We start from the raw sequence: 143,482 nt of genomic DNA on the forward strand, positions 1-143,482 counted from the left end.
TCTTGACTTTACTAAGGCTTTTGATACTGTCTCACATGACCGGCTCATAAACTAGGGAAACAAGATGGGTGCATAACTGGTTGGAAAACCATTACCAGAGAGTAATCATCAGTGGTTCACAGTCAAGCTGGAAGGGCATAATGAGTGGGTCCTGCAGGAGTCAGTTATGGATCTGGTTCTGTTCAACAGCTTCATCAATGATTTAAATAATGTCATAGAGAATGCGCTTGTAAAGTTTGCGGATGATACCAAGCAGGGAGGGGTTGCAAGTTTTTGGAGGATAAGATTACCAATACAAAATGATCTGGACAAACTGGAGACATGCTCTGAAGTAAATAAGATGAAATTCAATAAGGAGAAATGCAAAGTACTCCACTTAGGAAGGAACAATCAGTTGCACACATAGAAAATGGGAAATGACTGCCTAGGAAGGAGTCCTGTGGAAAGGGATCTGGGGGTCACAGTGGATCACAAACTAAATATGAACAGTGTAACACTACTGCAAAAAAAAAAAAAAAGGCAAAACATTATTTTGGGATGTATTAGCAGGAGTGTTGTAGGCAAGACACAAGTAGTAATTCTTCTGCTCTACTCCTGGCTGATTAGGCCTCAGCTGGAGTATTGTGTCCATTTCTGGGTGCCACAGTTCAGGAAAGATGTAGATAAATTGTGAAGAGTTCAGAGAAGAGCAACAAAAATGATTAAAGGTCTAGAAAACACGACCTATGAGGGAAGTCTGAAAGAATTGGGTTTGTTTAGTCTGGAGCAGAGAAGACTGAGAGGGGACATGATAACAGTTTTCAAGTACATAAAAGGTTGTTACAAGGAGGAGGGCAAAAAATTGCTCTCCTTAACTTCTGAGGATAGCACAAGAAGCAATGGATGATTTAGGTTGGATATTAGGAAAAACTTTGTAACTGTCAGGGTGGTTAAGCACTAGAATAAACTGCCTAGGGCAAGGGTTCTCAAACTTCATAGCACCGCAACCCCCTTCTGACAACAGAAATTACTACATGACCCCAGTCCTGCCATGAGTGCAGGGGACTGGACTTGATAACCTCTTGAGGTCCCTTCCAGTTCTATGATTCTAAGATTCTGCATAGAGGAAGAGGCAGCAGTGGCTCCCATATTAAGGTTGCCTAACACTTCCTATTGACACATTTTTCCAGCTTTTTTTCTCTTTTTCCTTTTCCAGCAGGACCCTGGAATTTAGCAAGAGGGTAGATTCATAGAATATCAGAGTTGGAAGGGATCTCAGGAGGTCATCTAGTCCAATTCCCTGCTCAAAGCAGGATCAATCCCCAATTTTGCCCCAGAACCCCCTAAATGGCCCCCTCAAGGATTGAACACAGACCCTGGGTTTAGCAGGCCAATGCTCAAACCACTGAGCTATCCCTCCCCGGGGGAGACTTCCAGGGGAGAGAGGTGCTTTTTACCATTCCTGTGAAGGCTCCAACTTAAAGGGCCCAATGGCCAGAAAGGGTCGAGCACTCACCTCTGAGCACCAGACCCTTTTGAAGGATTGCTTGTGAAAGTCTTAGGGCTAGCTCCACATATGCCCTTAGATGTCTAACTACCACTATCGGCGCCTAAATTGGAGATTTAGACACCGTTGAGAACCTCAAAATCCTTGCACAGCTGCTGCCTACACTGGGATGCCCACTTTTAGGCTGACAAGGGGCACCAGGTGCCCACATTTCCATCAAAGGCATATGCAGAACCACCAAGCTGCTGAGAAACCCTAGCTCACCGCCAGTGGGATTCTCAAACCAGGCATTCCCCAGCCTCGCTCTCCTACAGGGCCCAGTCTGGTAGGTATGTTCAGAGCATGGTTAGGTATAAAAAAAAGTTTTAAAATGTTGCTGTTGTTTAATACGTTTAATTAGGTGTTTTAATAATGTAATTTTGACGTAATGTTACGTAAATCACTGGCTTCAATAGAATTTAATATGGAGCATGTGAACTATGACCCTTGGACTCCATCTTTGTAAGCAAACTTGTTTACAACTTAGACACTGGAGTTTTCTGGCTCAAACTGGACTGAACCAGCTTTTCCCGCCAGAGCCAACCCCCAACATTCTGTTCCCTCAAACTTTTCCCGCCTTAGAGAACTGATAAGATCTTGCTCAGTGCCCGCACGGTGCTGCCCGTTCCAGCGGTAGCGTGCGCACGGTCGGCTCTGCCCAGCTCTCCAAAGCTCGAGAGAAGAGTACCATCTAGCCCGCAGCAAGGTTGAGAAAGCAGAGGCCTGTCATCACTATCCCTGCCACAGCGAACCGAATCCATTTTACCTGTGGAGGGTCCTGCTTTCCTGATGTCCATCATCCCAGAGGGTCTCCCCGCCTGTGACGAAATCCGGCAGTCGTCAGGACCCCCCGAGCGGTCCTCCTCAAAGGCTTCCAATTAGCCGGAGAGGAGAAGGTCCTGGGCCTCGTGTCCGTGCATAGAGCCCACTGCACCTAAATTGCAGGAAGGGTTTCGGTACTGGGGTTTCATTTATTGTTTTTCTGAAGGCCAAGGAAGGTTTCGTGGGTCTGAGTTTCAAGCTCCTAGAGCCAGTCACTGAATCACTGTACAGTTAAGTTTGTGTTTCTTCCCCCTCCCTGTTTCCCCAGGTTTCTGTACCTTTACCCACTTACCTTTGTTTGCACCATATTACCTTGTCTTTTCTTCATTTTTATTAGATCACACAGGGAGGGAGGGACACCCTTATTGTAAGCTAAATCCACCGGCGACAGATACGGAAGGGAGTCGAGTCTGTCCTTCTGAGAAAAGGGGCTTTCCTTTTATCTCCCCTCTACCATTCCTAAGTTTTCCTTTCTGAAGCGTTGCCTTATTCCCCTTGAGGTAACAATGTTTACCGCATTGGCACTGCACAAAACACAGTCAGGAATATAGGTCTCCAGGGCCCACAGTACCTAGCAGCCCAGGGTCAGGGTGGGCCAGGAAACCCAGGTTTGAATCCCTGCTCTGCATGATGTGGAGCAGGGACATGAGCTTGGGTCCCCCATATCCCAGGCTGAGTGCCCTGCGGGGGGGAGAGGGGGCTCTTGTTGAAGCAGTTCCACTTTGTATAAATACGCCATGGGCTAGGGAGGGGGAGCGATTGCCTGCTGAGCAGGGCACTCTGCGGGGATATGGGAGACCCAAGGTCCTGCTCCACATCAGGCCGAGTGAGGAGCTGAAAATTCAAAGCCCAGGTGAGCGTCCTGACCGCCAGGCTATGGGCTGAACTGGGGACATGGTCTAGTTTTCTGACCTGACTTAGGCTCCTAACTGAAGGAGCAGTGGGTTCACAGCTGTGAATCCCAGGCAGAGGGAGGTGCCTAACTCCCTTTGAGGTGCCTAAATCACCCCTCACTTTGGCATTTCCTGTTGGCTAGTTTAGGCAGCTCCCCACTCTGCTTTCCCTCAGAAACCAGTCTGGTTTCCAGCAAATTTGAGGGGCTTGACACTGTCCCACTGTGTACAATTCAGTACTGATGTGGCCAGACAGAGATGGGTGCAGTTGCCCAGTGGTTAGGGCACTTGCCTGGGATGCTGGGAGTCCCTGGTCCAATTGGTATCAATTATAGATCAGTAACCCCCGGGAAGCTCAGCTTGGCCCCTGGCTCTGTGTACTGCTGGCACAGGAAGACGCATGCTGTCCCGGGAGGAAGGGGGGCCAAGGGCAGATTCAGAGACTGTGAGCAGCCCCGAGGGAGCGAGGAGAGCCACGATTTCGAGCGATGGCCCCTGGAGCTCCGGGGAAGGACGGCAGCGTGCCTGGATGGCCACCAGCTGCCTGCTCAGAGGAGGGGCCATGTCTGGGGGTGGTGGGGAGTAGAGTCACATGACTGACCAGTCAGAACCCCGGAAGAAGAGCTAGGGTGACCAGCAGGATGTGGGAGCGCTGGGAGAGGGGAGAAGCCATTTTGGAGGAGCTGGAGCCAGCCACTGAAGGGGCAGGACTGGTATGGGGGAGCTGGTGAGCCCCAGGCCTGCATGCAGGGTTCCCCTGACAACTGGCCTCCAGATGCCTGGCAGCAACATCCCTCAGCTTGGTGCTTTCACTCCTCAGGAGAGCGCTCAGCACACAGAGTTTTGTGAGAAAATTCTCTCCCCAGCTGGGCGGCGTGAGCCTTTCAGCTCCTAGACAGACCAGGCCCCACGTGGCCAGTGCTGCTCTGGTGCTCGCTCAGGGCTGCCCGCCTGCTGGGAGCGTGGCTGAGCGCTGGGGCAGGAGATCAGGAGTTGTGTTTTTAGCAGAGTTATTATAATCTGCACCTGAGCCCTGCACCCCTTTGTGGAGCGGGGAGATCCTGGCACCAAAAGTAGCCTGACTCCTGCAGGAAGAGGACGCCTGCCAGCAGCGATCGTCAGCCCCTGAGCAGTGCTGAGGAGTCCAGGTCGATCTCTGAACGTGAGGATCATTTGCAGAGTTGAGAGACCCCACCCCAGAATATTCTGTAGCCCAGTGGTTGGAGCACTTCTGCAATATGGGAGACCTGCGTTCCAGTCCCTGATCTCTATCAGGTAGAGCAGGGATTTGGGTCTCCCACAGTCCAGATGAGTGGCCTGACCATAGGGTTAGTGGGTATAATTGCACAGACGGACACAGAGCCCCAGGTTCTGTGTAGGTCAGAAATGCTGACGACGCTTCAAAGATTGGACCCTACAGCTGGGATAGGCAGGGGAACGCCTATTCTGAGAATCCCACCAGGGCTTAGGCCTGAACTGGGAACTAAGTAGCTCAGTGGCATCAAAATTTGAGCAGTTTTGTGCATGCTCCCCCAGCAGAAACATAAGTGCCTCCAGGGGCTGGCAGCAGCTGAGCAGAGGTTAGGTTGGTGCCAGGGTTCCCCGCTGCCTCATTAAGCAGCAAAGTCCCTTTGCGGATCTAACCCTGACACAGGGGGAGGCGACTGCCAGATAATAAAGTTCCATCTTTTCCCAGTATGCTCAGCTAGGTCTTCTGCTGAAGGCAGTTCCATGTTTGCACTGTGATTTATGTTCAGTTCCCTTTTGCTATACTAAGTGTGTGTCTACATTGCAAAGAAAACCCCCCGGACAGAGTCCCAGAGCCTGGGTCAATTGACTTGGGTTCACGAAGCTCGGACTGTGGGGCTAAAACAGCAGTGTAGGTGGTACCAGCTCAGTTGGAGCCTGAGCTACAAAGACCCTCTTCCCTGGCCAGGTTTCGGCGCCAGAACGGGAACGGCTGCACTCTTATTTTTAACCCTACAAACCCAGGGCCTGAGACTCTATGCTGCGGATTGTTCTTTACAGTGTAGATGTACCTAACAGGAGCCTCTCTTGCTTTCCCAGCACAGCAGTAGAGACGTATCTGCTTATAAGCGGATGGCCTTTTGAGAGACAAATTCTCCTGGAGCAGCACTGAGGACTTTTGGAGAGGACTGCATCCCTTTTCTTTACACCAATGGTCCCTAATGCGGTGCCCACGGGCGCCAGGGCACCTGCTGGGACGTTTATGTGCACCTGCTGTCAGGGCTAGCGCCAAGGAACGAAGAGGAGAGGAGCGCATCCGCCGGAGAACCTACCGCCAAAATGCCACCAATGAGTGCGGCCACCGGAGAACTGTCGCCACCGAAATGCAGCCGCTTTGCTCTTATAAAACTACTAGGGTGAGGCAGGGGGAAGAATCAGAACCAATAAGCAGCTTGTCCTGCTCTGCCTTACTCATTAAGAACGAATGTTACGCCCAGCTGGTTAGACTAAGACATTGGCAGCAACGATCTGTCTCTTCGGAGCGAGTGATGCACCCAGCACTACTGGAGATGATGGAGATGGGTGGATTGATAAATAGACGATTTGATAGGCCTATTATTGGTCATAAAGGCAATTTACCAGTTTTTCATTCTTTTTTGGAAGGCTGAGAATTAGATGGGTGTTAAATTGTTAAGATACAGAAGCCCTGTACTTAGCTGGCACAGACTGGCATTTTGGATTTAAATGGGGCTCTTCCTTCCCCCACCACCATTCTCCTCTTCCCATTGCATCTCTCTTTCTAGCACAATGATCCCTAGACATGGGCGTAGTTTGGGGGGACATGGGAGTATTGCACTCAAACTGCAAGCCCCGGGCAGGTGCGGAATTTACTCCCCATGCACGGCCCTGTTGGCCTGGGTAGAATTGATCCCCCAATCTACACCTATGCTCCTAAAGACACTTTAAGAAAGAGGAGGAATACATTAGTCAGCTGCTTCTGGACATACAGAGGCTGTAGGAGAGATTAACTTTTCCCCCTCCCCGTCACAGTACAGCTCACAGGGATGTTTGGCACTTGAATAGAGCAGCGATAAGCGTGGTGTAAGAACCCAGACAGAGTGTCCTTACAAAAATTGTCGAAGTTACTCTTAAAACAACTGTCAGGGGCCTGCAGTTGCAGATTAAGACATTTCAAATGATAGGAATATAGTTCACTTTGCACAGAGGCTGGGTGAGTTTATAATCTCACACAAAGTTTCTGAACTACAAACCATCATACAGTGTTTTAAAATTATAAACCGGTACCATTATGAAAGATGCTGCTTCCCTCCAGTGTAAAGAGTGGTTCTGGAAACAGCAAAGCACATAATAAACCTTAGTTTGTGTTTATCAGCAAATCTAGAAATGGGATTCCTGGACTAAACTAACATGTCTTTTTTTCCCAGGCCAATTGGCAGTGTTCTACTGTCGAGCACAACTTTGTATTATGGAGAGCCAAGAGCATTGAGACAACCCTTTGTCTTGTTCCCCAAAATAAAATTCTTGCTTGCAATACCTATTTGATAGCTAATCACTATCCATTTATTAGTACCTACTGTTTTAAACTCCAGAATGAGAGAGAATCCAGCCACAGGAACTGGCAAGTTTTCGGCTCAGTTGCTGAGCAGGTTAATCAATGTTACAAACAAATGACGATAGAGGCATCTGAAAAGCCAGAAGTGGGGTTCAAACCTGAGGACTGTCAATCATTTGAGAATCACCTGGTGCCGAGATGGAACTGCTGATCTTGACAAGGCAAGGGCCAGAAGCTCTAGCACATCGCACAGAAGGATGCCAGTCTCTGCAGCTCCTTGAGCCCAGCGACCTTGGGAACATTTCCCTCCACTCCCAGGACAAAGAGAAACTCCACTACAACACAGGTTTAGCACCCTTTTAATAATAAAAGAAATAATGGAAGAGGAGCAGGGGCAGCGGGTAAGAGACAGAGGCCCCAGTTATGCCTCACAAAACAGTCCTGGCCCAGAATACACCATCTTCTCCACACCTTCGCCCTGGTTAAAGCTGCTGCCAATGATTAGAGTCCATGGTGGTTGGGTTTTAGAGAACTACTCATCTCACCAGTTCATTTTGCCTCCATAAAATTCCTCCCACTTTAAACGGAGAGCACTAAAAGGTGGGTTCTGCCAGCAAAGCCCGTCACTGCTGCACTCCGCTGTCTCTGGTCACAGGGAGTCAGGTCAAAATTCTTTAAATCTGTGAGAACAAGAACCATGATTAGAGCACAGCCCATGGAGTGTGATCAGGCAGGCGCCTGCCAAGGAAGAGTTTATTTTCATGAGTTTAATTACATTCAATAAGCTTCCGAAGCCCTTTTAAGCCTTAATAGCCACCGCTTCCCAGGTGCTCAGATACAGTCAGGGACAGATGGAACTTTGCTCTGATGGAGATTGTTCAATAACTGCAGCGGTGCCAGAATCCAAAGCCAAGTCACTAGTACCTACATCCTGCCCCTTTGCATGGCCCTCACCCAGCTCACCTCACCTGCTGAGTTTTAGAGCCACGGAGTCCTTATGTGAGGGAAAGAGCCAAAGGAGAAACAGGAGCAAGCAGGGAGAGAAGGCAGCAGAGATATCACCACCATTTTGGTTCCTGCTAACACAAGAGCCTAGTGGGTGGCCCGGAGAGCAGACAACAGCTCACAGCTGTTAATTTGATTTCAGTGGGGAACTAAATGGTGAGAGTCTGAGAAACAACCCAAGAGGGACACGCAAGGACCACCCAGGGGCTGGGATGGCTGCAGCACCTTCCAGAGGCAGGGGGTCCCCAACGTAAGGAGACACCAGCACTGCAGTGACTATGCAGACAGTGAGGCAGCCCCCAGTGACCACTTGGGCCTCAGCTTTAGACATTAGAACCCCTTACTCCAAGAGGGAATTTGGGGACAGAACTGACTGTTGGGAAATGCCCAACTTCCTAGCCCAGCCACCAAAAGCTGGCAGATGGGATGTTACTGTCAGGTCAGATCCACAGGAGAAGAGGCTGGCTTTTGTTGGTCCCATTCTTAGGCACCTGTCCCCCAATTCATTGCACAGGGAAACTAGCACCTAACTCAGGCTTTGTGGATCCTGTTTTTATTCCAGGGATTTCTAGATGCCTAAAAGTTAGGTGTTGCAATGCCCACGTCCCTGTGGGGATCTGGCCTTCATCTTAGCTGAATGTCGCAGCTCTTCCACTGCAGCATTCCCTTCTCTCTTTGCTTCTGCACAGTTATCACTGATGATGAGCCAGAATCACACTGCAGAGACTCAAACCCACAGCCTTCTGGCCCAGTTCTCCCAGCTGTGCCAGGCTCCCAAGCCCTGAAGAAAGGGAACCTTGTCTCATGAAATGCAACAAGAGGCACCCTGGCTACAGCCCTACTTTTCCAGGCTGCTACTGAGGTGACTGAGGTGAAGAAGGCAGAACCAGCCAGATATAAATTGAGGTCCAGCTGTCATTAGCTGGCTGAGCCCACCATATTCTCTTCCCAAGGGATGAGACTGGAGCCTCAGACACCAAAGGGCTCTAAACAGAGACTGAAGCATCACCCTGACTGACCAACGTAAAGGAAGCAGGTTTGCCACCCTTTGATTGGCCCAGCAAGTGAAGAGTGGCACATTCCCAAAGCCAGAGCTGCTCACAGCACATTCTCCCTGGGGCCCATTTCTGCCGGCGGATGGGCACACGTCACTCCAAAGGGAGCTTGTGCAGGTTGGAGAAGCTAGAACTCAGCCCTTTGTGACAAGGTAGCCGAAACATGAAAGCAGGAGTCTTGTTACCCTGCACCAGGGCTGAGGAGGAGACATGGGCCAGACTTACTGTAACACAAGAACCCAGAACATGACTACCAAAAAACCTGTTTACCTGTAAACGAAATCAAGATGTAGCGTACCAGGCTCCTGAGAGCATGGCGGGAACACACCTTATCCCATATGGCAAAGCACAGCCCTACACCATCATGAGCTGCCCTGGGACTGTCAGTTAAAGAGCAAAGATGGCCTCTGAGAAATGTAGTCTACAATCTTGTCCATTTGTTTTGACTCCAGGACAGGAGTATTTTTATGACAATACTGATTCAGACACATGATTATTACCTTCATTTTACACAGGCTTGGAAATTACTTTGATTGGTACGTCATTACATTTATATTTTTATCATCAGACTCACTGGCAAGGTTACAGGAGCAGTGGGGCTATGTACTTTGCCACTAATAGTTTGTTAGTTTAATAAACTAGCTGGTGGTCAGACAAGATGATCTGATGGTCCTTTCTGGCCTTATACTCTATGACTAAAAATTTGGTGTCCAGACCAGTGTGTCTGGACATTTCAAGCAGTATTCTGGTCAGTTAGCCCCACTACTCTGCAATATGACCCAGAGCACAGCGTGTTTTGCTGTCACAGTCAGGCACTGGGGATGGACACTATTGGTGGACATATTGGATCCTTTCTTTGGAAGCTGTTCCCTCACAAGACTGATGTAGGACTACTGTGCCCTGGGTCTCTGCTCTTCTTCAGTTTGCCACAGAACAGACACCTTCATGTTTACCCCACAAATGCCAAGAAAGAAAAATCAGCATAAATCGCAGATGGAATTAGCTGCGGCAGCAAAATACCAGAGATACTCACAATACAAACTATTTCCCATCCAACACTACTGCGTTTGTTAGTGCCACAGACGAGCTAAGAAGACACACAAGGACAACTCATTTAGAACACATTAATAGGGTTCTGCCAGGCTGGGGGTAGAACTCTTGGGTCATGAGAACAGTCATAACTCTCCCTGGGTACTTCTGTGGCCCAGGTTCTAGATGTCCCTTTGGACATGCTTAGGCGAGAGGATAGGGGGTGGGGAGGCATTCATTGTGCAGGGGGTTCCATCAAAGACAAAACATTTACAGCAGCATTTAGGGTGCTTCCCATTCTAAATGCAGGGAATGCAGCAGTAGAGGTAAATTACTCAAGTACGGTATGTTTCCCTTTTCAATGGCACCTACTTTATATCTCAAACTCCTATGTGCACTCAGCATGTACCATACCTGCATATTTTGCCAGGCCAGGACACACCGCTGGAAGTGGGGGCTTCTCCGCCAGTGCTACAGGAGATCTGAGAACAGTCATAGAAATACACGAAAACTTGGGATTTTAGAAGCACATACCCTCTTTTTCTTGTGTAGCAGCCACACCATCCTTTAATCTCTTTATACACCACCCGGGAAAGGAACTGGAAGGGAAAAGACACTCAAGATGAATATCTGACTTACGATTCTAGCCTCTGGCAAAGTATTGAAGATACAGTCCCCCCACCCGCCCCATCCCCGGAGTGAATGAGAAGTAGGCAAACAAAACTGGATGAATGACTGAGTTTGAATTTAGTTTGTCAGGCCATGTATTGTCTATAAATGTGAATAAATAATTCACCACAGTTTCAGGGAATAATTCTTTGTTTGTAGATTGAGAGCATTTTCATTATGAGTATTCAAGAGTCAAAATTCTGATGGGACGAAGGAGTCACAGGGCCTATATCTATCCCGTGATTGGATGAGCATATTCCTAACATCAGGTTTCTAATGACAACACTTGGTTAAATACAGGCTTTACTTTCTGCAACTGCTCTGAAACATTCACATAATTTGCCATCTCCATGACTATTCCTGCAAAGTCTTGTTTTCTAACGTGTTCCTGCAAAGCAAAACATGCACAAAGGCAATCAAAAATCCGACAAAACAGGAGTGGAAAAGCTCCTGATGTAGATCAGGATGTCCATGGAAAGGTGCAGGATTCAAGTCTCAGTGAGCACAGTTACCTCTTTATGGAAGTGGAAAGCCAACAAAAAGGCAGAGCAGTGATGTTGTTGGGGCTGTGGAGGAGGAATACTGCAAGAGCACAGATTCCAACCAAGATTGGGACCCCATGGTGGTGCTAGGTGCTGTACACAGGTCAGTGATAGAGCCAGGAATAGAACCCAGGTATCCCCACTTCCAGTCTAGTGCCTTGACCGCTGATCACCTGGCCCCTTTCAGCGACCACTGGCCAGTTAACAGCAGCACTGATCGTCAGAGGAAAAGGGGGAGAAAAGAGTGCAGAATTTCTTTCGATGCCCCAGTGCAGTGCAAAGGAATTAGGAAGAGTGAAGCGGTTCAGAGCCGAGGCTGTGTTACAAATCTAGGAACCACTTCACGATGGCTAAGAGAACCTGCTGTGCATAAAAGCAGCCCTGTAGATGGAAGAGGCTGCTCATCATGTCTGGCTTTATACAGAGCCCACCACTTTCACCATGCATGCTTTTGTCTTTTATCTTGAAAGCTCCCAGAGCATGTTCTAAGCGATGGAAATGCTCCCTGCACTGAAATGGAGCCACCTTGATAGTGGCACCAGTTGCTGTTTGACATGTGCCCAGCAGCACTACACAAGAGTTAGGGCAGGAAATGAAGACTCCTGTATCCAGCTGACACTCCAGGAGTAACTCTGGGAGACAAATGCAATTAACCCCACTGGCATTTGGTCACAACACCGGAGTTCCTCCCTCTATGCTTGAGAAGCATGCTTTGGGTGCTGTCTGTCAGACACGATGTTAACCCCTCAGGATGCTGGGACACGAATTCATTGCTGCCTCGGAGAGAAGAGCACCAAATACTCAGGCACCTGTACTATGTGCTACAGCTCCTGGCCTTTACTTAGAGGCCACCCACCCAAATGCTGGCCATGCCAGACACTTAGCTTGTGAAATCAGACAACCCCTGGCCCAGCTGCACACCAGTCCCCTAATCTGCATCAAGAAGCCACAGCAGGCTCAAGAGAAACCCACCAGGCAAGCCAAGATATCCGCTGTTATTAACATGTAGAAGACATTGTTCCAGCCAGAGGGAGAGATCAGCCCTGCCAGCAGGGGGCCCAGAGCAGCACCTGCAAAGGACAAACAACGCACATCACTAGCAGCCAGGAACCATCCAGCCTTTGGGTACTGGCGTATGCAGGGCAGAAAACCCATACCCAGCCCCCACATCAGTTCTGACAGACGTGCTGGAGTGAGTGCTTGAAGGGTGCATGCTCACAGCTGCATGGGCCAAGAGGTGCAGGCTCCAGCTCCTCTGCCTGCTCTCCCAGTCATCTCCTCCCCCTGCCAGTTTCTCGCCTTGCTCCCACTTCCACCTTGGCAGCCGCTGCTATTAGCTATGCCCCCTTGTGTTCTCCCACCGCCCCTGCTATCATGCACTGGCCAGACTTGCCGGATGCTGCAGCTGGGCCTGCAGATCCAGCTCCCACTTCTCAAGGGCCAGAAGAGAGTGGAAGAACTTGCTCCAGGTCTCCCCTCTGAGCAGTTTCCACATGGCCAGCAGTAGCCTCACAGCCCTGCTAAGGAAGCGAGTGTCTGGATGCCCCTGGCTCCAACGACAGGCAGAGCTGGAGTAGCCGGCAGTAACTTTCCTCTAGTGCCAGCCTGGGTGTGCCTCACTGCCTAGCTCAGTTCCACAGCAGGGTTATTTGTTGGGCACCGAGGACCATTTAAGCACCGGGGCCCTCTGTGTAATGCAGTTTGATTCTTCTTGGCAGTATGAAAAGCTCCTTGCAGCACCAGCACCATTAGCTCCCACCCCCCCGGGGGGGCAGGGAGAGGGCTGCGGGAACACAACAGGTCCCCTGAGTCTTATCCCCTCCCTTCCCATCTCTCTGCCTGCCCGAGAATGGGTGGCTGAAGCTTACAGGACCCAATCACCATCCCTGCATAGGGAAGTAAAGAGTCTCTCTCTCTTTCCCTTCTCTGAAAGGAAAGTGAGCTGGGCTAGCCCCAGACCACTCCCAGCTCACCGGCAGCCTGCGTTCCCTTTGGGCAAAGGGTGCTCATGCCTGGGGGCAAGAGGAACATTGACCCTACTGGGGGCCAGGAGAGCTGGGGGTTGAATTAGGTTCTTCAGCTATTGTATGGAGTTCTTGGAATAGTTTGCCCCCCTTGGTTAGTACAGCCAACCCTACTCACCTATAGATCCAGTCCCATCAATTATGGCTGTGACAGTGGACAGGGCTTTTGCATTTCCTTTGAGACACTCGTGAGTTCCCTGTGCGGGAGGTAAAGTTAAAAAAAAAAATCAAAATACTGGAGTGAAAATGAGGGGTCCAATTTGTGATCCATTAGTGCATCCTGAACCCTGACTCATTCTGGTTACTGGGGTTAGTCCAGCACCTGTCTCCAGCTTCCAGCGAGGAATGCTGGTATCAAAATGCCAGGGAGGTTTCTTCTGTGAAGGCAGATTTAGGAAGACACACTGTAGAGAGACAGTTCCTTGAAGAGGGGAAACCCCTTTCTTGAATACCTGAAGGTATTCTTCTTGAAGGCCTGGAGAAGGAGATTCTTCATCTCTGGGAACTCGCTCCCCTTCTATGTACCAGGAAGGGGCAGCATTCCAATAGCCTGATTATCTGCACATCTTATGTTGCCTCCTGCAGCCATGTTCCAAAGGCAGACGAGCAGCACTAGATGCCTGAAGCACTTTGCTCTGCCTGAAGGAGAAGCTGCTTTGGCTTCTCTGGAGTCCTGGCTTGTGCTGGTTGGAGCCGAGGGATTTTTGAAGACTGAAGTTTGGTTTGGGGGAGAATGATTTTTTTGCTGGCCTCTTTGCAGATTTACTGCATCTTGCTGCCTGAAACAGGGGCCAGACCTGGGTCAGGTTCTCTGCTGTTACTTATCAGCGTTTCAGCTACATTTGTACTGAATCTTTGGAGGAGGAGGGGTGGGGGTGGCACCTATAGTAAGATTGATGAATGGATAATAGGATCATTACTGAGGACTTCCATTGCTATAGTGCCCAGTGACCCCAAAGGTTCCATTGTGCTAGGCACTGCACAAATATAAACCAGACCCTTCCTACGAGAGCTAAAAATCCAGTGATTTTAATCCCATCTGATTTTATTAACTCTGCAGTTGTAAAGTTTTTAAGGCTAGGGATTTCAAAGAGGTTTCAGAGCCAGGTGCCCAAATACCACTGAAATTCAACAGGAGTTAAATTTTAAGTCCCTTCTTTTCTTTCCCCACACAGCCAAAATCCTAACTTTAAGCCAGTTATGAAAGCAGGTAGAAATATCTTCAATTTGAACAAGCCGAAAGTGTCATCTTTAAAAAAAAAAAAAAAAACCCAAAGTTACTTCCCTATGAATTAAGGATGGAATTTTCAAAAGCTTATTGTTTTGGCTCAGCTCTGCTCCCACTGAAGTACAGGGAAGTTAGCTTGATGCAAGCCCAACTGCAGGCTGTAAAATCACCTTAAGTATAGTGGTGCTACTTCCCCACTATAATAGAGTCTCAATGGGAAGCTCCTAAGGAGAATGTTATTTAGAGGAGAAAGCGAGCAGCATGTAGACAGCTTCCCCTGTCCATCAGAAGGCCTTCCAGTTTGTTACTGAGGAACTTTTGGGCAGTTGCTGGCAGCGGGGCCATGGCAAGGAATGGGACTCTGTGCTGTCAGAGCATAGAGCTTGTTTACAAGCTAGCCTCACATTTGGTCTGAAGAGTCTCAGTCCAAGCATGTGCCAGAGCTGGGAATAAGATGTGCTAGTCCTAAAAGCAGCAGCAACAGAAAATATCCTTGCATAACTGAGGAACACTTGGACTGGACTAAATCTTTTGAAACAGATAACAACGAACACGTTATACTTGAAAGGCTGCTCTGGAGAATTTATCTCAGGGATGCTTACAGCCAGCCAGCAGATTGCATAAAACCACAAATCCTTCTGAACTGCCTCCGAGATGTCTGAGCACTCTGTACCACATCACTTAAATCCCTCCAAGTTTCTAATGCAGCGTCCCAGCCCTTGTCCCCCTGCCACCAGGAGGGCTCAGCCCAGGTGGCAGCTTTACACTCGATGAGAAGACTTTCTTGCACTTGTGCTCTGTGCGATCCTAGCCCGGGAGGGTGGGGAGGGAGAGGAGGGATTTGCACTAAGGAGAGGCCCAAGATGCAGGTATTTGCACATGATACACCAGTAATAACCCTCTATGGAGAGGAGACAGAACAGCCTTTGTATGGAGGGCGGTGCACAAAAAGCTGCAGTTGGAATGGAAGGCCTCAAACTTTGACCTAGCCAAAAAATAAGAAAAAAGGCTCAAGTGAGACGAGAGGGGCCAGGTCTACACTAGGAAATTAGGTCGGCATAACTATGTCACACAGGGGTGTGAGAAATCCACACCTCTGTGCAATGCAGGTAAACCACCTAATCCCTGGTGTAAACAGCACTATGCTGACAGGAGGACTTCTCCCGCTGACAAAGCTACCTCCTGTCAGGGGGGTGAAGTACGCACACTGACGGGAGGGCTTCTCCCATCAGCATAAGTAGTGTCTTCACTGAAGTGCTGCAGTGTTTTAAGTATAGACCTGCCCTAAGAAAAAACAAACAGTAGAATTCTTACCAAGTCAGCTGAAACCGCTGTCGTAATGAGAGCATAAGGCCCATTCACCAGGGCACCACATATAATAAGCATAGCTGCAAAGAGAAAGAGTATCAATTCTACAGCACAGCTGGCCCTGCTGTATGCCAAGAGCCTATGGCGATTCAGTCAAAGATTTGTGTATTTGCTACTCTGCTGTACTGGCATCTCCTGGGTGCTTCTAATTTCTGTGAGCTCATAGTTCTGCCGTTGAGTTCATAGTGGGACAACAAGGTCACCCTGGGAGCAAGGGAATTGGAAGCAAGAGCCATTTGGAGTTACAGGCAGCCCAGGAAGGCCCTGTTAGGTTGAGTGTCCCCTCTCCATCTCCAACATACTATTCTGGAGGCCATTGCAGGACTGGTTCTGCATTACACATTTACTCTTCCCTTTCAGAATGTCACATCTTCCCGCCTCTGCTCCCCAAGTGCCTGGCTCAAGAACCATCCTCCTGCAGGCAGGAACAAACTCTTACAGCACGACTTCAGTGATACCGTGACCTCCATTTCAGTCACTTGGCTGATAACTAATTGGAGCCTGAGTCCTGGGGAGAGGGCAAGGAGATGAAATAAGACTAGTTGCGGGTCCATTGCATCTCCACTCCCCCTGGCTACTCGAAGGCCTAGAACGTGACTACAGTGGTGACAAAAGAATAAGCCAAGGCTTGGGGAAGGCTGAGTGCAGATGGGAAGGGAACATTCTGGGCTGTGACAGCATCACTTTATTCTGTACCTATCAGCCATAGTTAGGTGCTTTGACAAGTGTGACAGTGAGTGAGGCCTGGATCAGAGGAAGATTTGCTGGGGACCTTGATGCAAACAGGTTCTGAAGACAGAAATGGGGTGTTGGTGGGGGGTGAAGAGGGGAGATTTACAAAATAACAGCAATAGCAACCGTGTGGCACCAGTGACTAGTTGTGATTTTAAGGCCAGAAGGGGGCCCAGTCATCACTGAGTCCAATTTCCTACAGGCCACTGAATTTCACCCAGCAATTCCCGCATTGAGCCCAATAACTGTTGGGGCCATGATGTGATTTAGAAGAAGATGTCCAGGTGATGGAAATTCCACCACATCCCTAGATAAATTCTTCCAATGGTCAACCAATCTCCCTGTTAAAAAAGCCATCTTATTCCAGTTTGAACTTTGCCAACTTAAGGTACAATTGGCTGGAAGATACTTCTGCCTTTGGCTGCTAGATTAAAGAGCCGTCTAGCATCAGACAAATTCTCCCAGTGTACGTAACTACAGTCCAGGGTCTACCAGTTAAGATTTCCCTAGGGCAGATCATTCTGGAGGAGATGGGAGGAGTCTAGATGGTTTATTTGCCTCCAGAGAGGCAGAGATGGCTCATCTAGAAACTCAAACTTGTGAACAAACTCACTGGTTTGTTCACAAGAGTCTGAAGTTCTACTTACCTATTGAACTGGCTATTCCATTCTGGCCAACGTGATTGTACAGGAATAGCTGGAAGCAAAGAGGAGATATTGATTATGCCAGCAGGTTAGAATTACCAAACCCCTTACTTAATTTCTGCTCTCCCTCCATAGACCCCAGCTGGGTGGAGGGCCTAGCTGCAGCCATGACAAGTGGACACAAGTATCAGGGTTATTTCCATGGAAACCCTCCATGGACAATCCTGGACACAGAACAGCGATTTGTCTCAAGTTCCCCCCGACCCCATTCCAGAAGGAACTCGCCTTCCTCTCGAGATCAAGCAGAGCATCTCTGGGTCCCAGACGAGTTGCAAGGGCTTGCTCACTGCACCTGCCTGGATTCTTGTTCCATCCCCTTTCCCAGCTAAGAGCATTTATCTTATCATAGAATATCAGGGTTGGAAGGGACCTCAGGAGGTCATCTAGTCCAACCCCCTTCTCAAAGCAGGACCAATCCCCAATTTTTTTTTTGCCTCAGATGCCTAAATGGCCCCCTCAAGGATTGAACTCACAACCATGGGTTTAGCAGGCCAATGCTCAAACCACTGAGCGATCCCTCCCCCCATATGTGCAAGACCCCGAGTCCACATTTGGATCCTTTCAGACAAAGGAGGGACCCAATACTGTCTAGCTTGGGGGCCTATCAGGCGCTAAATCCATTCTCCGAGGGACCGAGTACGTACTTGCAGCTCCCGCTGAAGCCAGCTGTTGGGGTGCTCATTCCCTTTAAATGTCAGCCCACATACTTAGCTGCCTAAATAAACATCGAGGTCCTTAATTTAGACCTAGTTTGTGGCTGGGGGATTTGGGGGGCAGTACATGCACATGTGCACGGCTCCCTCTGAGCGCAAAAGGAAATGCTCAAAGAATTTGGCCTCTACTCAAGAAGGCTCTTGGGAAAACCTAACCTGCACTCCAACAGCTAAGTTCTCATGCTTTCCATGCTAAACTCCTGGAACCAGATGTGTCAGGGTGGACGACATAGCAGTATTGATTCTGTACCTGTCTCTCACCCCTTCTCCCAGACAAGAGTAAAACAGAGAGGGTGAGGAGAGCCAATTAGACACACCCAGATATGGGCGGGAGGGGGGGTCATTCAAGGATCAGAAGGCACTGTTAGTTCCAAGACAGCACTAGATTGATTAACAGCCATTATCCTGAATGGAGATCTCTTTAGGAGTTGTAGAGTTGAGTGTAGGAAAAGAGGCCCACTGTGGCATGTTAAGGAGAGTGTTACTTCCACCCTGCTTGCTGAGGGAAGGGCGTCGTTGCCACATGGCAGGAGAGCAGGAGCCAGTGTCAATCCTGCCAGTGCACATCCCACCCAATCACATCTGAAGCCAAGCGTTATGGGAAGCGTTCTAGGGACACCTGCTGGTCACTCAGCAATGTGTTTTTAAGAGGAAGTTAAGTTTTACTTCTTGGTTAGAAAATTTTTAGTCTTTCCAGAAAGTGTGAATTGAGTAAGTCAGCCAGAGCAGATGTTGGCAGGTATTTATGGGAGGGCAGGACTGAAGGGGAATAACAGAGCCAGAATCTCTCATTTGGCCTTCAGTTCTGTGGTTCGACTGCCAGATAAAATACCAGCAGCTGGTAACTGGGCAGCCAGCCAAACATAGCTGTCTTTGGGATTCGGTTTCATTTGGTGGGCGACGTGAATCCAGAGTCTGGAAGAAGGTGAAATCCAGCAATACAAAATAACTTGTCTCCGTGGTGCTGTCACTGCTCTACCACAGCATCAGGACCAGGACCTCAGAGCCTGCATTCTGACCTCCTAGACAGGGTCTCACCGCCGCAGCTTTGCACTAATGATAGACTGCAGCACCAGAGGCATTTGGGCTGGGAACAGAATGGCAACTAAGAGTCAGAGTGCGTTCACATTGCAACTTGGTCCAATTAGTTGCTTTTAGGGGTGAACGGTGAAGTCAAACTGAAGTGGAGTTCAGCACAGATGTGGGGGGTATCCTACCCACAGGGGGAAAAGCCACAAACATTTTAACTTTAACTCCTCCTTTACTCCAGAACCCACAGGACACTTCTGGGCTGGCAGAAGGAATCCCACTGTTAGAGCCCTGCGCAGATAAAAAATTAGCATCTGCATCCGATCCTCAAACAGCCCACGGGTATCTGCAGCGCTCTGTCCACTGTGAGGGGTGGGTTGGGTTGCTTTCAGCAACTATCAACATTGGCTGCTTTGATCTGGTGACCCAGAGGCACCATAACCTGCCACCAGCCCAGACAATACCAGCCAAAAGGCCCATCTTCCCATCACTGTGCAGCAGGTTCGGACAGTCCTGGATGCCTGGATGAGCGGCCAGAGTTTAAGAACAGCCTCCCGGATGCTACTGGGTGCTGTGCAAAGTAGACAGGAGGGCTCCCCATAATTTTCCCTGCCTGAGCCACCATGCATTCAAGCAGAGGAAGAGCTCCAGCAGGGAGCAGTCAGATGCCAGCCTCCTGCCAAATTTGCATAGCAGCAGGACTGCTATCTGCACCTCACTGATTCACAGCTGCACCAAGAGCTCCCCTGTGCTGCAGAGAACTCCAGTGCCTTAGAACAAAAGGGATGGCTATTCATTTTCCCTCCCACCCTCCATTCCTCTTGGAGACACCAAGACCCTGAAGGCTGCCTTTCTACTCCAGCTAACAGATGACAGAACAAGGAGTAATGGTCTCAAGTTGCAGTGGGGGAGGTTTAGGTTGGATATTAGGAAAAACTTTTTCACTAGGAGGGTGGTGAAACACTGGAATGGGTTACTTAGGGAGGTGGTGGAATCTCCTTCCTTAGATATTTTTAAGGTCAGGCTTGACAAAGCCCTGGCTGGGATGATTTAGTTGGGGATTGGTCCTGCTTTGAGCAGGGGGTTGGACTAGATGACCTCCTGAGGTCCCTTCCAACCCTGATATTCTATGATTCTATGATAAAGGGAGTAGACGGGTCCCTATTCAGTGATTGATTCAGCCTCACTAGGAATGACGCTTAGGAGTTTTGAACATTAATAGTGGAGTATAGCTTTTCTGTTTCAGACCCACATCGACCAGGCAGAGGAGCAGCAGAGCTGAGAGAACTGCTCTACAGCTCCTGTCTCTTACTGGAGGACATTACAAGAGCTAGCACAGGGCAGAACCAGGAAGCTAGTCAGCCTCTAGGGTGCAGACCAAGCACACTTGGTATCAGGCTAAGGAGTAGAAGTTTAGGAAGAAGCAGCTGGATAGTGCAGTAGACTCCCAAGGGAGGTGGAGGTGGAACCCTCACTGCAGAGGTTCAGGAAGGGGCAGTGAGCAGAGCGCAGGGGGTGGAGGAAAGCCTCTCACATGGCCTCCTGTGCCCCGCTGTGGAGGATGCTGGAAGAGCTAGGAAGAGCTCCAGAGTGAATATCCTCATCCAGGAACAAGAGCTAGACATGCAAGTTGTGACTCATGCTGATCCCACCCTAGGTTCCAGACCCCTGCACAAGATTCCATCTGGCCACTCATCGCAGGAAAGTGCATATGACTCGAAGGGGCTTACTTGGGAGGAGCAGAGGGAAGAGGCTCGTGTCAAGCCCTCGTGACCGAGGACTAGTGAGCATTTTCCATCACAATACGCACCATGGGAGCAGCCACTATCAGCATCACACAGCATGTGGTGGCCCTGCCGCCAGTGTAGTCCGATATGAGACCAGCCAGAATGCCTCCTGCACGAGAAAGTCACATACTTTGTATTCTGTCAGAGCAGGGGTTTGTCCCACTGCTGCCTTTCCACACGATTTCAGGAAGGTGCTCGGCGCCTTGCAGACAGATGTTACTGTCTGGTGACCAGTTAGACCTCAGGCAGAGGAGAGAATTCCAGGCAACTCACACTCTGAGCTGGAAAACAGACGTATGCAGCAAGGGCCCAGATTCTAAACAGCTGTCACTACAAGCCAATCAGTGAGCAGAATAATAAAAATACGTGATAATAATTGGTACTTCTATTAGCACTCGCCTTCCATGGCTCTTAACATGCTTTACAAACAGGAGTCAATCCTTACAGCCCCCATGCCCCGGTGAGAAGGGCAAGTGTTACTCCCATTTTTCAGATAAAGCCCAGGCAGAGAACAGGGCCAACTTGCGACACTCATGGTCAGAGGCACTGAGCACCCACGACTCCAGCTAGCAATGGGAGTGGTGGATGCTGAACACCTCTGGGAGTCATGCCTTATCTCAAGGTAGGCACCCAAATCAGGAGACACATTTGACAGTTTAGGTGCAACTGAGTTGGCGAAGGTTCCCCCCAGGAACCCTGGTCAGAGCCAGGGATACAACTCCTCTCTGTGTCCCAGGCCTGTGCTTTAGCCACAAGTCATCATCCCTCCCTGTCCACAATGGCAACACAGCAAGCAACAGTGAAGAATGCCAGACCTAGGATGCCACCAACATCAAAGAGCGTGGACAGGTCCCCAGCCTCCTTAGCGCCGAAGTGAGCTGCAATGAAATGAGATGCATCAACAGAGACGTTCACTTGTCAGAAGTTCAGAGCAAGCCTGAGCTCTGGCTCTGTGGTTATTCTCCTGGCATCAGGAGCCAGAGCTCGTGGGGGCTGAGACATAGACATCTACTGATGCTGGGTATGGATCTCTTGGGAGCCAGAACAAGCTCTTGTGGATGCCCAAGAAGACGCCTTGTTCACTAGGAGCCCACTGTAAGGCACTTGCACCCTAGACTGCAGGCACAGGACACACTGTCACTTGCTTAATTTGGAGAAACATTTGCATCGAAACCCCATGGACCTGCCCAGCACCACGATGGGCATCACTGAGAACAGCTGGCCACAAGAGCTGAGCTGCCATTGTGGTGCACATCCGTGTCCGTCAGCTGAGGTCCCCACACACTCCTGAACCACAGCCAGGTTTTCCCAGGAGACTGAAGACTTACTAGGAAGCAGAGAACACTTTCTTTCACTAGAACACTAAGAGCAAATGAGCAAGATTCCTCTGCGGGAAGCCGGTGCACTCCTGCCTGGAGTCTGGAGAATGAGAACCCTCCATCCAGAGCACACACGGTGAAGTAGTTAAATGGATATTAGTAGCTTCCTGTGACTCACCAACATTCACAATGTAGAGAGGCAGCCAATAGAGGAAAGTGTAACTGACCAGCTTTGCAAACAGCAGGCATAAGGAGAACTCCACCACACCCTGGGGAGGAGATAGAGGGGAGAAAGGTCAGTGTCAGAAAACCCCAAGACACAGAGGGGACCTCCATCCTCCCCCTTCCATCCTCTTCTTTCCTTCCGTTTGCTTTCATCCCAATCCCGTACGTTGGGTGCATCAGCGGTGCTAATGATCACCTTGGTCAATCAAACAGCTTCATCACACTATTTGCAGAGTTCCAGGTGTTCGGGAAGCATACGGCAGATAGGGAAAGAAGAACACTGCAGACACGGAGGGAATGTTATCCGAAGCACAACCAGACAAGGAGTTACCCGGTCTCAGGGAAATGGCCCACCATTTGGATTTCTCTGACACACAAGGCACACCCACTGCACACTAATCACATTTCTAAAGCTCACATCTTAAAATAAACACCAGGAAGAGCAGCTGAGCATTGTCCTTCTGAATTTTCGATATGTAGGACTCACACCTCACTTTTATTCATAGACTGGAGGAGGAAAACAAGCTTTCCTGCTTTTTCAACTCCCAAATTGGTTTCTCAGTTTTGGAGGAGAAAGTCATGGAACTGAACTTGTTGAATAAACTGAAGTGAAGGAAGTAAAGTATTCTCTCTGCATGTGAAGAAGAGGCTACTGCCGTCAAAAGCTGGTTTAGCACTTCAACAAACTCTGCTTCTAGGTGCTTCGCCAGTGACTTCCCCCAGCTCAGTGCTTTGACTTCCTTTCAAAGTTCAGCAATGAACATGGCCTGCTTGAATTTTATTTAAATGGAAATTTTAACAGATTGTACAATTTTTAGGCCCTAGTATAGGCTCTCAATTTCAAAATTTTATTTTCAATGGGTTTATTTTTAAAAATATAAATACTTTTCTTTTTTAAAGCATAATAGTTGATTTTGTATCTCTGCTGCTGTGTCTAGGGTTGCCAACCCTCCAGGATTGTCCTGGAGTCTCCAGGGATCAGAGATTAATCATTAATTAAAGATTATGTCATGTGATGAAACCTCCAGGAATACATCCAACTAAAGCTGGCAACCCTAGTGGTGTCTCCATGCCTTCCTTCCCACTCTGTACAATGGAGACAGTGGCACTACCCTGCCTCACGGGGGCTGAGGGGGTACAAGGAGATTGTGAGGTGCTCAGTTACTGCAGTAACAGAGGCCATATGGAACACAGAGGGGTGGGGGAAGGCACCAAGGCCCCTCTGGGCAGTTGGGGGGCACACAAGGCAGCTGGGAGAACCCTGGTTTGAGGCGATGGGAGAGAGTGGTGCACACCCTTGGGGCTAGCCCCTCCTATTGGGGCCCTGGACAGTCAGGGCTGCTCTTAAGGACCAGAGACTCAGACCCATTGTGCAGAGGGTGCTGCACATCCGGTTCTGTAATCCGGTCAGTCACTGGGTCCCCAAGGTTAACTCCTCCCCCTCTAGGAGGCAGGGGCTCCCGTCTTGTCACACAGAGTCTGATAGGCCAGTGTTTTGCCTGTGTCTGTTCTTGTCATTAGCTGAAAGACAAAGCTAGTCCTTGCCTTTTGCTAGTAAGCATCCCTTCAATCCTTTCAGATGATGTCATGGTATCCTTTCGTACGGAGGATACTCTTCCAGGGGAAGGGACCCCGATTACTTGGAAGAGCCAGGTAATAGTACTGGGGGATTTCATCATTAGAAATATTGATAGCTGGGTTTGTGATGAACAGAACAGGGCAATTTTATCTAGTGATCCACCCCTGTCATTCAGTCCCAGCTTTTAGCAGTCAGAGATTTAGGATATCCACAGCATGGTTAATCACAGAATCATAGAATATAAGGGTTGGAAGACACCCTCTGGACTAGGGGGTTTGGTCCATTGATGGCCACTGATGGACCTGTCCTCCATGAAAAAGGAGTCCCATTCAATGCATCACATGAAGGCAGACAACTAAATACGGACACATTTTATAAGTGCTTATATACAAATGCTAGAAGTCTAAATAATAAGATGGGTGAACTTGAGTGCCTGGTATTAAATGAGGATATTGATATAATAGGTATGATGATAATCAATGGAACGCAGTAATACCATGGTACAAAATATACAGGAATGGCAGAGTAAGTCTTGCTGGTGGGGAAGTGGCACTATACATGAAAAAAAGCACCGAGTCAAATATAGTAAAAATATTAAATGAATCAAACTATACCATAGAATCTTGAATAATAAGAGTATAGCAGAAGGAATACACTATTAACCACCACCTAACCAAGATAGTGACACTTACTGTGAAATGCTCTGGGAGATTAAAGAGGCTACAAAAATAGAAAACTCAGTAATAATGGGGGATTTCAACTATCCTTATATCGACTGGGTACATGTTACTTCAGGATGAGATGCAGATAAAATTTCTAGAGACCTTACATGACTGCTTCTTGGAGCAGCTAATCCTGGAACCCACAAGGGGAGGGCAATTCTTGATTTAGTCCTAAATGAAGTGCAGGATGGTTCAAGATGGGAATATAGCTGAACCACTCAGTAACAGCGACCATAATGTAATTCAAGTTAACATCCGGGGGGGCGGGGGGGAGAAATACCAAATAAACCCACTTATTGAAGCACTTAGCTTCATAAAGGGGAACTACAAAAAAAATGAGGAAGCTAGTTAAACAGAAATTAAAAGGAACAGTGACAAAGGAGAAATATCTGCAAGCTGCATGGAAACTTTTAAAATCACCATAATAGATTTATTAAATTTATTAAATTTATTAAATTAAAACAAATTAAACGCATACCCCAAATTAAAAAAAAGGAAAAAGAGGTGGTTGGAGGCAAAAAGACACACTTTAAAAATTGGAGGTCAAATCCTACTCAGGAAAATAGAAAGGAGCGTAAACTCAGGCCTGGTCTACACTACAGAGTTCTATGTGAGGCAGCTTACATGGATTTAATTCCAAAAGCATCTTCACTCAAATGTAGCTCCCACCAATGTAACTTGCCCACTACACCGATTTAATAACTCCACCTTGGTGAGAGGCATAGTGCTGAGGTCAACGTAGTTAGGTTGACGCAGTGCCAACATAGACACTGTGTTGTTTACATTGACTGGTGAGGCCTTTCAGAAACTATCCCACAACGTCCCACACTAACAGTTAAATCGGTGCAGGCACTCCTGGCGAGAGTGCACACCGCCAAGCAATTTAGTCATTTGGGTGGCTGTACAATTATGTACCTTAGGTTGACTTAATTTTGCTGTGTAGACTTGCCCGCAAGGCAAGTCAAGTATAAACGTATAAGTAGGAGGGTCACAAAATAATCTGAACAACAACAACTAGCAAAAGACACAAAAACTACCAAACACAAAAATAAATAAATAAATACAATAAAATAAAACAAACAAAAACAAAAAAAACAACAACATTAGAAGCAGGAAGCCTGCCAAACAATCAGTGGACGATCAAGGTGCTAAAGGCCTTAATACAGGATGTCTGTTGCAGAGAAGCTAAATTAATTTTTTGCATTGGTCTTCACCACAGATAATGAGGGAGATTCCCAGACCTGAGCCCATTCCTTTAAGGTGACAAATCTGAGGAGCTGCCTCTGACTGAAGGGTCAGTGGAGGTGGTTTTGGAATAAATTGATAAATTAAACAGTAATAAGTCACCAGGACCAGATGGGATTCACCCTAGAGTTCTAAAGGAACTCAAATGTGAAATTGCAGAACTACTAACTGTGATATGTAACCTATCACTTAAATCAGCCTCTGTACCAGATAACTAGAGGATAGCTAATGTGACATCAATATTTTAAAAAGGCTCCAGAGGCGAAATTGGCAATTACAGGCCAGTAAGCTTAACTTCAGAACCAGGCAAATTGATTTAAACTACACTAAAGAACAGAATTATCAGACACACAGATGAACACAGTTTGTTGGGAAAGAGTCAACACAGCTTTTGTAAAGGGAATTCATGCCTCACCAATCTATTAGAATTCGTTGGGGGGGGTCAAACACACACATGGACAAGAGTGATCCAGTGGATATAGTGTACTTGGACTTTCAGAAAGTCTTCGACAAGGTCCCTCACCAAAGGCTCATTAGCAAAGTAAACGGTCATGGAATAAAAAGGAAAGTCCCTGTCATGGATCAGAAACTGTTAGAAAGACAGGAAAGAAAGGGTAGGAATAAACGGTTAGTTTTCACAATGGAGAGAGGCAATAGCAGGCCCCCATAAGGATCTGTACTGGGACCAGTGCTGTTCAAGATATTCGTAAATGATCTGGGAAAAGGGGTAAAGAGCGAGGTGGCAAAATTTGCAGATGATACAAAATTACTCAAGATAGTTAAGCCCAAAGCAGATTGGGAAGATCTACAAAGGGATCTCACAAAACTGGGTGACTAGGCAAGAAAATGGCAGATGAAATTCTGTGTCGATAAATGCAGAGTAAAACACAATGGAAAACATAATCCCAACTATCCATACAAAATGATGGGGTCTAAATTAGCTGTTACCATTCAAGAAAGAGATCGTGGAGTCGTGGATAGTTCTCTGAAAACATCTGCTCAATGTGCAGCAGCAGTCAAAAAAGCTCATGTTAGGAACCATTAGGACAGGGATAGATAATAAAACAGAAAATATCATAATGCCACTATATAAATCTACAGCATACCCATACCTTGAATATTGTGTGCACTGGTCACTCCATCTCAAAAATAATATAGGAAAAGGTACAGAGAGCAGGGCAACAAAAATGACTGGAGCTTCCATATGGAGAGAGATTAATAAGACTGGGACTGTTCAGCTTGGAAAAGAGACGACTAAGGGGGATAGGTAAGAGGCCTATAAAATCTTGACAGGTGCAGAGAAGCTGAATAGGGAAGTGTTATTTACCCCTTCACATAAACACAAGAACCAGGGGTCACCCAATGAAATGAATAGGCAACAAGTTTAAAACAAACAAAAGGAAATACTTCTTCACACAACGCACAGCCACCCTATGGAACACGTTGCCAGGGGACACTGTGAAGGCCAAAACTATAATGGGGTTCAAACAAGAAGTAGGTAGGTTCATAGAGGACAGGTCCATCAATGGCCATTAACCATGCTCTCCGTGTCCTAAACCTCAGACTGCTAAAAGCTGGGACTGAATGACCTGGCATGGATCACTAGATAAAATTGCCCTGTTCTGTTCATTCCCGCTGACACTTGCCACTGTGGGAAGTCAGGGTACTGGGTTAGATGGATCTTGGTCTGACCTAATAGGGCCATTCTCATGTTCAGCTACAGGTCAGCTTGGACTTCACCTCAGCCTGTGCTGGCGTATAGTAAGTGGCATCCCAAATCCCACAGGACATTAGCCCCCTGTTCAGAATATTCTGGACCCACAAGCAGCCTGGTTCTTCTACTCACAGGTATCCTGAGGGCTCCTAAGAAGCTGATGGCTTCTGGCTGCTCAGCTGGTTCTCTGGGACACACTGAAGAATCGATAGTGTTCTCTCGGATACAGCTCCCATCATCCGTGGAGAGCGTCACTTCAGGGTCTCTCTCCTCCGATTCCATCTGAAACCAGATTAGCCCAGCAGTTTACACTCAGGCATAGTTGGAGCAGAGTGTGCCCATACCCTGGCCTGGCACACCTGTCAAGCCCAGCCCACCCTTTGGTTGCAGGTACAGCTTATTCTCATACTCAGACCCATCAGTATAACGGGATGAAGTATTGCACAGTCACACAGCTGCGAAACAAGCCTGCTGTTTCAGGGCCAGGCATTATAGGCCCACGTGTAGGGCTCTCACTCCTGGGGTCAAAAATCTCAGCTCTCGTTTAAAAAGAAACAAAAACACAAACGCACAACAAAAACTGCTTCTAGCCCTTATGGCTGCAAACACTCAGGTCATGTTTCCAAGGTGAACCAAGGCAGTCACACCTGCCTGAGTTTGCAGACAGCCTGAAATAATAGCTGACAAATGAGCTATGCCATTCATTTCAATGGATTTGTTAACAGTGAAAGCCACAGCTGGGCTGGGGGGAGGGGCCCTGCCATCACCACCAGAACAGGGGCCCTCACTGCTGCCACCCCATCATCAGTTCTCATGGGGTGATGTCAGCAGAGCCCATCCCCCAAAGTTCTCTGCTCAGGGGAGTGGAGGCAGAGTCCTCACTGCTCGGGCAGCCCCAGGTTCCCAGAAGACAGAGCAGTGATTTTCAGTTTTCCCAGAAAGGAGGGTTTTAGCCCTACATGACTCCAACCAACTCACATGGGCAGCCCCTGCCAACACTGCTCCAATCAGGGTGAGGTCCCAATGCCAGGCTGAGGCTGTGCCAAGGACTCCAAGCTGCCTTAACCTGGCTCTGGGTTTGAGAGACTGACAGGACTAGGGGCTTGTCTACATGGGATGTTATACCAATATAGTTCTGCTGGTAAATTCTAGTGCCATAGTGGAATAAGAATGTCCACACAGGAAGTTATACTGAATACAGCAGTGTCATTATACCAGTACATTTCTCTGGGTAGACCAGCCGTAATAGAGCAGGAGTGTGGCAGGCCATGGCTGAAGCATGTACCAAGGTGCACTGGAGTCCATCACTGGAAATGTGGGGGTATTCAGCTCAGGAATGAGCTTGCACATTGACAGTTACACCTGCCTGTGGCCGGTGCTGCTAATCCCACTGCCCGAGAACTGGCCACACATCAGGCTCTGTCCGAGTTTCAAGAGGAAAACTTGCGAATAGTATAAACTCTCCCTCCCTCCCCCCACCCCAGCTTTTCTGTTTGTTCTGGGGGGTGGAGGGAGGAGGAAGAGATAAGGGGGAAAACTGAAAGGTTCAGTTTCTATCAAGGCTGCATGAGGCTGGGGGGAGGGAGAAGGTGGGTTTAAAAAGCTTTCCCTGAAGTTTAATTTTAGAAAAAACTTCATTAAGAAACAAGAAAAAAAAAAAAAGTCAAGCAGCTGTCAGCAGCCCTTCTTAGGTTCTGCCGAAGAGCTGCCTGGTCAGTCCACTCACGCACATCAGCTTGGCACCCTCGCTAACTGATGTGTCTCTAGCCCTGAAAAGTGCTCTGAGCGAGGAAGGCCGCACGGCTAATGAAAGCAGGAAAGCTCAGAGCGCCACCTGTGCCATGGGATCAATGTGCCTCCGTCAAGGCAGCTGAACAGGGGACATGCCAAGAACATTACAGTACATCTCCACACAGGTTTCCTGGGGAAATATGTTGTTACACAGGTTATTTATAGATTCCAGCCAGTGAACTACACAACAGCACACGAGCCAGAGCTCAACAGCCAAAGCATCAGGAGCACCCTCATTGAGAGATCCTGCATCTCTGGTTAACTTGTGCCATTCCCATGGCTATGGCTGCACATCGGAGCTTTTGCCATACCACAGCAGAGTGAATTGCTGCAATCTCCCTTGCTAGCCCCACACCAGGGAAATGGGAAGCTGGGGTTTGGAACCGTGTTCCCTGGAAATGGTACTGCCCTTGCTGAGAGGGGAAGAGGAAATCCTGCCTAGCCCAGGATTGTTCAGAGAGCTTGGAAAGGAAGTTAACTTACATGGTGTAGAGGTGGGTTGCAGTCAACGTCTTCAGGATCTGAAAGAGAGAGAGATTCCATGTGACTGCCACACACAACAACCCCCTTGCATCCTCCCGTTACCTCAGCACATGCATAACAGCCAGTGTGGGAAGCTAATCCAGCAGTCCCTAGTCTGTAGCATGTGTGCAGCCCGCCCCACGGGACAAGAGCTTTCCTGTGCACTAACTCAGGAGCCCCACAACTAGGAAAAGGAGAGTGCAAACCCTTGCGCAGTGTGCCCCAGCATTTCATGCTACAAGACCTGAAGAATAAGAGGCCCCAGTTACAGCAATCTGAAAAGCAGGTCCAAGATTTAGCAGTGATGGCAAAGCTGAGGCTTGGCAGCAGCTCGCAGTAAAGGTGACTTTAGAGACCAGTGACTATATTTGCTGAAGTGAAGTGAACTGGAAGACCCCAAGTGTTCCCAAAGGGCTCATTTCCCCTCTATTTTCCAGCTGCAGAGATGAGTGGGAGAGGGCCTTCGCTTTTATGGGGAACATGCCTGGCGGGCAGCAGATCTACATACCTCTAGGAGAGCTCTGAGACCAGAGCACTAAATTCACTCCCTTTCTAGTGCTGGCGGTAAAAGCTTAGCGGACGCATTTCAGCTCAGCCATGCAGAGCAATAGTGTGGCCAAGATAGGGAAGCAGTTGTATCATCACTTGCCACTAGATGGCAATAGCCATTTGCTGTTTCCATACAAAGTGCTCTGAGTCTGAAGTTAAAGGTGCTCTGTGAGCTGTCTGAGCCCCGTGGAGCAAGAGACACAAAGGGTCAAATTGACAAAGGTAACTAGGCACCTAAAGATGCAGAGAGGTACCTAATAACATAAGAACGGCCAGACTGCGTCAGACCAATGGTCCATCTAGCCCAGTATCCTGTCTTCCAACAGTGGCCAATTCCAGGCGCTTCAGAGGGACTGAACAGAACAGGGCAATTTATTGAGTGACCCATCCCGTCGTACAGTCCCAGCTTCTGGCAGTCACAGGCTAGGGACGCCCTGAGCATGTGGTTGCCTCCCTGCCCATCTTGGCTAACAGCTGTTGGTGGACCTATCCTCCATGAACTTAGTTAATTCTTCTTTGAACCCAGTGATACTTTTGGCCCTCACAACATCCCCTGACAAGGAGTTCAACAGGTGCCTAATGGGGGGTCAGGTGCCTAACTTGGACTCTTTTGTACATCCCACTAGGCACCTCTTTGCATCTTTAGGTGCCTCAATCCCTTTGTAAGTCAGGGTCTGGCCAACGTTCCTTTCAGCTTTGGGGTCCCCACACATCACATCACAGCAGCGCATGGCGTGAGGATTCTCATGGAATCTGACTAGGAGGCTTTACCCTTAGGTGACCCCATGTTCCCCAAAGAGCTTTGAAAGCTGTCCCCACTGGAAGGTACCATGCCTCCAGCAGAGATCTTTGTGGCTGCAAGGGGGTGTATGAGCTCCCAGGAACTCTCCCCACTGCTGTCCCTGCTTCACTTCTCTGGATGTCAAGATGCTCCTTTGCACTCCTTCCACTGTAAGAGTTCAACCCTACAGCAGACAGCTTCCTGGCTTCACATGGTTGCAGAAGCCCCACACAGCAGCTGTGAAATACTAAGGTTGGAAGTGGGCCCCTGCTTTGTGCGGCTTTCCCTATGGCTAGCTCCCATGCTGCCGATTTACTGCTCTGCGTGCCAGTCAGAAAGACGTTCAGCACCTCACCAGCGTGTGCCACCATGGAGAGAGGCTGACAGGGCTTGAGGGATAAGAGATTTTTCAGTCACTGCCCTCGGGCATGGCTCTTCTAGGACCTCATGTTCCCTGGAGAGCCAAACCCCTTTCCAAGGTTTTCATTCTTGTTATTGGCCTATCATTTTCTAGTGTTTCCCCAGAGAGCCTCCACATGGCCATGCAGCACTGTACTACAGAGGACAGTCCCACAGGGACTCCCAAAGGGAGATAAGCCTTTCAAGCTCTAAAGTCAAGACACAACACTGAGTCCATGAGAACTGCTCTGATATCACATACTGGTTCCACACAGGCCACTGTACAGCCATCAGATAAGGACTTTGGAACCCGGGTCTTTAGCTCAGTAACAGGTGTTGGCTCTTTCCGTAGATAACCTGTGCCCAGGTTATCCTCGCTCAGAATTCATCAGCTTAACGAGATATTGTAGAATAATCAGTTTTTGGTCCGTCAAGACTCCGCTCTTCACAGTTAGAGCTCTGCCAGCTAGCTCTGATTGACACCGATCTCACAAACACCGACGAGACTAGCATCATTCGTAAAACCCAGTTCCTGGGGAGAGTACTCCGACAGCCTGAATCCACAGCCCATGGATATTCTCCAGCACCAACTGGTTCCATCTGCCATTTCCACCAACGCTCCTGCCAGGGAACTGGTTTGCTGGAGGGTTCTCAGACACCAGCACAAAGGGGATGGCACCCTGCCAGAGGTCAAGCCAATACTGAAGGGAGGTTTCAGGGTCATTCACCAGCTATCCCAGTGTCCTAGAGCTGAAAGGCTTCAGATGCCAGCCCTAAATATTGAATACAGCCAGTTCTCTCCTCGTCACTACGGAGGGCTGGCATGGTGTCAGCAAAGCTGCACCAGGTACTGTCCTCCCTGAAGAGGCTACTGGGAAGCTAACCTCTCTGCCACGAGCTGTATCCACCTTTCCCTCCCCCATGCCAGCAGAATGCCGCAGCATGGCTGCAGGAGGTTATGACGAAGCATCTAGGCCCAGCTCACACTCACATTCAACAAGGAACAAGAAGCAGATGATTCCCATGACTGCAATGATGATCCCAGGCACGATGAAAGACAGGCCCCAGGCTGACGAAACCCACACTCCAGCGATCAGGGACCCCAGGATGTTCCCTACAGAGGTATGGGAATTCCAGATGCCCATGATCAGACCTCTCCTGATGAAGGACAAGAGGGAAACCATTAGTACAGCATTTCTGCGGTGCTTGCCAGTTATGACCATTTATTGGGATAGACTCTAGTGGATATGAGACTCTTCCCTGCAAGCCTTCCATGTCCCGCCATTTCTTCCACGCCCAGGCCCTATACCCCAGCAGCTAAGAAAGGGGTTCTCAGCTCAGCTGATGGGGACAAATGTGTGAGCAGGAACCAGGGCACACTCTCTCCTGTTCCAATCAGCCATGCCAATTGGGGGGGGGGGGGGAAGCAGAGGGGATTTGGCCAGTGGGTGTGAACATGGCAGGGTCCAGTAAGAAGTACCCTGCACCAAAGACTGGGCCAACCTAACCCAAGAGGGGACCTGAGAAAGCCGGTGCTGTATATCCGCCTCTCTAGGAGGAAGGGCCCAAATTTGGGAACTGAGCCTTGCTCACGTTTTTCCAAGGAAAGGGCATGCATTAGTGATGTGACTGTGTGCAGCCCCCACTATTGCTTGAAACGGACGATAATGGGCCAGTAGTTCGTAACCAGGAATTTCACTCTGGGTAGCACCATTCCTATATACCGCGAGGGCCCAAACACATCAGAGCTTAGCAACAGAGATACAGTTAACAAAGTAGCAATCAAGGAAAAGCCAAAACTAGGGGGCATGAGCAAGCCAGAAGAGACAGTCACAGCTAAGGTCTTTCAGCTGTAAAATCAGAGAGAGGCAAAGATCCACGAAGGCAGCTACAGGTGGCAGTATCAGCAAATGAGAAGCATGAACAATGGTGTGACTGTGAAGCAACATAAAAGAGGCCGATGAGCAGATGAGAGCTGGGCTGCTTTGAGTCCATGGAGTTTTAAAAACAAGGAGGGATATCTCAGAACTGGCTCCCACGCAAATGATAAAGTGTTTAAGGACAGGCTCCTGCTCTGTACGCACAGAAGGGGATGTTACATTTGGCAGTGGCTGGACTCTGGCATGTTAAGGGAGGGAGCCGCAGCAGTCAAGGGAGAGGAAATGAAGGCCTGGATGAGGACGGCAGCAGCGAACACAAGCAAGTGGGAGGATATGTGGATTTATAGCCACAGAAACCGGAAAGGAGGAAAATTCTCCAAATCCAAAGTTATGGGCAGCGAGGACAAGTGGGGGGCTGGCACCCTGGGGAGCAATGGCAGAGACAGGCTCCTGCGTGACCAATTTGCAGGGTGTGTGCTCATCACCCCATCTGACCATGACAGAGGGCCCAGCAGGTGCAAAACATATGATCACTAGTTGCTGACATATACAATAAGGTGGCAACGGCTTATCAAGGCATTGCTGGGTAAACAAACATTCTTCTCAGCACTGATGACTTCCCAAGACAGGCCCTCAGTGCTGGAACAAGTCAGGAATCTCTGCCCCAAAGCACTGACAGGCAGCTATGCGGAGTGGAAGGAACATAGGGAGACATGCAGTGTGCACAGAGCTTACTTTGGCAAATGGCTCAGGGTAGCTGCCTCTTTAATGGAGCTACAATCCTCGCTGGGAAGCCTCAGCATTTTAGGGTCTCCCCTGCCACGCAAAAAAGCTGTATTGTAGGACCTGGTGTGAGTTTCAGGCCAGGCCTTGACAGTGCCACCATGACCAAAGTTAGTCCAGAGGTTTCTGTCCCGGGTGTTGTTTCCTGCCACTGCCAGGGTATGAATCAGGCACTTCCTCAGGGGATGGGATTAAGCAACAAACACTTGAGAGAAGCCACAACAAAAAGCCTGAGAGATTAAGAAACAGACTCACTTCCCCTTTCCGAACCAGTTCCCAACGCACGTCACCACGGATGGCCAGCCAGTCGTCTGCACCAAACCGTTGCAGATCTAGTGGGGAGACAGCAGGTGTGTCAAGAAGCCATGCAACAGAGTCACAATGTCAGATTGTGCTATCTCCTACCCCCGCCCCTGGAAAGTTTCGTCCTCCACTAGGACAGAGGTGTTCTCATTAGCCCATCACACATATCCACCACCCGAATCAGTGCCTTACACCCTGACCATGCTCAGGCCATTCACTCCAGCCAGCCTCCCCACCCCAAAGGAGAAGCTCTGTCTGAGGCATCTCAAGACATCCCTACCTGACCATTTCTTCTGGATTTCAGGGTTGCCACTGGTTACCAAGGTAAATGCAGAGCTAACTCAGTACAGGAGCATGGTGGCAAACTGAGCAGTTTGAAATCATACCTCAGTACCAGGCAATTCTGGCGAAATATAGGAAAGAAAGAAATCCCTCTCCCTGCAAGGGGGAAAGGAAGTCACTCTAGAGCCAGAGGTGAGACTCATCAGTGCAGATGCTGTCTAGCAGACAGTCCACCATCCAAAGCAGTGCCTACATCCTGTGGGGTTACTGGTGCCATACTGCCCAAGTAACTTGCGCCTCCTGGGGAAAGGCAGTGCATTTTCCGTGGCCCACTAGTCCATTTTCTCCAAAACCCTGGCTGCTCAGGGAGTCAAGTATGCAGTCGTTCTGAAGGGCTGGTGCCCAAGTTAAAAGCATGCCAGTCCCACCCTCTCCATGCAGTCGTAGGGAAGGCCAATGAGTAGTGCAGGTACACTTTCACCCCAATCAGTAAAGGGAACTATGCAGGGCAGGTTTCAGAAGCGCTACAAGGACATTCATGGAGCTACCATAGGAAGTAGGCCTCCATCTGGATGGAGCTGCAGGCATTCACTGCAGAGGGACACAACATCCACTAGCTCTCGTTGTCTCCACAGACCTCTGCTCGTAGTGGAAGAGGCTGTTTCCTTCACTAAAGGGAAACACTTCCGTGCTCTTTGGAAAACACCAGTCCCTGATGCCAAATCGGACAGGCCAAAACCAGACGCCTGAAGTTCAGTCCCAAGTACGTATTTTTGACTCCTAAACAAAATGGCTGATTTTCAAACATGCTGAGCACCCAACAGCCCCCTAGTAATTCGGCACTTCTGACAAGTCAGGACATTTATTCCAGAACCTAAATACAGACTGGGCAGATTAACTTTAGGTTCCTGCTTTTGAAAATTGTGCCTTAATCCTCAGAACCCCTCACCCCATGCAGTTGGCTGGAGGTGTGCAGAAGCAGGGAGCTTGTCACTTGCCCAAGGTCATGCAGTGAGTCAATGAGGGAGCTGGGATTAGAACTCTTAATCCCTGGCTCCATACTCAGCCCAATATCGCCTCCCTTGTGCCCAGGGCTGACTGCTCCAGTATGTCTGGGATGCTGAAAGCACCCACCCTTTTCAGTGAGTAGCTGGTATGTTTTCCCTGCTGGGCCATTTTATATGCATCAGGAAGGTAAGCTACTGATGTACCCCACCTGGAGGCTGGGAATCCTTGCAGTGCCAAGCAATGCTTTCCTCGGGGGTTCAGTGATATTTCTGTCTGAATGTCATTCCAGGAGCTGAACTTTCAAATTATTTTGCCTTATTTCAATACCACAGCGTTTTCCAACTGCCCCCACCACCTAGGGAATGAGGAGAGCCTTGGATCTAAGGCACGAGATTACTGAGCAGATTCTCAGTCTGCCACTAGCTCGCTGTGTAACCTTGGACAAGTCACTTCTCTCCGTGACCTCGTTTTCCATTTGTAAACTGGGATTAATAAACCTGACCCACTTCACAGGGAGGCTGTGAGGCTAAACTTGTTAAAGTGTAGACGGTTCATCAAGTCATGCTCAGCATCCCAGTCACTCCTGTAAATAAAGCCAGAACCACCCTGAGACATGAAAATAGGTGTATGAAAGCACTGGGAATAGGAGGTGGGCAGGGGGAGGAGAAGTATCTCTGCACTTAGAAGGAGGCCTGTGTTTGAAGCACAAGATCCCAACTCATGAGACAGCCTAAAACATCCACTTAGGAAGCACTGGCATGTCAAAACACAAAATGTGAGCAGTACACAAACAAGGCCTTTAACCCAGGCAGCTGCCCTCTGGATGCCAAAGCTGCAATTAAGGTGTGCACTGCTGGTTGGGAATTCATCCTTTAATAGGTAGTAATAGCCAGGGCCCCACCCAGGGCCTCACCAATAGCCAGCTCATTGTGAAATGCTTCCCTGGCATTGCTTGGGAGAACAGAAACTCTGCTAGTAGCAGCAGCTTTGCTGAAATCTGAGCAGCTTCACCGCAGCCCTGGAAGTCAAGGTTTCTCCATTGTGAGGAATGGTGCCTCCGTCTGCAGCTGGGATATATTTGGGAGTCAAGTTTTGCTGCACCCCACGTCAAAGTGGCAGGTCTGACGGCATATTTCTTATCAGAGAAACTGGAGCAGGGAACTGGAACAGGAACCTGAAATTACATGTTCAGGAAACACGGCTGTTGCCACTAGGTTACATTTCATCAGCACGGGTGCCAGTTGCCTCTGGTACAGGCTGTCTGGTGAAGCAGAGATTTGCAGTGCTGCATCTGGGACATCAGTGTTCAGGAATATCCATATTTCCTGCTACTTGCTCTCCACTGGCAATGGACAGAGCCAGTGGGTCAGGGATATTTCCCTACTCTCCTGTAATGTGGCACATCTAGGGAACCTTTACAGGTTGTTTTCTGTTAATAGGGCCCCTCCATTTCCTGTTCCTACCTGAGGGGCACAGAGAGGTCTGGGGTGTGCACCAGCTGAACCCCAGATGAAGTGCCTGAGATAGCAACATTCCTCTGAATGGAGTTATTTAGCTTTTGGTTTCTTCCAGTGGTTCACAGCAAGAGGGTTTGAGGAGGGAATCTCAAGAACAGGAACAACTGTTTTTTCTCCAGGACCTATCAGCTTGCAAAGAATATCTGTGCGGCCTACTCTGGATGAAATCAGAGTGGAGGAGATGAACGTCTCTCCAATCCTGAAGGAGAAGCAGCCTTGGCACTGCTCTGTAGCCTGGGTCTCCCTCGAGGAACACAGTCTGCCAGTTCTAGTCACTTGCTAGTTTTTCCATACTGGTCATTCTGCTCCAGCCTGGCTGTTGTAAGTTTGGGAGCATTTCAAGCCTCCCATTTCTTAAAATGTCCTAGGAAGTGCCCTGTTCTTGCTAGCACTTTGGAACAACCACATTAGAGAGAGCTCCTGGAGAATCCACTGCAGACTTCACACTGACTCAGGACACCATGGAAAGTTTCTGCATGCTTAGGCAGATGCCTGGCCATGCCAAGTGTATCTGCTACCTTGCTTGTTCTTTCATACTGGGGTGGTGCGGGGGACGGGGACAGTACAGGTTTGTGGTTTTGCTTTGCATTCCTGGCTTTCTGGGCTGGTCAGAGGAACTGAACCCCAAGCTGGTTTAAGAGCAGGTTAGACAAACACCTGTCAGGAATGGTCTAGATCATATTTAGTCCTGCCATGAGAGCAGGAGACTGGACTAGATGACCTCAAGGTTCCTACCAGTTCTATGGTTCTATGATCACATCAAAGGCTGCAGAAGTAAGTACTGAAAAGAAACCATCAGGCAGGACAAAGAGAAACTCCCGAAGTTACTGAGAAACTCACACTCAAAGGATGCTGAGGATTCCCCTCGGGAAACTCAGCCTTTTGTAATGATCACACATTAGGCTGCTCCCATTAAACCAGGACATTTAATTACAGCTTTGCCAATGCACAGATTTAAGGCCATTATGATAAACTATTCTGCCCTCTTACACAATGCAGGCCAGAGCTTCCCTCCAGTAATTCCTGCACTGAGCCCCGTCACTTGTGGCTGAGTTAGCGCATCGCTTTTAGCGGGAAGTCTGATATGGTTTAAAGATTCCAAGTGGCTGAGAAGCACCATGTACCTGCAGAGAGGAGTTCCAAAGAAACTCTTGGCTTGCTGATTGCCTCTTCAGAGGTACTGAACTCCCTGCTCTGCACAAAGGATTTCCAGAGAGTGAAAATCCAGCCAATAGATGGCACCCAATGTTGTGGTCAGCGAAGCATTTCAGAACAGACGGTAGATGAAGGCCAGGGACTCCTTACCTGGATGATGACGTAGTACCAGAGAACGTGGATTTTCCAGAAGTAGGCCAAGCCGAACAAGGAAGTGAACACTCCACTCAGCACCATCCCTCCCGACAGGTAATAGCGCAGTGGAAGGCGCTCACCAAAGATGCCGCTGCACAGAGGAGGGGAAGGAGGGGAAAGAGCATTAACAGCCACCCACATGCATTCTGCCAGCTCAGCAATACTTTATACAAGGGCTGGTGCCTTACCTCTGGGAACCAGGGGCTGGGACATGCTTATGGAAGGCTACAGCCTTCCCAGCTCTGTGAAATGCGAGGCCCATCTCTGCATGCAGCAGGGCTGAAGGGGATGTCTGAACTCCAGGGACACAGAGCTACTTTCCTCCCAAGCAGGAACAAAACTCAGAACCAAACCAAAAATGCCATCCTGATCCTCTCACCCGTGAGCAGAATGAGCCTTAGATGGGGCCTTCTATCTCCTCACCATGGCACCTTCCTAATATTCTGCTCTTTGAGTCCCCATCCCCTCTCAATGGCTCTGGTTGTCTCGGTGTGAATGGCTGAAGTCATATCTCACAGGCATTGGGCCATGTTACCATTTATGTGCCATCTTGGCTGAGGCCAGCTGCCATAAGTCACCAACCCAATGCAGCGTCCCCAGGACAGACCTAGTACATGGTCTCCTCCCAGCTGCACCCAAACCGGAGACCACCCCGCCATCCCACTCAGGTCAGATCAACACAGAAACCAACCTGACCTCTCAAACAGGCTGGACACATTTCAGATAGAACCCCCTGCAATTGCCGTCACAAACAGCAAACTGATAAGAAACCTGCTAAAGTGCCCACAGCCTGTAGCACCAGTAATGGATGCTTTACCAAGCTGGAGCGTAAGTCATTTCTTAACCCCACAGGGTTATTTTCTGGGGCAGGGGAAGGGTAAACGCCACTCAAAATCATCATCATAACCCAACAGCAAGCTCCAATGGAGGGGAGAGTCTGCATTCTAGGAACAGAACAAAGTGGCTGGAATTCCAAGCTAGGGCCACACCCATTCCACACCTACACCCATTCCAAGCAATAACCAGAGCCTAAGGGAAAGGGAAATGTCTATATAGACCAGTCAGCTGGGGACCTTGGAATCACTGGACTGAAGCAGGCAAGGGAAATCAATTTAGTCTCAGTGCCGGGAGGCCAGTTCAAAGTTCGTCTTCCCTTCCTCTTGCTTGACATGAGACATGACCGAAGAGCACTGATGCTGCAGCTTTCTGCCAGGGTCTAGCTCCCCAAGGGATGTTCCATTTCTTAACGGCCAGTCGTTGGCATCATACAGCACCATTCACCCAGCACATCCCAGAACGGCTTACAACAGCCTCATGCACCACTGACATGCAGCCACTTCTGGGGTGCAAGGTAGCAGCCTTTGGCTATGCTACATGTCCTGTGCTTTTGAGGCTCCCAGGGGCATGTAGGGAGCCAGCATCAGAATGTCTGGCCCAGCTTTCGTCCACAACACCACAGTCATTGAGCCAGGCAAAAATACCACCCCGATGCAAGAGCCAGTACACCCGTTGGCAGCTATACAGTCGGAAAGCTCTCATGGGGCATGTGGAATGGAGGTGACCCCAACAGGAAGCAATGAGGCATCTGGGGGAGGATCTGAGATGTAACCGTCTCCTCCCCACATGCTGGTGGTGCTCAGAAGTCCATACCTGATAAACATTCCAATGGCATAGGCAACCAAGAAGGCATTGTCCAGGGCACCAAAGAGCTCTTTGTAGTTAGCCTGATCTAGAAAACAGGTGACAATGCAGGCAGAAATCAGCGTGTTAAAGAGCAACAGGCTGGAATAGCAGGACTCCCAACTGCAGTCTCTGCCCACTCTCCCCACCCCAGCACTGCGGGGATGCTTCAAGACCTGGAAGGTGGGCTTGCTGCAAGCTATATTTTCTGGGTTTAAGCCTATATTTTAGAGAAGCCCTGCATCTCATTCACATCCACAGGGGATCCTGCTCTCTCCCACTCCCACCCCAATGCAGGTTCCTGCTTTGTGCTCCCAGAGACCCTCAGAGCTGAATTGCTGAGTGCCTCACTCACTGCTTCAGGGATCAGATTTTTAAGAGTGGAGCGGAACCTTGTGTATTTAAACATTAACTCACTGCTCTTCACCCCACCCCCCCAAAAACGAAGTATAATTATCCCCATCTACCAAAGGGGACTGAAGGTACAAAGAGGGGGTGGGACAATGCAGCGGAGCTGGGATTCAAAGTCGGGACTTTGCCTCCTTAGTTCATTCCTCCAGGCCAGTGATTCTCAACCAGTGCGACATGAAAGGAATGAGACATTGACTATGTTCTTACAATCTAAAGCACAGAGGCTCTCACTCCCGCACATCCTGACCCTTCACGGGGAAGTGTTCTCTGTCAACCTTGCAGCATGCACCGACCACTCCATCCCGTTGGCTTGCTGCTGTACACATGGCGATGCTTTTTACTCTCTTTTACAGTAAATGTAAGAGAGTTTCAAAAACATTACTTTGAGCAAGGGTCGCCTGCCTGAAAAGATCGAGGAACCCCACTGCTTTCAGAAATGACACCTTCTCTGAATGCCAGGACACCCCACTATGAGACCAGCTCTGGTGGCTTCTGTTTCATGCCTGTTTTCCACTAGGCATCTGCCCTTTGTACCTGGGACATGAGGCAAAAAGCACACTGGGCACTGCTCAGCTGGTTAATGGCCTCCAATTGGCTCCGATTAGCAACTGCCAAACCCAGGTACTCTGGGAACCGACCCTCAGCTAACACGCTAATGAGACTCATAAGTGCGTTGTGTAAACACATTAAGGCTCCTGAGTAAGGTCATTAACCATGTTACAAGTCTATTTGCCAGAGCACTGCCAATTCTTAATATTGATCGGACTTCCTGGGGTCACAGTGTGGGGCAGAGGCACGCAGGCTCAGTCATGGCTTGCTCTTGGAGAAGCGGCTGGGGCCCCAACAGGCAATGCAGAGGCACTGGAAATTGCTGGCCCCAAGGTCTACCCAAGCAGCACTCCTACAAAGCCAGGGTTGCAACAGCAGCATGGGGAGTGTGGCAGAGGGACATGGATGGGCTAGGGGGAGATAATGAGGGGTCCCAGCCAGGCAGTCTGAGCAGTCACTGTAAGTTCTGCCCAGCCATTAGAGCCTCCCACCCAAACACCCTCCTGGAGACCTTGGGCCAAGTGACCTGTGGCTAGCTCTGGATGCTGAGCTCAGAGGTGAAGCTCTCCTGGCTGCCCCGTGGCATGCGAGGGAAGGGAGCCACGCACTCCCGAGCTCTTTGCATCTCGGAGCGCAGCCATCCAGAGGAGCTGGGCAGGAGGCACACGGCACTCAGTCAGGAAGCTCTTACCAAAGGGAGCCCAGTCACACCACACGGTGCTATTGGTGTCATTGCGGGGAGAAGAGCAGTTGCTGTGCAGCTCACTCTGTGGACCGAACAAGGAAAGAAAATGCTGAAGAGCCCAGGTCTCCTTCAAAAGGCATCATCTTCAGGCAAGAACAAGAGGCAGCTCCTGCTTCTCGTTTCCCTCCTGCACACACTCACCCCACAGCCTGTCCCCAACCCAGCACCTCCCAGACATTCCCAGACCCCCGGCCCATGTGCTCTCTGCTTCTCCATGCCCTCGGGCTACCCCGCCCCCACCAGCTAGTGCCTTTTAAGCACCCTTGGTGCCTAGGATGTCTTGACTGAAGTCTCCCTGATGCTGCTTGGCCACGTTTCAGGCACCAGGAATAGTATTTAACACCTCTGCGTGAAGGTTCGAACCTTCATGACACAGATCCTCCTCAAGGGAAAAGCCTTGCCAGGGTGACTGAGGAGCTGAAAAGCCGCCCAAAGAGAAAGTCTGGAGAACTCTTCTCCCTGACCCTTGCCCAAACATCTCTTAGTAAAGTGCACTAGGAAGAGACACTAGTGCGCCGGGACCATTGGCAGGATGCATGTACTGGCAGGGGAAGGCTCTGCAAAACCATCAGATTCGTGCATTAACAGAGGGTTGGGGAGCTGGCCAGAATAGGACTAATTACAGAAGCAGAAATCTCATCTCATGAGCACTGGGCCACTCTACGAGTTACACTCCAGGTACAGCACTTACCTTCACAATGCTAATGGGTTTGCGAGAGAGATGGAAACTGGTATAAAACAGGAACGTCAGCACAAGCGTTAGCCCCCGATACCTAAGAGAGAGACAAGGCATTTAAAGGAAGAGGGAATGCCCTCTTTGGCCCCTGGGGCCCTGCTGCAGGAGTCACATCATTAGCACTAGGGTCAGGGATAGCAGTCATAGCCTGCGCTAGTCACTGCTCTGCCATGGAAGAGCTGGGGACAAGCCTGACCCCTTTCTCCACCACCAAGGAGCAAGGAGACTCTATGGACACCTGGGCAGGATCCCGTCCACAACCCTGACCCACAAGCTGCAAGGTGAAAGAACTCCACGTCCCATATGTAGAGGTCCAGGGGAGTGTGGCCTGAACAGGGACTGGCTCCACCTTAAGTGGGTGTGAAACTAGCTTCCACCCCATTGCCAGAAACCCTCAGCTGACTGGTGCACCACTTCTCTCATCACACCCCTGGGGCTGCAGAGGCAGGATACTGGTGGGATTGCATCACATAAGTTACACAGGTGAAAGAGACACAGATGGGCTTCTAGTTGATCCACCCACCATGATGCTAGGTGGAGCGAGTTAGTTCCAGCAATCTCTATATTTAAATTCCCTAAACGGTCCCATTCTAAGGTATTTTTCTGACTCTGTTTGTGACGTTCTCACACCTGTTTGCAGAAAGCCTTTGATATTTAGCAGTGGAAATTCCTTCCATGACACAAATGCCTTTTTCTTTCTTCCTTAAATTTCAGTTCAGCATTTCCTGAGTTATAAATCATTCAGTCTCCATTCCCCTTCCCGCAGTCCTCAGGGAAGTGTTGGCAGCCTTCCTAGATAACGGATGACAACACCCAACTCACAATGCCACGGTGACAGCAGACATTGTGCTGAGAGGGCCTGGAGCTGCAAGAGCAGCTGTAAAATTAACAGTTGGTGATGTGGGGGTGGGGAACATGCATGTGGAGGGCAGGGAAAAGAGAGCAGAGCTGCCTAGATTCAGCATATGGTCCCAGTGACCCATTTCTCCCTCCCTTGGGGACACCACATACAGCCGGTGCTCCCCCAATTTACAGGGGTGGGGAGAGAGCCCCCATCCTCCTACACCACCCCAGAGCCAGCAGTCCACACCTCCGAGACAAAACAGCCTTCTCCTGCTGCCAGCTAATATAGCTAGTCCAGTAATTCAGGTGATAGAAGTCTGGACTGCAGAAGGCCCAAGGTTCAAAGCCCACTCATGAGGCATCAAGAGAGACTGTTCTAGTTGTATCTATATAAATTTGCTTTTATTTTTTTCCTCTCCAACTTTAAAACAAAAAAACAAAAAACCACACATGCACACACACACAAAGTTACATAAAAAAGTGCATTTAAAGAACTTTTAGGTTACAGAGTAAAGCACTTCAAAAATTAGGAAATGCAAGATTTACTGTTGCCCAAGCAACCTTAGTTTCGCACCCTTGTGCATATCCACTATGCTACAGTCTTCAGTTCCATGATTACATGCTATTTTTTCTTCCACGGGATCCTGCCTTTTTGAGTGAGGATGGATGCACAAGAGAATGAAATTAAGGTTATGTGGACAACTGTAAATCAGGTGTTTCCTAACTTTTGAGTGCTCGATGTAGTAACCTAAATAGCTTTGAACAGGTTTTGTTTGTTTGTCTTTGGTTTTTGCCTCTAAATAAATATCTATGTTTCAGTAGCACCCAAAGGCCATCAGGATCGGGGCCCCGTTGTGCTGGGTGCTGTCCAAACACAGACAGACAATCTCTGCCCTGAAGGCTCACAACATAAAGGCACAGCAAGAGAAGAGGACGGGAGGGGGCAGAATTGAGGATGTGAGCAAGCAAAAGAACCTGGTGAACAAGGCATCTGGTCAGAGGGGTAGTATTTCAGGGGAGGAAGGGAGTGCAGAAAGACAGGGGAGAGGAGTAGTCGCAGCTTGTCACCTGCCTAGCTTTGATCACCATCAGGGCAAGGGTGAGTCTGGAGCAACCTGAGAAGGTTGTGATAAAGGCTGCTTGGATTTTACCTGGGAGACTCCCCCCACCCTTCCAACCACACAGGACAATGGGAAACAGCCCAGAGGTGGGTAAGAGAGAAGCTGACTGGTGGGCAATGAAGCCTGGGAACACTGGCAGAAGGAAGGTAGGGATCCATGACGTTATAAGTTACAAGGATGGGGTCAAGCGATGGGGCCTTAAGAAAGGTGAAGGCAAGAAGCTTGTACGGGTAAATGGGCGGCAGCAGAGGGGGCCAACAGGGTCCAAGCAACAAGCCAAGGTGGAGATTTCAGCACCAACAGTGCGTCGAGACCTGAGGGGAGCAGGAGTGCAGCAGCCACCGTGGGACACGCTGAGGCCTCGACAGGCATCTGGCTATGTGGGCAGAGAGGAAAGGCTGAATTTCAGAGATGTCGTATAAAGAAGTGGCAAGACTTAGAAGTAGTTTGAAAGTGCAGGTCTAGAGAGAAGGACTCATCACAGCTGACACCCAGCTTACTGGCCTGCACCGCTGGGAGGACAGTAGTTTGCCCACAGTGCTGAGAAAGCAGCAAGAGGAGATGGAGCCTCAAGGTGATGACTGAGCACCCAAAGAGGCATCAGGAAGGCCAGCTGAGGCTTGGCCTACGTACTCAGTAGAACAACGTCATTCTACTGACCTAGCCCCGGTGCAGACAGCTCTGTATCGACAGGAGAGCTTCTCGGGGAGCTGCTGACAGGAGAAGCTCTTCCATCAGCGTAGGTCAGGGGTGGGCAAACTACAGCCCGCGGGCCTGATCCGCCCGTCCGGGCTTTGGATCCGGCCCGTGGGATTACCCCCCTTGGTGCCGCAGGCCCCACGCCGCTCTCAGAAGCGGCTGGCACCATGTCCCTGGGGCCCCTCTAGGCACCGTCCCCTGAAGCTCCCATTGGCCGGGAACAGGGAACCGTGGCCAATGGGAGCTTCGGGGCGGTCCCTGGAGGCACGGCAAGGGCAGCGCGCGGAGCCCTGTGCCCCCCCCTTCCCCAGGGGCCACGCAGGGACGTGGTGAGGGCCCCTTCCCGGAGCGGCGTGGGGCCAGGGCAGGCAGGCAGGGAGCCTGCCCTGGCCCCGGTGCGTGCCGCTGCCACCCCAGAGCCACTTTAGGTAAGCTGCGCCGGGCCAGAGCCTGCACCCGGAAACCCCAACTCCCTGCCCTAAGCCCCCTGCCTGCACCTCGTACCCCAACTCCCTGCCCTGAGCCCCCTGCCTGCACCCCAACCCCCGTGCACCCCAACCCCCTGCCCTGAGCCCCCTGCCGCACTCCCCCTGCACCCCAACCCCCTACCCTGAGCTCCCTCCTGCAGTCTGCACACCTCCTGCGCCCCTGCCCTGAGCCCCCTCCTGCACTCTGCACCCCAGCCCCCTTCCCTAAGCCCCCTCATATACCCTGCACCCCTCCTCTGCCCCAATCCCTTGCCCTGAGCCCGTTCCTGCACACCGCACCCCCTCCCACACCTTCCCGCACCTCAACCCCTTGCCCTGGTCCTGCATACGATTTCCCCACCCAGATGTGGCCCTTGGCCCAAAAAGTTTGCCCAGCCCTGGTATAGGTAGTGTTTTCACTAATTGCTTCAGCGCTGCAAGTGTGAACAAGCTGTGAAATACTGGACTGGATGGAGGGAGAGAGCTCAGCAGCAGAGAGGCAGATTTGAGAATCAACACAAAACACGAACATGAGGAGGTCAGTTAAAAACAGAAATTAAAAAGGTACAGTGCCAAAAGTGAAATTCCTGCAAGCTGCATGGAAACTTTTGAAAGACACCATAATAGAGGCTCAACCTAAATGTATACCCCCAAATTAAAAAACATAGTAAGAGAACCAAAAAAGTGCCACCATGGCTAAACAGTGAAGTTTAAAAAAAAAAAACCCACCATAAAAACCAGCCGCACACATGAGAGGCAAAAAGGCATCCTTTAAAAAGTGGAAGTTAAATCCTAGTGAGGAAAATAGAAAGGAGCATAAACTCTGATCAACGAAGTGTAAAAATATAATTAGGAAGGCCAAAAAAGAATTTGAAGAACAGCTTGCCAAAGACTCAAAAAGTAACAGCAAACAAAATTAAGTACATCAGAAGCAGGAAGCCTGCTAACAACCAGTGGAGCCACTGGACGATCAAAATCCTAAAAGAGCACTCAAGGACGATAAGCCCATTTTGGAGAAACCAAATGAATTAATTGCATCTGTCTTCACGGCTGAGGATGTGAGGGTCTGGCTTTGATCCGAGTACCCAAGCATCTCCCAATACTCACCAGATAAGAAACAGAGAGTCTCCTTAACACAGGGAATCTGGGGAGCCAATGGAATGGAATCAGACTGTCTGTACTAAAGGAACTTTGGCACCTCAAGCCTGAGCTTTGCCCTGACCTCCAGGCATGTTTTCCCAGGTGTGATGCAGTTCATAGAAAGGCCTAATGTAAAATGGCATCCTCTATCCTCAGATATCTGCTCCGTGTGTGCATCAGAATCAAATCTGATTTGAGTGACAAAATAAAAGTATTTACTGCTTTTTACTTCCTATTGCTCCACAGAGCCAACAGAGCAATTGGGGGAAGGAGGGGGGGAATCTATTCCTTCTTGTGCATCAACACAATTTTTTGTGGAGTTCCAGCATCACACCTACACACGCTCTAGAAGGTTGCCCAGGAGTCTCTGAGTGCAGAACTCAGCCTATGGAACTTTTATTGCAGCTAACGCACAAAGCAATCAGTACCCACTTTGACTCCCGGATGCCAGGTGGAATTTGCAGGGCTGGCAGTTAGAAGAGCCTGCTCTGAATCTGTAAATTGAATGCATTTAGCACAGAGCCTGAGGGAAAAAGATGGGACCACCGGATGACACGCTTACTAAGACACGGTGTGACACAGGTGGAATACTCGTTCCACCAGGGCAAGTTAAAGGGCAGAGGGACATGCTACAGAAGCACCCACTCCCTACGTATACAGAAAGAGACCCAAGCACTTGGGAAGAGGGCATCTTTTGATACAGTCTCCCACAGTATTCTTGCCAGAAAATTAAAGTATGGATTGGATGAATGGACTATAAGGTGGATAGAAAGCTGGCTAGATTGTCGGGCTCAATGGGTAGTGATCAACAGCTCGATGTCTAGTTGGCAGCTGGAATCAAGCGGAGTGCCCCAGGGGTCGGTCCTTGTGCTGGTTTTGTTCAACATCTTTATTAATGATCTGGATGTTGGGATTAATTGCACCCTCAGCAAGTTTGCAGATGACACTAAACTGGAGGGAGAGGTAGTCACGCTGGAGGGTAGGGATAGGATACAGAGGGACCCAGACAACTTAGAGGATTGGGCCAAAAGAAATCTGATGAGGTTCAACAAGGACACTTAGGATGGAAGAATCCCATACACCGCTACAGGCTGGAGACCGACTGGCTAAGCAGCAATTCTACAGAAAAGGACCTCGGGATTACAGTGGATGAGAAGCTGGATATGAGTCAGTATTGTGCCCTTCTTGCCATGAAGGCCAATGGCATATTGAGCTGTATTAGTTGGAGCACTGCCAGCAGATTGAGGGAAGTGATTATTCCCCTCTATTTGGCACTGGTGAGGAGTATTGCATCCAGTTTTGGTCCCCCCACTACAGAAGTGATGTGGACAAATTGGAGAGAGTCCAGTGGAAGTCAACAAAAATGATTAGGGGGCTGGGGCACATGACTTACGAGGCGAGGCTGAGATAACTGGGGTTATTTGTCTGCAGAAGAGAAGAGTGAGGGGGTGGGATTTGATAGCAGCTTTCAACTACCTGAAGGGGGGGTTCTGAAGAAGATGGATCTAGACTGTTCTCAGTGGTGGCAGATGACAGAACAAGGAGTAATGGTCTCAAGTTGCAGTGGGGGAGGTTTAGGTTGGATGTTAGGAAAAACTTTTCACCAGGAGGGTGGTGAAACACTGGAATGGGTTACCTCAGGAGGTGGTGGAATCTCCACCATTAGAGGTTTTTAAGGCCTGGCTTGACAAAGCCCTGGCTGGGATGATTTAGTTGGTGTTGGGCCTGCTTTGCGCAGAGGCAACCTTCCTGAGGAGTCGATGACCTCCTGAGGTCTCTTCCAACCCTAATATTCTATGCTTCTATGATCTAAATGCCATCTCTTGCCCTGGTTGGGTAGAGATTGTTTGCAGTGGTGTTGTAGCCATATCGGTCCCAGGATATTGAAGAGACAAGGTGTGTGAGGGCAATATCTTTTACTGGACCAACTTCTGTTGGCGAGAGAGACCAGTTTTTGAGCTTAGACAGAGCTCTTCTTCGGGTCTAGGGTAGAGACTAGAACACCAGAGGGAACTCGGGCTGGATTTATCCCACATGAACGACAGACCAACTGGTGCCATTTAGAGCCAACACGATCATGTTCAGAGGCTGATGCCTTAGTGCGACATTATGTTTAGAACATGTCACACTAAAGGGACCTCCTGGGCCACCAGGTCCAGTCCCTGTTATGGCAGGCAAACCTGACATGTAATCTTGTTCATAAACTGATCAAGCTCCATCTTAAAATCAGTCGGGTTTCTTGCCCCCACTGTTCCTAGTGGGAGGCTGTTCCAGACCTGCACTCCTCCAGTACTGACTAGAAACCTGCTTCTCATTGTCCTTCAGCTTCAATAGCTCTTCTTCCTCCTTAGAGCAGCCCCTGATGTATTTATCAAGCCCCTTCTCAGCCTGTGGTTTGCTAGATTAAACAAACCAAGCTCTTTCAGTCTCCTTTTGCAAGATAGGACACTCATGGGAATGGTGAGACTAGCAGCCCTTCTCTGCACCTGGCCCAGTCTGGAAATTAAACAGTCAGAGTTCTAGATCAGCAGCTGAAACTCTGGTTCCTCCAGCAACCGTTTATCAGGTGATTTAGAAACTCAAGAGTTAGAGATGAAGACCTGCTGGATCATCCAGTCCCTCTCCCAGCGCAGAAATATCCCCTATGGCATGTGTATGCGCACTGTCCTCAGTCTAGTTTTACTAGACGTTCACCACTTCCTTGGGGAAACTATTCTACAGCACAATACATCTGGCAGTCAGGGAGATTTTCCGGATACTTGGACCCACACTACAAGACTCCACCCAGGGTCAGAATGCAGGGAAGTGGACAAGTTCTACTCAATTGCCATTCATAACCCAGAGTAGGCATGGATTTCTTTCTAAAAATCATCAACCATTACATAATCAAAAGCTGACTTTCAAACCCATCTTTATGCTTCAGAGTGTACGATGAAGAGGCAGTTCACCTATTAGATTCCTGCTCATTCATGAGATTCTAGCAACCAAAAAAAGCAACCAAGTTTGTCCAGAAAGATTTGTACTTTCCAAATTCCCATGCCCATCGCTCATGGCTCCATTAGCCTCTTTAAGAAAAAAAAAAATGCACTACTGGGAACAGGAGTTAGGGGATACAGGACATTAAATGATCCTGGCAGCTCTTTCTTTTCTGGAAAGGCAGTACGGAGTTTGCTGAGCTCTACACTTCTAATACCTCCCTAGTTTTCCATGTGATTTTTTTTACAAACTATAATTATCACTGATTCATGAGTTCATTAGTTAGTTCCCTTGCACACTAAGACTCATACAATTCAGGTCACCTGATGACCTGTATGGACTCTATGACCAAGCTTAAGAGCAGACATTTAGGAAACAAGTCATTTTGGCAGGATCTTCCTTCTTTACCACAAGATTATTTATATATCCAAAAGATCTCAATAATAAAGACAAGGAAAAAGTTCAGACGGTCATTTTGAAGTCATGAGTGTCACCCCCCACCCCCTTCTCAGATGTTAGATAGGCCAATGTTCACCCCTCACTGAGCCACTGCACTTCTGGCAACAGTCACTTGCCTTAACTTTTTTCCCCACAAGCCTTAATGTCCACACATGTTTCACTACAGAAGTGTACACGGAAAGCCATAGATAAGTTGCAGTTTAATAGGAGCCAATGTACAAGGAGGAGCAGCTCTCAGCATAGGGCCATACTCAGTAAGAGAAAATGCTGCAAACAGGGGGGCCAATCAAGTGCCTTCTACCCCTATTTATGTGGGATTGGATGGAACAGAGCACCTCACAGCACGGAACACATGTTTGTTTAAAATTCAAGAGAACAGAGCAGTTCCTGGTCATTCCATTACTCTGGACTGATCATTGCAGGGCAGTCACAGAAATCAGAGACTGAAAAGCACAATTAGCTCAACCTGTCCATCCCCCACATGTGCAGAATCGCTCCCTACTGTATCTACCGCATTTTGACAACATATTACATTGTACATTAGAAGAAGCTTTCAGTGAATGGCCACAACACTGATCAACAGGAAAAATTCCTCCTATGTTCTTAGTTCATGAGAAGAAAAGTTAGCTTTTAGTGGTTCCAATAAATGCCTACATAAAGCAGCTCAAGACTTCTGTGGGGAGGGCCTAACAGCTAAGTCATCTTTCTAGACGATGTTCCAAATTAGATAGAGGGCTCTTTAATCTAGCAGAGAATGGTACAACAGAATCCAGGGGCTGGAAGTGGAAGCTGGGCAAATGCAGACTATAGGAATATGGAGCAATTGGTAAATTTTGTATTTATTTTTAAACAGTGAGAGTGACTAACGGCTGGAACAACCTACCAAGGGCTGTGGTGGATTCTCCACCACTAGCAGTTTAAAAAAAAAAACCTTTTAGAAAAAAATTCCGACTTGATGTGCTTTGTTCAGCCACAGCGATTGGACTCCTAACAGGAACTAATTCAGGGAAATTCTGTGGCCTGTGTTATGAAGGTCAGACTAGATGCTCAACATTGATCACTTCTGGCCTTGAAAAAAAAAAATCAGTTTAGAAATTTAGGGAACTACTCAAAGATATGTGTAAAGGCAGCAGAAATCTGCAAGAGAATCCTCAGCTTTGACGGTGGTTCATGTGTCAGCTGTTTATCCATTGAAATTAGCATATTTCCATTTCAATATTTCCCTCAGACAAAGCACAGAATGACTAAGTATGTTTCCAGTGTCACATGGGAGAAGCAGTGGAATTACTGCCTCCTTGTGACCAAGTTCCACTCAAGCCCTGCTGTGTGCACTGTATGCAGAGAAACAGGCAGGACAGGGAAGGAAAGAGTCAGAGAATATTTCCTTCTCCCAGGACCAAGCACTTAAGCGTGATGCAGGAAGGATGATCAAGAATCAGCACCCTAGTCCACCCAATTCTGCACACAGAAAAAGGGAATTTCCCTAACCTGAACAAAAAAATGGAAGTGGGGGGGGGGGGAGGGGAGGGAGGTCTAGATCAATGACATAAATTGTCATTGTAGCTTCATCCCAGAAATAATGGCATGGAGAATACCTCGTCTGCAGAATCGCCTAATTCCATTTTCTGCTTTTCCACTTCACTAGACAAGGTCTCATTCAATTACATATTTCGTCTCTGCTCTGAGATGAGCATGAGTCCTTCCCATCCACCTACTCAAGCTTGAGAAGAGCTATATCTTTGTTCAAAAGAATTCTTTGGTTTGGCTACTTTGGACCATTCAAATGCTGGCCACTGTGCCGTCTACTTCAGGCCTGGAGAGTCAACAGTTCAGACTGAGATATCTGATTACTGGTGATCAGTACTGACCAGAGCTTTCACATTAACTACAGGAAGGAGAAGCCACCATTAGTGCATTAAACAATCTGAAGACTGAAAAACACGCAACGAATTGGCCAGCTTTACACATTCCTGACGGGCATAAGAGCCTGTCATCACTTCCCTTGTTAACTTCCGAATAAAAGTCTACATTCACACATTGAAACGAGAGTGTTTCTAGCATCCAAAGACATTTTCAGGTATGCTTTGTGCCTATAAAATCATTAAAAGTGACGCAAGACATTCAAAAAGTGAAAAAATAAATCAAAGATCCAACAAAATGAGCAAAACCCACCGCACTGGCATTGTCTCCCCTAGGAAAAGTCTGTTTTTTCACAACCCTGAATGCATTGGAGAGTGCAAAAGATCAGACATGCGAGGAGACAAGCGGGTCTCAGGCTGCCTTGGGGTGATGCTGGTGTAAGATCCTTACTTAATGGTGTCTTGGCCCACCTGGGAGTCTGGTAAGGGTAACTGTCCCCATTAAAAAAAAAATGAACATTTGCCAACAGTTCTCTGTATATTTCCGCTGGTACCCCACTTATGCAGAGTCTGAGTATCTCAGATACTGCTCTGTGGTGCACGCAGGTCAGTAATGATGACTCAATTTTCAGAGGTACTGAGCACTGGCAGCTCCCATTGACTTTGGTGGGATTTGTGGGTGCCTAGCATAGATGAAGAGAAGGCCTTTGTGTGAGGGTGAGGGAGGTGGGGAGACATAGGAAACTAAGGCCCTGCTCTAGCCACTCACAGACATGACTTCAGCTTTAAACAGCTGAGGATTCTTGCCCTAGCTCCCCACATCCTCTTAGGATCTGATTCAGCATTTATGTCCCACAACGCTTCCACTGGAACAGCTGCCCTGCATAGAATGGCTAGAGACAAAACTGGGTTGAAGACGATTGTGTTGGGGGGAGAAGGGAGAGAAGATGCTGGGTCCGACGGGCTCCTCAAAGGTCAGTGTCTCAGGCAGGGATTATCTATTCCCTCATTAGCAGGGAGATATCAGTGAAAACAAACACACCGACTTCAGCCAGGGGGGAGCGTCAGCCCCAACACAATAGGAGCCTGTTCAGCAATTTACCAGTCCCAGGTACTTTTATCCCAAACGGAGGGCAGCACCACAGGTGTGCAGAGAGAGGGGGAAATGGACACATCCAGGGACATCATCTTCTCTTCAAGACACAAGCTGACAGTGGTTTAGTCTGCAGCTCCCTTCGGTCCCAAAGTGTCAAGATGACGAGATGTGTAAACCCATCTAGCAGATTTCACAAGGCACACTAAGTAGGTCAACTCAGTGGGCTATTAGTAATGGATAAGGGACTCCCTAGGCAGGTGAGTTCTGAACAAACAGCATCACATCCTCATACCTTTCAGGGGCCATGCTGGGCCAGAGTGTCAAAAGGATCTTGTGCTCTGTATTGAACAGGTTTCAGAGTAACAGCCGTGTTAGTCTGTATTCGCAAAAAGAAAAGGAGGACTTGTGGCACCTTAGAGACTAACCAATTTATTTGAGCATGAGCTTTCGTGAGCTACAGCTCACTTCATCGGATGCATACCGTGGAAACTGCAGCAGACTTTATATATACACAGAGAATATGAAACAATGCCTCCTCCCACCCCACTGAACAGGAAATTTCATCTCAAGGGGACCTTTTTAGGCAGCATGAGACAGTTAAAAGCCATGTCCTCCTCTCATTTCTGTTTGAGAAGAGCCAGGGAGAGGAAAGGGAGCAAGAAGTCAGGAATAAGCGTTAGAGCTGCCAAAGCAGTGCCACATAGCAGCCAGGCACCAGACCGCTTCTTAGCACTGATCAGACACTGAGGAGGATCAGTGTTGCAGTACACAGAATTGACGAGTCTATATGAAGGATTAAGCACATTCAGGGGACTGTGTAAGATCCGCTACAGATGTGACACTAGTGACCAGTACAGGAGTGCCTCAGAGCTCAGCTTAGCCAGGGAACTACTGTATGCCATTGTAGCTTTTGGTTTCCTTCCCCCAGAGAATTAATCTTCTGAGCAGCTTCTGTTCTTGCCTCAAACTGGTTTCACTTCTGCTTAAAAGAGAACTGACTTAGACATAAAACACAGTTCAAGAAAATCCTGCAAAGAGAAAGCAAAGACCCTGTGGGGGAGGGGCTGAGGAGAAGGCAACGCAGCTTCTGATGGAGGATGCACAGCGCCCTTTCCTGGAACTTGCTGCCCCTGCTCAATCTAGAATTCAGCTAATTTTAGAGGAAAGAGTGAACAGTAGAGAGGGCTGAAGAGTTCTGAGAGGAAACTGCAGTCCCATGATGTGGTGAGCAACAGGAGTTAGGATCTCTCAATACAAGAGAGACCAAGGCAGACTCAGGCAAAGCATATGCAAGTCCTGTATTTGCTGGGAAAAGAGGGAACTGGAACCAAGAGGCTTTGGGACTAACACCAACCCCCCATTTCTCTGTCTGGATGAGAAGCCAGATCCTCAAGTTAAGGAGATGCCGGAGCTCTATAAAGCCTGTGCGCAAACACCAGGCTGGGAGCTCTGTCTGTAACGAATTAGCATGTGCCACACAAAGAAACCCTACTCCCACACCACACTGCATCCAAGTCATCGGGAGTCGAGTGCGGATTGCCACAAAGACTTCCAGTGGCAGGGAGGCATCAGAAGAAGCCACATTGAGGTTTGGGTAGGAGCTGATCCAAAGCCCAATAGAAAGCTTTGCACTTATTTCATTTGGCTTTGGATCAGACCTCCACAGCAGTGAGCCCAACCAACTTTATCAGTCATTACAAGTGCATCGTAAGCATGCAGTGCAGACTTCACACAGGAGAGCTAGACAACTGCACATCTCCAGAGTTGGAAATCCCTAATTTCTTTCCTCACCACAGAAACCAGATGACATAATACAGCTTTGAAAAACTTTATTATGCAAAAGAAAAATACTGCTTTCCTTTTTTCAGTAGTTTACATTTAACACAGTGCTGTACTGGATTTGTTTCTTTGTTTGGGGGGGGGAGGGGGGAAGAGAGAGAGGTTGTTTCCGCTGCCTGATTGTGTACTTCCGGTTCCAAATGAGGTGTGTGGTTGACTGGTCAGTTTGTAACTCTGGTGTCATAACTCTGAGGTTCTACTGTAGAACCCTCAACATTAAATCGTGCAGTTGGAGGAGCGAGACTCAAAAGACAAGTATTAGCAGTCTAAGGTTCCCAGTGCATAGAGGCTTTGCAATGTGTTCCTCTCTTACATATCTCCTAATGCTAACAAGTGCAACTCAGATGCAGAAGCCCTAAGCATGGCTAAACTGCTATTTTAGCAGGCCAGCCTACACACTTCCACCAGTTTTAACTAGATCAAAAAAGTAGCACCTCACGAGTTTGGTATTTTGTTTGAAGACATCTCTGGGATCTTTTCGAATCTCACTGAGTTTCTGGCCTCAGTGATAGCCTATGGCAATGGAGTTCCACTGTTTAGCTGTGCACTGTGTGAAAGCATATTTCCTTTTATCAATTTTGAATTTGCTACCTTTTAATTTCATTGAATGTCTCCTTGTTCTTGTGTTACAAGACAGGGTGAACAAAAACTCCCAGTCTACCTTCTCTAGGTCATTGTTACCTTTTAGAAAGGAGACAAGAGGGGACATGATTAAAGTCAATAAAATAAGCAATCAGTCATTTCTATCTCTCTTCATATAAGAGTTTTTCCAGGCCCTTGATCATTTTCATTGCCTTCTCTAAACCCCCTCTTATTCTGCAATATCCATTTTCAGATGAAGTGACCAGTACTGCACTCAATACCCAGATGGTGCTGCACCACCGATTTATATACGGTCATTGCAATAGTTTTGCTATTATTCTCCAGCCTATTTCCTATGCATCCTAACATCTTGTTTGCTTTATTGACTGCAGCGTCTCACTGAGCAGAAGTCTCCGTTCAGCTGTCCTAAATGACACCCACATCCTTTTTCTGAGTTGATACAGTGACATAAAATAAGGTGTACAAATAGTTTATTGTTTTCCTTCCGATACGCATTACTTTGCCTTTATCCAGGGAATGGACATCATGGCTAGTTAGGTTCCCCTATATTCCCCTACAGTTGCTTCCTCATTGCCCCCCCTCCCCCCCCATTTCCAGGACATTCATTCTTACACGTGCGTGCACACACACACCCCATTCAAAGGGCATTAAGGTTACTAAATCAAGCACTCAAAAGTTAGGAAATGCCAGAATTAAGGTTCCTGATGCAATCTTAATTTAGTCCCCCTGTATGTCTGCATTATGGGACAGCCTTCAATTACAATTAATTGGTTCCAACCATTTCTCTCCACCAGAACTCAAAGAATGGTGATAGGTAAGTGCTCCTCCTTCCTAAAGGTGGGATTCCACAAGGATCCATACTATCCCACTCTCCTTCAATAGCTACAGGAGAGCACGGAGAGCCGCCATGGGCTCAGCTGCCCCAGGATGCCATTGACACTCTACTACCTACCTCGACGGACGGAATCACCACCACTCCTCAAGTGTCAGAATTCCGACAGGAAATGAGCTCCCTTATGAAGAGCAGCTGGCCCATGTTGAACCTAGACACGACTGAATCAATGGTGACAAGAAAGAGGAAACACTTTGAAGAGCTAGCCAAAACGTTGTCGCTACCTTCTATAGAAAGCGCACAGCTCCAATTTGTCAGCGTGGTGGGAAGTCTTGGGGTCCTGTTTGACTCCTCACTAATGTCAGGTGACCAGGTAGCATCAGTTTCCAAAAGTGTCTTGTGAACAGAGTTCCATGCATTTGCCACCTCCAAGCAAAGTTACTTTAATTCCAAGTGCCTTTCCAGGGGCAACTGGGACTAACTGAACAAAGATACTGGGAGTGGGGGGAGACTGAGACTCAGATGGGGATCCCAGAGGGAGAGAGTAGGGCTGGCCAAAGACATGGGGACTTGGATGAGAAGCCTGAGGAGTGGGACAGGATAGGCAAGGAGAATGGAACTGGGGTATGAAGCAAATGGTGGGGAAGAGACAGGATTGGGATAAGGACAAGTTGGAGTGGACAGGGCCGAAGAGTCTATGACCATAAAGCACACTCCCCCTCCAGAGCCAGGAATGAAATCCAAGATTCCTGAGTAACCACTCCTCTGCAGACAGCAAATATCTGTGAAATCCTGTGTGTCCTGTGAAAAGTGTGTGTCTCATCCTCCTTGAATGTTAATCGACATAGATGATTTACTATTGCCTTCAATTACTCCACTAACTTAAGGGGCATTGGTCTCTTTGATGGAGCTAAAGGTTCCAACCCTGCTGACCCGAGTCAGGAATGGCAGCCACTTTAAAATTCATAGTTTTAGAATTTAAGGACAGACGGGATCATTGGATCATCTAGGCTGTCCTATATTTCACAGGCCATTAATTTCCACCTAGATACCCCTATGTTAAGCCCAGAGACTTTAGCCTTCTGAGGACTGAAATGTTTTAGTTTAAACCATGTGCCACAGGGACAGAACAGAGAAATCAAGGCAGGTAATGTAATGCCAGAGACCCCTGCAGTAAAAGGAATTGATTAGGTGAGATATGGCCAAATGCTCCCTGCAGGCAAACCACCTCCCATGTTGTAGAGAGGAAAGCGAAAAATCTTCAAGTCTCTGCCGAACAAAGAACATGCTGCACAGGAAACTGCCGTGGCGGCAGGGAAACCTCCTGGTGGCCACATCTGAGAAACGGTGCTCTAGACTCACAAAGCTGTGGAGTGTCCACCACAAACACTCAGAATCATTTAAGGCCAGATTTAAGCACTGTTTCTCTGAGTAGTTTTTTCATACCTCTAGCATTCCCGAAGGGCACATCTACACTGCAGCTGGGAGGGTGCTTCCCAGCCTGGGCAGACCGATGCACTAAACTCCTTTAAGCAAGGAGACAAGCCCCTAATCGTGGGCTCCAGTGACACAATGGGTTAGCGCACAGTACTTATGGGGGGAGGGACAGCTCAGTGGTCTGAGCATTGGCCTGCTAAACCCAGGGTTGTGAGTTCAATCCTTGAGGGGGCCATTTAGGGATCTGGGGCAAAAATTGGGGATTGGTCCTGTTTGAGCAGGGGGTGGGACTAGATGACCTCCTGAGGCCCCTTCCAACCCTGAGATTCTGTGATTCTAACTCTGCTCAAGCCAGCATGCTAAAAATAGCAATGTGGCTGTGGTGACTCAAGCTAGCCACCCAAGTGCCATTGCACCTGACCCCTGGGTACGTGTGTGGGCATCCAGCACACACAGCTGAAGGGAAAAAAGCCAGTCAATCAGCAGTACAAAAGCAGCTGGTCAATCAGAGTGGAACAAAAATTTAAGTGGGGTAGCAATACGGTTCCCCTTGGAAGCTGGCACCCAGAGCAACTGTCCTGCTCGCCTGCCCCTAGAACCAGCCTGCAGGTAGGTTCACTTTTTCCTCTGGACAGATGATTTTCATTCCCCTCCCTTTAACCTTCAGACCCCTTTCTAAATACATACCCCCACCTTTCTAGACTCAGTGTTCCTCGACGCTAGCCCCACCCCCACGCTTTCATTTGCCCCCTAATGCTGATGCAAGAGAAGGAGGGCACCAGCTTTCTCCTGCGAGCTGCCTCCTGGCTGGCGCACTCTGCAACAGGACAAAACACACACACTGCAGCTACCCACCACATGCCATCACCAGCGGGCCGCACAAGGGACACAGCAACAGCGGGAGAGGCTAAGAAAAATGCCAGTATAGAAGAGGCCTCTAGAACCAGAGAAACAGAGTCACCTGGCAGCTGTCCAGCAGCTGAACCCGCCCTCGCTCTCGTGTTTCGAGGCATGGGGGTAGGAGAGGCTGACAGGCTGCACCAAGCACGGTGACTCCCCAGCCGAGCAATGGAACACAGGGCTGGCAATAGTAGCACAGTAGGGGAAGGGTCACTCCTGATCACTCCTGAGGGTCCAAGGTAAGCTATTAACACCTCCCCCACCGTTTGCTCATGTAAATACATAACCCTTGTAAACTGGCATCATTTGGACAAATAATTGCAATATCATAAGTGTCTGTCATTGGGATCCATCCAGCTAGGCTTCCCCTTCTGGGTTACTTCCCACACCCATTGCCCCTTTGAGGGAACGTTACCCAGGAAGCACCAGAGATGCATTCAGAGGAGCCAATATTTTTCCCTTCATTTCAGTCTGGTTCACCTGCCCCACACACTAATCTGTGGTGCAGAAATGTCAAATCTGCAGCCAGGTGAAGAACGAGCTCTGACTCCCGATGTACAAAAGCCAGGTTCACTAAATGAGGGACGTGTTTTGAGCTTCCTCTGCCTTTTTTTCCCCCCCGGTACAGGCTGAACTATATGGCACATATCACACTCGATCGAGCTGCAGTGCTGCCCATTTCCAAGAGTTTACTATGCTTAATGCATAAAATCAGTTGGACACTGGATTGAAACCCAGTACAAAAGCCCAACACACGTGAGGAGAGTCACATACTGTAAGGCCAGAAAGGACCACTGTGATCATCCAGTGTGAGCTGTTTAACACAGGCCACAGAACTTCCCCACAATAATTCCTTTTGAATTAGGACAGATCTTAAAAACGCATCCAGGCTTGATTTATAAATTGCCAGTGTCCACCACAACTCTTAGTAACCACTGGAACAACTTAATTACCCTCAACATTAAAAATCTGCACCTTATTTCCAGTCTACATTTGTCTAGCTTCGACTTCCAGCCACTAAATCACATTAGACCTTTCTCTGGTAGACTGAGGAGCCCATTATCAAAAATATGTATTCCCTATATCCATACTTACAGACTGTGATCAAGTCACCCATTAACCTTCTCTTTGTTAGACTGAAGAAGCTCCCTCTATTTAGGTTATCACAATAAGGCAGGTTTTCTAATCCTTTAATCATTCTAATGGCTCTTCTCTGAACCCTCTCCATTTATCAACAACCTTCTTGAACTATTGACACTGGATCTGGACATAGTGTTCAAGTATAGTCACACCAGCGTCAAATTGAGAGGAGTGTCCTTTCTTCCTACATCTCTGCAGTTTAAAGGCCAACAGGGATATTTTAGAAAGCCATAGAAAAGCAAGAATTAAGGTGCCCAAAAGCTTGTTGCTACTCTCCATCATCCAGACTGCATTATGGTTAGTTAGTTCTTGAAGGCCCACTCAAACAGAGTGTTTGAGTGACTGTTGTGGATGATACTCCTTGGCAACAGGTTTGAGTGAGTTAGCAACATTTATACTGCTTTGCTATGAAAGCCTGTGGCACACACATGTCCCATAGTCAGATGGCCTTACTAGCAATCAGAGCGTAACCAAGGTCAATTACATCCATTAGATGTATTTATTTCTACGGTGCTTATCCCCGTAGTGTTGGAGCTCCTCATATTTATTAATGTGACAATAATGCAGCCTTCCAGACTGCCAGTGTGCCTTGGCCCTGAGCAGGGGAGGGAGGGGAAAACAAAAACAAACAAACAAAAGAAACCCACCTCTGTAGCTGAGAGGAGAGTGCTGTCTCCATGGCCCAGTCACTCACTAGCAGCAATGGGCCCAGTAGAGCTGAATGAATAATCAATACTCTGATTTGGTTGCCAAAAATCAAAAACCAAAACCAAACATTTTGAAATGGAATATTGAAACAATTTGTTTCAAAAATGTCAAAATAAAGCATTTTCCCTCAAAACTCTTAGTTGAATTCAACCCAAATTCACAAATAGTTGTGTTGCCCTGAAAAAGTGCATTTTTTACTATTTGCCAAAAGATTTCGCCCGGGGACAACTGATAGTATTCAGTATTGGGTCCCAGTCCATCAGGAGCTGAACCAAGACAACCCACTTGTTATGCACAGGCAGCCAGCCAGCCAGCCACGACAGACCACACGTTTGGTATGGTGATGCCAGCATGAAAGGCTCCATAGCTTACTACCTACTTACACACTGAATCATTAACACACCATGTAATTATGTACCGTACGTATGTATGTGACAGATTCTAACCACTCGAATGCATACTTACCTCTGTCCTTGCTTTCTAAGCCCTGGTCTACACTGGGGGGCTACACAGCCAATAGCGTAGCTGCAGTCGGCGGATCTTAGGTCGACTTACCTGGCCGTGAGGACGGCGGCGAGTCGACGGCTGCAGCTCCCCCGTCGACTCCGCTTCTGCCTCTCGCAAGCTGGAGTTCCGGAGTCAACGGGGAGCGTGTTTGGGGATCAATTTATCGCGTCTAGACAAAACGCGGTGAATTGATCCCCGATAGATCAATCACTACCCGCCGATCCAGCGAGTAGTGAAGACCTGCCCTGAGGGACATTACAGTACATTACCATACACCAGATTTCATGACCATCCAGATACCATGGTGATGGGCACAATGAGATGATCTACTGTTTCTTTAAAATTGCAGCAAGAAGTCAGGCTAGGTCAAGTGAGATGAGTGAGGGGTAGCTGGTAAGAGTCTCAGTAGAAGCTTTAAACTAAAGCAGAGCAAGACAAAAGTTGCTTTGGGAAGAATGCTTCTCTTTATTGCAAAAGGGCTCCTTGCTCAGTGCTAGAAGAAAGCAATACTTTCCACGATTCTTCAGCGATCTTGTGTCTATCATGTGACAATGCCAGATTCCATGCCAATGAGGCACAAGCCACTATGCTCCCAGAAGTGATGACTCAGTATTTATACTAATAGCCGTAATGGGAACTGAAAGGTTCCAAGCCCTCGTTATGTAGAAAAAGTCACACAGACGCTAGGACAGTCAGGTTTGTAAACAGGGTGTAAGGGAATTATCTACACTCAACCGAATGGGAACTGCACCACCACTCCATGTGCTGCTTTGAGAGTTCATCAAAAATTACAAGGCTTCCACGGCCCGCCCCCATCTACATTTCCAAAAAGAGAGACAATATCAAAAATGGAATGTAAAAAGAGAAGACAGAAGCCCTGTGAACATTCTATTTGTGGGGACCAAGTCTCTCTCTGGAAGATCTTTGCCTATCTGGCTCAAGAGGAGTTTTCCCCCTCCCAGCCCTGCCCAATTAGAAAGGCAAATGAAAGCTGCAGACATCCATTTCTATCTCTGTAGCCCCACTAATCTTCTCATTTTCAGAGCAGGGCAGACTGAAGCCCCCTACAGAGCCTGAAGCTTAGGCCAACAAAGCCCTGAGAATTCTTCAGGGATTGGAATGCAACTCAGCAGACTAACAAGGCACTCCCTGACATATGGGCTCCGTCTTCCCATACAACACAGCACAGCAATGCCCAGGGGAAGAACCTTTCTTGTAGCCAAAGACGAGAGGCCTGGACAGGGGAGAACTAGCTATAAGAGGAGAACGGCTACAGATGAGTTGTATTTTCCTTTCAGTGTCCTGAAAAAGCCAGATAAGCTTCACTCTCACGGTTTAGTTGATAGAGGAGATAAAGTGAACCTGCCTTTTACCTGTAATCTTGGCACTTTATCAGGGGGGCATCAAGTGACAGGCTTTTACAAAGCACTCTCATGAACTGCAGCGATACAATATAGCATTATAGGAAATATCGTACTACGACCATGGATACTAATGTCACTTAAAAGCCAAAGGTATGGAGTAAATGAAATACGTTTGAAGTAGAACAGGATATCTGCCGCAAACCACCCCAACAGAAGTCCCCAAAGTTTACTCTTTTATCTGAACAGAGTAACAACTGGAAGACAGGTACATTAATGTGGACAGCAAGCAGTGCAAATTATCGTATGCAAATAGACATACGGTCCAGCGAAAGCAAATGAGAGAAAACGGAGGCTGACAGTCTCTAAGATCAGCTCTGTCACTCGTGTGACATTGTCAAGTCCCTTGCTAGTTGTGCCTCAGTTTCCCCATTTTTAAAATGAGCCTATTAATACTCTTTCTGCTGCAAGATTTATTAATTAGGCAATAAACTGTGGTCCTTGGATTAAATAGGAAGCATGAAGTATTAAGAGCCCATGCATAACATACTACACCCTGTTCTTTGCTTCTGCTGATATATAAACCTCTGAAGTTGAGCAAAGCAAACATTTTATGAGAAGTGTTATTTCACATTTAGTTTCACTGGATTTGCAGATTTTAAAGAGCCACAAAAATAATCTTAAAAACATTTGTTTCATTGCTGGCCACCAGCATTATGTTGGGGTTTCCATAGCCACACAGGGACTATCTACACAGTGACACTCAGTGCAAGTCTACACTTAAAATGCTGCAGCTGCACCACTGTAGCCCTTTAATGAAGATGGTCTACGCCGACAGGAGAGAGCTCTCCCACTGGCATAGTTAATCCACCTCCCTGAGAGGCAGTAGCTATGTCCATGGGATTTTTCACAACCCCAAGCGACATGGTTCTACCGATATAGGTCTGTAGTGTAGAGCCAACCTCAGAAAAATTAATCCAAATTAATTAAACCTGTGATCATGTAGAATCATAGAATATCAGGGTTGGAAGGGACCTCAGGAGGTCATCTAGTCCAACCCCCTGCTCAAAAGCAGGACCAATCCCCAACTAAATCATCCCAACCAGGGCTTTGTCAAGCCTGACCTTAAAAATATCTAAGGAAGGAGATTCCACCACCTCCCTAGGTAACGCATTCCAGTGTTTCACCACCCTTCTAGTGAAAAAGTTTTTCCTAACATCCAACCTAAACCTCCCCCATGGCAACTTGAGACCATTACTCCTCATTCTGTCATCTGGTTCCACTGAGAACAGTCTAGATCAGGGGTGGGCAAACTACAGCCCGCGGGACTGTCCTGCCCAGCCCCTGAGCTCCCGACTGGGGAGGCTAGTCCCCAGCCCCTCCCCCACTGTCCCCCCTCCCCCGCAGCCACACCGTCGCACGGGCAACACGGCTTGCGCCCACCCACCTCCCAGGCTTTCAGATAAATCCTGTCCTGCCACTCTGAGCGGCCTGGTAAGGGTAAGGGCACGGGGGGGAGGGCAGGAGGTCCTGGGGTGCAGTCACGGGACAGTTGGATGGGGCAGAGGTTCAGGGGGGCGGTCAGGAGACAGGGAGCAGGGGGGGTTGGATAGGTTGTGGGGTCCCGGGGGTGGGCGGTCAGGGGACAAGGAGCGGGGGGGGGGGTTGGATGGGTCAGGGATTCTGAGGGGGGCAGTCAGGGGGCGGGAAGTGGGAGGGGGCGGATAGGGGGCAGGGGCCAGGCTGTTTGGGGAGTCACAGCCCTCCATACCGTTTCGCAACCCCGATGTGGCCCTCGGGCCAAAAAGTTTGCCCACCCCTGGTCTAGATGCATCCTCTTTGGAACCCCCTTTCAGGTAGTTGAAAGCAGCTATCAAATCCCCCCTCATTCTTCTCTTCTGCAGACTAAATAATCCCATTCCCTCAGCCTCTCCTCATAAGTCATGTGCCCCAGCCCCCTGATCATTTTTGTTGCCCTCCGCTGGACGCTTTCCAATTTTTCCACATCCTTCTTGTTGTGTGGAGCCAAAATCTGCATACAGTACTCCAGATGAGGCCTCACCAATGCCATCAATCAATTCTGAAATGAGTGTCCTAAGGAGTTTAATGCAGTTTAACTAATCCACTTCAAATGCAGAGTTTTAGGATATGTCTACACTTAAAACGCTACAGCGTCACAGCTGCACTTCTGTAGCACTTCAGTATAGACACCACCTGCGCCCACAGGAGAGCTTCTCCCATCAGCGTAGGTAATTCACCTTCACGAGAGGTGACAGCTAGGTTGATGGACAAATTCTTCCATTGAGCATAGCTACGTCTCTGAGGGGTGTGCATTTTTCACACCCCTGAGCGACATACCTGGGTTAACCTTTTTAGTGGCCTATGTTAATTTGGATGAACTCTCCTGAGTGTAGACATACCCTAAATACCCCTGCTCCTGCCTCAAAACCCGCGCAATGTTGGTCCACAAAGATACACCAGCAAGTTGCCCAGCAACTTGCCGCGGGAATTGGCGTAGACTTGGGGCAATCCATTGCTCACCATGAAATATAACAGGTGCCAACCAAGTAGGAGGAGAAAGTCCACAAATGATAAAATATACCACCCAGGGCACTTTCTGATCTGGATGATCTCCTTGTTTCAGTGACAAAGCGTCAGATGCCAGAGGGCTTGTGCATGGGGCAGGACCTGCAGTTTGTGACAGACACAATAAACTCAAGAGCCGGGAGCGCTCCTCCACCCGCATGTCTGCCAGCAAAAAATCAACCCTGAGCAGCAGCTCAGCTCTGCGCCCCCAGCTCTTCCATGCTACCCTGCGCCCACTCCAGCCCTGGGCTCCCCCTCCTGCTCTCCCGTGCCACCCCACGCCCACTCCAGCCCTGGGCTCCCCCTCCTGCTCTCCCGTGCCACCCCGTGCCCACTCCAGCCCTGGGCTCCCCCTCCTGCTCTCCCGTGCCACCCCGTGCCCACTCCAGCCCTGGGCTCCCCCTCCTGCTCTCCCGTGCCACCCCGCGCCCACTCCAGCCCTGGGCTCCCCCTCCTGCTCTCCCGTGCCACCCCGCGCCCATTCCAGCCCTGGACTCCCCCTCCTGCTCTCCCGTGCCACCCCGCGCCCACTCCAGCCCTGGGCTCCCCCTCCTGCTCTCCCGTGCCACCCCGCGCCCACTCCATTCCTGGGATCCCCCTCCAGCTCTCCCGTGCCACCCCACGCCCACTCCAGCCCTGGGCTCCCCCTCCTGCTCTCCCGTGCCACCCCGTGCCCATTCCAGCCCTGGGCTCCCCCTCCAGCTCTCCCGTGCCACCCCACGCCCACTCCAGCCCTGGGCTCCCCCTCCTGCTCTCCCGTGCCACCCCGCGCCCATTCCAGCCCTGGGCTCTCCCCTGCAGCTCTCCCGTGCCACCCCACGCCCATTCCAGCCCTGGGCTCCCCCTCCAGCTCTCCCGTGCCACCCCACGCCCACTCCATCCCTGGGCTCCCCCTCCAGCTCTCCCGTGCCACCCCGCGCCCATTCCATCCCTGGGCTCCCCCTCCAGCTCTCCCGTGCCACCCCGCGCCCATTCCAGCCCTGGACTCCCCCTCCAGCTCTCCCGTGCCACCCCGCGCCCATTCCAGCCCTGGGCTCCCCCTCCAGCTCTCCCGTGCCACCCCGCGCCCACTCCAGCCCTGGGCTCCCCCTCCAGCTCTCCCGTGCCACCCCGCGCCCATTCCAGCCCTGGACTCCCCCTCCAGCTCTCCCGTGCCACCCTGCGCCCACTCCAGCCCTGGGCTCCCCCTCCAGCTCTCCCGTGCCACCCCACGCCCACTCCAGCCCTGGGCTCCCCCTCCTGCTCTCCCGTGCCACCCCGCGCCCATTCCAGCCCTGGGCTCTCCCCTCCAGCTCTCCCGTGCCACCCCACGCCCACTCCAGCCCTGGGCTCCCCCTCCTGCTCTCCCGTGCCACCCCACGCCCATTCCAGCCCTGGGCTCCCCCTCCAGCTCTCCCGTGCCACCCCGCGCCCACTCCAGCCCTGGGCTCCCCCTCCTGCTCTCCCGTGCCACCCCGCGCCCATTCCATCCCTGGGCTCCCCCTCCAGCTCTCCCGTGCCACCCCGCGCCCACTCCAGCCCTGGGCTCCCCCTCCTGCTCTCCCGTGCCACCCCGCGCCCACTCCAGCCCTGGGCTCCCCCTCCAGCTCTCCCGTGCCACCCCGCGCCCACTCCAGCCCTGGGCTCCCCCTCCAGCTCTCCCGTGCCACCCCGCGCCCATTCCAGCCCTGGGCTCCCCCTCCTGCTCTCCCGTGCCACCCCACGCCCACTCCAGCCCTGGGCTCCCCCTCCTGCTCTCCCGTGCCACCCCGCGCCCATTCCAGCCCTGGGCTCCCCCTCCTGCTCTCCCGTGCCACCCCGCGCCCATTCCATCCCTGGGCTCCCCCTCCAGCTCTCCCGTGCCACCCCGCGCCCATTCCAGCCCTGGGCTCCCCCTCCTGCTCTCCCGTGCCACCCCACGCCCATTCCATCTTTGGGCTCCCCCTCCTGCTCTCCCGTGCCACCCCGCGCCCACTCCAGCTCTGGGCTCCCCCTCCTGCTCTCCCCTTCCACCCCACGCCCATTCCATCCCTGGGCTCCCCCTCCAGCTCTCCCGTGCCACCCCGCGCCCATTCCAGCCCTGGACTCCCCCTCCTGCTCTCCTGTGCCACCCCGCGCCCACTCCAGCCCTGGGCTCCCCCTCCTGCTCTCCCATGCCACCCCACGCCCATTCCAGCCCTGGGCTCCCCCTCCAGCTCTCCCGTGCCACCCCACGCCCATTCCAGCCCTGGGCTCCCCCTCCAGCTCTCCCGTGCCACCCCGCGCCCATTCCAGCCCTGGGCTCCCCCTCCAGCTCTCCCGTGCCACCCCACGCCCATTCCAGCCCTGGGCTCCCCCTCCTGCTCTCCCGTGCCACCCCGCGCCCACTCCAGCCCTGGGCTCCCCCTCCTGCTCTCCCGTGCCACCCCACGCCCATTCCATCCCTGGGCTCCCCCTCCTGCTCTCCCGTGCCACCCCGCGCCCACTCCAGCCCTGGGCTCCCCCTCCTGCTCTCCCGTGCCACCCCGCGCCCACTCCAGCCCTGGGCTCCCCCTCCTGCTCTCCCGTGCCACCCCGCGCCCACTCCAGCCCTGGGCTCCCCCTCCTGCTCTCCCGTGCCACCCCGCGCCCACTCCAGCCCTGGGCTCCCCCTCCTGCTCTCCCGTGCCACCCCATACCCATTCCAGCCCTGGACTCCCCCTCCTGCTCTCCCGTGCCACCCCGCGCCCACTCCAGCCCTGGGCTCCCCCTCCTGCTCTCCCGTGCCACCCCGCGCCCACTCCAGCCCTGGGCTCCCCCTCCTGCTCTCCCGTGCCACCCCGCGCCCACTCCAGCCCTGGGCTCCCCCTCCTGCTCTCCCGTGCCACCCCGCGCCCACTCCAGCCCTGGGCTCCCCCTCCTGCTCTCCCGTGCCACCCCGCGCCCACTCCAGCCCTGGGCTCCCCCTAGAACTGCCATGTCCTCTCCCTGGCGCCCCGCTAGTCCAGCCCAGTCTTTCTGGAGCAGACAGTGCCACGGTTTGTGGGCAGGGATGAACCGGCTACGAGGCCTCGGCGGAAGGACCAGCCCCGCTCGCCCGCCGGAGTCCCCACGGGCGGTGCCCCGGCCCGGCCGGGCATCGCAGCGCCGCTGGTGCCCCTGCAGCCGGCGGCCCCGGAGCTTACCAGCTGTCCCGGGGCAGAGCCCGGATGACGCGAATCCCGGGAGCCAGCGAGGATCTCATGGTGCCGGGCGCGGGGAGCGGCGATCTCGGCTGCAGGCCCGCAGGGCGCTGCCATTTAAATGCCCCGCTGGAGGCCGGCAGCCGGGCACATGGTGCTGGGTCAGCCCCGTTCCCCACCCCGCCGGTCACATGCTGCGGCCGCGCCGGGGCCCGGTTCGGGTCCCCGCCTCCTGCGTCCCGGCTCCGCTCCAGGGCCCGCCCGGCGCTGTGTGCTGGGGCTGCGGATCGGCGCTCCTCCCTGCCCGCATCCCTGCGCCTCCCCCTGCGCCCCCTCCCCGCCCGCATCCGCCCTCCCTGCGCCTCCCTCTGCGCCCCCTCCCCGCCCGCATCCGCCCTCCCTGCGCCTCCCTCTGCGCCCCTGTCCCTCCCTGCGCCCCCTCCCCGTGCGCCTCCCCGTGCGCCCCCTCCCCGCCGGCATCCCTGCGCCTCCCTGCGCCTCCCTCTGCGCCCCCGGCCCTCCCTGCGCCCCCTCCCCGTGCGCCCCCTCCCCGCCGGCATCCCTGCGCCTCCCCCTGCGCCCCCTCCCCGCCCGCATCCGCCCTCCCTGCGCCTCCCTCTGCGCCCCTGGCCCTCCCTGCGCCCCCTCCCCGTGCGCCCCCTCCCCGCCCGCATCCCTGCGCCTCCCTCTGCGCCCCCTCCCCGCCCGCATCCGCCCTCCCTGCGCCTCCCTCTGCGCCCCTGGCCCTCCCTGCGCCCCCTCCCCGTGCGCCCCCTCCCCGTCCGCATCCCTGCGCCTCCCCCTGCGCCCCCTCCCTGCCCGCATCCGCCCTCCCTGCGCCTCCCTCTGCGCCCCCGCCCCACCCTGCGCCCTCTCCCCGTGCGCCCCCTCCCCGCCCGCATCCGCCGTGCGCCCTCCCTGCGCCTCCCCCTGCGCCCTCCCTGCGCCTCTCCTCCCGCCTCAGCCCCCCTCCTCCCATCCGCTGTGCGCCCCCCCTGTGCACCCCTGCACCCTCCCTGTGCCTGCCATGCGCCCCTCCCCTCCCGCCTCTGCCCCCTCCCCGTGCGCCCCCTGCGCCCTCCCTGCTCCTCCCCGCCCGCATCTGCCCCCTGCAGCCTCCCTGCGCCTCCTGTCTGGCGTGTGCCCCTCCCCATGCACCCCCTGCTCCCTCCCTGCCCCTCCCCTCCTGCCTCAGCCCCTCTCTGCCCCTCCCACCTCTGCCCCCTCCCCATGCACCTCCTCCTCCCACCCACCGTGCGCCCCTCCCCTCCCAATCTGCCCCCTCCCCGTGCGCCCCCTCCTCCCACTCCTGTGCGCCTCCCCCCGCCTGCCTCTGCCCCCTCCCCACCCGCATCCGCCGTGCACCCCCTGCACCCTCCCTGCTCCTCCCGTCTAAATTGGTTAGTCTCTAAGGTGCCACAAGTTCTCCTTTTCTTTTTGCGGATACAGACTAATACGGCTGCTGCTCTGAAACAGGCCATGGCTTATGTACTCAAAAACCCAGAATGCTGCATACTGTTCTTGTTGCAAACTCTTCCAGTCTAATGTTCCAGCCACATTGGGTTCTACAGGAACAAAGGACTGGACAAAACTGGCTAGAAATCTGGCATGCCATAAGAAGGCAGCAAATCACCAGAGAGCATTCCATAGGTGGAAAGAGCTTGAGATGAGAGTAAGGTTAAAGGCCACCACAGATAATTAGCATCAAGAGAAGATTGCATCAGAGTCTCTTTACTGGCAAAATGTTCTGAAAAGGCTCTTTGCCATTGTGAGAAAGCTTGCTACCCAAAGCCTAGCCCTGCGTGGCACTTCAGATCAGCTGTATGTGCCAAACAATGGAAACTTCCTTAAGATTGTGGAGCTGATGGCTGAGTTTGATGCTGTACTCCAGGAGCATCTAAGAAGAGTCACCACTCAAGAAATGTACAAACACCACTACCTTGGAAAAACAATTCAAAATGAGATCATACAGTCACTGGCAACAAAAGTCAAACAGAAGATTGGGGCAGATCTGAAGTCAGCAAGATCTTACTCTGTTATTCTGGACTGCACACCTGACATCAGCCATATGGAACAAATGACTTTAATGGAGCGTTTTGTAACAACAACAGAACCTAGTGACAATGTCCCTGCAATGGTGACTGTCAGAGCATTTTCTAGGATTTATTGACATTGATGATACTACAGGAGCTGGTATGACAAATGTGCTTCTTAAAAAGCTGGAAGAGATGGCAATTGCGATAGCTGACAGGAGAGGTCAGGGCTACGGTAATGGTGCCAACATGAGAGGACAGAACAGAACAGTGCAGACACGGATCCAAGAGTTAAACCCCTCGAGCTTTTTTTGTCCCATGCAGTTCTCACTCATTGACCTTGGTGGTCAGTGATGCAGCATCAGCTTCCAGTGAGGCTGCTGAATTTTTTAACGTAATTCAAAGCATCTCTGTATTTTTCTCTGCATCAACTCATCCGTGGCAAATTTTGAAGCAACATCTGGGAAGATCCTCTCTGACACTGAGACCACTGAGTGCCACACGATGGGAAAGTCGAGTGGAGGCGATAAAGCCTATCAAACACCAAATTGGGAAGATAGATGATGCCATAGTTGCCTTATGGAGGATAATGCTATGACAGGAACTGTTCATGGGAGAACAGTGGCAAAGGGAAATGGAATCACCAGAAACATACATAACTTCAAATTTCTGTGTGGCTTAGTGTTGTGGCATGACATAGTGTTTGAAATAAATGTTGTAAGCAAGAGACTCCAAGATGTTGACCTTGATATATCTGGAGCAATGGAACAATTGGACAAAGCATAGTCATACCTACAGTCTTACCAGTCAGATGAGGGATTTCAAAACATTCTGAAGAGTGCAAGAAGTTGGTAAAGGAACTTCACACTGAAGGTATTTTCCCACCCACTCAAGAATACAAGAGTCACCGAAGAAGAAGACATTTTGATTATGAGGCACGGGATAATCCTACAATCTAATCTAATTGCCTTCTATGATGAGATAACTTGCTCTGTGGATGAAGGGAAAGCAGTGGACATGTTGTTCCTTGACTTTAGCAAAGCTTTTGACACGGTCTCCCACAGTATTCTTGCCAGCAAGTTAAAGAAGTATGGGCTGGATGAATGGACTATAAGGTGGATAGAAAGCTGGCTAGATTGTCAGGCTCAACGGGTAGTGATCAATGGCTCCATGTCTAGTTGGCAGCTGATATCAAGTGGAGTGCCCCAAGGGTCGGTCCTGGGGCCGGTTTTGTTCAATATCTTCATAAATGATCTGGAGGATGGAGTGGATTGCACTCTCAGCAAATTTGCAGATGATACTAAACTGGGAGGAGAGGTAAATACGCTGGAGGGTAGGGATAGGATACAGAGGGACCTAGACAAATTGGAGGATTGGGCCAAAAGAAATCTGATGAGGTTCAACAAGGACAAGTGCAGAGTCCTGCACTTAGGACTGAAGAACCCCATGCACTGCTACAGACTAGGGACCGAATGGCTCGGCAGCAGTTCTGCAGAAAAGGACCTAGGGGTTACAGTGGATGAGAAGCTGGATATGAGTCAACAGTGTGCCCTTGTTGCCAAGAAGGCCAATGGCATTTTGGGATGTATAAGTAGGGGCATTGCCAGCAGATCGAGGGATGTGATCGTTCCCCTCTGTTCGATACTGGTGAGGCCTCATCTGGAGTACTGTGTCCAGTTTTGGGCCCCACACTACAAGAAGGATGTGGATAAATTGGAGAGAGTCCAGCGGAGGGCAACAAAAATGATTAGGGGACTGGAACACATGACTTATGAGGAGAGGCTGAGGGAACTGCGGATGTTTAGTCTGCAGAAGAGAAGAATGAGGGGGGATTTGATAGCTGCTCTCAACTACCTGAAAGGGGGTTCCAAAGAGGATGGCTCTAGACTGTTCTCAGTGGTAGCAGATGACAGAACAAGGAGTAATGGTCTCCAGTTGCAGTGGGGGAGATTTAGGTTGGATATTAGGAAAGACTTTTTCACTAGGAGGGTGGTGAAACACTGGCATGCATTACCTAGGGAGGTGGTGGTATCTCCTTCCTTAGAAGTTTTTAAGGTCAGGCTTGACAAAGCCCTGGCTGGGATGATTTAATTGGGGATTGGCCCTGCTTTGAGCAGGGGGTTGGACTAGATGACCTCGTTAGGTCCCTTCCAACCCTGATATTCTATGATTCATAAGAGACCCCAAACAACAATTCAAAGTTGAATTCTTTAACCAGGTGCTAGATTGTGCAATACAGTCAGTTGACGAACGTTTCCTGCAGCTCAAGGAACACAGCAGTACATTTGGGATGTTGTCTGATATTCCAAAACTCCTCACTATACCTGAAGAAGACCGACACCAGCAATGCAGGGCACTGGAGACAGTGTTGACACATGATGACATGCGCGATATTGATGCGAGTGATTTAGGTGAAGAACCGAGAGCCCTTTCAAGATACATTTCAGCAGGATCAATTCCAAGGGCTGTTCTGGAATATATGTGCACAAAAACTCTCTTTCCAAATGCTTTTGTTGCTCTGCGCATACTTCTAACTCTTCCTGTAACAGTTGCCAGTGGAGAACGCAGCTTCTCCAAGCTGAAGTTAATAAGAACACATCTACGCTCCACAGTGACACAGGAGAGGCTGGTTGGCCTTGCAACCATCTCAACAGAGCAGGAGCTGGCCCAGACTGTGGACCTTCAGCAGGAAACAGTTCAAATCTTTGCAACCAAGAAGTCAGGGAAAGCACCACTTTGATTATTCACACAGATACAAATGCCAGTGTTTACTCTGCAGACAAGGAAAGTTACATTTGCTGTTCAGGCGTTTGAAAGTTAAGTGTTACTTAACATTTTTGAACAAGGCATTTTAAGTTGTTAGTTCTTCTTTATTGGGGTAGGTGGCAGAGCAGTACCATGAGAGGACTAGAACAGGAAGCAGGCAGAATTGAGACCTTTCAAAGTTTTGGGCCAAGCGAGAGGGCATGGGGGCATCATTTGAGCTCCCCGCCTCAGGTACCATAATGTTGTGGGCCGGCCCTGCAACCCTGCCTGTATCTCCAAGCACATATAGCCTGTCATAAATATAAAGGGAAGGGTAAACCCCTTTGAAATCCCTCCTGGCCAGGGGAAAGCTCCTCTCACCTGTAAAGGGTTAAGAAGCTAAAGGTAACCTCGCTGGCACCTGACCAAAATGACCAATGAGGAGACAAGATACTTTCAAAAGCTGGGAGGAGGGAGAGGAACAAAGGGTCTGTCTGTGTGCTGCTCTTGCCAGAGACAGAACAGGAATGGAGTCTTAGAACTTTTAGTAAGTAATCTAGCTAGGTACGTGTTAGATTATGATTTCTTTAAATGGCTGAGAAAAGAATTGTGCTGAATAGAATAACTATTTCTGTCTGTGTATCTTTTTTGTAACTTAAGGTTTTGCCTAGAGGGGTTCTCTATGTTTTGAATCTAATTACCCTGTAAGATATCTACCATCCTGATTTTACAGGGGGGATTTCTTTATTTCTATTTACTTCTATTTTTTATTAAAAGTCTTCTTGTAAAAACTGAATGCTTTTTCATTGTTCTCAGATCCAAGGGTTTGGGTCTGTGGTCACCTATGCAAATTGGTGAGGCTTTTTATCCAACATTTCCCAGGAAAGGGGGGGTGCAAGTGTTGGGAGGATTGTTCATTGTTCTTAAGATCCAAGGGTCTGGGTCTGTAGTCACCTAGGCAAATTGGTGAGGCTTTTACCAAACCTTGTCCAGGAAGTGGGGTGCAAGGTTTTGGGAAGTATTTTGGGGGGAAAGACGCGTCCAAACAGCTCTTCCCCAGTAACCAGTATTAGTTTGGTGGTGGTAGCGGCCATTCCAAGGATAACGGGTGTAATATTTTGTACCTTGGGGAAGTTTTGACCTAAGCTGGTAAAGATAAGCTTAGGGGGTTTTTTCATGCAGGTCCCCACATCTGTACCCTAGAGTTCAGAGTGGGGGAGGAACCTTGACATGGTGGCACAGTGGTGGGATTAACCTGAAATCATTTGAGATCCAGTTGAGATTTTTTGAACTAGAAATACAGATTTTAAAAAGGAAACTCTTTCTGGTGGACACCAGGAAGACTGGCATCCTCAGAGACAGTTGGTAGTTCCAACTAAATACCGGGCCAAGCTCTTGAGCTTAGCCCATGATCACCCTAGTGGCCATGCTGGGGTGAACAGGACCAAAGACCGTTTGGGGGGGGTCATTCCACTGGGAGGGAATGGGCAAGGATGTTTCTACCTATGTCCAGTCTTGTGAGGTGTGCCAAAGAGTGGGAAAACCCCAAGACCAGGTCAAAGCCCCTCTCCAGCCACTCCCCATCATTGAAGTTCCATTTCAGCGAGTAGCTGTGGATATTCTGGGTCCTTTTCCGAAAAAGACACCCAGAGGAAAGCAGTACATACTGACTTTCATGGATTTTGCCACCCGATGGCCGGAAGCAGTAGCTCTAAGCAACACCAGGGCTAAAAGTGTGTGCCAGGCACTAGCAGACATTTTTGCCAGGGTAGGTTGGCCCTCCGACATCCTCACCGATGCAGGGACTAATTTCCTGGCAGGAACTATGAAAAACCTTTGGGAAGCTCATGGGGTAAATCACTTGGTTGCCACTCCTTACCATCATCAAACAAATGGCATGGTGGAGAAGTTTAATGGAACTTTGGGGGCCATGATACGTAAATTCGTAAATGAGCACTCCAATGATTGGGACCTAGTGTTGCAGCAGTTGCTCTTTGCCTACAGAGCTGTACCACATCCCAGTTTAGGGTTTTCCCCATTTGAACTTGTATATGGCCGTGAGGTTAAGGGGCCATTGCAGTTGGTGAAGCAGCAATGGGAGGGATTTACACCTTCTCCAGGAACTAACATTCTGGACTTTGTAACCAACCTACAAAACACCCTCCGAACCTCTTTAGCCCTTGCTAGAGAAAACTTACAGGATGCTCAAAAAGAGCAAAAAGCCTGGTATGATAAACATGCCAGAGAGCGTTCCTTCAAAGTAGGAGACCAGGTCATGGTCTTAAAGGTGCTCCAGGCCCATAAAATGGAAGCATCGTGGGAAGGGCCATTCACGGTCCAGGAGCGCCTGGGAGCTGTTAATTATCTCATAGCATTCCCCACCTCCAACCGAAAGCCTAAGGTGTACCATATTAATTCTCTAAAGCCCTTTTATTCCAGAGAATTAAAGGTTTGTCAGTTTACAGCCCAGGGAGGAGACGACGCTGAGTGGCCTGAAGGTGTTTACTACGAAGGGAAATGTGCTGGTGGTGTGGAAGAGGTGAACCTCTCCATGACCCTTGGGCGTATGCAGCGACAGCAGATCCAGGAGCTGTGCACTAGCTACGCGCCAACGTTCTCAGCCACCCCAGGACTGACTGAACGGGCATACCACTCCATTGACACAGGTAATGCTCACCCAATTAGGGTCCAACCTTACCGGGTGTCTCCTCAAGCTAAAACTGCTATAGAACGGGAGATCCAGGATATGTTACAGATGGGGGTAATCCGCCCCTCTGAAAGTGCATGGGCATCTCCAGTGGTTCTAGTTCCCAAACCAGATGGGGAAATACGTTTTTGCGTGGACTACCGTAAGCTAAATGCTGTAACTCGCCCAGACAACTATCCCATGCCACGCACAGATGAACTATTAGAGAAACTGGGACAGGCCCAGTTCATCTCTACCTTGGACTTAACCAAGGGGTACTGGCAGGTACCGCTAGACGAATCTGCCAAGGAAAGGTCAGCCTTCATCACACATCTCGGGCTGTATGAATTTAATGTACTCCCTTTCGGGCTGCGAAATGCACCCGCCACTTTCCAAAGACTTGTAGATGGTCTCCTAGCGGGATTAGGAGAATATGCAGTCGCCTACCGTGACGATGTGGCCATATTTTCGGATTCCTGGGCAGACCACCTGGAACATCTACAAAAAGTCCTTGAGCGCATAAGGGAGGCAGGACTAACTGTTAAGGCTAAGAAGTGTCAAATAGGCCTAAACAGAGTGACTTACCTTGGACACCAGGTGGGTCAAGGAACTATCAGCCCCCTACAGGCCAAAGTGGATGCTATCCAAAAGTGGCCTGTCCCAAAGTCAAAGAAACAGGTTCAATCCTTCTTAGGCTTGGCCGGTTATTACAGACGATTTGTACCGCACTACAGCCAAATCGCTGCCCCACTGACAGACCTAACCAAACAGAAACAGCCAAATGCTGTTCAGTGGACCGGAAAGTGTCAGAAGGCCTTTAACAAGCTTAAAGCGACACTCATGTCTGACCCTGTACTAAGGGCCCCAGACTTTGACAAACCGTTCCTAGTAACCACAGATGCATCCAAGCGTGGTGTGGGAGCAGTTTTAATGCAGAAAGGACCTGATCAAGAATTCCACCCTGTAGTGTTTCTCAGCAAAAAACTGTCTGAGAGGGAAAGCAACTGGTCAGTCACTGAAAAAGAATGTTACGCCATTGTCTACGCTCTGGAAAAGCTACGCCCATATGTTTGGGGACGGCGTTTCCACCTGCAAACCGACCATGCTGCACTGAAGTGGCTTCACACCGTCAAAGAAACTAACAAAAAACTTCTTCGGTGGAGTTTAGCTCTCCAAGATTTTGATTTCGACATCCAACACATCTCAGGAGCGTCTAACAAAGTGGCTGATGCACTCTCCCGTGAAAGTTTCCCAGAGTCAACTGGTTAAAATCGTCCTTGAGATGTGGAAAATATTGTTAGTCTTTATGTACTTGGTAGTATATTTAGAGATGCATGTGTCTTATTAACTCTGTTTTTCCTAGAGCTCCAGGAAGAAATCCCAGCCAGTGTTTCACCCTAGCTGAGATTTGGGGGGCGTGTCATAAATATAAAGGGAAGGGTAAACCCCTTTGAAATCCCTCCTGGCCAGGGGAAAGCTCCTCTCACCTGTAAAGGGTTAAGAAGCTAAAGGTAACCTCGCTGGCACCTGACCAAAATGACCAATGAGGAGACAAGATACTTTCAAAAGCTGGGAGGAGGGAGAGGAACAAAGGGTCTGTCTGTGTGCTGCTCTTGCCAGGGACAGAACAGGAATGGAGTCTTAGAACTTTTAGTAAGTAATTTAGCTAGGTATGTGTTAGATTATGATTTCTTTAAATGGCTGAGAAAAGAATTGTGCTGAATAGAATAACTATTTCTGTCTGTGTATCTTTTTTGTAACTTAAGGTTTTGCCTAGAGGGGTTCTCTATGTTTTGAATCTAATTACCCTGTAAGATATCTACCATCCTGATTTTACAGGGGGGATTTCTTTATTTCTATTTACTTCTATTTTTTATTAAAAGTCTTCTTGTAAAAACTGAATGCTTTTTCATTGTTCTCAGATCCAAGGGTTTGGGTCTGTGGTCACCTATGCAAATTGGTGAGGCTTTTTATCCAACATTTCCCAGGAAAGGGGGGGTGCAAGTGTTGGGAGGATTGTTCATTGTTCTTAAGATCCAAGGGTCTGGGTCTGTAGTCACCTAGGCAAATTGGTGAGGCTTTTTACCAAACCTTGTCCAGGAAGTGGGGTGCAAGGTTTTGGGAAGTATTTTGGGGGGAAAGACGCGTCCAAACAGCTCTTCCCCAGTAACCAGTATTAGTTTGGTGGTGGTAGCGGCCATTCCAAGGATAACGGGTGTAATATTTTGTACCTTGGGGAAGTTTTGACCTAAGCTGGTAAAGATAAGCTTAGGGGGTTTTTTCATGCAGGTCCCCACATCTGTACCCTAGAGTTCAGAGTGGGGGAGGAACCTTGACATAGCCCCACACCCTATTCCTTTCCATAGACCTCCTGCCCCAGCTCCACCCCTTCCCTCCTCATACTCCCCCCAGCCTTGCCCTCCTCACACATCCTTCTGCTTCTTTCATTACACACACACACACTCTCCATATACCCACATCTCAGCCTCCACAGACACTCCACACCCCAAACACTTCTCAGCCCCCATATACAGCTACCTTCCCCATATGCCAGACCCCAGGGCTCTGGCTTGTAGTCTGCCAGGCACTAAAGCAGGGTTAAGTGTCAGAGGGTGGAGGAAGCTCCTAGTGGCTGCTGTTTTCCCCAACGTAGTCACTGCCCCATCAGTAGCAAAGCGATTTCCCTGTAGCACCAATACCTAAAACAGGTGGCAATGTAGAGCCTGGTTCTGAAGTCACATCAGTTTTACTGCAACATAATATCTCCCACTTTTACAGCAGTCAAAAGCAGAAGTAGGCCCAATGAGGGGACGCTGTAGAAAACCAATGTTTGTACTTGTAGTTATATTAGGAATGTGCATTTAATTAGAGGTAGAATTTCTGCTTTCCTTGCAACCGGAGTGTAGGGGTTAACTCTTGCACTATTTCATGTTAACTCCTAGAGTCAAAGGGTATGTGATAATCTCAGCCTCCAATTAGAAGAGAGGAATGGTCTAGCCTTTATAGTGGGGAAAAAAGCTTAAAACCCCACGATCGCTAAAAGTCTGAAAAGTCAGCAGGCAAATTAAAAGAGCCCAAATCTGGGTTTTGTTTTGATCTCATGATTTTGAATTAAAATCTTCTCTGATTTTTGGATGTTTGGGCTTGTCAAGACTGGGTCACTCTGCCGTAGATGGCAGAGCAGATGCTGTGGGGCCATGCAGATCTGGAGCTGCAGAACCTTGAGCTAATTAACGCAATTAGACAGCTGCTTCCAACTGATTGCTTCTTTCTTATATTCTTGGCAATCACTCACCCTGCTTAGTGTGGGATGAGAAAGAGTCAATGCTGCTAGCACTAACCAGCTGAGCATTGCATTATTGTTTTAGGCAAGTTTATAGACACCTACACAGGGAGAAGATTCCTGCAAATTAAGGACTCTTTAATTTACCAGGCAGAGTATGGTGCAACAGCTAGAAGCCATTCGAACTACAAAGAAGGCACATATTTTTAACAATGAGGGTAATTAACTTTTGGAACAACAGACCTAGGGATGTAGTGGATTCTCCATCACTTGAGGTCTTTAAATCAAGATTGGCTGAAGCTGTAAGAGATCTGCTGTAGCTCTACCAGGAGTTATGGGTTTGATGGGTTTCACACTTAAACCTGTCCTTTAAATCAGCGTCTGTACCCGATGACTGGAAGACAGCGAATGTAACGCCAATATTTAAGAAGGGCTCTAGAGGTGATCCTGGCACTTACAGATCGGTAAGTCTAACATCAGTACCGGGCAAAGTAGTTGAAACAATTGTAAAGAATAAAATTGTCAGACACATAAATTGAACATAAATTGTTGCGTAAAAGTCAACATGGTTTCTGTAAAGGGAGATCATGTCTTACTAATCTATTAGAGTTCTTTGAAGGGGTCAACAAACATGTGAACAAGGGGGATCCAGTGGACATAGTGTACTTAGATGTTCAGAAAGCCTTTGACAAGGTCCCTCACCAAAGGCTCTTACATAAATTAAGTTGTCATGGGATAAGAGGGAAGATCCTATCATGGATTGAGAACTGGTTAAAAGACAGGGAACAAAGGGTAGGAATAAATGGTAACTTTTCAGAATGGAGAGGGGTAACTCGTGGTTTTCCCCAAGGGTCAGTCCTAGGACCAATCCTATTCAACTTATTCATAAATGATCTGGAGAAAGGGGTAAACAGTGAGGGGGCAAAGTTTGCAGATGATACTAAACTGCTCAAGATAGTTATGACCAAAGCAGGCTGCGAAGAACTTCAAAAAGATCTCACAAAATTAAGTGATTGGGCAACAAAATGGCAAATGAAATTTAATGTGGATAATTGTACAGTAATGCACATTGGAAAAAATAACCCCAACTATGCATACAATATGATGGGGGCTAATTTAGCTACAATTAATCAGGAGAAAGATCTTGGAGTCATCGTGGATAGTTCTCTGAAGATATCCACGCAGTGTGCAGTGGAGGTCAAAAAAGCAAACGGGATGTTAGGAATCATTAAAAAGGGGATAGAGAATAAGACGGAGAATATCGTATTGCCCTCATATAAATCCATGGTACGCCCACATCTTGAATATTGCGTACAGATGTGGTCCCCTCATCTCAGAAAAGATACACTGGCATTAGAAAAAGTTCAAAAAAGGGCAACTAAAATGATTAGGGGATTGGAACGGGTCCCATACGAGGAGAGACTAAAGGGGCTAGGATTTTCAGCTTGGAAAAGAGGAGACTTAAGGAGGGATGTGATAGAGGTCTATAAACTCATGAGTGGTGTGGAGAAAGTGAATAAGGAAAAGTTATTTACTTGTTCCCATAATATAATAACTAGGGGCCACCCAATGAAATTAATGGGCAGCAGGTTTAAAACAAGTAAAAGGAAGTTCTCCTTCATGCAGCGCGCTGACATTTCCATGACATGCCTCCAACGAAGTGGGTATTCACCCACGAAAGCTTATGCTCCAATACGTCTGTTAGTCTATAAGGTGCCACGGGACTCGTTGCCACTTTAATAGATCCCGACTAACATGGCGACCCTCTGATCCCACAGTCATACGGAAACATTTTCATTTCTAACACAAGGAACTCCAAAGATACTTATACTTAATGCAATCAAGTTTGTCCACCATATTTTCATATCTGTCACAGTCACAATGGTCCCTTCTGGCCTTAAAGTCTATGACTCTATGAAAGAAGGGATTGATTCTGCAGGATTGGTGACAGCCCCACCTCCCTTCCACAGCGTGCTCCTCTGAGCTCAGCAAGCAAGCTACGCCAAGGGACAGCTTCACATTTAAACTACTGGGCAACACAGAAAGGTTTCCTGCACTGGGGGTGTCACAGATCCACAAGTCTGATGCTCTTGTACAGCTCTGGAACAGTTCCTGGGAGAATCCCTTCAGTCTGCCAGCCCCCTTAGGGTCACACTCTGTCACTAGGGTAAGTCACTTGGCTTTACTGCCTCCTTAGACGGAAACCCAGAGCCTTCAGCTCCCCTGCTTTACGTTGTGAGCTACCTGCAATGAGTCCACCTGAGTTGGACACCTGAGGGAGACTTGCACACCCAAAGGGAGCAATGCGCCCCAACTTCCTTAACCTGGAGTAGCTTGCAGCCAGTGGTGTAAAAGCAGGAGGGTTTATTAGCTGTCTGGAACACAGTATAGAAAGTCATTAGTTAACATAGAGAACAGGTAGTTACACCATAGTCCATCGGGTCAGTCCCAGAGCCTTCTGATCCCTCTTTAGTCACAGTCCAGGCACTTCTCCTGCCTCCAGCAGCCCACACTCAATAACCCCACTTGGTCCCTCCTCAGTCCTTTGTCCTTGTTCCCAGGCAAACATAGTCACTGGCCTCCTCACACCCGACTGGCTTCCTAAGGAGGTTGAGCCATCCATGGTCATTAGTTGCTAGGTGCCAAATGTCCAGGCAATTGGAGTGGCCGTTGTCTTCTCAGACTCTCCATGGGCCCGGGGCCCCAGGCAGCTAGGTGTCAGTCACACCCAGATATCTGGGTCTCTGCAAAGAGTAAGGGCTAGTCTACACTGGCAGCACTTTAACGTGGCTTGTGTAGTCATGGCAGAGCGCTGGGAGAGCTAAAAAAACCACCTCCACAAGAGGCATAGCGACCAGCCTAGTGCACTGTTTACACTGGCCCTTTACAGCGCTGAAACTTGCTGCGCTCAGGGGGGTGTTTTTTCACACCCCTGAGTGAGGAAGTTGCAGTGCTGTATATTGCCAGTGTAGACAAGCCCCAAGAAACTTTCCCTACCATCTAGTTAACCATACAGCACATAGGGGAAACTGAGGCACACACAATATACATACAAAATATTATGAAAAATTTCCACGCCACCATAGGGGGCCTCCAGGTTTGCAGCTGTGGTTTTTTTAATACATAATCTTGATAAAACTCCCATGCCAATGGAGACCTGCCTGGCGAGGATTTTTCGACAACAGTCTCTGGACTATGGGTGGTGAGGAGACCACCCGGGTAAGCAGAGCTAGTTATTTAAAATCTGCTGCTATTTTATATTTGTTTCAGTTACTTTGGTTTATGGGGTTATTCTGTTAATGGGACATGAAACTTGTGTCATTCCCTGATCTCTGTGCCCGGTTGAGGAAAGCTCTCAAGTCCCTGCTCTTTCTGGCCCCCCAGTGTCACACTCTGTTATGAGTGATGGCTCTCAGGTTTGGCTGTTTGTGAATTTATTGCCTAAAATCCCATAAGCATTTTAAAATAAAAGCCCTGTTTTCTGATAGTACAAAGAGCTAGGGTCACGTGAAGCAGCTACAGACGGCAGTGTCCGAGACTCAGCTATCAGCAGCATGCAGTTCTGCCTCTTGGACATCGTGCATAGCTCCCAAAGATAATAGTGCGGCTATAAATTCCAGAGCCAGAATGTTTCCTCTTTATAGGTTGCTTCATGTGCCCAGCTACTGAAATTATGGATCAGTGTTTCTGTGCAGATCACCAGGGACTTTCTCCTGTATTTCCAAACACATTTTAACACTGGCAGCCAACAGTTGACGCAAGTTATGCAGTGTCTATTCAGACACTGTGTTGCCCAAATTACATTGACCTAAGCCTTATGCCTCTTGCCGAGGTGGATTTATTAGGTCAGCGGAGCGGGTGAGTTACAGCAGCGGGAGGACCACTATAATTTGCATGCTTACATAGTTAAGTCCACATAAGCTGCCTTACCTCGACCTAACTCTGTAGTGTAGATCTGACCTGAGAATTCTGTTCCCCAGGGCGCATGGCTATGGGCACAGCCCAGTTATTTGGCCTGCATGTGATTTTTGAGAATTTTGCCATCACAGATTATTGAAAGTTAGTGCGGAGGTGTAACAATTCATGGCATGTGATTTGGCTGTGCACCACCGGCTCCTCTATGCCTTTGTGCAATGCTGGCCCAAAGGAGTCTAGCCAGGCTGAGTTGTGTGGGACAGTAATTAGAGTGTTCTAGCAGCTGGTTTGCTCTTTCTGGTTATTCCCTCATGGACACCATGTGTTAAAAGTTTTGGAGGAAAGAGGGAAATGAACATGACATCGCCCGCTGTCACACAGATCTGGTCAGGCTCCCCCTGCTGGCAGCCTGCAGGCTGCAATGAGGGATCAAGTCAGAGATTCCCCCATGGACTCTAAGCTTTCCTGGCTCTGAGCAGGCTGCAGCACTGGTTCCTTCCCCATTTCCTGGGCATTGACTCTTAGTCTGTTACCGCTTGATGGAACTGGAGCCCTGCAGCCCTCCAAGACCATTGCTGACCCCTGAGATAGCCCCATATCTTAAACGCACCTTTCCCATAGTCCAGGGGTGGCCAACCTGAGCCGGAGAAGGAGCCAGAATTTACCAATGTACATTGCCAAAGAGCCACAGTAACACGTCAGCAGCCCCCCATCAGCTCCCCCACCCCCCCGCTCCCAGTGCCTCATGCCACCGGCAGCCCTGCCGATCAGCGCCTCCCCCTCCCTCCCCGCACCTCCCAACCAGCTGTTTTGTGGAGTGCAGGAGGCTCTGGGAGGCGGGGGAGGAGCGAGGGCACGGCAGGCTCAGGGGAGGGGGCGGGAAGGGATGGAGTGGGGGCTGGGCCTGTGGCAGAGCCAGGGGTTGAGCAGTGAGCTCCCCCCAGCACACTGGAAAGTTGGCGCCTGTAACTCCAGCCCCGGAGTCGGTGCCTAGTCAAGGAGCCGCATGTTAACTTCTGAAGAGCCGCACGTGGCTCCGGAGCCCCAGGTTGGCCACCCCGGCCTCGTCCGGCCAAAGGGGTGAGCCTGCTGGGTTACTGCCTCAAGGGGCCACGTGGCAGGTGTAGCGTATAACACAGACACTTTGCACAGGGTCTGACACGTTGTTGCTCTTTGCTTCATCACACAAGAACTACCCAGCAGGTACAGACCCTACAGAAAACAACAAACAGCTTGTGCCCAGTGCTCCTCACTTTAGCTCACCGTTCCTTAGGAGTCCTTCCTTGGGAACCATCTGTGTTCAAGGAAGCAGGGTTCCCCCACCTCATCCGGATCCTGCATCAGCTTCCCACATCTTAAGCTGGCCCATGATGAGCCAAAGAGATCAGTTCCTGCCCTCTTATAACCTTCCATTCCCTCTGTCCGCTGGCCTTCTGATCAGTCCCAACAGCGACCTCATTGCAAGGTGATCTCTCCCCTGACAAACTCATTCTCCTGTTTGGGGGCCAGTCTTTTGTCTAGAGAAATTCCACTTCAGTGGTCGAGCACTTAAGTCAATGACCCTCTTTTGTTAGCTCTTTGCCACCCGCCTTTAGCATTCCAAACTGGCAGAGAGGCAGAAGCACACAGAGAAGACAACTAGCCTTCACATGCAAATGGAGTTTGCAGCTTGGCGCAGATACACACATAGAGTTTGTAATCTCACGCCATTGTACAGACAGACTCCCAACTCATCACACCCTCTTACCTGATTCCCTTGTGCTGCTTCTTGCACCTAACAACCCATCTAGCTGGATATTTATACAGTGCCCACCGCTATTATGTCCAACTACCTCCATGACACCAGACCTACTTTTCACAGTTGGTTGTGTCCGTTTCTGGGTGTCCAACTCCAGACAATTCAAAATGCTGAGCATTTACCCTCTGGCAAACGCAGGGAGTGCAGCTGGGTGGACATTTCCCAGTGGAACAGGTTTTCATTGGGAAATGGTGATTCACCAGTGTGTTTGTTGACTTACTTGGTCCTGCTCTGAGCAGGGGATGGGACTAAGTGACCTCCTGAGGTCCCTTCCAACCCTGAGAGTCTATGATTTTGGCAAAACTTCCTGTGCAAACCTGTGTGGTTTCTTGCCAACTCACCCTCCTGCCCACCTGCCTGGCTCTTCTGCAGCCTGCTTGGTGGGCTGCTAGAGAACTGGGGTTCCCAGCTCCCAGACTCCCTTGTAGCTTGCCAGGTAAGCTGCCGCAGAGCTGGGGCTCCCTGGGTTCCCAGGCTCCCCGACAGCAAGCTGGGCAGGCACTTGTGGTGCCGGTACTCCCCTGCACCTGGGTCCTTGGCATCCAGCTGGGAATGTTTTCTACTGTGAGACCATTTCATTGTTTTGGGAACAAAACATTGCCGCAGTTCATTTGTGCAAAAATCTTTGAGGTTTAGTCTTTTTGTTCCAATTCAGGACACATTTGTTTTCCAAAACCTCAACAGTTTTAGCAGAAGTGAAACTCAATTTCTCAAACAGCTTTATTGGGTGGAAGGGAAAAGAGGGGCTTGACAAAGATGACCCAGTAGGGAGGGGCCGAGTTACCCAGAGCTCTGAAGGTGAGAACAAAAAGAACTTAAATATGAAATGATGTCAGATGGGAAGCCAATGAGGGATTCAAAAAGATGAGTTATCTGATCAAATCTTCTGGCAAGGTTAGCAGCCACATTTGGTATGGACTGAAAGGGAGCAACGTCTATGCTGCTTGGAGGCCAGAGAGTCAAAAATAACCCTAAGATTGTGGCCCAGAGGGATGGGAACTGGGGGGAGAGGGGGCTGTAGAAGGAAGGAAAAGGAGAAGGTTCAGGAGGAAAGAAAAAGTTTGGTTTTAGCCATTGTCTGTGTAAGGTGGTGCCAAGGCCTGCAAGAGGAGATGTCAGAGAGGTAAAGTGAGATGTGAGATTGGATGGAAAGAGAAATTCGTGAGTCATCAGCACAGAGGTGAGAGCTGGAGCCCCATGAGCCGATGAGGTCACCCAGAGATAGGGAATGTGAGCAAAGGGCCAAGATCACATCCACGGGGAGCCTCACAGAATGGGGAGGGGGCAGGGCCCCTGAAAGAGACAAATAAATAAACCAGTCACAACAATGTCCTTGTTTTCACATGGCCAATACAACGCTGGAGCCTCTGCTCCACTTCCGACTCTCGTCGAGGTGGGTTTTTTGCAACGCTGCAACTACGGAGTTTCTGCCCACAAGTGGCTTGGCAGTGTGTACCCCTTGGGAGTTACATCACAGAGAGCTGCTTTACTGCGCAGAAACTTGCCCGAGTAGACAAGGCCTTAGATAAACAGACACCGTTACCTCCGTATTTGAAGCATTCCTTTTACATCCCTGTACTTTAGGGCAGTGGTTCTCAAAGCCGGTCCGCCGCTTGTTCAGGGAAAGCTCCTGGCGTGCCGGACCGGTTTGTTTACCCTCCGCGTCCGCAGGTTCGGCCGATCGCGGCTCCCAGTGGCCGTGGTTTGCCGCTCCAGGCCAATGGGGGCTGTGGGAAGCGGCGTGGGCCAAGGGATGTACTGGCCACTGCTTCCCACAGCCCCCATTGGCCTGGAGTAGCGAACCGCGGGCAGTGGAAGCCGCGATCGGCCGAACCTGTGGACGCGGCAGGTAAACAAACCAGCCCAGGCTGTCAGAGCCTGTCCCTGAACAAGTGGCAGACTGGCTTTAAGAACCACTGCTTTAGGGGAAACTGCAGACAGTGAAGGAATGTTAGTTATCTTGGGCCAGCTGCGAGTAGTTAAGGGTGTCTGCTGTAAAGAATTATTTTCTTTTCCCTAAGGGTTGTATTTTGTGTTTGCAATTTGAGTTTATTGAGTAAAGGGTTTTATTTAGAGTCGGAATTAAGGTGCTGCTATGAGGAAACATGCATTTCTTTGTACTGGATAATACGTCCAATTCCTTTCCTCCTTTCCTTTCCTATAGCTTATGTGGGGAGGGGTGGCAGTGGAATGAGGTAATCCTCCACAGAGCAGGCTGTGGGCTGGATCCCTAGCTGCATAGATCCTGGGATGTCTGCAGGAGGTCAGAGCCAGGGGCTCCAGGCTGTTCCACATCCTTGTCTAGGCTAGGGTTGAAAGATGTCTTGCTAGCAGGCGTGAACTAACACACTACAAGTGTAGAGTAAAGAAGGCAGACTGGTCAAGTTAAAGAATAGGCTCTGTCCAGCTGAAGCACAAATGTTTGAGGTCTTCTACATTCTACACCCTCAGTGGGAATAAGGTTTGCCCTCCGTCCACACGAGGACTTCCTTGCCCCAGCTGAGACAGGGTAGCTGTTATCTCTGACAGCTGTCAAATGCAAGAGCTTCCTTACCCAACAAACCTCCTTCATGCACCAGCTGACTCCTTCCACCCCACATTGCCCCTCTTAAAATGCTGCCCCTTCCAGCTACACAGTCCCAAGCTGGTGACCTATCTGTGGGTTGCTGGTGGGAACTGCACTTTCTGCCCCTCCCATTGCCTATAAAGCCCCTGCTCCCCTGCCTATCTGTGGCTTGCCAGCTGGCCTGCCTGGCCCTGGCCTGACAAACCCCCTTGGTGGGTCAGTGTGGGGGCATCAGTAGCCTCTGGGACCTGTGCCTTCAGCAGCCTGTCATCTGCTGGGGCAGAGGATTTAACTTTATTGTCTTAATGTCTGAGGCTCAGGATAGTGGAGGGTGTAGAGAAGAGTATATCTCTTGGTGAGACCATCTGGTGGGTGCTATGCAGGGGGTAAGACTAGATGGTCACACTGGTCCCTTCTGGCCTTGGAATCTGTGACTATGATGCAAAGGGGGTTCTTGTTTACCTTTTCCATAACCCAGCAGCAAAGGTCTGTGCAATGGCAGTGGAAGGCAGCATATTTACAACTGATTAAAGGAAATACTTTTCTCTTTCACACTATGCACCATTAACCAGGGGAATCCTTGCTCCAAGATGCAGTTGAGGATGAAAGCTTAGCAGGATTCAGGAAATAATTGAACTTTTAGATGACCAATGGGAACATCAACAGTCAAAAGGACAGAATGTCTGAACACTGCAGTGAATACACCAATCACTGACTGCTTGTGGGTAAGGAAGAAACATCCCAGGTAGGCATGTTATTGCATAATTGTCCATTATGAAGGTTTTACACCTACCTCTGAAGCATCTGGTACTGGCATCTGTAGGCCAGGACATGGAACCTATGACCTGATCAGGTCTGGCAAATCTTATATTCATAAAGCTCCCATGTAAACGCCCCCCCCCCCCCGCAAAAAGAACAAAACAAAACACAAGTGCAATAGAACATGTTGGGAGTGAGTGTCAGGGACTGTACGCGCACACCCTGGTGTGCTAAAGCACTCCCCTGACTCATGCCTCAGCACATTCAAGTGTGTGTGACAATCACAGACACTCTCATCTGTTGTTGCTGACAGACAAGAAGAACATTCAGATAAGTAAAACCTGTCAGGCTCAAAACAGCAGAGGAGATCTCTAACCTGCTACTCTTTGAAAACAATAATTCAGGAGTAGTCGAATGTGACCTCGTCCATAACTTACTTGGGTTTCCAAAAAGCTTTTGATAAGGGTTGTCATAAAAGCTTATTAAGGAATCTAACTAACCCGCAGGACAAGGGGCAAAGTCTTGTTATGGAGTAAGCACTGGTTAGGCAATAAGGAAGCTCTGCCTGTCCTAGAAAGGATAGAGGTTAATAGGAGTCGGGTCTGAGGGGTATGTACTGGAACAAGTGTGACTCATACACTTAATGGCTTGAAGAGGAAATTTCCTTGAGTTGGTGACATTCATTTCAGTGATTTGCTGCCATTATTTTAACCAAAGGTTTCCTTTGGCCTCTGCTAAACCCAGCTGTGTGTGTGCTTACGAGAGCCTAGTCAGTTGTCTACCCATTTTAAAAAAACATTTTCAAAGCTAATGAGGGAGGAAATACCCTTTGGCAAATAAACCTGGATTAAATGCAATTTCTGGAAATGCTCTTGCAACATTTTCAGAATGTGTTGGTGCTTGAGAAGTTTAAGATCCTGGGAAAAGTCGTTTCTGGCAGGGATGAAGAAGGAGCAAATGGAGAAGGTTGGGAGATCACCCCAACTCTCCCTGCCATTGGTGGCAGAATTCCAACAAGCACATCACCAAGGTACTTGGCTGAGTGGTTTGCAGGGGGACTGTCGCTGCAGCTACTGGCTTCCTGATGTTAGATTTCCGGAACCACAGAAGACTTTAAGTACCTCCAGCTGGATTTTCCTGAACGGGGAGACTGGGCAGTGTGATGAGGGACGACATTTCATTGTCATCACCCTAAGGCCAAAACCAAACTCATCTATGTTGATGGGCTCTCAGCTTGCAGGGTGCCTTGAGAGGGACACTGGGCCCCCCATGGGAATGTCGTGATGCTGTGCAGACTGGAATGCTTCCAGGTGGTGTTTTGAAAAAACCTACCCCCAGTGAGCCTTGTGAGTTAAAAATTCCTAGTTTATTAAACATACAGAGCCCCTGGGCCCTCTCTCCTTCATCTGTCCCCCCTGAAAAGCCAATATAAATCCACTCCAGATAACTTATCAGCTTGTGTGAGGACAGACTAAAGAGCTTGGGTTTGGGGTTTGCACCTGAGTCTTGGAGTTACTTTCCTTTTTCTACCCACTCAGACTGACTCCTTCTGTCTGGGTTGGGTTTTACAGCCCTTGAGCACATCAGCTGTATCTCTGAGCCACTGCTTTTGATGCAAAAGTTTTTCTCTGTCCCATCCTATAAGTAGGCCAACTCCCAGGGGTGGCTCCAGCTGTGGAAGGAGGCAGATTCAGAGGCCACTGTCTACACTGTAATGTAAGGGTTAGTGGGACTCAAGTCAGCCGATCCATGTTAGAGAACCATGGGCTTGAGCAGCTACACTGATTCTTAACCCTGTTCAGACTTTTCTGAGCCGGGGCTCTGGCTTCCACACTGGAACACACAGACACGAGTCAACAATATCTGAGTCCCTAGCACCCTCCTGAAATGTGGCCACTCCAGCCCTTTGACCCTGGTGCACTGTGGGGAAACTTGGCTGTCCGCCCTGCACATCGCAGGAAGTTTGAACAGCCCGCCAACGCAGCCTGCCGAGGGGTCATTTTGGTCTGTGTGCTCCCAGCTCCCAGAGCCAGCAACAGGGCGGAGGAGACGTCTTTTGTAGAACTTCTCTTGCTTGCGCTTTCACTCCTGCGTCAGGAATTGGGCAGAGCGTCCATGAGATGCTGGTGGACGTTTCAGCAGCATTCTGACCCACCAGACGTACTTGTGAGACTTCATGCGGGAGCGGAGGAGGAGGAGGCGGAGGAGGAAGAGTACCTGGGCATGGCAGACTGACACTGGAAGATGCACAGTACCATCGGCATGGCCACTGATGCCCCCTACGTAGACTGGCACTTCTGGCACTGGGCCACAAGCACAGACTGGTGGGATCACGTTGTCATGCAGCCCTGGAATGAGCAGCAGGGGGTCCAGAACTTTCGCATGAAGAAAGCTACGTTCCTGGAGCTTCGTGAGCAGCTTGTCCCAACCCTCCAGCGTAAAGAGACACATAGGAGGCCACCCTTGCTGGACCAGAAGTGGGTTGCTATGACCATCTGGTAGCTGGCTACCCCAGACTGCTACAGGTCTGTTGCCAGCCAGTTTGGTGTTGGAAAGTCGAGTGCGGGTAGAGCGCTGGCAGAGGTCTCGGAGGCAGTCAGTCGTGTGGGTTACCCCAAGCTATTCCAGAGGCAATTGCTGGCTTTGAGAGAATGGGGTTTCCTAACTCTGCCGGCGCCATTGATGGGACTCATGTTCCCATAGTTCGCCCTCCCCAAGAAGCACGTGAGTATATAAACCACGAAGGGTAGTACAAGTCCTCATGGACCACAAAGGGTGATTTAATGGGGGCTGCACAGGGAAAGTTCATGATGCCAGGGTTTTCCGCTGATCAGCAATCTACATTCATGGCCCAGCTGGGACACTATTCCCACCACATGACAGTGTCATAAACGGAGTTACTGTCCCCACCGGCATTCTGGGGGACCCTGTGTACCCCCTTTTTGCCTTGACTTATCAAACTGTACCCTGATGTCAGCGGCCTGGCAGAAGACGGTTTAACTACACTCTCAGCAGGTGCAGAGTGGTTGCTGAATGTGCTTTTGGCAGATTGAAATCCCACGGGAGGTGTTTACAGACCCCTTTGGATGCCAGTGTCCTCAACGCTGTCCGCATCACTGTGGCTTGCTTTGCTCTTCACAATCTGTGTGAAGCCAGAGCTGAGCCTTTTCCTCCTGAATGGACCTGTGACAGCGAGAGGCCGCTGGATTGGTGCCTCAGCCAGAAAGTGCACCCGCCCCAGCTGGAGATGGATGCCCCCAGGCACAGGAGTCAGGGGTAGAATCCTAGAAGATCAGGGTTGGAAGGGACCTCAGGAGGTCATCTAGTCCCACCCCCTGCTGAAAGCAGGACCAATCCCCAGATCCCTAAATAGCCCCCTCAAGGATTGAACTCACAACCCTGGGTTTAGCAGGTCAAATCTCAAATCACTGAGGTATCCCTCCCTGCTTTGTGCTTCCACGTTATGGACTTGCCTGGTCCAATGGAAGAGGGGGAATAGCATCTCTATGAATGTGCTTGTGGGGAGAAAAGGGTTAATTAATTGTGGAGGGTCCCAACCTTCTTGGGTGTTAGGGGGCTTGATTGCCATGCAATGTACTTATGAATGACATGATGAGTAATGATTTGGGTAGAGGAGGGCAGTCAATGAATCACAGCATAGGATCTTGTAAGGAAGTTATTGAAGTGTGAATTGCTGTATCTAACTGTGTAGAGAAGTGTTTGCTTAGTCATGTATAATTGCTCCTGATCATATATTTAGTTTTATTGTCGCAAATCATGATTATATGATAGGATGCAGTAATAGCAATAAAAATCCTTGATGTTATAATATGTTTTATTTGTAAACATATCATAAACCGGTAGATCTTCAACCATTGCCAGGCAGGTCAGCAAATCAAAACAACACCCACCACCAAGTAACAGAACATTTCCAAACCAAACAAAATTAAAGTGCAGAACACAGTGCAGGCACGATTCAGCTCCCCTCCCCTCCCGCGCATGTCTCCTGGCCCCGCATGCTTCTTTCCCTTCTTTCCCCATTTTCTACACTCTTGGTGCCAGGGGAGGGGGATGGATGTATCCACAGGAGAGGGCTTCAGAAGGAAGGCTGCACAGGGTTTAGGTGCCTTGCCAGCCACTCATGGGGCCTGATTGCATGGGCCACCCAGACATGGAGTTGTCCGAGCTACTTCTGGACAGAGGGTACGTTGCAGAGGGATCAGACCGTGGTGAGGGAGATGAACAGGTCTCTTTGTTGTGCTCTGTTGTCCTTCCTTAGCCACCATTCCCATTCCAGGAACTGCACAGCTGCCTGCTCCCATACGGAAACACCTGCCTTCCAGCTGTGCGGTGAGCCTCAGCTTTCCACCTGCCTCTCAGCATGCCACTTCTCCAGTCTTAAGTCTCTCTGCTCCTGGTCCTGGACCTGCTTGTTGGCCCTTTCAAGAACTTTGATCGTAACTTCATCACGGATATGCTTCCTCTTGGAACTGTTCATGAAAGTACGTTGAGCCTGGAGTCAAGTTGTGGACATACAGCAGCTAGTAGAGATCAAGGGGCCTGAAACTGAACAAGCCACAGAGGGTTATTGTCTCAAAGAGCTCAGTGAAGGAGCACAGAATTAATTATTGTGGAATTTCAAGGACATAAAATGTTACATTTCAAAACTGAACCCCAGTAGACTGTGAAAGGGATGCTCCAGTCCACAGAATGGCCCTGGACACAACCTGGTTAATTGCACTTATAGAGGTGCAGAGACAATGGTTACATGCTCTTTCTGTTTGATAAATTTTGCATAATTAGTTGAAGTGGGGGTGGCCTTGCAACAAAAGGCTTCTTCTAGCATTTCAGCCTTTCATGTTTTGGACACCATAATGGTTCTTATGGTGCCCTAGTGGCCGAGGGAGATGTTATTCCAAGTTCCTGGTGGGAAACCTACAGTGTGTGCAGCCAAAGTATTCGGATGTAGAGAGACTGACCAGCATGTTGATTAGTGGAATGGGCTGGTCAGCTGCCAAGCTGGCCCTGGGAAATACACCCTTCCCTGCAATGCGACTGCCTAGCTGGAGTTCCTGCTTCAGGAGAAGCACCCATCTATCAGCGTCTGGGATTTGGTCAGAATCCATGAGGAAATTAATAGGATGCTGTGTTAGCTTCCACAGGGCTTAGCCTGTTATGGCTGCATGCAAACGCGCAGAACTCCACAGCTTTCCTGCTCCCCACCCTTGGCACATTTCTGGACAAAAACGGACACCCCAGTCGTACTTGGGAGACATGATTTTGTCCCCTATGGACTGCTTGGACTACTTCCAACTGAAATGGATTAGATTTGGAAAGACAACGCATTTCCCCAAACACACACAGAGACTACACTGGTTCCTGGCAGCTCCGCAGATCCGCTGAGTGACTACAGAGCAGCAAAGGTAAAGCCGCTATTACTTTGAGGAAAAAGGAATGACCCAAAGTCCCTGCCCAGTGAAAATGCTCTTCAGAGATGTTCTTTACTCTTTGCATTTCCCAGCTGCCATTTTGAAAGCCATGTGAAGGGAAGCCGGTTGAGGGGTGACAAGGTGCTGGGATACAGTCTGCCATCGGTAGGTACATGCTGGGAGCTGCAGATTCTCATTACTGTTGCTTTGCTGTAGTAATTAACTTTTAAATGGCACCAGAAACTTACCAGGTTCAGGGGAAGATTGTGTCTCCTCTGGGTTTGCTGCAGGCTCAGCGGTGGGCTGTTACTTCGGGGGGCAGGGGCATCAAACAGCTCCTCCAAGTATGGACCCAGAATTTGTTGCTGATCCTGTTTCACAGTCTGCTGTGGGACCAATTTCAGCAACAGAGTGACTTGATGGTCACTTGATGGTTTCCATCAGTCACCATCCCGGTTGACCAGATTGTCATGTACCACCATAGGTTCTGCGATGGGTGCGGTGCTCAGCATCCAGTAAAACACCTTGTCAAACAGGAATTAGGTTGGCGAGTTGCCCAGGTGAAGTGTTGGTACCTGGTCTTCCAGTATTCACTCTTGAGCCTCTTCATCTGCTCCCTGCACAGGCCATCAGTCTGGAAAATTTGCAAAGTTTTTTCACTATCTGCGTGGTCATTCCTGGTACTTTTGCTAAAGTCCACAGTTTTGCTGACTTCTCACCAGAGATTCACCAAAATCTGGCCATGTTCCCATGACCATGAGGTAGCGCTCTTTGCAAAAGGCTTCTTCTGGTCAGTCTCCATTGCACACATGAAAGGCTCTTCTCCAATGGGGAATTTGCATCTCAGTGGTCAGAAGATGATGGAAAGGTGAATGCCGACTCACTGAGCTGCTGCTGTACATCAAGGGGGCTGGCTTCCATTTTCACCTGACTCCACTGGAGATTCTTGGGACCAAGAGGACAAAGGAAGTTGGCCCTTGGGAATGTGGATACTTTTGGTGGACTTCCAGGACATGAGTCAAGTGAGGCTGCGTTGACACTGCAAAGCAATAAGGCTCAAACTCTGGGTCCCAGCATGACTTGGGCTTGGACTCTGCAGCCCAGGAGGGTCCTGGTACCCTCGGACCAAGCCCTGGATTAGTGTGATTTGAGTGTAGATGGAAAGGGGGAATTTATAGAAGTCGATTTTTTAGAAATCGATTTTATACAGTCGATTGTGTGTGTCCCCACTTAAGACCATTAAGTCGGTGGAGTGCGTCCACAGTACTGAGGCTAGTGTTGACTTCTGGAGCGTTGCACTGTGGGTAGCTATCCCACAGTTCCCGCAGTCTCCGCCACCCATTGGAATTCTGGGTTGAGATCCCAATGCCTGATGGGGCAAAAATATTGTCGCGGGTGGTTCTGGGTACATGTCATCAGCCCCCCCCTTCCGTGAAAGCAACAGCTGACAATTGTTTCGCACCTTTTTTCCTGGGTTACCCATGCAAATGCCATACCACTGCTAGCATGGAGCCCGCTCAGATCACCGCGGCAGTTATGAGCATTGTAAACACCACATGTGTTATCCAGCAGTATACGCAGAACCAGAACCTGCAAAAGCAGGCGAGGAGGCGATGGCAGCGCGGTGAGGAGAGTGATGAGGACATGGACACAGACTTCTCTCAAAGTACAGGCCCCAGCAATTTGGACATTTAGGTGGTAATGGGGCAGGTTCATGCCGTGGAATGCTGATTCTGGGCCCGGGAAACAAGCACAGACTGGTAGGACCCCATAGTGTTGCAGGTCTGGGACGATTCCCAGTGGCTGCGAAACTTTCGCATGCGTAAGGGCACTTTCATGGAATTTTGTGACTTGCTTTCCCCTGCCCTGAAGCTCAAGAATACCATGATGAGAGCAGCCCGCACAGTTGAGAAGTGAGTGGCAATAGCCCTGTGGAAGCTTGCAACGCCAGACAGCTACCGGTCAGCCAGGAATCAATTTGGAGTGGGCAAATCTACTGTGGGGGTTGCTGTGATCCAAGTAGCCAACGCAATCAGTTTCATGACTGGCCAGGCTACGGTGTGACAGTTCTGTTTGTTTCTCCTTGATGAAAACCCACTCCCTTGGTTCACGCTACTTCCCTGTAAGCTAACCGCCCTCCCCACGCCCCTGCGATCACCGCTTGCAGAGGCAATAAAGTCATCGTTGTTTCAAGTTCATGCATTCTTTATAAATTCATCACACAAATAGGGGGATAACTGCCAAGGTAGCCCGGGATGGGGGAGGGGGAGGAGGGAAGCAGCGGGTGGCATGGGGGAGGAGGGAAGGACAAGGCCACACAGCACTTTAAAACTTATTGAATGCTGGCTTTCTGTTGCTTGGGCAGTCCTCTGGGGTGGAGTGGCTGGGTGCCCGGAGGCCCCTCCACCGCGTTTGGGCATCTGGGCGAGGAGGCTATGGAACTTGGGGAGGAGGGCGGTTGGTTACACAGGGGCTGCAGCAGCGGTCTGCGCTCCTGCCTGTCCTGCAGCTCCACCATACGCCGGAGCATGTCAGTTTGATCCTCCAGCAGCCTCAGCACTGACTCCTGCCTTCTGTCAGGCAGCTGACACCACCTATCCCCTTCAATCCGCCACCTGTCCTTGCGTTCACATTGTGCTTTCCTGGGCTCTGCCATTGTCTGCCTCCACGCATTCTGCTGGGCCCTTTCAGTGCGGGAGGACTGCATGAGCTCAGAGAACGTTTCATCGCGAGTGTGTTTTTCTCGCCTTCTAATCTTCTCCAGCCTCTGGGACGGAGATGATAGCGTGAGCGTTGAAACATTTGCAGCTGCAGGAGGGAAAAAAAGTAGTTAAAGAGACACATTTTAGAGAACAATGCGTAGACTCTTTCACGGTGAACCTTGCTATTAACATTACATAGCACGTGTGCTTTCAGTACAAGGTCGCATGTTGCTTCTTATATTGAGGGCCTGCCGGTTTGGTGTGAGAGATCACACACGCAGGGCCGGGCAACAGACTTCGGCTTGCAGGCAGCCATGGTAAGCCACAGTCTTCTGGCTTCTTTAACCTTCATAACATGTGGGAATGGTTTCAAACAGCAGCGCCCTCCTTTCCCATACCAAGCAGCCATTGGGTCAGCCATTTAAGATGGGTTGGCCATTTAAAAGGAGGGGCTGCGGTTTTCAAGTTAACGTGCAGCACAAACCCAACTAAACCCTCCCCACAGACCCAGTTCTCTGGGATGATGGCTTCACCCCTCCCCACACCACGTGGATAACAGCGGGGAAGATTTCTGTTCAGCCACAGGCACACAGCCCAGCAGGAACAGCCACCTCTGAATGTCCCCTTAATAAAATTACCCTATTTCAACCAGGTGACCATGAAGAGTGACCATCCAGGAGAGCTTTATGGAAATGTCCCTGAAGGATTTCCACTCCATCCCCAGACACGTTAACAGACTTTTCCAGTATCTGTACTGGCCGCAAATGCGCCCCAATCTTCAGGGCAAAATCCATCATTAAACACGCTTGCTAATAAACCATGTATTATATCTACAAAGGTACACTCACCAGAGGTCCCTTCTCTGCCTGGCAGGTCCGGGAGCCTGCCTTGGGTGGGTTCGGAGGGTATTGGCTCCAGGTCCAGGGTGAGAAACAGTTCCTGGCTCTCAGGGAAAACGGTTTCTCCACTTGCTTGCTGTGCACTATCTTCAACCTCCTCCTCCTCAATATCATCTTCCTCGTCCCCAAAATGGCACTGCTGCAGGTCCCTGTTATAGCCTCTGTCCTTCATGCCCTTGGAGATTTTTTCAAATGTTTTGGCATTTTGTCTTTTCGAACAGAGTTCTGATAGCACAGATTCATCTCCCCATACAGCGATCAGATCCCGTACCTCCCGTTCGGTCCATGCTGGAGCTCTTTTGTGATTCTGGGACTCCATCATGGTCACCTCTGCTGATGAGATCTGCACTCACCTGCAGCTTGCCATGCTGGCCAAACAGGAAATGAGATTCAAAAGTTTGCAGGCCTTTTCCTGTCTACCTGGCCAGTGCATCTGAGTTGAGAGCACTGTCCAGAGCTGTCACAATGAAGCACTCTGGGATAGCTCCCGGAGGCCAATACCATTGAATTGCAACCACACTACCCCAAATTAGACCCAGCAAGGTCAATTTCAGCGCTAATCCCCTCGTCGGGGGAGGAGTACAGAAATCGATTTTAAGAGCCCTTTAAGTCGAAAAAAATGGCTTCATCATGCGGATGAGTGCAGGTTTAAATTGATCTAATGCTGCTAAATTCGATCTAAACTCATAGGGTAGACCAGGGCTGAGTCAGAGCCTGGGCTTACATTGCAGTGTAGACATACGCTGAAAACTCCTGTCCTCAAACCATAAATAACCCCCATTCTTGCCATAGCATCTGAAAGGCAGTGTCCTATCACTCCATCTTAGTAGAATGAGAGCTGCACTGACAATGGAGAAGCGAGCAATGATCACACTCCAGAAGCTTGCAATGCTGTATTGCTACTGGTCAGTGGGGAATCATTTTGGAGTTGGAAAATCCACAGTGGAGGCTGTTGCCATGCAAAGGTGCAGGGCCATTCATCATCTCCTGCTTTGTGGATGAATTTTCATCAGTGGGGTTCCTGAATTTTGATGAGATGATAGACAGCATGGACATCTCTATTTTGGCACCTATCCACCTTATAACAGAGTACATTGACAGAAAGGTTTACTTTTCTATGCTTATGCAAGCCTTGATGGATCACCGGGGACACTTCACTGACATCAGTGTGGGCTGGTCAGAGAAGGAGCATGACATCTGCATCTTTAAGAAAACACCACTGTTCAGAAAGCTGCAAGCAGAGACATTTTTTTCCAACTGGCAGATTATCATTGGCAGCATTGAAATGCCCACAGTGATTGTGGGGGACCCAGCCTAACTCTTGCTCCCCTGGCTCATGAACCTGTCTGCCAGCCACCTTGACAGCACCAAGGAATGATGCAACTACCAGCTCAGCAAGTGCAGAATTACAGTTGAATGAGGTTTGAGTAGATTGAAGGGACGCTGGTGGTATTTACTCACCAGATTGGATCTCAGTAAGAAAAATATCCCAACGGTTATACTGCATGTTGTGTTCTGCATAATATCTGTGAAGCAAATGGAGAAAAGGTACTGCCAGGGTGCAGGGGAGCAGCTGTCTGCTGAGTTTGAACAACCATAGAATCATAGAATCATAGAATATCAGGGTTGGAAGGGACCCCAGAAGGTCATCTAGTCCAACCCCCTGCTCAAAGCAGGACCAATTCCCAGTTAAATCATCCCAGCCAGGGCTTTGTCAAGCCTGACCTTAAAAACCTCTAAGGAAGGAGATTCTACCACCTCCCTAGGTAACGCATTCCAGTGTTTCACCACCCTCTTAGTGAAAAAGTTTTTCCTAATATCCAATCTAAACCTCCCCCACTGCAACTTGAGACCATTACTCCTCGTTCTGTCATCTGCTACCATTGAGAACAGTCTAGAGCCATCCTCTTTGGAACCCCCTTTCAGGTAGTTGAAAGCAGCTATCAAATCCCCCCTCATTCTTCTCTTCTGCAGGCTAAACAATCCCAGCTCCCTCAGCCTCTCCTCATAACTCATGTGTTCCAGACCCCTAATCATTTTTGTTGCCCTTCGCTGGACTCTCTCCAATTTATCCACATCCTTCTTGAAGTGTGGGGCCCAAAACTGGACACAGTACTCCAGATTAGGCCTCACCAATGTCGAATAGAGGGGAACGATCACGTCCCTTGATCTGCTCGCTATGCCCCTACTTATACATCCCAAAATGCCATTGGCCTTCTTGGCAACAAGGGCACACTGCTGACTCATATCCAGCTTCTCGTCCACTGTCACCCCTAGGTCCTTTTCCGCAGAACTGCTGCCTAGCCATTCGGTCCCTAGTCTATAGCTGTGCATTGGGTTCTTCCGTCCTAAGTGCAGGACCCTGCACTTATCCTTATTGAACCTCATCAGATTTCTTTTGGCCCAATCCTCCAATTTGTCTAGGTCCCTCTGTATCCTATCCCTCCCCTCCAGCGTATCTACCACTCCTCCCAGTTTAGTATCATCCGCAAATTTGCTGAGAGTGCAATCCACACCATCCTCCAGATCATTTATGAAGATATTGAACAAAACCAGCCCCAGGACCGACCCTTGGGGTACTCCACTTGATACCGGCTGCCAACTAGATATGGAGCCATTGATCACTACCCGTTGAGCCCGACAATCTAGCCAGCTTTCTACCCACCTTGTAGTGCATTCATCCAGCCAATACTTCCTTAACTTGCTGACAAGAATACTGTGGGAGACCGTGTCAAAAGCTTTGCTAAAGTCAAGAAACAATACATCCATTGCTTTCCCTTCATCCACAGAACCAGTAATCTCATCATAAAAGGCGATTAGATTAGTCAGGCATGACCTTCCCTTGGTGAATCCATGCTGGCTGTTCCTGATCACTTTCCTCTCATGCAAGTGCTTCAGGATTGATTCTTTGAGGACCTGCTCCATGATATTTCCAGGGACTGAAGTGAGGCTGACTGGCCTGTAGTTCCCAGGATCCTCCTTCTTCCCTTTTTTAAAGATTGGCACTACATTAGCCTTTTTCCAGTCATCCGGGACTTCCCCCGTTCGCCACGAGTTTTCAAAGATAATGGCCAATGGCTCTGCAATCACAGCCGCCAATTCCTTCAGCACTCTCGGATGCAACTCGTCCGGCCCCATGGACTTGTGCACGTCCAGCTTTTCTAAATAGTCCCTAACCACCTCTATCTCCACAGAGGGCTGGCCATCTCTTCCCCATTTTGTGATGCCCAGCGTAGCAGTCTGGGAGCTGACCTTGTTAGTGAAAACAGAGGCAAAAAAAGCATTGAGTACATTAGCTTTTTCCACATCCTCTGTCACTAGTTTGCCTCCCTCATTCAGTAAGGGGCCCACACTTTCCTTGGCTTTCTTCTTGTTGCCAACATACCTGAAGAAACCCTTCTTGTTACTCTTGATATCTCTGGCTAGCTGCAGCTCCAGGTGCGATTTGGCCCTCCTGATAACATTCCTACATGCCCGAGCAATATTTTTATACTCTTCCCTGGTCATATGTCCAACCTTCCACTTCTTGTAAGCTTCTTTTTTATGTTTAAGATCCGCTAAGATTTCACCATTAAGCCAAGCTGGTCGCCTGCCATATTTACTATTCTTTCGACTCATCGGGATGGTTTGTCCCTGTAACCTCAACAGGGATTCCTTGAAATACAGCCAGCTCTCCTGGATTCCTTCCCCCTTCAAGTTAGTCCCCCAGGGGATCCTGGCCATCCGTTCCCTGAGGGAGTCGAAGTCTGCTTTCCTGAAGTCCAGGGTCCAAACCAGACACAAGGGTCATTACACGAGCTCAACATGGAGCTAGCTATGAGGTTGAGGTAGGCTTTGAAAGAGCACTTTAATGGTTAGCCACGTTAATGTGCTGTGCTGGACTGTGCTCTGGCCTTGAAGGTTTTGGGGTTGTTAGGAAATATGTAGTGCTTGATGTACATTTATAACAATTAGACGGTGTGTTTTACTGAAGCTATGAATTATAGATTCATAGATTCTAAGACCAGGGACCATTGTGATCATCTAGTCTGACCTCCTGTAAAACACATGCCAGAGACCTTCTCCGCAATAATGCCTAGAGCAGCTCTTTCAGAAACAATTCCAATCTTCATTTAAACATTGGCAGTGATGAAGAATCCACCACGACCTTTGGTAAGTTGTTCCAATTACACCTGATTTCCAGCCTGAATGTGTCTAGCTTCAACTTCCAGCCACTGGATCATATTCTACCTTTCTCTGCTAGACTGAAGAGCCCATTGTTAAAAATCTGTACCCCATGTAGGTACTTACGGACTGTGACCAAATCACCCCTTAACCTTCTCTTTGTTAAGGTGAATAGATTGAGCGCCTTGAGTCTGTTTCTACAAGGCAGGTTTTCTAACTGTTTAATCACTCTTGTGACACTTTTCTGAAACCTGCCCTGCAATGAGTCAGTCCTGCAAACCCTGCACCTTCCCTTGCAGAGGTCATAGGCATTGCCCCACCCCCCCACCATATAACCCAGGTCATCTGGCCAATTTACATTTAGATGGGTTTACCATTAGTCTTATGTTTCTGAGGGTCTGTAAGACTACTGTGAAATGTGTGAAGTAGTCTCCCCAAGCCTTGCAGTACGCAAAGATATTGTCAATATATGCCACTGCTTATCAATTGTGTGGTTTTAATACCTTGTTCAGCAACCTCTGGAAAGTGGCTGCTGCTCTGAATAGACCAAAGTGCATTGCTTGAAATTTGCAGAAAGTCTGAAGGGTGTATGGAAGGCGAGATTTGCAAATGATGCCATTAGGGGAGTTAGGGGAATCTACCAACATTCTTTAGTCAAATCAAGGGTAGTGATCACTGGTTCTCAACCTCTTTACCATTGTGGCCGCATAGGCAGCTCTCTCTGTGTTATGTGGGCCACACTTACACAAAATATATATAATACCTGTATGGCCCTGAGGATGTCACATGCTGATTGAGTCTCAAGCAGCCCCTGGGCTGCAAACCACTGGTAGTGATGTACTCAATGACCCCTAGTCTCTGCAACAGTTTGTCTACCCACAGCATTAGGCATGCATCCAGCTTGGTCTCTAATAGGTAGGGACTGGCTAAAGCCCAGAAGCCGGAAGTTCAAATGTCCATTCAAAATCTGTAAGCAGTAACTGTCGTAACTCTGCATGACTAGTTATCCCTCGAAACGGCGGATCCCTTCTTGGTGTTTAGGCCTTGCTCTGGCTCTTGGCACAGGATGATGGACGCCCAGAGTCAGCAAAAGCTTTACTGTTTCACTTCCTTATCTCTGCCCTGCTGCATAGGGTTCCTGACAGCCCAACCATTGCGTGCATTATCAAGTTTCCCGTCTCTATACATTTCCTCTCTCATTACTCACTTCTCTTGGGGGTAGCTGTTTGTCACAGGCCTGTCATGTTCATAGCCCGGCCCCAAACAGTGTACATTGCTCTACTTTACACCGGGCTCAACGGGTAGTGATCAATGGCTCCATGTCTAGTTGGCAGCCGGTGTCAAGTGGAGTGCCCCAGGGGTCGGTCCTGGGGCCGGTTTTGTTCAATATCTACATAAATGATCTGGAGGATGGTGTAGATTGCACTCTCAGCAAATTTGCGGATGATACTAAACTGGGAGGAGTGGTAGATACGCTGGAGGGGAGGGATAGGATACAGAAGGACCTAGACAAATTGGAGGATTGGGCCAAAAGAAATCTGATGAGGTTCAATAAGGATAAGTGCAGGGTCCTGCACTTAGGACGGAAGAACCCAATGCACAGCTACAGACTAGGGACCGAATGGCTAGGCAGCAGTTCTGCGGAAAAGGACCTAGGGGTGACAGTGGACGAGAAGCTGGATATGAGTCAGCAGTGTGCCCTTGTTGCCAAGAAGGCCAATGGCATTTTGGGATGTATAAGTAGGGGTATAGCGAGCAGATCGAGGGACATGATCGTTCCCCTCTATTTGACATTGGTGAGGCCTCATCTGGAGTAATGTGTCCAGTTTTGAGCCCCACACTACAAGAAGGATGTGGATAAATTGGAGAGAGTCCAGCGAAGGGCAACAAAAATGATTAGGGGTCTGGAACACATGAGTTATGAGGAGAGGCTGAGGGAGCTGGGATTGTTTAGCCTGCAGAAGAGAAGAATGAGGGGGGATTTGATAGCTGCTTTCAACTACCTGAAAGGGGGTTCCAAAGAGGATGGCTCTAGACTGTTCTCAATGGTAGCAGATGACAGAACGAGGAGTAATGGTCTCAAGTTGCAGTGGGGGAGGTTTAGATTGGATATTAGGAAAAACTTTTTCACTAGGAGGGTGGTGAAACACTGGAATGCGTTACCTAGGGAGGTGGTAGAATCTCCTTCCTTAGAGGTTTTTAAGGTCAGGCTTGACAAAGCCCTGGCTGGGATGATTTAACTGGGAATTGGTCCTGCTTCGAGCAGGGGGTTGGACTAGATGACCTTCTGGGGTCCCTTCCAACCCTGATATTCTATGATTCTATGATTCATGCTTGCCTTGCTCATCCAATTTACCTGTCATAACTACTGAGTTGCTAGCAACCTGGCGCTGAGCCCGCCCTCTTTGTAGCAATACTGTCAGTCCGTCCCTTCCCCTCGCATTGTGACCTTCAGAAATAAATACATTTTATATGGATCTAGGCTATTGACCCAGTGTTTACTGCTGGCTCGGGGCAAAGCTGTGACATATTCCATTTACCGAGGGCCAGCTTCACAAAGTGCAGGTGCCTAATAGCCTCTTCCGCTGCCTAAGTGCAACGTATTGGCACCACGGACATTCTCCGCACCAGCACGCGACTGCTGCTTCCCTCGTGGGCACCAAAGTGCTCCCCTTTCCCCCACGTTCAAAGTCTCCTGTGTCCTGATGACACCCCAGGACTAACCAACAGGTTGGAGCCCTAGCACAAACCATGGCCCTGTGGGAGTCGCAAACAAGGTGTTCCCCTGCCTAGTTCACCAGCGGGGCCCCATTGCAGAGGCATGCTGAGAGCATGGGCACGGGGTCAGGCCTGGCAGAAAAGGCAGCCGTGTGTGTTTGTCCCCAGATTCCCCAACAGACCAGTGGGTGGAGCTCTTACTGGGGATGTGGGAGGCCCAGGTTTGGATCCCCCTCTGCCTGGTTTGGACAGCAGCCTGTATCCAGGTGAGGGCCTGTATCTCAAGCTCTCCTCCTGGAACTGTTCCCTTTGTATCGCTACATCAAGAATAATTGGAGCAGGGACTGAACCTGCCTTTGCCACATCCCAGGAGTACCCTGACCACCAGGCTGTCTCAGTCTCTTCAACACTCTGGCCCCATTAATAGGGAGATTTAGAGACACGTCCTGGCACACACCCCCTCCCACCATATTCTCAGTAGCTGGGTGGGTGGGGTGCTCACCTGGGAGCTCCAAAATAGGGAGAGCAGGGACTAGAGGCTGGCTCTTCCCTACCCAGGTGAGTGCCCTGACAACTGAGCTACTGGCTGTGATGGGCTGGCTCTCTCTCTCCGTTATTTGTGAGATAAGGCTGATCTGGCTTAGGTGCCTGGCTCCTGGAGAGGGATCATGGCTGAGAATCCTGAGAGGAAATGCCCCAAGGCTCAGGTCCATGGGAGTTAGGCACCTAACTACCTTTGAGGATCTGGCCCTAAGCCCTGTCCCTTTCCTCTGCATTTCATGCCGGACTAGATCAGGCAGCTCCTCGCTCACATTGCTGGCCCCTGAGGATCCCTTTCTTAGGTGCCTAACTCTCCCCATATGGTGTGCAGGGTGCCTGGGTACCTCCCCTGGGCTGAGGGTCCCATGAGGCAGCAGGTGCCTAGGAGTTCCGCATGGCAACACTTCTGTCAAGGCTTTGTTGGCATTTATGGAAATTATTTGCTGCTTTGTATCTCACGCTGTTGAGAATCTTTATTTGCTTCTGATAAGCCCCAATAAAGTTTATTACTCTGCTGTTGATGCCTTTGATTGGAGTACAACAAGTTCTGACCTCTGCAAAAGGCTCTTGGCCACAATGGCATTTGTGTTGCCGCGAAGCAGCTAAAGCATCTTCGCGGTGGATATCATCTGTGAGTTTGTGTGTGTGTGTGATTGTCGGGGGAAGCATAATGGCATAGAGGCCTTCCCCTCAATGTCCCTTGCCACACTGTATAACTGATGAAGTGAGCTGTGGCTCACGAAAGCTCATGCTCAAATAAATTGGTTAGTCTCTAAGGTGCCACAAGTCCTCCTTTTCTTTTTACTGTATAACTATGTGATTCCTTGTCCCTGTGGTGTTGAGAACAGGTGAGCATCAGGGTGACCCCAGATTCCTTAAGCTTTGGCACAGCCTGGATTGCATCTTAACGGGGAGAGAGTTGTGGACCTAACCCGCAACACCCCCTCGACGTGCCCTGCAGTGCCATGTGCCCACCTCCCCTCCCGCTCCCCCTGGCGCCCTTCCCAAAATAGGAAACAGCAGTGGCTGATGGAACAGAACTACAGGCGGGAAGTGTTTCCGTTTTCACTGTCTTGGTCCAGGAGTGTTTCTTCCTATTAGAAAAATCGTTGGGGTTAGAGCGTCAGTGGAGGCCTGGTCACCTGCCTGCTCTTCATTTCACTTCCTGCTCCTCCGGCACTGTGTGTCTCCTCTCCCATGCCCAGGCATGGGCTGTTCAGCTGCCTGTTCCTCTTCTGCCCGCTTCCCTTATATGTCTAGCTCCATGGCCCCACTCACCATTGGGTCTGACTGCCTTTCTCTCCTGAATGTGCCCCTCCAACGCTTGGGTCTCTCTTCTCCTCTCCTCTGCTTTCTTCTCCCCTGGCTACTCTGCCTAGGCAGCTGGCCCTTTCCCACAGAGAGGAGCTTGGAGGATCTAGCATAGTGGTTCTCAACCTGTTTACCATTGTGGGCTAAATCCAATACCACCTGTATGGCCCTGAGGATGTCACATAGCCCGCAGCTCTCTGCTGATTGGGCTGCAGGTTGAGAACCACCGGGGTTCTGCCTGGTCCCAGGGGACTTCCTAGCACAGGACAACGCTTCCAATCATGCAGCCACCCAGGGCAGCCCAGCAACAAGGAAAAGCTAAGAACCATCCAGCCCTAGCCAGCGTACATTAGTGCATGCTCCAGTCACTCCAGTAACAGGGAGGAAGGGAAGCATGGGAACCAGCAGAAGCAGACTAAGGTTTCCTGGGGCCCTGAGCCAGATCCCTTCTGCCTGTGGCCCAGCCCCATTCCGCCCATTCCACCCCTTTCTGCCCCTTCCCCATGACCCCACCCTGTTCCACCCAGGATCCCCCCTGCCCCATTCCGCCAGCCCCATAACCCATTTGCTCTTTCTGACCCCGTCGCTGAGGCCCCAAGAGTGGAGAAGTGCTGTCCCTGCACCATGGCCCCAGGGCCACAGCAGGGAGTGAAAGCTCCATCAGTCCCAGGGCCGCAGGGCGGGTCTGGGTGCTGGAACTTCCACCCCCATGCCCCACGCTATTGTGTGGGACCAGGGTCGGGGCATGGGGGCTTCCTCTGCCTCACCAGCACTTCTGCCGAACAGGGTCGGGGCACTTGGGGCTTCCTCTGCCAAGGTCTGAGGCTACTGGTGGGGGCGGGAGGCTTCTCCCGTCGCACAGCTTCTGCCAGGAATGGGGTCGAAGGCTGCTGGGGAACCTTCCCCCGTCCCAGCTTCTGCTGGGGATGGGGTCGGGGGGGTCCACAGCAGGGGTTTCCACCATCCCGTGGGTAATCCGCCACTGGGAACCAGCTACACTGCTTTGTGCTGGTTGGTGACTGCCTCCCATTGGGGGACTCTCCAGAGATGACTGTAGATGTTTTATGCTCCTGAGTGGCACCAAAGGAGAAGAACAGGACAGAGAATCTGCCCCAAATGATTGATTATAAGACTTTTTTTAGGGGTGGTGGGCAGTCACTCTTCACTGCCCTGTAATGACTTCTGTGGAGAGAAAGGCCTGGACTGCCCACAGATTTCCTGAATTGTAATCCCCATGCCACCAAAAGTTGCTTAGGGCACAAACAAGGCATGGCCGTCCCTGAACGGAATGGCTCCCTGGCTGTGTTTCTCGAACTTCACATTTTCTGCAAGGATCAGTTGCTGAAAAACAGCACCCTGGAGAGCCAGTGAGCTGCTTTTTGTCTGGGCACTGCCTCTCCGGCTTGGGTGGCCCTACCGGGAACTACAGCTCCCGCCAGCCTCAGATCTCTGGGGCCTTGGAACAAGCCTTCCCTCCACACCAGGAGCAAATCCCCAGGGAGGGACATGGATTTTGTACCAGTATAACCACGTTGGATAAGGGTTTGATTTTCTACCCATGTAGGTACACCAGTACAGCCCTTGGTGTGGAGGGTGTTATACTGGCATGATGGGGCTTGCTTGCCTCACACTGGTACTACAAGTACCATCCTTAATACCATCCTTTGGGCTCAGGAGGCCATGCCCCTTCAGTCCTGCTGGGCATGCTCTGGCTGGACACCAGATATAAAAGGGAGCAGCCCGGCTCATTCAGTGCTGACTGCTGAGGAGGGAAGATGCATGCTGCAAGCTCCAGTCTAGGAATTGCTGAGGCTCCAGGTGGCAGAGGTCAGAGATGTTGAGACCCAGGTGAACGCCCAAGCTCCTGCAGACTCCCAAGGAGTGATGCTGCTCCTGAGAGCTGCATGGGCTGAGGAGCCCAGAGACCCTGGAGATGCCAGGACCACTACACCAGAGACAGGGTAGGAAGTAGCTTAGGGGGACTAGTCATTGTGCCGGGTGATGTCAGTGTGTTTCGGATGGATCCCCCGCTGACCCAATGGTGAGCACGCTTCCCACTGCTAGGGCCCTGGGCTGGGACCCAGTGGAGCAGGGGGGTCTGGGTCCCCCCAACCCTGGCTGCCACCCACCTGACCAGCCACTAGGCCACACAGCCCTGCTGAAGAGGGCAGCCCTACTGACTCTGGCCATTAAGCCACACTGCCCTGAGGGAGAGGGCAGCTATACTGACTCTGGCCATTGGGCCAAGCAGGCCTGAGGGAGAGGGCAGCCATATTGACACTTGCCGCTAGGCCATGCTATCCTGAGACAAAGGGTGATCGCACAGACTCAGCTGCAGGGAAATAACCCTAACCCTGCCCCAAAAGGGGATAGAGCACACTTGCCCTGTGACAACTGCTAACAGGGTTTATACTGGTATAGCTTCTCCCCATAAATTGGACAGTGAGAGTAAACCACACTGGGATAAGCACCTTTCTCCTGGTCCCACCACTTGTTATGCCCTTCCAACTTGACTGTGAACCACCGATGATAACTCTCTGAGAACTGTTTTCCAACCAGTTATGCACCCACCTTATAGTAGCTCCATCTAGGTTGTATTTCCCCAGTTTGTTTTTGAGACCGTCATGAGACAGTAACAAAAGCCTCACTAAAGTCAAGATTTACCATATCTGCCGTTTCTCCTCTATCCACTAGGCTTGTTACCCTATCAAATAAAACTCTTAGCTTGATTTGACATGATTTTTTCTTGAGAAAAATCCATGTTGACTGTTGCATATCACCTTATTATCTGCTAGGTGTTTGCAAATTGATTACTTGATTATTTGCTCTGTTATCTTTCTGTACACTGAATGGTCTGTAATTCCCCAGATTGTCCTTAGTGCCTTTTTTATGGATGAGCACTATATTTTCCCACTTCCAGTCCTCTGGAATCTCTCCTGTCTTCCATGACTTTTTGAAGATAATCACTAATGGCTCAGATATCTCCTCAGTCAGCTCCTTGAGTATTCTCGGGTGTATTTCATCAGGCCCTGGTGACCTGAAGACCCCTAACTGGCAAACTGGAACCAACCTAGCATCATGGGGAGTAACATAATTGCAAATTGTTTTCAAACTGAAGCATTGGTACCCTGTTGCTGTCCAGCAAGAGCCGGAGGAGATGGAGCTTGGGGCTTCTGCACTATGCTGAGGTGCTAATGTTTGCCAAGCCTCACAAACTTCTGGTGAACTATAAAACAGGAGAAAACAAAGAGGCAGATTAAGGGCAGGAAGATTGGGCTACAAAAATGCTATTGAAATATGCCAACACCTTCTATTCCAAAATCAATATTTTGTTACAGTGGGTGTGTATACAATCAGCTGGCCCTTTAAATGCTCTGAATTGAGGAGACTCGCCAAACCCACATAGTCTGTTGTTGTGGAAATGGCAGAAGTGCTAAATGACTTTTTTGTTTCAGCTTTCACAAAAAGTTTAGGAGCGATCACATGTCCCATAATGAACACCAGTGAAATTGAGGTAGGATTCAGGCTAAAATATGGCAAGAAAAGTGAATAATTTAGACAAGCGTTTGTTCCTGGGGTTTGGTCCTCCAGCCTCTCTTGCACTGCTGTAATGATACGGATTTCTAAACTGGTACAACGACTGTGCAGCAAGGCCCAGAGAAGCATGAGGCTTTTGCGTCGGAGGGAGAGGAGCACTGCTCCCAGGGAGGGTTGGTGCAGCCACGTGGTCCATCAGCCAGGCCCATTTCTCGATTTGGCAGGTGCCCCCGTGTTGTGGTCAGGAGCACGCTGACCTCGCACCCCAGCATTACTAATGAGCACACAGGAGAGTGAGGGGCCTCAGACTCACAGGAAGTAGACACTTGTGCTCACCTCTGCTTGGCTCCCTGCAGTTCTCCTTTTGTGTTAAATTTCATCTCTGGGGACCATCATTAACCTTGGCAGCCCATAGGGATGAGCTCTGCAGTGCGTAGAGACAACGACACCTCCGACTGCATGCGCCGGGAGGCACCAAACGCTCAGCCCACCTGGGCATTTCCCTGCTGCTGATTCTCAGTTGCATTGACTGTGTCTCCGGCAGAATCCGCACCAGACTTGCCACCTGGTGTCCTCACCTTCCACTGGACAAAGCAAGTGTAAACCGGGCTAGCTCAGAGTGCCGGGATGCACTGAGTACCCCCACGCGTAGCAGCTCATCCAATAAACCAACAGACATGTAACTCAACCACGCACCGCACCATCCATGGGCGTCTGTGTGTGTTTCTAGCAATATCAGTAAGAAGAGATTAAGCCCACCGTTTAGAGGGCCCTATCCATAAATCTCACTCTGCATAAAACGGGGTAGCTTGGGAGTTAACCCCCTGGAGGCTTGGGCCTCAGGTATGCTGGGGCTGCAGGCAGCCAGGGGGAATGTGTTTGTCTGCTGTGGCGCCAGACTGGGCGCTAACCCAGGAAACAATCCCTAAGACAGCCTGGAAGTGAATTCACTTTTTACTCTATTGGTGAAAATGTGCTTTTGAAAGCACTGGCCTTTAGAAGCCACTCTGTAAGCACTGGGCCAGGCTGCCCGTCTTTAGAGAATAGCACCAGCAAACCCAATTGACTCCCCTGTGTCACAAGGCAAGGAAACTTTTGAAAACCAATAGCTGCACATTGTAACGGTCCTGGGGAACAGTCAACGGACAAGTCCTACACCAGACAAATGGCACCAGTGCACGTTTCCCAACCAGTGCATTAAATAAAGATGTGGTTTGGTTTTTTTAAACCAACCCAGTTTGTCTGACACTGTTCTAGTTTATCAACCCTCAGTGCTGCTTTTAGCTGTTGCATTATCCTCAGATTCAGTCGTGCCCAGCACAATGTTGCCAACCTCACAAGTTCAAAAATCTTATGTCAGGCCCCACAAACCATGAGATTTTGAAAAGCAGTAAGTGTTGGGTTCTTTCTAACACTTCCTATTTTCTGAGCCTGTGGGGGAGCCCGGGGGGGGGGGGGTGTCACATTTTCGAGCTTTTCTCCTCACGAACAGAAGGGCTACAGATTTCCTTTTTAAATGAAAGCTGAGAATCTTTTGTAATCACCTGACTCCAGGAGCTGGGGCTTTAAAAACACCAAATATCATGGGAGTGTTGCTAAAATCACCCAAACTGGCAGCACTGTCCGCCTTCTCAGCCATTACAAAGTCAAACAGCCACAATCAAGAATTTGGGGCAGATTCTCTGTCCTGTTCTTCTCCCTTTGTGCCACTCAGGAGCATAAAACATGTACAGTCCTCTCTGGAGAGCCCCCAATGGGAGGCAGTCACCAACCAGCACAAAGCAGTGTAGCTGGTTCCCAGTGGCGGATTAGCCACTGGACCCACAGGCCCATGCCCAGGGGCCCTAGCCAACTGGGGGGGCCCTAGCTTTTGCTGCCAAGCAGGTGGAGTGGAGGAAACCCCTCATACCCAGTCCATAGCAGAAGCTACGGGACAGGGGAAACCCATGCAGCTGACTCCCCTGACCCTGTCCCCAGCTGAAGCTGGGACAGGGGAAACCTCTCCAGCAGCCCCAGACCCCAGCAGAGGAAGCCACAGTGCCCCAACCCTGTTCCGGCAGAAGTTGTGGGGTGGCAGGGGAAGCCCCCGCATCCCACCTGGCTCTCCAGCAGAAGCACCATATGGGGCAGGAGAAGCCCCAGTGCCCCTACCCTGGTCCCCTACAGAAGCACAGGAGGGTTGTGGGGGAAGCCCCTGCACCCAGACCCTGTTGCGGCCCAGGGACGGGAGGAGCTCTCACTCCCTGCTGCAGCCCCAAGGTTGTGGCACAAGGAAAGAACTTCTCCCGTCTTGGGGCCGCAATTGTGGGGCCAGAAAGGAGCAAGTTCACAGATGACACTAAACTGGGAGGAGTGGTAGATACGCTGGAGGGCAGGGATAGGATACAGAGGGATCTAGACAAATTAGATGATTGGGCCAGAAGAAATCTGATGAGGTTCAATAAGAACAAGTGCAGAGTCCTGCACTTAGGATGGAAGAATCCCATACACCACTACAGACTAAATGGCTAGGCAGCAGTTCTGCAGAAAAGGACCTAGGGGTTACAGCGGACGAGAAGCTGGATATGAGTCAACAGTGTGCTCTTGCTGCCAAGAAGGCTAATGGCATTTTGGGCTGTATAAGTAGGGGCATTGCCAGCAGATCGAGGGATGTGATAGTTCCCCTCTATTCGGCATTGGTGAGGCCTCATCTGGAGTCCTGTGTCCAGTTTTGGGCCCCACACTACAAGAAAGATGTGGAAAAATTGGAAAGCATCCAGCGGAGGGCAACAAAAATGATTAGGGAGCTGGAGCACATGATTTATGAGGAGAGGCTGAGGGAACTGGGATTGTTTAGTCTGCAGAAGAGATGAATGAGAGGGGATTTGATAGCTGCTTTCTACTACCTGAAAGGGGGTTCCAAAGAGGATGGCTCTAGACTTTTCTCAGTGGTAGCAGATGGCAGAACAAGGAGTAATGTCTCAAGTTGCAGTGGGGGAGATTTAGGTTGGATATTAGGAAAAACTTTTTCACTAGTAGGCTTGTGAAGCACTGGAATGTGTTACCTAGGGAGGTGATGGAATCTCCTTCCTTTGAGGTTTTTAAGGTCAGGCTTGACAAAACCCTGGCTGGGATGATTTAGTTGGGGATTGGTCCTGCTTTGAGCAGGGAGTTGGACTGGATGACCTCCTGAGATTCTTTCCAACCCTGATATTCTATGACCACGATATCCTACAGGAAGATCTGGATGACCTTGTAAACTGGAGTAATAGTAATAGGATGAAATTTAATAGTGAAAAGTGCAAGGTCATGCATTTAGGGATTAATAACAAGAATTTTTGTAAAAAACTGGGGATGCATCACTTGGAAGTAACAGAGAAGGAGAAGGACTTCTGCGTATTGGTTGATTACAGGATGACTATGAGCCGCCAATGTGATATGGCTCTGAAAAAAGCTAATGCAGTCTTGGGATGCACCAGGCAACTACCTGAAAGGGGGTTCCAAAGAGGATGGCTCTAGACTGTTCTCAATGGTAGCAGATGACAGAACGAGGAGTAATGGTCTCAAGTTGCAGTGGGGGAGGTTTAGATTGGATATTAGGAAAAACTTTTTCACTAAGAGGGTGGTGAAACACTGGAATGCGTTACCTAGGGAGGTGGTAGAATCTCCTTCCTTAGAGGTTTTTAAGGTCAGGCTTGACAAAGCCCTGGCTGGGATGATTTAACTGGGAATTGGTCCTGCTTCGAGCAGGGGGTTGGACTAGATGACCTTCTGGGGTCCCTTCCAACCCTTATATTCTATGATTCTACGATTCTATTTCCAGTAGAGATAAGGAGATGTTAGTTCCGTTATACAAGGCACTGGTGAGACCACATCTGGAATATTGTGTGCAGTTCTGGTCTCCCATGTTTAAGAAGGATGAATTCAAAGTGGAACTGGTACAGAGAAGGGCTACTAGGATGATCAGAGGAATGGAAAACCTGTCTTATGAAAGGAGACTCAAAGAGCTTGGCTTGTTCAGAGCTTGGCTTTGCCTAACCAAAAGAAGGCTGTGGGAGATATGACTGGTCTCTATAAATACATCAGAGGGATAAATACCAGGGAGGGAGAGGAATTATTTAAGCTCAGTACCAATGTGGACACAAGAACAAATGGATATAAACTGGCCATCAGGAAGTTTAGACTTGAAATTAGACAAAGGTTTCTAACCATCAGAGGAGTGAAGTTCTGGAACAGCCTTCCAAGGGGAGCAGTGGAGGCAAAAGATCTATCTGGCTTCAAGACTAAGCTTGATAAGTTTATGGAGGGGATGGTATGATGGGATAGCCTAATTTTGGCAATTAATTGATCTTTGACTATTAGCGATAAATATGCCCAATGGCCTGTGATGGGACACTAGATAGGGTGGGATCTGAGTTACTACAGAAAATTCTTTCCTGGGTGTCTGGCTGGTGAATCTTGCCCACATGCTCAGGGTTTAGCTGATCGCCATATTTGCGGTCGGGAAGGAATTGTCCTCCAGGGCAGATTGGCAGAGACCCTGGGGTTTTTTTGCTTTCCTCTACAGCGTGGGGCATGGGTCACTTGCTGGAGGATTCTCTGCACCTTGAAGTCTTTAAACCATGATTTGAAGACTTCAATAGCTCAGACATCGGTAAGGGGTTTGTTACAGGAGTGGGTGGGTGAGATTCTGTGGCCTGCGTTGTGCAGGAGGTCAGACTAGACAATCATAATGGTCCCTTCTGACCTTAAAGTTTATGAGTCTAAATGCCATAAATTATATCTTGATATATTTTGGGGTGCGCCACTGAATTACATCAGTAGTGTGACTTTTTAACTTGTCTAATTTAAGTTTGAAGTTCCTGATCATTCTTATCTGGGTTACTGTTGCAGACAAGCCAAAGTTCACTTTGCTTCTCTTTCACAAAATTTAAATCAAGAAAAATACAATACGTTCGATGTAGCTCTGAAATTTTCCAAAAAGTGCTCTTAAATGGAAGGATGTTCTTGCTTCACAAAACAGAGCTGCTTTCTGTCAGATGAGATATTGGTGAGCTCCAGCCAAACATCTGGTCCCGCACTGAGCTTCATCCTTAAGAACATAAGAATGGCCATACTGGGTCAGACCAAATGTCCACGTAGCCCAGTATCCTGTCTTCCGACAGTGGCTAATGCCAGGTGCCCCAGAGGGAATGAACAGAACAGATAATCATCAAGTGATCCATCCCCTGTCGCCCATTCCCAGCTTCTGGCAAACACAGCCTAGGGACACCATCCCTGCACATCCTGGCTAATAGTGCTGTTGTGGTCTTGGCCTTCACAACATCCTCTGGCAAAGTGCCACAGGTTGACTGTGCGTTGTGTAAAGAAATACTTCCTTTTGTTTGGTTTAAATCTGCTGCCTCTTAATTTCATTTGTTGACCCCCTAGTTCTTGTGTTATGAGAAGGAGTAAATAACACTTCCTTATTTACTTTCTCCACACCAGTCATGACTTTATAGACCTCGATCATATCCTCCCTTAGTCGTCTCTTTTCCAAGCTGAAAAGTCCCAGTCTTATTAATCTCCCCTCATACGGAAGCCGTTCCATACTCCTAATCATTTTTGTTGCCCTTTTCTGTATTTTTTCCAATTCCAATATATATTTTTTGAGATGGGGCGACCACATCTGCATGCAGTATTCAAGATGTGGGTGTACCATGGATTTATAGAGAGGCAATATGATATTTTCTGTCTTATTATCGATCCCTTTCCTAATGAGTCCCAACATTCTGTTCGCTTTTTTTGACTGTCGCTGCACATTGAGTGGCTGTTTTCATAGAACTATCCACAATGACTCCAAGATCTCTTTCTTGAGTGGTAACAGTTAATTTAGACCCCATCATTTTATATGTATAGTTGGGATTATGTTTTCCAATGTGCATTTATCTTTGCATTACTTTGCATTTATCAACATTGAATTTCATCTGCCATTTTGTTGCCCAGTCACCCAGTTTTGAGAGATCCTTTTGTCGCTCTTCGCAGTCTGCCTGGGACTTAACTATCTTGAGTAGTTTTATATCCTCTGCAAATTTTGCCACCGCACTGTTTACCCCTTTTTCCAGATCATTTATAAATATATTGAATAGGACTAGGACCAGTACAGACCCCTGGGGAACAACATTATTTACATCTCTCCATTCTGAAAACTGACCATTTATTCCTACCCTTTGGTTCCTATCTTTTAACCAGTTCCCAATCCATGAAAGGACCTTCCCTCTTATCCCATGACAGCTTACTTTGCTTAAGAGCCTTTGGTGAGGCATCTTGTCAAAGGCTTTCTGAAAATCTAAGTACACTACGTCCACTGGATCCCCCTTGTCCACATGCTTGTTGACCCCCTCAAAGAATTCTAGTAGATTGGTGAGGCATGATTTCCCTTTACAAAAACCATGTTGACTCTTCCCCAACAAGTTACATTAATCTATCTGTCTGAAGATTTTGTTCTTTATTATAGTTTCAACCAGTTTGCCCGGTAATGAAGTCGGGCTTACAGGCCTGTAATTGCTGGGATCACCTCTGGAGCCCTTTTTAAAAATTGGCATCACATTAGCTATCCTCCAGTCATTTGGTACAGAAGCTGATTTAAATGATAGGTTACATACTACAGTTAGTAGTTCTGTAATTTCATGTTTGAGTTCCTTCAGAACTCTTGGGTGAATACCATCTGGTTCTGGTGACTTATTACTGTTTAGTTTATCAATTTGTTCCCAAACCTCTTCTAATGACACCTCAATCTGGGACAGTTCCTCAGATTTATCACCTAAAAAGAATGGCTCAGGTTTGGGAATCTCCCTCACATCCTCTGCCGTGAAGACCGCTGCAAAGAATTCATTTAGTTTCTCTGCAGTGACCTTATCGTCCTTGAGTGCTCTTTTAGCATCATGACCTTCTCGTAAACAAACTAGGGAAATACAACCTAGATGGAGCTACTAGAAGGTGGGTGCATAACTGGTTGGAAAATCATTCCCAGAGAGTAGTTAGCAGTTACATGGTTCGCAGTCATGCTGGAAGGGTCCCGCTGGGATCGGTTCTGGGGCCGGTTCTGTTCAATATCTTCATCAATGATTTAGATAATGGCATAGACAGTATACTTATAAAGTTTGTGGACGATACCAAGCTCGGAGGGGTTGTGAGTGCTTTGGAAGATAGGATTAAAATTCAAATCCTGGTCTCCATATTGGAAGAGAAGATTGAAGGTCTGGAGCAACAGATAACGACCCTGCGTTGCATACGAGAAACGGAGGATTTTCTGGACAAAAGTCAGGATATGCTTCTACGGGCACAAAGCTCTGAAGATTTAGAGCAGGTTGCACAGCGGAGCCAAGAGGCCAGTGATGAGGTAGATGAGGCTTTCTTCCGGCAGCTCACGGAAGCTACTAGATCGCATGCCCTGATTCTCATGGGTGACTTTAATTTTCCTGATATCTGCTGGGAGAGCAATACAGCGGTGCATAGACAATCCAGGAAGTTTTTGGAAAGCGTAGGGGACAATTTCCTGGCGCAAGTGCTAGAGGAGCCAACTAGGGGGGGCGCTTATCTTGACCTGCTGCTCACAAACCGGGTAGAATTAGTGGGGGAAGCAAAAGTGGATGGGAATCTGGGAGGCAGTGACCATGAGTTGGTTGAGTTCAGGATCCTGACGCAGGGAAGAAAGGTAAGCAGCAGGATACGGACCCTGGACTTCAGGAAAGCAAACTTCGACTCCCTCAGGGAACGGATGGCCAGGATCCCCTGGCGGACTAACTTGAAGGGGAAAGGAGTCCAGGAGAGCTGGCTGTATTTCAAGGAATCCCTGTTGAGGTTACAGGGACAAACCATCCCGATGAGTCGAAAGAATAGTAAATATGGCAGGCGACCAGCTTGGCTTAATGGTGAAATCCTAGCGGATCTTAAACATAAAAAAAGAAGCTTACAAGAAGTGGAAGGTTGGACATATGACCAGGGAAGAGTATAAAAATATTGCTCGGGCATGTAGGAATGATATCAGGAGGGCCAAATCGCACCTGGAGCTGCAGCTAGCCAGAGATGTCAAGAGTAACAAGAAGGGTTTCTTCAGGTATGTTGGCAACAAGAAGAAAGCCAAGGAAAGTGTGGGCCCCTTACTGAATGAGGGAGGCAACCTAGTGACAGAGGATGTGGAAAAAGCTAATGTACTCAATGCTTTTTTTGCCTCTGTTTTCACTAACAAGGTCAGCTCCCAGACTGCTGCGCTGGGCATCGCAAAATGGGGAAGAGATGGCCAGCCCTCTGTGGAGATAGAGGTGGTTAGGGACTATTTAGAAAAGCTGGACGTGCACAAGTCCATGGGGCCGGACGAGTTGCATCTGAGAGTGCTGAAGGAATTGGCGGCTGTGATTGCAGAGCCATTGGCCATTATCTTTGAAAACTCGTGGCGAACGGGGGAAGTCCCGGATGACTGGAAAAAGGCTAATGTAGTGCCAATCTTTAAAAAAGGGAAGAAGGAGGATCCTGGGAACTACAGGCCAGTCAGCCTCACCTCAGTCCCTGGAAAAATCATGGAGCAGGTCCTCAAAGAATCAATCCTGAAGCACTTGCATGAGAGGAAAGTGATCAGGAACAGCCAGCATGGATTCACCAAGGGAAGGTCATGCCTGACTAATCTAATCGCCTTTTATGATGAGATTACTGGTTCTGTGGATGAAGGGAAAGCAGTGGATGTATTGTTTCTTGACTTTAGCAAAGCTTTTGACACGGTCTCCCACAGTATTCTTGTCAGCAAGTTAAGGAAGTATGGGCTGGATGAATGCACTATAAGGTGGGTAGAAAGCTGGCTAGATTGTCGGGCTCAACGGGTAGTGATCAATGGCTCCATGTCTAGTTGGCAGCCGGTGTCAAGTGGAGTGCCCCAGGGGTCGGTCCTGGGGCCGGTTTTGTTCAATATCTTCATAAATGATCTGGAGGATGGTGTGGATTGCACTCTCAGCAAATTACTAAACTGGGAGGAGTGGTAGATACGCTGGAGGGCAGGTATAGGATACAGAGGGACCTAGACAAATTGGACGATTGGGCCAACAGAAATCTGATGAGGTTCAATAAGGATAAGTGCAGGGTCCTGCACTTAGGACGGAAGAACCCAATGCACAGCTACAGACTAGGGACCGAATGGCCAGGCAGCAGTTCTGCAGAAAAGGACCTAGGGGTGACAGTGGACGAGAAGCTGGATATGAGCCAGCAGTGTGCCCTTGTTGCCAAGAAGGCCAATGGCATTTTGGGATGTATAAGTAGGGGCATAGCGAGCAGATCAAGGGACGTGATTGTCCCCCTCTATTCGACATTGGTGAGGCCTCATCTGGAGTCCTGTGTCCAGTTTTGGGCCCCACACTACAAGAAGGATGTGGATAAATTGGAAAGAGTCCAGCGAAGGGCAACAAAAATGATTAGGGGTCTGGAACACATGAGTTATGAGGAGAGGCTGAGGGAACTGGGATTGTTTAGTTTGCAGAAGAGAAGAATGAGGGGGGATTTGATAGCTGCTTTCAACTACCTGAGAGGGGGTTCCAGAGAGGATGGTTCTAGACTATTCTCAGTGGTAGAAGAGGACAGGACAAGGAGTAATGGTCTCAAGTTGCAGTGGGGGAGGTTTAGGTTGGATATTAGGAAAAACTTTTTCACTAGGAGGGTGGTGAAACACTGGAATGCGTTGCCTAGGGAGGTGGTGGAATCTCCTTCCTTAGAAGTTTTTAAGGTCAGGCTTGACAAAGCCCTGGCTGGGATGATTTAATTGGGGCTTGGTCCTGCTTTTGAGCAGGGGGTTGGACTAGATAACCTCCTGAGGTCCCTTCCAACCCTGATATTCTATGATTCTAAATATCTGAAGTAAATAGGAAATCCATGAAATTCAATAAGGACAAATGCAAAGTACTTCACTTAAGAAGGAACAATCAGTTGCATACATACAAAATGGGAAATTACTGCCTAGGAAGGAGTACTGCAGAAAGGGATCTGGGTCATAGTGGATCACAAACTAAATATGAGTCAACAATGTAAAGCTGTTGCAAAAAAAGCAAACATCATTCTGGGATGTATTAGCATGAGTATTGTAAGCAAGACATGAGAAGTACTTCTTCCGCTCTACTCCGCGCTGATTAGGCCTCAACTGGAGTATTGTGTCCAGTTCTGGGCGCCACATTTCAGGAAGGATGTGGACAAATTGGAGAAAGTTCAGAGAAGAGCAACAAAAATGATTAAAGGTCTAGAAAACATGACCTATGAGGGAAGATTGAAAAAATTGGGTTTGTTTAGTCTGGAGAAGAGAAGACTGAGAGGGGACATGATAACCGTTTTCAAGTACATAAAAGGTTGTTACAAGGAGGAGGGAGAAAAATTGTTCTTCTTAACCTCGGAGGATAGAAGAACCAGCAATGGGCTTAAATTGCAGCAAGGGCGGTTTAGCTGGGACATTAGGAAAAACTTCCTGTCAGGGTGGTTAAGCACTGGAATAAATTGCCTAGGGAGGTGGTGGAATCTCCATCATTGGGGATTTTTAAGAGGAGGTTGGACAAACACCTGTCAGAGATGGTCTAGATAATCCTTGTCCTGTCTTGAGTGCAGGGAACTGGACTAGATGACCTCTCGATGTCCCTTCCAGTTCTATGTTTCTATGACCTTGGTCAGTGCAGCCCCCAGAGTTCAGAAGTTCATCTGCAGAGTTTACCTCCCAGCCTGGGTGGAAGTGGAGGGAGGTAAGGGGAGCATCTTACACACTCCGCTGCTCGGGTCGACGCCTGAGTGCCACGCCTCTCCATGGGGTTCTGCTGCAGTCTTCACCGCCAGCTTTGCCTCTCTGCCAACTGCCATGCTATCCCCTCTGCTCCACTCCACCAGCTGCCCTGCCGTCCTGCTAGCCCCCCCACCCTACTTAACACAGCTCTTTAGTGACTTCAGCTCTCAGTGAGTTTAGCTGGTAGTAGGGGAGCCCCAGTGCTGGTGCACCACTAGCCAAAACTAGGTCTAATGCTTAGACCTAGGTATAAGTGATTTCAGCTCTACAGCATGTAACAAGACTCCTAATGGAATCAAAATTAGCTCTGTTATTACTCAGTGGAGAGAGGAGGGGGTCAAAGGAGTGTTTAGTACCCTCAGAAGGGGGCCCACACCACCAGATACACATATCTATCCCCAGCCTCTCTCAATTCACTGGGTTTTGGAACCCATGTCCCTTGCCTAGCAAGTGCTGCTTAGTTGAGGGAGAGTCCCTCCATCATAAAATGCCAAGTACAGTTCTACTGTCCTTGATTCACATAACCAGGATAACAACCTTTTATTACTCCTGCCCCAATAACAAAAAGAGACTGGGGATCCCACAGCAGCCAAAGTGACCATTTGGGCAGGCAGTCCATCATGTTAGGCAGGGTAGGGGTGCCCATGCAAACAAGATCAGCCCCTTAAGTCCTTTTCCACAGCTCACCACCAGATGTCACGGTAGAGATCATTCTTACTCTGCTTACACTAGTGTCACTGTGACCTACAAACCCTCTTCTGGAATTAGGTGCCTAATCCAGGTCAACCCTTTCTTGCCCAAAGGAAAAAAAATCATCCAAGCATGATTTTGTAGGGAGTAGCCCTGCCACCTTATATTCACTAGCCCAATGGTGTGGGTGCTCAGCTAGGATGTGGAAAACCCAAGTTCAAATCTCTGCTCTGCCTAATTTGCAGCAGACACTCAAATCCCTGTCTCCCACTCTACAGGTGCATATCTGGACTACGGGACACTTGGGAGCGGGGCTCTCTTCTATTGAAGGGGTTCTGGTCTGTATAAATAAATAGCCAGTGGAATAACTAATTTGGATGTCCCAGAAAAGCGCCCTAGCCACTGGGCTATGGAGTTATTTGGTCTCTTGCCCAATGAAATTTAGGTGCCACGGGGACTTTAGCAGCAGAAATATAGGCACCTAAATAATTTAGGCACTTACAGGGTTAGCTGAGATCAGGTTCTGAAAATCTAAATCTTGGATTTAGGCAACAAAATTCCTTTGTAGAGCTTCCCCTCCATGATTCCAAACCAAATGAGCTCAGTTTACAAGTATAAAGATGCTTCTTTTTCTTTCACTAGCAGCTTTGTGCAATCTGAGTCAAGCTGGGCTCTTTCCTCTCTGTGTCATGTATGTGTAACGAAGGTCCCTCAGGTCAAATCAGGCCCTTGAGGACATTTATGCAACCCATCACTGTCAGCAGGGCTAGCACCGATGTGAATTGAACTTTTTTAGGGAACCAGAGTGGGGTTCTGGGACTGATTTTTTTTCCAATGTGCATTACTTTGCATTTATCAACACTGAATATCATCTGCGATTTCGTTGCCCAGTCACCCAGTTTTGTGAGATCCTTTTGTAGCTCTTCACCAGTCTGCTTTGGACTTAAATAATTTTGTATCATCTGCAAATTGTGCCACCCCACCCTTTACCCCATTTCTAGATCATTTATGAATGTGTTGAAGAGCACAGGTCCTAGAACAGATCCTGGGGGACACCGCTGTTTACCCTTCGCCATTGTGAAAAGTGACCCTTTATTCCTACCATTTGTTTCCGGTCTTGTAACTCAGTTATAGATCTACGAAAGGACCCTCCCCTTTATCCCATGACAGCTTGCTTTGCTTATGAGTCTTTGGTCTTGTCAAAAGGCTTTCTGAAAGTCCAAATACCCTATATCCCCTGGATCACTCTTGTCCACAAGTTTGTTGACCCCACCAAAGAATTCTAATTGATTAGTGAAGCAGGATCTTCCTTTATAAAAGCCATGTTGACTTTTCCCCAACAAATCAAATTCAGCTAGTGTCTGATAATTCTATTCTTTCCTATAGTTTCAACCAATTTGCCTGGTATTGAAGTTAGGCTTCCTGGCCTGTAATTGCCAGGATTGCATCTGGAGCCTGTTTTAAAAATTGGTGTCATATTAATAATCTGGCAGAGAGGCTGATTTAAGCGATAGGTAACATAGCAGTTAGTAAAAAGAAAAGGAGTACTTGTGGCACCTTAGAGACTAACCAATTTATTTGAGCATGAGCTTTCGTGAGCTACAGCTCACTTCATCAGATGTTTACCGTGGAAACTGCAGCAGACTTTATATACACACAGAGAATATGAAACAATACCTCCTCCCACCCCACTGTCCTGCTGGTAATAGCTTATCTAAAGTGATCAACAGGTGGGCCATTTCCAGCACAAATCCAGGTTTTCTCACCCTCCACCCCCCCACACAAATTCACTCTCCTGCTGGTGCTAGCCCATCCAAAGTGACAACTCTTTACATAATCAAGTCGGGCTATTTCCTGCATAGATCCAGGTTTTCTCACATCCCCCCCACCCCCATACACACACAAACTCACTCTCCTGCTGCTAATAGCTCATCTAAACTGACCACTCTCCAAGTTTAAATCCAAGTTAAACCAGAACATCTGGGGGGGGGGGGGTAGGAAAAAACAAGAGGAAACAGGCTACCTTGCATAATGACTTAGCCACTCCCAGTCTCTATTTAAGCCTCATGCTCAAATAAATTGGTTAGTCTCTAAGGTGCCACAAGTACTCCTTTTCTTTTTGCGAATACAGACTAACACGGCTGTTCCTCTGAAACCTGTCATTATGCAAGGCACTGCATTTAGCCGTATGGAGTGGAAATCTATCAACTGCATGAAAAAACTTGTACAGATACAGACAGACATCATCTTCCTTTCCAAATGCAAACAGATGGACATCGTACCAAAAGGACTGAAGGTCAAAAATCCATTACAATCTACATACCACACAGACTATGCTGACAGCTTGTGCCTCACGCTCTCAAAGAAACTGCGGAATCACCTGATCAAGATCCTCTACAGCAAACAGGGAAAGATTAAGAATGAGCTCTCAAAAATGGATACTCTCAAAGAACCAACCTTCCACACAAACTTCCTCGTGGCTGGATTTTACTAAAACTAGACAAGCCATTTACAACGCACACTTTGCTTCTCTACAAAAGAAAAAAGACACTAAACTTTCTAAACTACTACATGCTACAAGGGGCCACAGCAATGGTTCCCTCACCCCACCTAGCAATATTGTTAACCTATCCAACTATACTCTCAGCCCAGCAGAAGCAGCTGTTCTATCTCGGGGCCTCTCCTTCTGCCCCTCCACCCCCACGAACATGATACAGTTCTGTGGTGACCTAGAATCCTATTTTCGACGTCTCCGTCTCAAGGAATATTTCCAAAATACCTCTGAACAACATACTAATCCACAGAGGTCTCCCTGCCAACACTACAGAAAGAGGGATTCTAGATGGACTCCTCCTGAAGGTCGAAACAGCAGACTGGACTTCTACATAGAGTGCTTCCGCCGACGTGCACGGGCTGAAATTGTGGAAAAGCAGCATCACTTGCCCCATAACCTCAGCCATGCGGAACGCAATGCCATCCACAGCCTCAGAAACAACTCTGACATCATAATCAAAAAGGCTGACAAAGGAGGTGCTGTTGTCATCATGAATAGGTCGGAATATGAACAAGAGGCTGCTCGGCAGCTCTCCAACACGAGTTTCTACAAGCCATTACCCTATGATCCCACTGAGAGTTACCAAAAGCAACTACAGCATTTGCTCAAGAAACTTCCTGAAAAAGCACAAGATCAAATCCGCACAGACACACCCCTGGAACCCCGACCTGGGATATTCTATCTACTACCCAAGATCCATAAACCTGGAAATCCTGGGCGCCCCATCATCTCAGGCATTGGCACCCTGACAGCAGGATTGTCTGGCTATGTAGACTCCCTCCTCAGGCCCTACGCTACCAGCACTCCCAGCTACCTTCGAGACACCACTGACTTCCTGAGGAAACTTCAATCCATCGGTGATCTTCCTGATAACACCATCCTGGCTACTATGGATGTAGAAGCCCTCTACACCAACATTCCACACAAAGATGGACTACAAGCCGTCAAGAACACTATCCCCGATAATGTCACGGCTAACCTGGTGGCTGAACTTTCTGACTTTGTCCTTACCCATAACTATTTCACATTTGGGGACAATGTATACCTTCAGATCAGCGGCACTGCTATGGGTACCCGCATGGCCCCACAGTATGCCAACATTTTTATGGCTGATTTAGAACAACGCTTCCTCAGCTCTCGTCCCCTAAAGCCCCTACTCTACTTGCGCTATATTGATGACATCTTCATCATCTGGACCCATGGAAAAGAAGCCCTTGAGGAATTCCACCATGATTTCAACAATTTCCATCCCACCACCAACCTCAGCCTGGTCCAGTCCACACAAGAGATCCACTTCCTGGACACTACAGTGCTAATAAACGATGGCCACATAAACACCACCCTATACCGGAAACCTACTGACCGCTATTCCTACCTGCATGCCTCCAGCTTTCACCCTGACCACACCACACGATCCATCGTCTACAGCCAAGCTCTGCGATACAACCGCATTTGCTCCAACCCCTCAGACAGAGACAAACACCTACAAGATCTCTGTCAAGCTTTCTTACAACTACAATACCCACCTGCAGAAGTAAAGAAACAGATTGATAGAGCCAGAAGAGTTCCCAGAAGTTACCTACTACAGGACAGGCCTAACAAAGAAAATAACAGAACGCCACTAGCGGTCACCTTCAGCCCCCAACTAAAACCCCTCCAACGCATTATTAAGGATCTACAACCTATCCTAAAGGATGACCCAACACTCTCACAAGTCTTGGGAGACAGGCCAGTCCTTGCCTACAGACAGCCCCGCAATCTGAAGCAAATACTCACCAACAACCACATACCACACAACAGAACCACTAACCCAGGAACTTATCCTTGCAACAAAGCCCGTTGCCAATTGTGCCCACATATCTATTCAGGGGACACCATCACAGGGCCTAATAACATCAGCCACACTATCAGAGGCTCGTTCACCTGCACATCCACCAATGTGATATATGCCATCATGTGCCAGCAATGCCCCTCTGCCATGTACATTGGTCAAACTGGACAGTCTCTACGTAAAAGAATAAATGGACACAAATCAGATGTCAAGAATTATAACATTCATAAACCAGTCGGAGAACACTTCAATCTCTCTGGTCACGCAATCACAGACATGAAGGTCGCTATCTTAAAACAAAAAAACTTCAAATCCAGACTCCAGCGAGAAACTGCTGAATTGGAATTCATTTGCAAATTGGATACTATTAATTTAGGCTTAAATAGAGACTGGGAGTGGCTAAGTCATTATGCAAGGTAGCCTGTTTCCTCTTGTTTTTTCCTACCCCCCCCCCCAGATGTTCTGGTTTAACTTGGATTTAAACTTGGAGAGTGGTCAGTTTAGATGAGCTATTAGCAGCAGGAGAGTGAGTTTGTGTGTGTATGGGGGTGGGGGGGATGTGAGAAAACCTGGATCTATGCAGGAAATAGCCCCACTTGACTATGTAAAGAGTTGTCACTTTGGATGGGCTAGCACCAGCAGGAGAGTGAATTTGTGTGGGGGGGTGGAGGGTGAGAAAACCTGGATTTGTGCTGGAAATGGCCCACCTGTTGATCACTTTAGATAAGCTATTACCAGCAGGACAGTGGGGTGGGAGGAGGTATTGTTTCATATTCTCTGTGTGTATATAAAGTCTGCTGCAGTTTCCACGGTAAACATCTGATGAAGTGAGCTGTAGCTCACGAAAGCTCATGCTCAAATAAATTGGTTAGTCTCTAAGGTGCCACAAGTACTCCTTTTCTTTTTGCGAATACAGACTAACACGGCTGTTCCTCTGAAACATAGCAGTTAGTAGTTCTGCAATTTCATATCTGAGTTCCTTCAGAACTCTTGGGTGAATACCAGCTGGTCCTGGTGATTTATTACTGTGTAAGTTATCAATTTGTTCTAAGTTCTCCTCTATTGAGGCCTCAGTCTGAGAGACCGTTCCTCAGATTTGTCACTTAAAAGAGTGGCTTATATCCTTATATAGGAATCTCCTTCACATCCTCTGTGGTGAAGACCAATGCAAAATATTCAAGCAACTTCTCTGCAATGGCCTTGTTTTCCTTGAGTGCTTCTTTAGCACCTCAGTCATTCAGTGGTGCTACTGATCTGAAGCAGGAAGACTGCCCAACAACGTACTTACATTTTTTGCTGTTAGTTTTTGAGTATTTGGCTAGTTGCTCTTCAAAATTCTTTTTTGGGCTGCCTAATTGTACTTTTACACTTGACTAGAAAGGAGCATAAGCTCTGGCAATTTTCCTCACTAGGATTTGACTTCCAATTTTAAAGGATGCCTTTTTTTGCCTCTAATCACTTACTATTTTTTTTATTTGGGGTATACATTTAATTTGAGCCTCTGTTATGGTATTTTTAAAAAGTTTCCATGAAGCTTGCAGCCATTTCACTTTTGTGACTGTACCTATTAATTTCTGTTTAACTAACTTCAGAAAGGGGGAACTACAGAAAAAAGAGGAAGCTGAAGGCTTCTTTGGGATTTTCCTCCCCACAAGGATGTTAAATTGCATTATGTTATAGTCACTATTACGGAGTGCTCAGCAATATATTCACCTGTTGGACCAGATCCTGTGCTCCACGTAGGACTAAATCAAGAATTGCCTCTTCCCTTGTGGGTTCCAGGCCTAGCTGCTCCAAGAAGTAGATGGTGATGTCTATAAACTTTGTCTCTGCATCCTGTCCTTAGATGACATGTACCCAGTCAATATGGGGATATTTGAAATCCCCCATTATTACTGAGTTTTCCATTTTTGTAGCCTCTCTGATATCCCAGAGCATTTCACAATCACTATCACCATCCTGGTCAGTTGGTTGGTAGTATACTCTTACTGCTGTACTCTTATTATTCAAGGATGGAATTTCTATCCCAACATTCTATGGTAGTTAGATTCATTGAAGGTTTTTACTAATATCTGACTCTATGCTCTCTTTCACATATAGCGCCCCCCCGCTACCTCCCAGCACAACCTACTCTGTCATTCCTATATATTTTGTACCTTAGTATTACCATGTCCCATTGATTATATCCCTCCACCAAGTTTCTGTGATGCCTATTATATCAATAACCTCATTTAATTCCAGGCACTCTAGTTCACCCATCTTACTATTTAGACTTCTGGCATTTGTATACAAGCACAGCTAAAATGTGTCAAATTTTATAAATCTGTTATATGATGCAAATGAATTGGACTCTTTTGTTGGACTGTTTCTCTCCAGTTCCCACCTGTACTTTTTCAATTTCTGCCAAGGGAGGTTGCAGAATCCCCATCACTGGAGATTTTTAAGAGCAGGTTACACAAACACCTGTCAGGGATGGTCTAGATCAGTGTTTCCCAAACTTACAACAGTTGTGTACCCCTTTTGAGACATTTGTCTTACCAGCATACCCCTTCTCTGGTGAAGATAATTTGGGGGGCAGGGGTAGCCACATTTTTATAACACTCCTAATTAGTTTAATTCTGGATTAAATGTTTATTAGAAATAAATACAAAATTACATACAGTTGAAACAAAAATTTTAATAGAAATATGTTATATAGAAATAGTACTAGAAATAATTAAAATAATAGAAGCAAACAAACAGCATATATTAGTGAATTTGTATCATTCTGAAATTAAAATATGCTGGTTTGGTTAGGTTAGAGAAGAAAGCGCTAGTTTTAATACTTACTATTTCGGTATTGAAATCAGTGCGAGGGATGGAACTGCTTGTGACCAGACACTATCGCGGGGATATCTGGCTCAATGTTTGTGATCTTAAGATGAAGATGGGGCTCCACATCAATAAGACTATTTCGTTTTTTTGTTTTGATGCCAACCAGTGCAGAGAATCCGATCTCGCATAAATATGAGATGGGAAAAGGTAGAAGATATTTGACAGCTTTGTCTGATAGAGCTGGATATTCAGAGCTAACCCCCAACCAAAATGACGTCAGTGTATTTTGCTCAAATTTTGTTTTCAGGAAGCTATCTGAAGCCAGCTCCAAGAGCTGTTGTTCTTCTGAAGCAGAGAGGTTATTTGGCAATGCTTGAACACTGATGATAAAAGGGTTCCTTATCCATTCAAAGGTGCCGTCTGGTTCAGGGAAATACTTACGAAGATCTTTCTGCAAGCTTTCCAAATGCTGCTTCATGGTTTGCAACACATCACTATCAAGTTCGTTAGTCGAGTTTATTACTAAGTCATGAAGAGATGGAAAGGAATCCAGTTCACGATGACTAAGACGTTTATGCCACAGCTTCAATTTTGCGACCATGGCGCTCACTTTGTCTTGAACATGGAATATGGATATGAGTTTCCCTTACAAGGATAGATTGAGGTTGTTTAAATGAGCAAAGATATTCTGCAATATATGCTAGTTTGCATAGCCATTTCCAGTCCTGTATACGGTCTCGCAGGTTAAAGGTTTCATCTAAAAAAAACTTGCAGTTCTTCTTGCAGCTCCAAACAGGCGATTCAGAACTTTTCCCACACAAAAGCCAATGCATTTCAGTATGAAATAGGAGGTGTGTGTAATCACTGCCCATCTCATCACAAAGCTGAGAAAACAGCCAGGCGTTCAGAGGGCAGCCTTTCACAAAATTGATTATTTTCACAGCTTCATCCAGTACTTGCTTTAGATCTGCCTGCATGTTCTGGGTTGCAAGTGCTTCCCTGTGAATGCAACAATGAGTCGATTTTGCTTCTGGTGCAACAGCTTGAATATGTGCAACAACTCCTTTCTTTGAGCCAACCATGGCTCTGGCGCCATCCATGCTTATTCCAACACAACGACTCCAATCCAAGTAATTGTTTTTGAAAAAGTCATCACTAGCTTTAAAAATAGCTTCTCCAGTTGTATGTGTTGGCATAGGTTGGCAGAACAAAACATCATCGTGGACTTCATTATTCAGCTCGTATCTGACAAACCACAAAAGATTAGCTAAATTCACAATATCAGTGGATTCATCCGCTTGCAGTGCATAGTAGCGACTCTTTTGTACTCTTGACAATAATTACTGCTTTACGTTTTCGGCCATATCTGTGATGAACAGTGTTATTTGAGAGGGGGACACAATCTAAAGCTTTGCTAGCCTTGTCTCCAATCATCACTTGCACCATTACTTTGGCTGCAGGTTTTACTAATGTCTCACCAATCACTTCAGCAGCTCCGGAATTTGCAATTAAATACGCCACACTATATGAAGCTTCCAAAACTTTTCACCTCCTGTCACATTACAAATTGTTTTCTGGGACTTTTGGAGATCTTTGCGCTTATTTTCAAAGAATTCTACAGGTTTTCCCTTGTATTCTTTGTTTGCTATTGAAATGGCGTTTTAGGTTGGATGGTTTCATACTTTCATTTGTGAGAATCTCGTAACAAATCACACAGTGGAACAGGCTCCACCTCATCGCCAGTCCACGAAAATCCCAGTTTAAGATATTCTTCAACATATTTGCGGGCTTTTTTCATTTTCTTTGCAGCTGATACATTCAATAAACTTACAGATGGTTCACACGGTTCACTAATTTTGTCATCACAATTGTCTGATGTAGCCATATCACTGCATTTTTTGGCATAATTATCACTAACATTCGTATTTCCTTCATAATTTTCTTTTGTATGTTTCAAACTTCCCGTTTTTAGCCAGCGATCCATTGTAAATGGGTTTAACAAAAAGAAATTTTGTATATTACTACACAAATTATGTACTTGCTATGATCTTCAGATTGCTAGGAGTAGTTATTCACCTTGATCTTTTATCTGTCAGTATGACTTCTGTGCATGCCACAAAGGCAAGTGTATTGCCCGAGCCGTGGTAACACGCACGCGTGGTTTGCGTCGGCTCTGCTGTGCTATTAGAGGTTACTGAACGCATTATCATATTAGTTACAATGTAAACCTGTGTATTTCTACTGTACAAGTGTACACCATTCTTATATAAAATTTTAGTGAATTGTTTTCTGCTGCTAAAATAAACTGATAAAGTAAAATAAAAAATTCTGCCATGTACCTCTTGAAACCCTTTCACGTACCACCAGGGTATGCGTACTACACTTTGGGAAACACTGGTCTAGATAATACTTCTACTATGGGTGCAGGGGACAGGACTTCATGACCTCCCGAGGACCCCTGCAGTCCTACGATTCTATCCTCTCCTCTTTACTAAGATGTAGAGAAACCCCTAGAGGACACCATGACATCATCTGGAAGGAGGGTCCCAACTATGGGATTGTATCCCTCTGCTCCTGTGGGATGTTCTCCTTCCCCAAGACTTTCACCCTCCTCAACAGCACACAGGCTGTCAGACTGGGGCTGGGACCAAAAAAGTCTCGTCTCTGCACTTCTGTCTCCATTAGCTCCTCCAGTTCAGCCACTCTGATCTCAAGAGCTCGTACTCTGTCTCTGAGGGCCATGAGCTGCTTGCACTGAATGCACACGGCACCTGCCTACAAACAAGGTACATGCTGCACTGAGTGCAATAAACTGGCTAGCCCCCACTCTGCTGCTGGACTCTGCTTGCATGCTTTTTACTCCTGTAGCTTTTTAAATTGTTTTGGGGGGTAATTTTTTTCTTGTGGGAGGGGGGAAGCAGATATTTCTTGGCCTAAGTTTGCAGGTTAATCAGGTGTATTGGGCTCTCACACTCCCTCGCAAAACTCCCGTTAGCTGATCCTGTTCGCTAGCTCCTCTGGTTGCTTTGGAGCAGGCTTTTTAACCCCCTGGTGAAGGGCTAACAGGTGCTAAAGGACTTAGGGATCAAAGCATCGTTAAGAAGCTCTCAGCCTTGCCTAGCAGGCCACTAGGCTCAGCACGCAGCCCCCCACACAAACAGACCACACTGTAAACTTCAGTCAAGCAGCAAGCACACAAACAGGCGACAAACTCACCCCAGGTGTCAGGTAGTCGCTCCTCCTTCACCTGGAGAACTCCCTCGCACAACTCCCCCGTTAGCTGCTCCTGTTTGCTAGAGGAAAGCACAGCGCCCACTTATCGGCCTTGGCGAGAGGTCACAATCCAGAATGCTTGTGATCACTGGAGATATAACATCTGGAAACTCTGGCTCAGCAGCTGTGCTAACTATTAACTTTTAAAGTCTACCTGTTTAGTCATCAGATTTATTATTGCTTTAACGAATTTTAAATACTTCATTATTTGATTTCCACAAGATAAACCAGATCAACGTCAAGTGCCGTTCTGCCCTAAAAGTGACTCTGGGCAAAGGTCCTGGTGGGTATGTCTATGCTGCAGCAACTAGCAAGCTAGACAGACAGACTCCCTCTAACTGTGCTCAAGTTCGCGTGCTAAAAAACAGCAGTGTGGTCACTGCGGTTCAGGAAGCAGCTCAGACACTCAAGCCCACCTGACTTCAAGCTCGGGGTGCTTAGCTCAAGCTGCGATATCTACTCTGCTGGTTTTAGCCCAAGTTTGACTGTCTGAGCGAGGGAAGCATAAATCTACCCGCTAAAGCTCCATGGGGATTGCCCAGCTCAAACCCGCTGGAGATGTTTTTCCAGCTGGCAGCACAGAATCTACCCCAGCCTCTGAGAGTCATGCTGGGCTCTTTCCTTTTGCTGCATCATCTCCCATCAGCGAGATTCTGCTGCCTGAGCTAAGCCTGCAGTATCAGCTATCCCACCCCATTGCCTCATAACGCACTGGCCAGCCCCCTCGCTCACTGGAATGTCCTCAACAATCCCTTTGATGAGACACAAGAAGGGACAGATGGCAGCTCCTTTTCCCAGAGCTGGGTCTAACACAAGTGAAAAGCTGCGGTTAGTGTCCCAGTCACTAGAGTTCTGGTAGGCTGAGAGCACCTATCCCCACTCGTAGAAGCATGCGTTTTCCTGGCCCCAAGGTCAGAACTCTTGGGAAAGCAGTTGCCACTAGGACCATGCAAATACTCTCAGGAGGACTAAATCAGACCTGATGTCCTATAAACAGCACCAGCGCTGACCCATCTCATTTCTTGCCCCCAGCCAGAATCACTCCAAGGCTTCCAGCATCCAAAGGCAGGGGTTTGGGAATCTATGCCTTGAATTTGCCTGAAGTACACGTTACTAGCTAAGTTTCAGAGTAGCAGCCATGTTAGTCTATTCGCAAAAAGAAAAGGAGGACTTGTGGCACCTTAGAGACTAACAAATTTATTTGAGCATGAGCTTTCGTGAGCTATGGCTCACTTCATCCGATGAAGGTGCCACAAATCCTCCTTTTCTTGTTACTAGCTAAGAAACCTCCTTATCCTTCTGGGGAGTGACAGCATTGCTGCCTCCTCCTGGGAGATGAACCAGCATGAAGAGCTGCAGAGGAGGCTGATGAGAACTAGTCAGAGAGAGCCTGCAGAACTCCTATCCTGAACTGAGCATGAGATCTGGGAGCCAAATACAGTAATGCTGTAAGCATCACTCACACAGACCTCAGAAACCAGTTTGAACTGAAAAATAAACAGTGTCTGAAAATGTTAAATAGCATTTAAAGAGGTGGTCATGCCTGCACAAAGTGCAAAGGAGAGCATGAAACGTTCACTACACAAACACTGTTTCAAACAGTTTGTTTTCCTAGTGCAGGCATGCTCTCAGGCCTAGTCTAGACTACAGTGTTAGATCAATGCAGCTTATGTCGACGTCGGTCAGCACCTACACTAAAATGTAGGTCCCACTGATGTAACTCTCCCACTGCACCGACTTAACTCCACCTCCACGAGAGGCGTAGTGCTTAGGTTGATGTAGTGTCAGGTTTGGACACTGCATTGCTTACGCTGACTGGTGCTGACTTTCAGAAGCCGTCGCACAATGCCCCACGCTGACATTTAAATTGGTGCAAGCGCTCTGGTGAGGGCACACACCACTGACGCTAGGAGCACAGTGTGGACATGCAAGAGTCATTTAATTACTGCGGTGGCTGTACATTGGTGTAACTTAGATTGACAATTTTGTAGTGTAGGCTTGCCCTCAGTGAGAGCAGCATTACTGCAACATGCTCTAGAGGTTGACTTGGAGCTCAGGGGATGAGGTAGAGATACCTGCAGCAAGGCTATCACCCGTTTATATACACAGGTCCGTTCAGACCTCCTACTGGAGATCAGGGTGAGCCAATCTTTACACTATTAGAACTCAGTCCAGGATCACGTCTTTGTGCAGGCGCTTCTTCAGTAAGTGAGTAACACACACCCTAGGACGCAGTCCCTGACATCAGAGTCCACTCCATTCAACAGGACTGTTGGCTTGACAAGCTATGCACATGTCAACATATAGAAGAGGCAGATTCCTCTGGTAGCTGGCAGAGGTGGCTATAAATAACTCAGGGGAGCAGGCAACTGAAGGATATGTGGAGAGCTTTTGCCTTATTAAGCAGGATGCAGATCCTTAATTTTGTCTACAGCACCTAGATACTGAAGTGATGTGCTAGAATCTAATATAGTAAATATGGAAGTATGCGAGGGCCATAGATGTGTTTAGGACTCATATTCCAAACAGGACCTAAGAAGTTTGGTTGCTCTACAAGTCTGTCAGTTTCCTAGATCTTGTTACACCATCAGGATTAGCTGAGCTGAGCTGGTGAGCTAGGACATCGTTGCCTCCACAGCATCCCTTGTCCCTCTCCCATCACGCAGTGATAGTCTGCTGTAGGAGACTATTAAATTTGTCAGTATAGGTCCCTCTGCAACTGGGAAGTTCCCCATCTCCCTCTGTACCGGTTCCCTGCATACCTTCTATCTGAGGAACCCCTGACTATAATAGAACCATTCTGACAAGAACAGGAGCTGAAGCAATGACCCTGGGCATCCAGGAGATTGCTCAGGATCTATGGGATGAAGGGATCAGATCCCCTGCTCTTCCATGTGATGGTAGCAGGTGGGGGAGGTTCGGGGTGGAAAATTTGGAAAAAACTCCAGGGACCTCAGTTTTCTTCCACTCTAGGAGGGAGCAACCATGTGGAACAGAGCCTGTTTCATCAGAAGACTGTACCTTAGCCTTATTTGCATAGTGCTGTGTAGCCACTCATTTTCCTGATAAGCTGATTTCAGTTTCATGCAGCCCGGCCAAACACAAACCTGCTAAGTGTCACTCAGCTGCAGCAATAATCACATTCATCCCTGCGGTCACTCATAAGCAGGGCTACAAGTAGTGTATATTGTTTTGCCTGCAGCACCTCCTCCTGGCCACTAGAACCAACTCCCAAGGCTTCTCAGCAGGCAACCAATGCTTGCCCCCTTTACCTCTGCTCCCATTTCACTACTGCAGCTCCTGGGACCTGAGCAGTAACACATTCCAAGTGCAGGAGGCAGCCACAGTGTGAAGGAGACAGGAGCAGAGAGATTTAGGGAAGGGCTGTGGGAGGAGACTATTGCAAAGCCAGCAGGGAGAAAAGCATGGTCTTAGGCAGGTGTAGCAAAGAAGAAAAGACAGGAGAGAGACTGGGACCAAGAGAGGGAACAAAACAATCCAGGAACTAATGGGGAAGGACAGACTTGTGGCTAATCTTGATAATTACAAAGTAATTCACACTGGAAAACAATCTTAACTATACATATACAATGATGGGGTCTAAATTAGCTGTTACCACTCAAGAAAGATCTTGTAGTCATTGTGGATAGTTCTCTGAAATCATCCACTCAATGTGCAGCAGCAGTCAAAAAAGCTAACAATGTTGGGAATCATCAAGAAAGGGATAGATAATGAGACAGAAAATATATTGCCTCTATATAAATGCATGGAAAGCCCACACCTTGAATACTACGTGCAGATGTGGTTGCCCCATCTCAAAAAAGATAGATTGGAATGGGAAAAGGTTCAGAAAAGGGCAACAAAAATGATTAGGGGTATAGAACAGCTTCCGTATGAGGAGAGATTAATAAGACTGGGACTTTTCAGCTTGGAAAAGAGGTGACTAAGGGGAGATATGATAGAGGTCTATAAAATTATGAGGGGTCTAGAGAAAGTAAATAAGGAAGTGTTATTTACTCCTTCTCATAATACAAGAACAAGGGGCCACCAAATGAAATTAATAGGTAGCAGGTTTAAAACAAACAAGAAAGTATTTTTTTCATGCAATGCACTGTCAACCTCTGGAACTCCTTGCCAGAGGGCGTTGTGAAGGCCAATACTATAATGGTGTTCAAGAGGGAGTGAGATAGATTCATGAAAAATAGCCATTGATGGATCTATTAGCCAGGATGGACAGGAATGGTGTCCCTAACCTCTGTTTGCCAGAAGATGGGATTGGGCGACAGGGCACGGATCATTTGATGATAACCGGTCTGTTCATTCCCTTTGGGGCACCTGCCATTAGCCACTGTCAGAGGACAGGATACTGGGCTTGATGGACCTTTGATCTGACCCAGTATGACCATTCTTATGTTAATATACAGGCCCAGGACAACGGAGAGTTGGATTCTTTTCCCAGCTCTGCCTTAGTTTAGTCATTTGTAGAAGAGGGAGAATGATACCGACCTACATTCCAAGCAGGTGGAAGCATGTTAAGATTCTGTACATCCAACTGTGGAAGAGACAGGCTCATCACAACAAGCTGCTTGCTACACCCACTCCCCTCCAGCTAGACAACACAGGAGAAGCTACTGAGTGCTTGGCAGCCATGTGAAGAGCTAATTGGGGATTAGCCAGTCTGTCAATAGGGAATAGGACGAAGTCTCAAAGCAAAACTGGAAACTGATGCAAGTTTCACTAGATCATGAGAGAGAGATTTACTTGACATATCTTATGAGTGTCATTAGCTAGCCAATGGAATAAAGCAGGAAATTATAGACAGCAGAGTCCTGGTATGTGGCAGAATGCCCATGGAGCATTTAATGTGTGGCCCTGTGGAGGTATGGGAGGGACCCAGAGGAGGGCACAGAGAGACACACAGCCCTTGTGCCTCTTCAAAAGGAGCCGGTCAAATTCTCCTGGGGAGACCAGTCCCTGCTCCCTCCTATGGCATCTGCTAACCACCCAGAAGGAAAGGGGGGAGGAGGTGTGTGATGGCTTCTCCCTAGTGGGAGAGGGACCACTCCGCAGAGGGAATTCTGGCTGCCTCAAACAAAATTCCTCCTGGGAAATCCAACTGCAGCTTGGACACTCTTCACCAGTCCTCGCCAGCATGCAGGACAGGAACTCTGATACAGCGTCCACAGCATGTGGAATCCAAACTCACCCTGTTGCTGATTCTCTTTACACACCAGAGAACAGCCCCGCTCAAATTGCCCTCCACCCAGCTTCCTCCCTCCTGACCAAGTCTACGGCCTCTCTAAAGTGCCAGAGAACAAGGCAAGTGCCCCAGTGAGTCAGCAGACACCCCCTAACCTTCCCTGGAAGTCCGGCATCTTTCAAGCAAACACTACCAGCCTGCAACATATCCCTACAGGAAGAGGGCTAAACGGACTAAATCCAAGGAGAGGATGCAGCACACAGGGTTGAGTACACGAATATTCTGATACTTGACGGAGCCATTTGCAAACAGCAGAATGAGAATGCACAGTATACACTTGGATACGCAGCCTGGGACCTCTTAATTGCCAGGACCTAACAAGAGAAAAAAAACTCAGTGCTCTGTACCCTGCAGAAAGGAGAATATGGGATTGACAACACAAGAAAATTGGGTGTTTTGCTTTAAACATCTTACCGCCTCCTTCTCTTTGGACTTCAGTTGGAGAAGCCTTAAAGTTTTTTTCTCATGGGGCAAAAGCTGAAGATGTTGCAGATTTGTATCTCTTTTCGGAACAGTTCGTTTTATAAATGAAAAGCTGCAAAAAAGCCTTCTGGGCAGACACACTAACAGAATGTGGATTGTTGAGACGGTGGAGCAGGGAGGGAGGGAAACTCAATCACAGCCAGACTCCCCATTTTAGAGACTTGTACAACATGAAAGCATGCACAACTACAGCCACAGAAGAATCCTGCACAGATGCTTTGAAGTTGGAAGGGTTTATTCAGCAGTTGAATAGACAGAAATTTGAATTTATGCTTCAAGCAAACAAAAATCCCTCATGTATTTTAACCATCCCATGGTAATCCCTTTACATTAGATCCCTGCGTTACTGATCAGTGGTAGTAGCAGGGCTAATTCTGGGCTTTTGGAGTACTCACCTTCCATAGTGTATATGGATTATGCATGATGAAAGGAGTCAGAGGTACAATTTAACCCTGAATGTGAATATTAGTCAAAACAAACCTGTCGTCTCTCTAAAGGCTAATGAATGAAGAAGAGAGTGTCTGCTCTGGGACAGAAAACTGCTCCTGGGAACAATCATCTACTCTGTGCACAGGCCAACTGTCTGCTGAACATTTGTAAAAGCTGATTCCAAGGCAACCTTTCATGGATTCTTCACAGAAGGTGCATGTACTGAAGCTAAGTTATGGATTGCAAGTCGTGTGGTTGAATTCCCATCCGAAATGTCACATGACGAGATGACCGATTGCAATGCTCGAGCATAAGCTGAAAAATCAAAGAGTGCTAAGTGACTATAGCCTGAGCCAGCTTTCCCACAGAGCCCTGGGGCTTACTTCTGGAGTCATTTGCTAACTTGGGAATTAAGCAAAAAATGCAGTTGTGCCTCTTGACAAAAAGAGAGAGAGATTTTCCCAAGGGCCTCATCTCTGAAGGGGGAAAATTCCTAGGATCTACGGGTATCTAGCAGTCATGTGCTCCTGTTGCTGCATAACTGAGCAAGATAAGCTTCTGCATGGCTGTGGGTGCAGTGTAGCTGTTTAGCAGATTACCACAAGGGAAGCTGACACTAGGGGAACTGGAGACACAGTATGAGCAAGGGCAGGATTGGGCACCAAATGGGAGACTCTATATGAAAGATCCCGACTCCATAAGAGAGCCTTGCATGTATTCTGCACACAAGCATTTAAAGTGTAAAGAGTTTGAACAGCAGTTCCTCACTCACTCACCAGTCAGCTCAGATATTCAGGGCCCTTTCTGTAGGCCCCAAGCAGCACTTGAAACAGGGTAGGGAAATGCTCCCAACACCATTGCAGGTGTCTGAGATGTATTAGTGGGTACAGGGCAAATAAAGAACCTTGAACCTAGGAGCCAGAAGGTAAGTGCTGGAGAAGGAGATTTTTAAGTAGCTGGCATTCTAAAACATACGTACATGTCTGGGCTAGGGATGTAAATATCGGTTAAAAAGTTAATCGATTAAACGATTAAAATTATAACCAGTTAACTGGAGGTAGTGCTGGGGCCCCATCAGCCTGACATGGCAGCTCTGGCCAGCACAGCTGGGGTACCTCCCAGCCAGTGCAGGGCTGCCAGGCTTAATGGTTAATGTTGGTTAACTGGTAAGCCTAATGCCCACATGAGCCATTACTGACTTTAGGCCTGTGTATTTTTTTTTTTTTTTTAACAAACTGTTGCATTTCCCATTTACATCTGATGACTTTGTATTTTTGAAAGCAGTTTATGAAGATTGCTCCAAATGTCTGTGCAACCAAATACTCTAATTGTTCTGCAGAATAATTTAAACCACAGGACTGCTTTCTTACCGGTGATTGATAACATCTCCCTCCCATCCACCTTCCAATAAAGACCTTGGCATTAAAGTGGAGAGCGGGTTTTCCAAGAGCCAGGCATTTTCTGTGCCATTTACATAGTTGCTTTGCAGTATTTTTCCTCCCACAATGTGTCCCCATCAGTTCTTTCGAATATAATTTCATTATTAATTCAAACAGAAACCGGTGCACCCCTGAAAAGCTGCCAACCCAGCTCTCGGTGTGACACTTGCAGTTTCTCCAAAGCAAGGGTTACAAATGGGTGTCGAGTGTCTGCAGGCTTTTCTAGTTCCCGGATTTGGACTCCCCCTTGACTTTGCATTAGTGAGAGCAGCAGCTGGTGCTTAGCAAGCTCCCTTTAACAGCTGTATAAAAAAGTTACAAAATATCTGTGCTACAAGAAAAATCTAGTTCAACAGACCACTAAGGCTATCAAATGAAATACGAACCCAGTGGTCTATACTCCCGAGAGTGCATGGCGGATGTGTGCACACATACATAAGTGCAGAGCCCACATTAGAGTACGTTCATGGAAATGGTGCCATGAAACTATGGGAACTCCTAGCCAGGCTTTACATTTGCCGGTATGGCAGGACTCAGACATCTGATCTCAGTTACTGGGTCTACACCGATTCCTTACTATGAAGCAAGAGCTCATACCTTTGTGGTTTTTGTAGAACATGCAGTTGTTGGCACAGGTGTCAGGATGAGAGTCCCAGAAATCAGAGCCGCAGCAGCATAATGGAGGCAAGTCAATGTTATACAGTTTTATCTTCTCCCTCATCTGAGCTCTTAAAGCTTCCATGTATCTGCAAAAATAAAACAGTTTCTCTGTGACAGGATGGTACCATTGCCTTCATTAATCCCACTGGCAAATCCAGGATTTTGAGAACAAGAGGAGGAAACCCTCAATCATTCACCAGCTCACCTCACGTATTCCTTATTTCTCTGTTGCTTTTCCTTACTTTTCCTCACTCTTCTCTCCTCCAGTCTGAGCTGAGCCAGTAGTTCACATGCTTTCTCCCCAGAACAGGTGTCTTGCTGGTATGCCATCTCCTGGATCCTCTGCTCCTCTGCACGACGCTGGTGCTCCTTCTCACTCTTAATTCTGTGGATAGAAGTGCTGTTTAATTGGATCTTTCAGAGAGAAGGAAGAGGGTCCCATGGTCAGAGGACAGGACTAAGTCATGAGCACTGGGTTCTGTTTTCTGCTGCCTGTGGGACCTAGGGTATGTCACATACCCGCTTTCCCCCCCACAACTGTAAAATACTGACAATACCCTCCTTTTAGAAGCATTGGATCTACAGCAAGGATTTGGATTCTGCTGCTTTCTGCAGAGTAAAACAATTCTGCACTGTGTTTAAATGCATCATCAGCTTTCTATGTGATAAACTTTAACATAACATAACTGTTCCCTGCAATCTGTCAAAGCTAATTTTCCCTCCTGGTTTCCTCACTGGAGAGTTTTGTGCCTTGTGTGTGCCTTCTCCTTTCCTCCACCCCTTTATAGCTTTTCCTGCCCCCCCCCCATTGTCTTTTGTTCACGCCCACCCCCCCATGTTTTCTGTCTCACATTTATTCTCTCCAGAGAGCTCTGCCCCCTCCACCCCCAGGCTTGCTTCTGGCTTGGAGGATTTACACACAGTTCCAATAGTCAGTTTGTGAGGCCAGAAGGGACCACTGTGATCATCTAGTCTGATCTTGTGTACAGCACAGGCCAGAGAACTGCCCAGAAAGGATTCCTGTTTGAACTTCAGCTGAAAACATCTAACCTCAATTTAAAAATGATCAGTGACAGATTCTACCACAACACTTGGTAAATTGTTCCAGTGGTTAATTATCTTCACTGTAAAAAGGTACGCCTTATTTCCAGTCTGGATTTGTCTAGCTTTAACTTCCACCCTTTGGATTTTGTTATCTTTGTTTGCTGGACTTAAGAGCCAAATATTTGTTCCCCATATCAGTACATAAAGATTGATCAAGTCGCCCCTTAACCTTTTCTTTGTTAACCTCAAGGAATTCAAGTTATCATATCAAAGCAACTGTTCCATTCATTTAATCTTTCTCGTGGGTCTTCTCTGAACCTCTTCAATCTATCAACATTGTTCCCCAATTGTGGACACCAGAACTGGATACTGTATTCCAGCAGCAGACGAACCAGTCCCAAATGTAGCAGTAATATAACCTCTTTAGACCTACTTGAGATTCCCCTGTATATGCATCCAGAGGTCATACTAGCCCATAGGGCCACAGGATCACACTCGGATGTCCTGTTCAAGTTACCCACCATGTCCATCAAGCCTTTGTCAGAGTCCCTGCTTCTCAGGATAGGAATCCCCCAACCTGCGAGTATGGCTACTTTCCTTGTCAGGAGGCTCCTGGGCCGCTCTGCACTCCAGCTCCTCTTCTCCACCTTGGAAAGTAGCAGCAATGCCTATGCCACTGCTGCTTCATTCTCTTAAAGGAGCAGCTGCCCAAAGGGCAGGAACCAGCAATTCTGCTTCCCGGTCCCAGTCAGCTCACTGCAGGTTTCAAAGGGCCCTGGTAAGTGGGTTTCCTCCCCAAGCACTGGGGGTGATCTTCACTACTCCCACCACTCCAGGCGGAGGACAGGACTCCATCAGCCAAAGCAGAGGGCTGTAGCTGTGATCTGGGCTTCCCTTTCTTTCCCCGTTGCATTCTCAGAGCAGGAAGAGCAAAGGAAGCCTGAATCTAGGGAGAAATTTGGTGTAGAGACTCCATGCAAAGGCTGATGGGGAAGGGATACAGAAAGGCTCAAAGCTGCTTGTCTTCAGTGCAAGTGTTGGGCTGACCAGCTCTGGGGAATTAATCTTTGTTAAATTGTAGTGGACTTTAAAAAAACCCAAAAAAACGTATGTGCTGTCTGGAGTTTGGGGCAAAGACTGGCAACAAGAGTGAGAGAAATGAATGTTAGTGAGAGGGCTGAGGTGGGAATGAAGGGTGGGATTCTCTTCCTCTTTGGAACTCAGTTGATGGGAGCTAAGTGTTAGAGCTTTGCGTGGGAGTTGGCTGGGGAGCAACTTGCTCCAGCGAATACATGGGGCAGACTGCATCCATGCAATCACCATCCTAGGGGACATGCTGAGGACAAAGCTAGGGTCAAGACTTTAGTTCAAGTGTGATGGACATTCTGGGCTGCACCACAGGACACACAGCTCTAATGTATGCCAGACGACAGAGAGCACAAAGGTATTTTACAGCCACCTTTGCCCTCCACCCCAGGAGGGCCCTGACTCTGGCTGAGGTATGCCATGCTGTGCTTGGTGCTTTAATGGACCAGAACATTCTTTATATTTACTTTTTGGTTTTACAATAAAGCTCTTCACATCTAGGTGGTGTTTAATACCTTGCTGTGGAATCTGGGTTATTGTGTAAATAACTATATAAGCGTGTACTAAAAATGTTAAGGACATTCCCTGGAACAAGTTATTACCATAGGCAGAAATGGACTTTAAACAGAGATATCTACCATGTTATTCTCCCCCCCCACAAAAAAAAAAACCCACACACCAAGGAGGAGAGTGCCTAAGCCAAAGCTTCTCTAGTCAAGTTATAACGCCCTAAGATGTCTTCACAATGACTTGCTAATACAGACTTAAGTACGTCATAAGTGTCCTGCTATAAATCTCAGAGCAAGGACATCTTAGCTTTACATCAAGTGACTATAGGAACAGTTCGCTTCCATATATAGAAAGGCTGGGCAGCTAGTAAATTCAGTTAACTCTCATAAGACTGCATCAACCTGAAACAAGAAAATCCTTCTGATGGTCTCAACATACACAGCAGCCTCTTGGCGTTCATTCCTGGGGCAAAACTGGTTCTGTACTAAAGACTCTTTCATCGCCACATTTTATTTAAGGAAATGTAACCACCAAAGAAATGTTTCTTTAAAAGGTGCAGTTCTACTCTGAAAAGCGACAATGTAAAAATAACATTCTTTAACATGTCTGCTCCCTGTTGGTATCCAGAGCCAGACTTGTTGACTTTGAAGACAAACGACTGTTACTACTTCACTCCAGTTAGCTCAGCAGAATCAACCCAGCTATGGTCAAGTGAACTGCATCCTGTTTCTTCTCTTTCAATGAAATTGACAGCCCAGAGCCAATTGGAAGGCCAGATTCTGACCTTCAACATACTTGTGCAGCACCAATGGAATCAGTTTGTTACACCTACACAAGCCCATTTCAGACACTAGAACTGGACAGGTGCACTGGGGACAGTTTGGCTGGCATAGTAGAGAGCTCATTAAACGTAGCAGACAAAAATCACCACATGCTCCAGTGGCTTGAAATTGAAACTAGACAAATTAAAACTGGAAATAGGAGTGCAAACTTTTCACAGTGAGAGTAAATAACCATTGGAACAACTTATCAAGGCAAGTAGAGGATTTGCTAAAACTTGAAGTCTTTAAATCAAGATCAGATGTCTTTTAAAAAGCTTCCATGCTAGTAAAGC

The 143,482-nt window shown here is 48.7% G+C and overlaps 3 protein-coding genes across 4 annotated transcripts in view; all 3 read right to left on the minus strand.

The window, feature by feature from the left end:
• Nucleotides 1-7,124: 7,124 nt before the first annotated feature.
• On the minus strand, nucleotides 7,125-68,764 carry SLC37A2 (solute carrier family 37 member 2). Its single transcript, XM_048827263.2, has 18 exons — nucleotides 68,452-68,764; nucleotides 42,712-42,793; nucleotides 41,967-42,042; nucleotides 40,286-40,364; nucleotides 38,591-38,726; nucleotides 34,431-34,507; nucleotides 32,504-32,670; nucleotides 29,745-29,782; nucleotides 27,603-27,752; nucleotides 22,164-22,254; nucleotides 21,482-21,544; nucleotides 20,690-20,775; nucleotides 17,081-17,129; nucleotides 15,648-15,721; nucleotides 13,224-13,302; nucleotides 12,054-12,151; nucleotides 10,405-10,469; nucleotides 7,125-7,461 (listed from the first exon to the last, which is right to left on the minus strand). Exons 1-18 carry the CDS (start codon nucleotides 68,508-68,510, stop codon nucleotides 7,446-7,448), a joined length of 1,485 nt encoding a protein of 494 aa, XP_048683220.1. The 5' UTR covers nucleotides 68,511-68,764; the 3' UTR covers nucleotides 7,125-7,445.
• Nucleotides 68,765-92,050: 23,286 nt separating this feature from the next.
• Nucleotides 92,051-97,435, minus strand: LOC142069803 (uncharacterized). The gene is made up of 3 exons (XM_075122253.1): nucleotides 97,213-97,435; nucleotides 93,911-96,470; nucleotides 92,051-92,799 (listed from the first exon to the last, which is right to left on the minus strand). The coding sequence occupies exons 1-2, from the start codon at nucleotides 97,433-97,435 to the stop codon at nucleotides 95,995-95,997; spliced, it is 699 nt and encodes a 232-aa protein (XP_074978354.1). The 3' UTR covers nucleotides 92,051-92,799; nucleotides 93,911-95,994.
• Nucleotides 97,436-97,493: 58 nt separating this feature from the next.
• Nucleotides 97,494-143,482, minus strand: part of CCDC15 (coiled-coil domain containing 15) — a 67,487-nt gene continuing 21,498 nt past the window's right edge. Inside the window, exons 9-11 of one of the 2 annotated variants that reach the window (XM_048827280.2) lie at nucleotides 139,934-140,113; nucleotides 139,666-139,814; nucleotides 97,494-97,631 (exon numbers count right to left, since the gene is read on the minus strand). In XM_048827280.2, coding sequence (XP_048683237.2) covers nucleotides 97,588-97,631; nucleotides 139,666-139,814; nucleotides 139,934-140,113 — 373 coding nt within the window. In that variant the 3' untranslated portion in view covers nucleotides 97,494-97,587. Of the gene's footprint in view, nucleotides 97,632-137,417; nucleotides 137,945-139,665; nucleotides 139,815-139,933; nucleotides 140,114-143,482 lie in introns of those variants that run through there. The other variant, XM_048827281.2, reaches the window with a different exon arrangement.

The sequence above is a fragment of the Caretta caretta genome, chromosome 22 (assembly GCF_965140235.1).
Source record: "Caretta caretta isolate rCarCar2 chromosome 22, rCarCar1.hap1, whole genome shotgun sequence".
Taxonomy (NCBI): Eukaryota; Metazoa; Chordata; order Testudines; family Cheloniidae; genus Caretta; species Caretta caretta.

Excerpts from the sequence above, each read along its gene's own strand:
- SLC37A2 (XM_048827263.2), bottom strand. The coding sequence starts at position 68,510 with ATGAGATCCTCGCTGGCTCCCGGGATTCGCGTCATCCGGGCTCTGCCC. Across the intron at positions 34,508-38,590 it reads GGTACTACGTCATCATCCAG|ATCTGCAACGGTTTGGTGCA; the intron begins GTAAGGAGTCCC and ends TCTCCCCACTAG. Across the intron at positions 21,545-22,163 it reads TCTCTACATTGTGAATGTTG|CTCACTTCGGCGCTAAGGAG; the intron begins GTGAGTCACAGG and ends ATTTCATTGCAG.
- LOC142069803 (XM_075122253.1), bottom strand. The coding sequence starts at position 97,435 with ATGAAGGACAGAGGCTATAACAGGGACCTGCAGCAGTGCCATTTTGGG. Across the intron at positions 96,471-97,212 it reads AGGCAGAGAAGGGACCTCTG|CTGCAAATGTTTCAACGCTC; the intron begins GTGAGTGTACCT and ends TCCCTCCTGCAG.